The following is a 144,179-nucleotide window of genomic DNA, read 5'->3' on the forward strand; positions in this document are numbered from 1 at the left end:
TTTACAGGTGAGGAAATTGAAGCACAGTGGAAAATTATCTCCTCAAATCTCCCTGCCAAATGGTCCCCACTTTCTAATCGTCAACTGTTTTGTTTTAAAATCTCCTGTAGCCATCATTTCCATTTGCTTCTGTCCTTTCTCTAGCCTGGGCCCCAGGGCAAACAGGGTTTGTTCCGCCTCCTACAGTACTTCCACTGTGGTGTGGAACCACCTGTCACATGGTGGGGGGTGCCTTCAAAAACAAACAATTGGCAGATTGTCGGTTACAGTTGTGCACAGACAACTGTATTAGTGTTCTTGCGCCATATGGCTGGGGATACACGTGGCAGCACGCCTGTCCCCAAGACAGCCCGGCGCTTCACCTGCTCCCTCCATTCCAGGACGGGCTCTGCACCCTATCCAGGGCTAGTGTGGGGATCCCCCTAGAAAAGCCTTGTGGAAAACCACCCTCACTATAATCATTCAAGCTGCTGCTGACAGGGTGTCTGCAAAGGGGCCCATGCGTCCCATATGAGGCTGGTGTTATTTTCCCCATTTTAGAGTTGAAACACTGAGACGCAGGTTGAACTGCCTAGGGTCACATAGTGGGTGAGCATCAGCACTAAGATTCGAACACAGGTCCAGCTAAGTCCCTGCCTCAAGCTATTCATGATACTCTCTCTCTCTCCCCCCCCCCCCGCCCGCCCCAAGATAACACCTAATCATGGACCTAGTTTCGTTGCAAACCACCATTCATTCTCAGGTTCAATAAACCTTCACCACGTGCTAACTCTATCCCAAACATTACAAAGGATAAAAAACAGTAAGACTGAGGTGCTGGAAAGGATGTGGAGAAATAGGAATACTTTTACACTGTTGGTGGGACTGTAAACTAGTTCAACCATTGTGGAAGTCAGTGTGGTGATTCCTCAGGGATCTAGAACTAGAAATACCATTTGACCCAGCCATCCCATTACTGGGCATATACCCAAAGGATTATAAATCATGCTGCTATAAAGACACAAACCCAAATGTCCAACAATGATAGACTGGATTAAGAAAATGTGGCACATATACACCATGGAATACTATGCAGCCATAAAAAATGATGAGTTCATGTCCTTTGTAGGGACATGGATGAAGCTGGAAACCATCATTCTCAGTAAACTATCACAAGGACAAAAAAACAAACACCGCATGTTCTCACTCATAGGTGGGAATTGAACAATGAGAACACATGGACACAGGAAGGGGAACATCACACACCGGGGACTGTTGTGGGGTGGGAGGAGGGGGGAGGGATAGCATTAGGAGATATACCTAATGCTAAATGATGAGTTAATTGGTGCAGCACACCAACATGGCACATGTGTACATATGTAACAAACCTGCACTTTGTGCACATGTACACTAAAACTTAAATAATAATAAATATAATATAATAATAATAAAATTTTTTTTAAAAAGTAAGACTGGCCAGGCATGGTGGCTCACTCCTGTAATCCCAGCACTTTAGGAGGCCGAGGCAGGTGGATCACTTGAGCCCAGGAGTTCAAGACAAGCCTGGGCAACATAGTGAAACCCCATCTCTAAAAAAACAAACAACAAGAAAGAGTAAGACATGGACTCCACACTTACAGCCTAACAAGAATTAACAGTGGTTAACATGATGGAGTGAGCACCCTGGGTCAGATGCTGTGCCGTTTACACGTGATTTTATTCTAGTTTCTTTGGAATGTCATTATTGTTATCCTCATTTTATCTTCATTTTATGGGTGAGGAAACTGAGGCACAGAAATGCTGGAGTAAGGATCCACGGTCACATGGTTCATCAATTTAAAAAGCCATCATTCTAACTGGGCACGGTGCCTCACGCCTGTAATCCCAGCAATTTGGGAGGCTGAGGCTGGTGGATCACTTGAAATCAGGAGTTCAAGACCAGCCTGGTCAACATGGTGAAACCCCATCTCTACATTAGCTGGACACGGTGATGCACACTTGTAATCCCAGCTACTCGAGAGGCTGAGGCATGAGAATCGCTTGAACCCAGGAGGCGGGGCTTGCAGTGAGCCAAGATCGTGCCACTGCACTCCAGCCTGATCAACAGAACAAGACTCCCTCTCAGAAAAAAACAAAACAAAAAAAAAACCATCATTCAAACTATGGCCATTTCTTTTCCACCAACCAACAAGAAGAGTTGGGTAGAAACATACACAAAAGCAGCTCAGCGCCTGGCAGGAGGTGTTCAGTCCTGTAAAAAAGAACGAGCACAATTGTCTCCTTACACAGGGGCATTTGAGCAACACCTCTCAAGCCTGGGTAACACTTCAACAGACAGGTATGGGGCGAAGGAGCATCAGAGTCAGGGGAAGGGGAGAGATCTGAGATAGGGGATCAGTGAGGGTGGGTGTGCCTGGAAGACAGTTGAGACCTCAGTTGGACTGCAGTGGAGGGGAGGGCATCAGGGGGCACCCTGGGAGGAGCCTGCAGGCGTTTGTTTCACACTCACATGCCAGGCCCCATGCTTGGTGTTTTGCATACATTATCTTATTTCATCATTTCAGCAACAATCCCCTGAGGAAGGTCTTCCTCTCTTTATTTCACAAATTTAAAAAAAAAAAAAGAAAAAGGAGGAGCAAATTGTTGAAGTAACTCACCCCGTCACCCACAGCAAGCCCAGTTACCAAACCATGGGCTTTTGGGCACCCTTCTCTGTCTCTCAAGATGTTGTCTTGTAAAAAATAATCCCTTAGACAAAGATTCTCAAGATGATGCACTTAGTCCTAAGTGGCTTTGAATCTTTTGCAGGCCGTGGCCCATGCAAGCCCCTAGAAAAGTTGCTGACTATTGTATGATTCCATCATGGCCTCAAGGAGCATCTGTTTATCAAGTGGAAACAGAGAACAGGATAAGCTCATCCTCTTCTACCAGCATTCTCTGTCTATGAGTCAAGGGCATGGTGTTAAAGGCAAGAAAGAAGAACCCACTAGGCTGGGAGTAAGCAGATGAAAGTTCACGACCATGGTCCACACACATGAGCTGTGGGGGCCTCGTACAAGACATTTCACCTCTCTGAGTCTCAGGTTTTCCAACTAGAAATTGGGCTTTAAAAAAAAAAAAAAAGAAGAAGAAGGTGGTGGCCAGGCGCTGTGGCTCACGCCTGTGATCCCAGCACTTTGGGAGGTGAGGCGGGTGGATCACCTGAGGTCAGGAGTTCAAGACCAGCCTGACCAACAAGGTGAAACCCCATCTTTACTAAAAATACAAAAATTAGCCAGGCATGGTGGCAGGCACCTTTAGTCCCTGCTACTCGAGAGGCTGAGGCAGGAGAATTGCTTGAACCTAGAAGGCGGAGTTTGCAGTGAGCCAAGATCGCGCCACTGCACTCCAGCCTGGGCAACAGAGCGAGACTCCGTCTCAAAACGAAAAAAGAAGAAGGTCTCTTAGTCAGTTTGAACTGCTATACCAAATTGCCATAAACAACCAACATGTATTTATCACAGTCTGGAGGCTGGAAGTCCAAGATCACGGTGTCAGCAGATCCGTTGTCTGATGAAGGCTCACTTCCTGGCTTGCAGACAGCCACCTTCTTGCTGTGTCCTGATATGGCAGAGAGAGCCCGCAATCTCTCTAGCCTCTTCTTATAAGAGCACTAATCCCATTCATGAGAGCTCCACTGTCATGATCTAATTGCCTCCCAAAAGTCCACCTTGCAAATACCATCACATTGGGATTAGGGTCTTATCACATGAATATGGAAGGGACACAAACATTTTAGTCCATTGCAGAAGATATTAGGAAAATGACATCTGCATGTTGACAAATGACATCTGCATGTTGATAGGACTAAAGTGAGAATATCCAGTCATAAGATGATGAGCTGCAGAGGGAAATCACGAGAAAAGCAAAGCCTGCAGGAAATAGTCATTTACTAGCTTCCCCAGTCCCAGCTGAAACCAGATAGTACCTACAGCTTAAAGTGTAAAGAAACATTTGCCTCCCACCCAGGCATTCCTTGTGCACAAGCTTTCCCATTCTCCGGCCCACACCAGCCCTTTCCATTCAGCCTCCTCCTCCCTGCCCCTCTGCCACGCTGAGCCCCCAGAAAACCTTCTGCTTCATCACATGCACTGACCCCAAAGTCACCAGGCTTTCCCCTCTCAAGGAACTTGCACTCTATGCCTCGTCTCTAATGACAGAAGCAGAGGCCTTGTGCCCAGTAGAAGATGCCGGGAATCTTCATGAGGATGTCAGAAGCCCTGCTCAGCCCCAGTACTCAGTCCACCTCCCTGAGATGAGAAGAGCCCCGGGTCCAGGCCCTACCTGGCCTCTCAGGCTCTCCCCACGCCTCTCTGACCCTTTGTTTCTTCATTTATAAATTAAGGGCTTGGCTTAAAGGATTTCTAAGTCCCTTTCCAGTTCACAGACCCTGGCTCTATTCACTTGTTGCTACCAGCATGAAGTTAGGAGAACTCACTGGAATGGACTGTTAGTATAGGAGGCTTTTGAGAATGTGGTTTGACTGGTATTGTGGGTGCACTCAGACCCTCCCGAGCCTCTAAAGAGAGAGGCATCTTTGGGGAACTTTCCTTGAAGGATCTCCGCCAAGGGTTTGCCGGACACAAGGATCAAGTCGGCAGGACCTTCCCACCTCCATCCACAACCACTTTAATCAACATGCCTCTTTTTTAATTTCAAGTTCAAATATGTACCTGATTAGAAGAAAAGAAAATGATTCTTTACACATAAACCCCCCACCCTCTTTTTTTTTTTTTTTGAGACAGAGTCTCGCACTGTGGCCCGGGCTGGAGTGCAGTGGCATGACCTCGGCTCACTGCAACCTCTGCCTCCCGAGTTCAAGCGATTCTCCTGCCTCAGCCTCCCGAGTAGCTGGGACTACAGGCGCCTGCCACCACGCCTGGCTAATTTTTGTACTTTTAGTAGAGACAGGGTTACACTATGTTGGCCAGACTGGTCTGTAACTCCTGACCTCATAATCTGCCCACCTTGACCTCCCAAAGTGCTGGAATTACAGGCGTGAGCCAGCACGCCCTGCCAAACCCTTTTTTAAATCTCATTTTGTGTGTGTGTGTATGTGTGTGTATGTGTGTGTATATGTGTGTATGTTTATGTGTTTGTGTGTTTATGTGGTATGTGTATGTGTGTGTATGTGTGTGTGTTTATGTGTGTGTGTTTATCTGTGTGTATGTGTGTGTGTGTTTATGTGTGTGTGTGTGTGTTTATGTGTGTGTGTGTTTCAGGGGAAAGTCCTCTGCAACACACAAGACAGATTTTCTTTTTTCAGAAGATTTCACTTCAAGGTTAGTTAAACAGCATTTTCTCATAAATAAGCATGAAAGCTTCGTCGCCTGGCCTGATGTCTTTCCGTTTATACACTGAGTACAATGACTCTCAATTCTACACATGATGCCAGCTCTCTTTGAATAATAACAGCTGAAATATATAATACTAGTGCTTTAAAACACGCACACAGGCATGCAGAGAATTGGGTAGCCTCAACCTTGAACTATTACAGTATTTTGAAATGAAGTTCAGCATTTCTTGATTTCACATATCTCTGTCCAAATTAGAAGTTACTGTCAGGCTGTATTATCCTGTTGATCTTCTAGTTTGTGCATCAGAGTTCAAATTATTTGTTTTAGTTTAATATTATTTTCTATTGAAAATGTTACAGCTATGCGTCTAGCATTTCAGTCACAATAGGGATGAATTGTAAGTTCCAAAAGAGAGATTCTCCCAATTTTAGAGACAGTAGGGCTTTTAGAGAGTATCTAGACATATGCGGAAGAGGAAACTGAGGCCCCAAGAGACACAGCGCTTGTTCTGAGGTCACTAGCCAAATAGTGAGAAACGCGGGACTAGAAAATGTTGACAGCTTGTCTTTTGAGGAGTGTAGGAAAGGGTTATTTCTCTTCAAAATCCCCCTCAAATCTTCGGTCAAAAAAATAACCAAGGCCGGGCTCAGTGCAGTGGCTCATGCCCATAATCACAGCAGTTTGGGAGGCCGAGGCGGATGGATCACTTGAGGTCAGGAGTGTGAGAGCAGCCTGGCCAACATGCTGAAACTCCGTCTCTACTAAAAATATAAAAATTAGCCGGGCATGGTGGTGGGCACCTGTAATCCCAGCTACTCAGGAGGCTGAGGCAGAAGAATCGCTTGAACCCGGGAGGTGGAGGTTGCAGTGAGCCGAGATCGCGCCACTGCACTCCAGCCTGGGGGACAGAGCGAGAGTCCGTAAATAAATAAATAAATAACCAAAAGAGGCCCCTCTGACCCTTCGTTCATGGGACTATTTGCCCAAGTCCTTATAAAGACTTTCTTCCTTAAGCAGAGATTTGGGGACCTTTTTCAAATTGTCTTTAAGTTCTGTTTCCAAATCATGAGCAGTCATGTTTTACCGAAGTCACCAGCATCTTCACTAGTGACTCTCTGTTCTAACCTTGGGTTCGCCCAACAGTGGGGCTCTTTACCAAGAGCTTTCAACCTGCGTAAGCTGCTGATAGGTCCCAGGCACGTAAGGGAACAGAAGTCTCAGCCTGTGGCCAGGGAAATCTGGTATACCCCACATTTCAACTCCCAAGTATCCTCTGCGCTCTGTTTTCCTCTTTCTTGCTGTTTCTTGCTTGCTTACCTGAGTGATTTGGATTTGAGGGTTCTCCTTCTGGCAATGACAGAATTAATCAACTAGAGGCAGGCAAGCAGAGACCTGGAGGTAAAAGGCTGCTAGGGCAGCCTGGTGGAGGGTGCAGCAGTGGGTGGAGCCACGTGGAGTGTCCTTGTTGACTTCTCCAGGAGAAGCTGATTCTGGAGAGCACCGTCAGGGAGAGACATGAACCGGCCCTGTGAGGCAGGATGACTCAGGAAGACAGATGGGTTCTTCAGAGCTGGGTGAGTCACTTAGACTCTCCAAACCTCACTTTCCTACCTGCAAAATGGAATCGTTTCTACCTCACAGGATCCCTATGAGGATTAAATGGCAGGGCTCATGCGGAAGGCACTTCATCCCATGCCTAGCGTGTGGTAGACACTGAATGAATGATTTAAAACACCAGCACTGGCTGGGCACACCTGTAATCCCAGCACCTTGGGAGGCTGAGGCGGGTGAATCACTTGACGTCAGGAGTTCGAGACCAGCCTAGCTAACATGGTAAAATGCTGTCTCTACTAAAAATACAAAGATTAGCAAGGCATGTTGGCTCATGCCTGTAATCCCAGCTACTCAGGAGGCTGAGGCAGGAGAATTGCTTGAACGCTGAAGGAGGAGGTTGCAGTGAGCCAAGATCTTGCCACTACACTCCAGCGTGGGCAACAAGAGCAAAACTCAGTCTAAAAAAAAGACCACCGGCACCACTGTCCCTGCAAGCAGCCAGTTCCCCATGAACAGATCCTTCTCCAACTCCAATGCCCCAGCCAGGGCTGGGCATCGCAGGCCCCCATCTGCACCTCCCAAATGCCTGTGTGGGCCCTGGCCTGAGTCAGGGCTGCCCTCAACGGACCATAGGCGACCAAACAGGAACCTGGAGATAGATACCCTGTGAATATTTTTCCAGAGTGTTGGCCGGGGCCTGAGATCCCTTTCCTCAGGATACAGGCAGCTTCTAATTCCACATCCCAGGTCAGAGGTGGGGTACAAACTCCTGAGGGAGAAAGCACTCTCAGTGACTTGCAAGTGACAGGTCTCAGACCCGGAGGGCCTGGAGGGATGCACATCTTAGAGGCTGAAGGGAAATGCCCAGGCTCAGTACAGGCACAGGGCAGAATCTGGCCAGGAAACAGCTGCAGTACAGACACAGGGGCCTTGGCAAGGCTGGGCCCTCCCGAGCTGTGCCATGATTCCCAGGGCTGGCCCCGACAGGCATGTAATAGATGATCATCGAGTCAGTGGGGAACAGGGGTGAGTTTATACAGAACTCACGTTTGCATATGGCAGGAATTCCTACGGAAACAGTGGTGAGGGATCAGGACATGAGGGAAACGCTGGGCAGATGTTTTCAGTTCAGGGCCGGGGACTTTCAGGAAAGCACAGCAGACAGGGAGCAAGTTCACCTCTGCGGGGGAGGAAGGGAGAGATGCGGCTGCAGGCCGGGGCCATCTGGCCCTTGGCTCCCAGGTTTTCAGACCAGCTTCTAGTAACCTGTCAATCACGGCTCAGCCCTGGGCTAAGTGCTGATGGCAAAGTTCAGAGAAGAAATATCCTTAACTTCCCAAAGGTAATGCACACACACACACATCCACAGACACACAGATACATAGGCACACATACATATACACAGAGACACACATACACACACACACACACACGGAGACACACATACATAGACAGAGAGACACACATACAGACACACACACACAGACACGGAGACACACATACATAGAGAGACACACACAGAGACACACAGGCACACACATGGAGACATGCAGAAAAACACACACACAGATGACACACACAAACACACAGGCACCCTATGCACACATATACAGACACACATACACAGACACACACAGAGACACACACGTACACACAAAGGCACATATACACAGGCACACGCATAGACATACACAGAGACACAGAGACACATGCACAGAGACACATATTCAGAGACGCACACAGACCACACACAGACCCACACACTCACACACACAGATACACATGGAGACATGCATACAGAGACACACAAACACTCAGACACACACAGACCCACTCAGACACACAGACACACACAGACACAGACACACACACGGAGCCACAAATACAGACACACACAGGCACACATACACACACATGGAGACACATACAGACACACAGAGAAATACACAGACACAAACAGGCACACACAGACACACAGGCACACAGACACACACATGGAGCTACACATACAGAGACACACACACAAAGACACGCAGACACACAGACACACACGGAGACGCATGCAGAGACACACAGAGAAACACACACAGATACACAGGCACACATACAGAGACACACACAGGCACACTGTACACATATACAGACACACACAGAGAGACACACACATACACACACAGGCACATATACATAGCACACACATAGACATGCACGGAGACACACAGACACATGCACAGAGACACATACTCAGAGACACACACACCCAGAGACACACACACAGGCACTCACACACAGAAACACAGGCTCACACTCACACAGAGTCCGGGCCTGTCTGGAGAAGCACTAGGAGAAAGGCACGGGGGGAAGGAGAGGCCGAGATAAAGTGAGGAGGGGAGCGATCTGGAAAAGCAAGGAGAGGGTGAGGAGTGGGATAGGGACCACAGTCCACGAGCTTGGGCTGAGGCCAGGCCCAGTCTTGAAAGGGGCCCAGTAGGGCAGCCCAGTGCCAGACAGGACTCGGTCTGACACAGACCTGTCCTTGCGCGGCCTGGGGTTTGCTCTGAGGTTTTGTTGGTCTAAGCTATCTCTCAGGTCACCCCCATACGCATCATTTATTCGCGTCTGTGAGTGCTTTGGACATTAATGGCTCCACAGTCGGCGCAGGACCGAGGCCCCCAAGGACAGAGCTGTCAGGTAGGGCAGAGCGGGCGCTGGGGCTGGAACGTTCCAGAGGCTCTGGCAAGGCATTCCACGAAGGGAACGTTCACTTCAGAGAGGGCCTCACAGGGGCCTCTTAACCCCCAGTGCCTGCGCTCGCCCAGAGACTGGCAGGCCAGGGCAGCAGCCGGCCGGGACTGTCTCTCCCGGCTGCAGACAGCCTGGCTCCAGGCCCACCTCCCGGTGCCCTCGGCCTGACATCTTCTGGGCAGAGCCACGATGCCCAGGGAGCCGTGTGGATGGTGTTAGTAAACACGCTTTCTTGCGCCCAGCCTGGCAGGGCCTGTGGGCAGCGGGAGGGCAAGGCGCTGGCAGCTCCCACGGCCGGGCAGGCGGGCGGGCAGGCAGACAGGCGGGCAGGCCGCCCCGCACAGCCCAGCCAAGGCCCAGAACAGAGCAGCTGCTCCCGTCGCCATGGAGACGGGGACTGAACAATGAGCATCCAGAAATGCAGCATGGCCGCCTGGCACTGCAGCCCACACTCCCACCAGGCCCTCACACCTACACACAGGCACGCACATGCATGCACGCACACACACACATGAACACACATGCATGCACTCACAAGCCTCGGCCTCCCTGCTGGAGAAGCAAGAGGGAGAAGGAGAGGGAAGTGGGGAGAGGGAGAGAGTGAGGAGAGGAGGAAAGGGGAAAGAGTGAAGAGGAGAGCAAGGGAGATCACAGCTTCATTGCTGCAAAGTTGAGCAAAAATCTCACCCTTTGATTCTAGCTAAAAATACGTTTTGCAAAACTTGCCAGCTTTTCAGAGGGTCATGTGGTGCCCTGGATTCTTGTGTAATAGGAGAGCGAAAGGGGGTTTCTAATTAGCAAAAGCATCTTGAATCAAATCACCTTCTACTTAGAGAGGGGTAGCTGAGAGCCCGACGGAGTTTTAAGTGCCAGGAAATTAGAAGAACATTTTCTTAAATGGATCTAAATCCCATGTAATTCCTCCTTGGAGATAATGCGAAGAGGAGGCCAACAGGTTTAGCTACAGTCTCAGAAATGGGGAGCCTGAAAGAAGCTTCATCTGGCCCCTTGGGAAGGCAGAGGGCAGCTGTGTCCAGAGGACTTGAAGAGACCTGGGGCAGGCTCAGGAGGGCAGCCCATGGGCATCTGGTTGTGGTGCTTGTGGGTGTCTTCTGAACACTTCCTTTGTGTGAGATACTGAGCAGGTCAACCCCTGTCTTCCAGGGGCTCCCAGGACCCCAGTGGGGAGGCGGTAGGGCCCCCAATGTGCACTGGGTAAGCGGGCACATCCCTGGGTAGACACTCTCTCCCGTTCACCAACCAGCCACCAACCAGCCCTCAGCCCTATCCTCGTGTCTACAGTGAAATCAGGTCTCGAGTCTCTGAGACTTCCAGGACCACTGTCCAAGGACTGGCCATTCTCATCCTAATTTCCATCTAGTGCTCAACCTGCAGGAAGTTGCTTGATTTCTCTTGGCTTTGCCTGGTTCCTTCCTGCTTCAGAGCAGGTGGGTGTCCCCCACAGGTGGCCAGACCCTCCACTACTGGAGATCATAGCCAGTGACATTGTAGCTGGCATGGGAAATTCATGGTCTACACTCCAAGCAGCATGCGGGGAGAAGGCGTTCACCACGGCTCTGGGGATGGAGTTTAAAAAGCGAGACAGACAGAGGAGGCAAGAGAATCAGAACACATTGGAAAGGAGGAAGAGAAAAGGTAAGACTAAGATAAATCTCATAAGCTGTGTCAAGTACTAGCAGGTTCCAGCAACTGCATTCAACTACAGCTAAGAAGTACTGAACAGCCCTTCCTCAGCTTCCTCGCCTCTAAAATCGTAGGCCCCATGAAAGATAAAACATAGTAGACAATTAAAAGGAGTGAGTACTAGGACTGAGCCAAGCCCCCTCCTCAGCTCCCTGCTCCCCTCGCCTGCCCGGCATCCCTTGCTAGAAGGTTCTCAGAACTCCAGGAAGCCATCTGCACCGGCTCAGAAGTGGCGGAGGGGGAATTAAAACCACGAAAGGAAGGATCAGAGAGACTCTCTCCCCGTCAAGAGCCGCTTTAGTAGATGAAAGAAAGCCAGGCGATTTTAATCATCACAAATTGTCTGAGCCTCTGAATCCACCTTCTCTGAAGCAAGGGAGGCCTTCCCTGGTTGCTGACTGATGCTCTCCAGTGGTCTGGGCTCAGGGTGTTGCTGGGAACCTACCTTTGTCCCCCTCCTCACTTCCTGGATCCTTCTGCCTGTCCTCCCAGGTCCCTGGCCCAGTCCAGGCCAAAGCAGCCCGACCCTGCTTATCTAAGGAGATCTGACAAGACTCCAGCCCTCGGGGGTACGGCCGCTGGCAAAACATATGGTGCATCGTAAATAGGACTTCCTTTTAGGAAATGAGCTGCTGTAATTAAATCCCCATTCATTTTTTGTAACATACACACAGAGACAAATAGATCTTTATCCTTTAGAGGCACAGAAGAGAATGGCTTGTGGGGAACAGAGATTATCTGGCGCAGTAGACTCTTAAAAAAGACTTCCTAGATCCAGGTGGAATGAAAACTCTGAATTCATAAGCTCCATCACTAGCCCAAGTGGGGAGCCGCTCTACTTCCCCTCTCCAGGACCAGTGAGGGAGCCTTTTGAAATGGAAGAACGTATTTACCTCGAATCTGGGCCAAAGAGGCGATCACTTCTTCCCATCCCACAGTCCTGTGACAGAGCAAAGCTTAAATTAGATGTATTTCAATTGGTTTTCTCTGGATTGGGTTCAACCTGAATTGAGCCCAACTGTGAGCTGTGTACTGGGCTAGGCACTGTGGAGGGATACAGGGAGCAGGTGGGGACTCCTAGGGACCTGAGAGACACCTGAGGGACAGCACCCAGTTCCACAGGAAGGGGAGCATAGTGGGGGCGGCAGATTGTTCCACTGGGGGTCTGGGAAGCCTGCATGGGGTTAACAGGAGAGCCGAAAGAGTTCCTGAACAGAGACTGGAGTGAGGGCATCCAGGGAGGTGGAACAGGACACAGAGCATGGTACTGAGGCCTATCTGGTACTAGAGTCACAAGATTCATGGGAGATACGGCTGAGGAAAAGAAGGAACTGGACTCCAGGCGCAGTGGCTCACCCCTGTAATCCCAGCACTTTGGGAGGCCGAAGCAGGTGGATCCCCTGAGGTCAGGAGTTCAAGACCAGCCCGAGCAACATGGTGAAACCCTGTCTCTACTAAATACAAAAAATTAGCTGGGTATGGTGGCGCATGCCTGTGATCCCAGCTACTCGGGAGGCTGAGGCAGAGAATTGCTTGAACCTGAGAGGTAGAGGTTGCAGTGAGCTGAGATTGCATCATTGCACTCCAGCCTGGGCAACAAGAGCGAAACTCCATCTAAAAAAAAAACAGCAAAAAAATAACTGGACATCTCTTCTGTCTTTGGGAGCCAGTAAGGTCCAATATTTCATTTCCTCAGAAATGAAATTTTCTGGCCGCGAGTGGTGGCTCACACTTGTAATCTCAGCACTTTGGGAGGCCAACGCGGGTGGATCACCTGAGGTCAGGAGCTCAAGACCAGCCTGGCCTACATGGTGAAACCCCATCTCTACTAAAAATACAAAAATTAGCTGGGCGTGGTTGTGCGTGCCTGTAATCCCAGCTACTCCGGAGGCTGAGGCAGAAGAATCGCTTGAACCTGGGAGGCAGAGGTTACAGTGAGCCAAGATCATGCCACTGCACTCCAGCCTGGGCAACAGAGCATGACTCTGTCTCAAATAATAATAATAATTAATAAATAATAAATAAAATGATAGAAAAGAAAAAAATTTTTCTTTCATGCAGTCACCAAACATCTGTTGTCTTGCACACAGTGGGAAAAAACAAAACACCAAAACTGTTTCTCAAACTGAATACTATGTGAAAGGCACTGAGTTAGATGGTGTGCTGGTCGGTCTCCGGGGTGAAGGAGATCCAGGGATCAGCCTCCAGGCATTTGCAAACTCTCAACCTTGCAAATACCATGGGGCCCTCCCCGCAGTTACTGTGTTTGGAATCTCGAGAAAATCACAGAGCTTCTTTGAGATGCAAATGTTGCGCTGGGCTGGGCCGGCTCACAATTCAGATCGGCTATCGCCACCAAATACCACGTCCACAGGGCTGGGGCTTCCAGTGGGGCTTTGGAATGGTTGACCCCGAGAAGGTGAAATCCCAGATACCGAGGCTTCATACAAGGCAGAAAGTGCTAAAGGCCATTTGAAAATGACCTTTGAAAGTGCTAACGGATAAAGGCATCCCACACCCCGTGGTGATCAGGGCAAGCCACATGCATAGGGGTCAAAACCTGTGGTTTGCCTGTATTTGAATCCTGGCCCCAAAGTCTACTAGCTGTGTGACTTTTAGTGACAGACTTAACCTCTCTGTGCTCTGGTTTCTTCTTCTGTAAAATAAGGATAAAAATAGAACAATAGGCCCTGCCTAGGGTCATTGTGATGAATGAACTAAAATCCATAACGCACTTAAGACAGTGTGGGGCACACATAATAAGTGCTTGAGGTATTTGTTGTTGTTACTGTTATTGAATGAATGGTGTAAGTAGATACACAGTGTTTGTGAGATGAGGATATGAGCAAACCATTTTAGATAAAGAAAATTCTGTCCAGGTGTGAAGGCTTATGCCTGTAATTCCAGCACTTCTGGAGGCCGAGGTGGGAGGATCACTTAAGCCCAGGAATTCAAGACCAGCTTGGTCAACATGCCGAAACCCCATCTCCACTAAAAAAAAAAATACAAAAATTAGCCAGGCATGGTGGTGCACACCTGTGGTCTTAGCTACTCAGGAGGCTGAGGGAGGAGGATGGCTTGAGCCCAGGAGGCAGAGGTTGCAATGAGCCATGATCGTGCCACTGCACTTCAGCCTTGGCAACAGAGCAAGACCTTGTCTCCAAAAAAATAAGAAGAAGAAGGAAAAAAAAGTCGGGCTGGGCTTGGTGGCTCAAAACAGCAATTCCAGCACTTTAGGAAGCTGAAGTGGGAGGATCGCTTGAGCCCAGGAGTTTGAGACCAGCCTGGGCAGCATAATGAGACCTTGTCTCTTAAAAAAAAAAAAAAGAAAAGAAAAGAAAGAAAGAAAAAAACTGAAAGAAAAGTCTGTGAATCTTTGGCACCTGGACACTTCAAAAATAAAAATAAACTTCTTTCGTAGTCAGTATTGGACTAGTCAGTACTGAACATCACTTGGAAGGTGACGTTCCTGTCTGGGGCCTGCCGGGGACCTCACAGGGACACCAAGCATCAGACAGACAGTTGGACTAGCTGACCTGTGAGGACCCTTTTGGTCCTGAAATGCCATCACATGCATTCTATTACACAGGGAGGGAAGCTTTCCCCAGGTTCCCAGGCTGTAAAAAGGGCAAGAAAGCGCACAGTGGCTTCCATGTTCTCTCACACACCCTGCCGGGGCATCCTCCTAGCACGGAGGAAACTGGCCTTCCCCACAGTTACCTGCTGCTGTGGGGTTCTAGTCATCCCCAGGACCTTGCAGTGTGTCCTGAAGAGCAGGGGAGGGAGAACACCATGGTTATGGAGTTTGAGTTTCTCTCTCTACCTCCTCATCCACCAAGTCCTCCTCATCTCTTTCCCTCAAAACACCATTTTTGGCTGGGCGTGGTGGCTCATGCCTGTTATCCCAGCACTTTGGGAGGCCGAGGTAGGTGGATCACTTGAGGTCAGGAGTTTGAGACCAGCCTGGGCAACATGGTGAAACCTTGTCTCTACTAAAAGAACAAAAATTAGTTGGGCATGGTGGCGGGCACCTGTAATCCCAGCTACTTGGGAGGTTAAGGCAGGGGAATCGTTTGAACCTGGGAGGCGGAGGTTGCAGTGAGCCGAGATTGTGCCACTGCACTCTAGCCTGGGTGACAGTGAGCCGAGATTGAGGTCAAAAGTTCAAGACCAGCCTGACCAACATGGTGAAACCCCGTCTCTGCTAAAAATACAAAATTAGCTGGGGGTGGTGGTGCACACCTATAATCCCAGCTACTTGGGAGGCTGAGGCAGGAGAATTGCTTGAACCCGGGATGCGGAGGTTGCAGTGAGCCGAGATTGTGCCATTGCACTGCAGCCTGTGCTACAAGAGTGAAACTCTGTCTCAAAAAAACAAAAACAAAAACAAGGAGAGTATGATTTTGAGTGTGAGAAATGTGAGACATGGCCAAGTGTTACAGAAGAAAAAAATGCTGTACTGGAGTCAGGAGTGGCCGTTCTCATTTCAGCTTTGCTCCTGCTCCATATGTGACTCTAGACAAGTCACTTTTTTCCCAGCTTCGCTTTCCTGACCTTCAAAATGATGGGATTGAACCACACCCTCTCCGGCATGGGCAAGAAGCCTCTTCCAGGTCCCAGAGACTATGCTCCTATCTTCAAATCAGACTGGTAGAAAAATGGGCAGTTTTTCTTTACTTTCCACTTTGGGGATACACAAAAAAGACCCAAGAGTTGCAGAGAAAAAGTGCTTGGGAGAAGTCACTCTTCACCTAATCTAGTTTTAGGTAAAACTGCCTCCCATGGAATGCCAGGTGAATGATTAAAACGTGAGTAGGCATTGTTCTGGCTTGTTTCATGGTACAGGCATTTAATCCCAACATCGCTGTGTGAAACGTACTCCTGTTTGCACGGGGGAGCCCCATAGGTTTTTAATTCTTCTGTGGGAAACAAAGGCCCTCATTCACTAAACAGTAACTCAAGAGGGTCGTTTCTGCTCTTACCAGTCAAAAAATGTTGTCTGGCCACAAGATCTCATCATCAAACTCAAGAGGCAAAAGAAAGCTCTTTTTACACTGGGTCTCTTTGATAGTGGTCAAGCTCGTGTTTGCATTTTCTTCTTTATGAATAAGGTCTTAGGTTTATTTTATAGGGAAATAAATCTAGCCAGAGGTTCTAATGACTAGATAATGACCAGAAGAGGACTCTATTTGTTGCAAAAGGGTTTGTGTTATGAAAAACAAAGCAACTTTGCCATTTGTTTTTGAAATAAAGCCTTTGGCAGCTCCCTTCAATGATTAGCTGAGAAGTGACTTCACACATCCATAGGACAAATTTCTATCTAATTTAAAAAGTTCCCAGAGAGCATGCCTTTCATTCCCAAAGGAGCTCACAGAAGACAGCTAATTTATGCCCCAAGAGTTGTGAGAGGAATTTAGACATGGAAGACAACTATGTCTTCTTCGAGTGGCTTCTGAAATACATCAGATGGGGTAACACTCCCAGATAAGACCATACCAGGAAACGTTTGTTGTCAGGTCTTCTTGTCTCATCCATTCATACACAGATACCTGTTTGATTCACGCTGATTAGTCTGCAAAACACTGGAGGGTGGGGCAGGATGAGCACACCTAGAAACTGGAAACTTCTTCCCTGCCCTCCACCCACTTGCAATTTTGTCAGGAAATCAGCTGACCACATAGTAGCCTGAAATACAATGCAGAATACAATAAGGCCTTGAAAGGCCTCAGAACGAATAATTACAAGAATTCCAAGCAGAGAGTAATCACTGCTCATTGGAGCTTCGAGGAAGAAAACATCGGTGGGCCCAGAAGAATCTGGACGGCTTTGTCCTCTAGAACCTTCCACGATGATGGAAAAAGTCTCTATCTGCTCTGAACAATTTGCTGGCCATTAGTCAGGTGTGGCTGTTGAACATTTGAAACGTAGCTAATGTGACTGAAGAACTGAATTGTATCTTTTATTTAATTTTTTAAATTTTATTGTGGTAAAATACGCATAACATAAAATTTACCATTTTAACCATCCTTAAAATGTACAATTCATTGGCATTAAGTATACCCACAAAGTTGCGCAACCATCACCATTACCCATTTCTAGAATGTTTTCAACATCCCAAATTGAAACTTTTGGCTTCCCTGCGCACATTGGTAGAAGAATTATCTTGGGCCACACATAAAATACACTAACACTAATGATAGCTGATGAGCTTTTAAAAAAAAAAACTCATAATATTTGAAGAAAGTTAACAAATTTGTGTTGGGCCACATTCAAAGCTGTCCTGGGCCTCGGGTTGGACAAGCTTGTCATTAAACAACTTTCCATTCCTCCTACGCCCAGACCCTGGAAACGCTGGTCTACTTTCTCTCTCTCTTTGAGTATATGAATTTGCCTATTCTAGGTAGCTCATATAAGTGAAATCACACAGTATTTGTCCCTTTGTGTCTGGCTTATTTTACTTATTAAGCTGTTTTCAAGGTTCATCTGCTTGTAGTATTCGAATGTCCTTCCTTTCTGAGGCTGAATAATAATTTATTGATGTATTTACCACATTTTATCTATTCATTGATTGATATTTTATTTAACTTTAACTAACTTTAAATAGCCAAATGTGGATACTGTCTACTATATTGAATGCTGCAGATTTGTAGGATTTGGGCACTGTTGTGTGTTAGGAGTATGTGTGAACGAGAGGGGTGTGTGTGTGAGTGTGCACACTACGTTGAAGAGGTGGTGTGGAAATCAAGAGAATTCAAAGGGAAGAAATCCCAGTGAGCACAGGTGCACAGAGGAGGGACCTTTTGGAAAAGAGTAAGGAATATGGCGGCTGAAACAGAAGGTATGTTAAGCAAGGTAGAAAATATGGCTGGAAAGAGAAGCTTTCCGAGAGCATAAATAGTCTTGAATGCAACGTTTAAATTATTTCAAAATGAACTTACCTTCAGTTGTAAAATTGCAATGTTATGTACTTGTTTAAATCCTTCAAAGCATCATTCCTGCTATCATTTTATGAAGAATAAAGACCAAATGTTGGACAAATACCTGCAGGACTCCATTTGAGAGAAAAAAAAAAAGTGCATAAGATTTCCAGTCTAGAAAGCAGATGAATTAGACAAATATTGTTAAACTTGTAGGGAAAAAAATACTCCCTTCATGGAAGGATTACTGGAGACTCTTCCTTTACAGAATGTGCTCCCTTAGGGTACTAAAAATAGGATTTGATTTACTTTAAAAATGCATTTACAACTCTTCCAGGCCCATCCTGACAGCACTAAACAAAGCCCGCCTGTAGAACTGTTGCTCTGTGTGGGGTTAAAACACAATGTAATGGTCACAGTTTTTCTCCAGCTTGGTTGAAACAGCGAAGAATAGTGGAAAGAGCTCAGGATTTCAAGTCAAGACATCTTCCTAAGGAAAGTGATTGAATTTCTTTGAAATATGGTTTTCTTATCTGTCAAATGGAAAAATTCCGAGCAATCTTTCAGACCTGTATATAAATTGCCTCGCCCAACATCTGGAAGGTTATAGGAACACCAAAAAGGGGTGGGAGAGGGGAGTCTTGGCAGTTATATCATTTTCAAAACAACTAAAGACAGGTCAAAATGGACAAAATGTTGCCAGGAGTCAGGGCATCTTATGAGATATGACGATGGTGAAAAGAGATAACAGGCCTGCCAGGCAGGAGGACCAAAGTTTCAGATCTGCCAACGAGCCGAGACCAAAATAGCAAGAAGATTCAAGATGCAGATCAAGATAAAGCAAAGTCTTATTATCTCCATTTGACAAACGGTGGAAACTGAGTCGCAGAGAGTTTCCTTAGTTTCCCCTAAAGTGATATATACAGTTAGTGGCTAGAACAGCAACTGAAACCCATCCCCTGTGAATGGAGCAGAATGAATGTCCCTTCCACCTCACCATGCCCAGCTTAACTCTGCCACTACATGTGACAGTGAGCACTCAGTAACTGGCTAATGGCAGGTTCATGAGAGGCTCCAGGGCCCTGAGGAGACACAAATGCAGCAGGCTGAGCAACAAAGGGCTACTCCAAACTTTTAAAGTTTTGGCTCTATTTCTAAGGGACATCAGAGACTGCAACATCTCGATATACTGAAGATGTAAAGACGGATGCTCAGGGCCAGGCACGGTGGCTCACGCCTGTAATCCCAACACTTTGGGAGGCCAAGGTGGGTTGATCACCTGAGGTCAGGAGTTCGTGACCAGCCTGGCCAACATAGTGAAACCCTGTCTCTACTAAAAATACAAAAATCAGCCTGGCGTGGTGGTGGGCGCCTGTAATCTCACCTACTGGGAGGCTGAGGCAGGAGAATCGCTTAAACCTGGGAGGCGGAGTTCACAGTGAGCTAAGATCATGCCACAGCACGCCAGCCTGGGTGACAAATAGAGACCCTGTCTCAAAAACAAAACAAAACAAAAAAACAACAACCAAAAAAACCTGACTCTCAGAGATAGGAAGTGACCAGCCTACCACTGGCAAACCACTGGCAAAACAGAAATTCTTTCCTTTACTTTCCCATACTCTTTCTTCTGCTACACCACCCAGGAAATGCAGAGGTGAGTTTTTTCTCTACTTAGTGTAGGTCAAAGCCCCTTCTCGTGTCTCTCTGTAAGCAAGTCTTTCAATGGGCATGATTACTTTCAACAGAAGCATCTCACAGTTTCTCCAGCAACACTTACCTTCTCTCCTGTTTCCAGAACCCACTGGACTCATTGTGGAGAACACTACAAAGTGAGCCCTGAATGGGGACTATGATGGCAGAAGCCAAATATTAGCTGAAAACAACATATGTATGAAATAACCCAGAAAAATTATGGAGAAATACACAGATAAAGGAGTTTCAAAGAATAACAATGTTTTGCTAACAATACCAGTAGATCACAGATCACAACTCTGTGTGTGTGTTGGCAATCATCATTGCATTTGCATAGTATTTTACAAATGTTAAAGCATTATTATATCCACCCTATCATTTGTTCCATATAATGCATTGATATCCACAGAACATTCTAATATTCCTTTTTTCAAAAACCTGAGCCCCAAATTAGTCCCATTTTCTATCCCTCTCTACCTTTATATAACCTGCAGTTTCCATGCAAACAAGAGTTGCTTAAATATCTCCAAACCTTTGTTTGTACTTTTCCTGCTTTCTGAAGCGTCTCTGCTTTTTTGTGTTTGTTTTTGTTTCTGAGACAGAGTCTTGCTGTGTCACCCAGGCTGGAGTGCAGCAGCACGATCACGGCTTACGGCAGTCACAATCTCCCAGGCTTAATGGATCCTCCCACTTTAGCCTCCCAAGTAGCTGGGACTACAGGCACACACCACCAGGCTCGGCTCATTTTTTTGTTTTTTGTAGATGGGGTCTCGCCATGTTGCCCAGGCTGGCCTTGAACTCCTGGCTCAAGGGATCCACCCACCTTGGTCTCCCGAGGTCCTAGGATTGTAGGCATGAGCCGCTACACCCAGCCTAGAATGCTTTTGTTTGATATTGCTTTTCCAAACCTGAATATCTCCTATCTGTAAACACTCAGCTCAGTGCTGCTTTCTCCAGGGAGTTCTCCCTCACACTTGCTGCCTGCAAAGTCTGTACTCCCAGACCTTCAGGGAAGGGTTCATGCTGGACTCATCTCTGCATCCCCCATGCCCAGTGCAGTGGTTGGCATGGACAGGTGTGCCCCAGGGCAAGGGCTGATGAGGAAAGCAAGTCCCAGAGGGGCTTGGTGGCCTGCTTGGCCACTGAAGCTGAATTCACCACAGAACGTGGGTTAAGACCCATATATCTTGACTCCTAAACCAACGCAGGGCTTGAACAGCTTTGCCAAAAGCACAGAGTGGGTTGCCATCCAGAATCAGGGTCCTGCCTGGTGCGCTGCTGGAGATCTCTGCATAGGGAATTCCTTCTTCCCTCCTGACCCTAGTGGGTCCTGAGCCCTCCCCACCAGCCCCCTCTGCAGTGGGGCCCACAGCACACAAAGGTGCTATTTCCTCTCCTCTCTCCTTAGCAGAGGAACAGCATTAAAGGAATCTGGAAGCCTATGAGTGAGCGTGTCTTTTCTGCTGTATCAGTTTCTAATTGGGCAGGGGAAGGGTCACGGAGGATGTCTGGGGTACACTTTCACTCCTGGCTTGGATTTCATTTTTATTTCCTTCCTCATTCCCAATAGCTCCTCCAGCGCCCTGTCATAAAGTTGTGGGGCTTTTAGAATTATTTATAATCTCATTTTAAGTTGACGTGAACTCTTAAAAGCCTCCAATTCCCCCATTGTATTTATTTAGGCACAGGTAATATCATAATCCACAGTGATGCATTACAAGACAAAATAATTGTCTTGTAAATATGGGTCTGATGAATCCTAATTGGTTCCTGGGTTACTTGAAGGGAAAATCATTTTGGTTGAGTGGTGATGTTGTGATGTTCTTCAAACCACTGACAATACATGTTCAACACCCATGTGAAGCCTCTGGAGGACCTGAAGATGGCTAACGTAGCATCCCTGTGCTTCCAGGAGCCCCGAGTGGAGAGTGAGAAACAGAGGACAAGTACAGCTACCGTGACACTAAGGAGTTGTAAAAAGGACACGAACAAGAGAAGCACTCATTTGGACTGAAGGAAGCTGTGCTTGAGCGAAACCTTGACGTGAGATTAAACTTGGCCAGATGAAGATGAAAGAGAAGAGAGAAAGAGCATCGGGGCAGCAAGGGACAAAAGTGTGGGGAGACTGGACGGGACCTGGGAATAGCACAGGGAAACAGGACAGGAAATTGAAAGGAAAGACAAAGAGAAAGAAAAGACGAAGGCTTTCAAGGTTAGTGAGAGCTGAGAAACACCCTTTCTGTCCACTCTAGCCAGACCTTGTTTTATTGCACTTCATTAAATTTCACAGATACTTCATGCTTTACAAATTGAAGGTTTGTGGTGGCTCTGCATGGAGCAAGTCTATGGACCCCATTCTTCCAACAGCATGTGCTCACTTCATGTCTTCGTGTCATATTTTGGTATTACTTTAAATATTATCCAAAAAAATCTAACCCTATTTCAAACTTTTCCATTACTATTATAACTGTTATGGTGATTTGTGATCAGGGATTTTTTTTTTTTTTTTTTTTTTTTTTTTTTTTTTTGAGACAGAATTTCACTTTGTTGCCCAGGCTGGAGTGCAGTGGCACGATTTCAGCTCACTGCAACCTCTACCTCCCAGGTTCAAGTGATTCTCGTGCCTCAGCCTCCCGAGTAGCTGGGATTACAGGCGCCCACCACCATGCCCAGCTAATTTTTGTAGTTTTAGTAGAGACAGGGTTTCACCACGTTGGCCAGGCTGGTCTCGAACTCCTGACCTCAGGTGATCCGCCTGCCTCAGCCTCCCAAAGTGCTGGGGTTACAGATGTGAGCAACCCTACCCAGCCAGGGATCTGATGTTATTGTTGTAATTGTTTTGGGGTGCCACAAGCCATGCCCATATGAGGTGGCAAACTTAATTGATAAGCATGTTCTGACCACTCTGCTGACCAGCCATTCTCTGTCTCTCTCCCTCTCTTCAGGCCTCCCTATTCTCTGAGACACAACAGTATCAAAATGAGACCAACTAATAACCCACAATGACCTGTAAGCATTCAAGTGAAAGGAAGTCACATATCTTTCCATTTAAGTCAAAAGCTAGAAATGATTAAGCTTAGTGAGGCAAGTATGTTGAAAGCCGAGATAGGCCAAAAGCTAGACCCTTTGCACCAAATAGTTAAACCAGATGAGAATGCAAAGCAAAAGTTTTTGAAGGAAATTAAAAGAGCTACTCCAGTGAACACATGAATGATAAGAAAGCTAAACAGCCTTATTGCTGATATGGGGAAAGTTTTAGTGGTTTGGATAGAAGATTAAACCAGCCACAACATTCCCTTAAATCAAAACCTAAACCAGAGCAAGGCCCTAACTCTCTTCAATTCTATGAAGGCTGAGAGGGGTGAGACAACTGCAAACAAAAGTTGGAAGAGATTAAGGAAAGGAGCCGTCTCCATAACATAAATGTGCAAGGAGAAACAGCAATTGCTGATAGAGAAGCTGCAGCAAGTTCTCCAGAAGATCTAGCTAAGATCGTTGATGAAGGGGGCTACACTAAACCCCGTATTTTCCATGTAGGCAAAAGAGCCTTCTATGGGGAGAAGATGGTCATGGACATTTTCGCCACCCATCTAAGGAGAAATTTTTTTTTTTTTGAGACGGAGTCTCGCTCTGTCGCCCAGGCTGGAGTGCAGTGGCACAATCTTGGCTCACTGCAAGCTCCGCCTCCCGGGTTCACGCCATTCTCCTGCCTCAGCCTCTCCGAGTAGCTGGGACTACAGGCGCCCGCCACCACGCCCGGCTAATTTTTTTGTATTTTTAGTAGAGATGGGGTTTCACCGTGGTCTCGATCTCCTGACCTCGTGATCCGCCCGCCTCGGCCTCCCAAAGTGCTGGGATTACAAGCATGAGCCACCGCGTCCGGCCCTAAGGAGAAATTGATATGATATGCTAAGTCCACAATTATCACCTAAAACTTTCATTACACCTTACAGATGGAGAAAAAGAAACATGGAGAAATGATGATAGCTGTGATGCCAAAGCTAGAAAGAGGCAGGGTGGGGACTCAGTTGCAGGCTCCAGAGCCTGTGACCCACCTGCCAGACTATGCATTGACTCTAACTAGAGAAGGCTTCTTTGGTCGTCCCGACCCAGACCGGAGTTCATGGGGATCAGTTGCACCTGGGAGGCCAGTAGGTAAAAGAAAGGCAGGAACCAGGGCAGATTCCTTGAGAACACCCCAACAACGGGGGTGAAATCTCCCTGGGCATGGGCTGAGGCTCACTGTGAACCTGGGCCTGCCACTGGCTCCCAAAAGTCACATGACCTATCTGCACCTGGGTGTCCTTAACTGTGGCATGCAGAGTAAATCCTATCCTGCTGGCCACAAAGTGGCACAGTAAGGATCAGGAGCCATTTGATGTCAGAAAGGCTTTTGCAAGGGGGAAAGCCCCGTACAAATGCGAGGAGTTGTTCAAACAGGGAAAAAAAAATAAAACAGTAGAGTTTCAGTGAGATCCTCCTCCCTTTGGTCCCCCCGCCCCGCCCCGGGAACATGACTACTTCAATCAAACACATTTCTGGGTAAAACAGTGCATGTTTCAGATTCTGTAATGACGAATTTGCAACCTCATTTAACCACGCTTGAAAAAGACCATGCCCAACACAGACTCACCTGGTTTCTTTGTGGGAGGAATCCAAAGACACATTGTGCATTGTTCTAGTTCCAGGCTCCAGCTACCCTTTTGCTCCACTCCCCTCCCCAGGCACCCTGTTCCTACCATCCTCCAAGTTCACCAGCAGTCAAGGTAGAGACCTCTTGTTAAACAGAACATGCTCTATTTCAAGGTATGCAGACCGCTTAGTTTCACATGGTATGAGTCATGATTCACAGCTCCAAAAAAGAATCAAAAGAATTCATTAAAACAGTAGAAAATGTCACATCCAGCATCTGTAATGTTTCCTCTCTCATCTGGGGACCCAGGTACGGAGGGCAAAAGAAGTGCCTGCACATAGGACCATCAGCCATCCTTCCTAGGCCCAGGGATTGGGAAGGCCGGGGTATGAGGCAAGTTGGGACAGTTGATAAAGAGGGAAGATGTTAGAGGGAAATATTCCCTACTCTGTCTCACCCAGGACTTTTCGAAGTTCTCAATAGATTTTGACTGAAAGGGAAGTCTAGCTAACTCTCTAGTCCAAGAAGCATTTAAACAAAGAGAGGCTGAGAGCAAGAGAATGCATGCTGGCCAATGATGGCTGTTGCTGAAGAGACCCAGCTTATGGCCAGGGCTGGATCTCCAGTTTGAGTGATTTATGCAAAATAAGAAAGCAGGCCGGGTGCAGTGGCTCATGCCTATAATCTCAGCACTTTGGGAGGCCAAGGCGGGCGGATCACCTGAGGTCAGGAGTTTGAGACGAGCCTGGCCAACATGGCGAAACCCTGTCTCTACTGAAAATACAAAAATTAGCCAGGTGTGGTGGTGGGTGCCCGTAGTCCCAGCCACTCAGGAGGCTGAGGCAGGAGAATCACTTAAACCCAGGAGGCAGAGGTTGCAGTGAGTCCAGATGGCACTACCGCACTCCAGCCTAAGCAACAGAGACAGATTCTGTCTCAAAAAAATAAATAAATAAAAATTTTTTAAAAAAGAAGAAAATAGACAGAACACAGGTATGGGTGTCTCTCTTCATAAGGCTGTGGATAGATGGAGAGAGTTGGGGGAAAAGGGGAGAGAGTTAGAGCTGGTGGATTTCACCTCCTGGTAGATTTAGTCCCCTAGTAGATTTAGTCCCACAAATGGTGTTCTTGTAATCTGTGAAACTTGTCTTTCCCATCTTTGTCCCTGTCTCTCTTGAGTCACTGGCCTTCCTATGTAGGATGTCACCCCCATCCAAAGGCTGAGCTAGTGGCCCCTTTAATGAGAGCCCCATCACCTGTGTCTAATCCACTCACAGCCCTGAACACACTGCATTATGACATTGATTCTGACTTGTCTGTCTCTCCCCGCTAGACTAAGCCCCCTAAAGACAAAGACAGACCTTTGCATCTCTACAGCCCTAGAACTGAGCACAGGGCCTGGCACACAGCAGATGGCCAATAACAATTAGCTGACCTGGCCGGGCGCAGTGGCTCACGCCTGCAATCCCAGCACTTTGGGAGGCCGAGGCGGGTGGATCACGAGGTCAGGACATCGAGACCATCCTGGCTAACACGGTGAAACCCTGTCTCTACTAAAAATACAAAAAATTAGCCCAGTGCAGTGGTGGGCGCCTGTAGTCCCAGCTACTCGGGAGGCTGAGGCAGGAGAACGGCGTGAACCCGGGAGGCGGAGCTTGTAGTGAGCGGAGATCACACCACTGCACTCCAGCCTGGGCGACAGAGCAAGACCCCGTCTCAAAAAAAAAAAAAAAAAAATTAGCTTACCAGAGGCCCCCTGTTACGGAGTTGATTTGCGTCCCCCCGAAAAATATACTGAAGTCCTGACCTCCAGTACCCCAGAATGTCACTTTATTTGGAAATAGGGACGCTGCAGATGAAATTAGTTAAAATGAGGTCAAACTGAAGTAGGGTGAACCTCGATTCCATATAACTGTTGTCCTTTATAATAAAAGGGAATTTTGGACAAAGAGAGAGAAGAGGCCCATGTAAAGACACAGAGATTTAGGGAGAAGCATGTCAAAGACAGCCATGGAGCACGAAGGATCACCGTCTGTCACCATAAGCTATGGGAGACGCCCAGGACTCTTCCTGTTATGGTCCTCAGAAGGAAGCAGCCCTGCTGACAGCTTGAACAGATTTCTAGTCTTCAGAACTGTGAGAAATACATTTCTGCTGCTGTAGGTCCCCAGTTTGCGGTACCTTGTTATGGTGGCCCAAGGGAACAAATACAGCCCTCCACACCCACTGCCTCCACCCCTTTCTGCCACCAGGGGCCTATTCCTCATTGTGTTTTATTGCATAATCTGGGCTGCCAAAGAGGGGCAGGATTTCATGTTGTTTAATGGGGATGATAATGTTTTCTAATCTAGAATATTTCAGTAGGTGAAATATTGTAGGATGTCATCAGAGTTCAAATCCCACAAGAAACCGTTTTTCAATAGCTAAAAGACCTAAAGAAATGCTCAGTATCTAACAACGGCCAATGCCCGTGTCTGAGGGGCTGGGGATGAAGCGCAGGCTCTCCCTCTTCACCCCCCAGGGGGATTTCCCTGTCTCCCGTCGTGGGCTGGTGCCAGGGCGGGGGTGCCCCCAGTGCTGAGATGACAGGAAGCCGGGTGGCATAATCTGTCCTCCACCTGACAAAAGACAGGAAATCCAGAGCTGAAGGTGGAAAATTTGACCTCAGCTCACCCCTGCATTGTGTTGGGCCCAGAATGAAAAAACGGGCTGCACAAAGGCCTCTAAAGAAAGCGATTAGGGCCTGTCCCCTGTGGCGAGGGAGCGATGAGACACTGTCCCCAGACCGAGCTGCCCCAGCTCGGAAGGGCTGGATGGAGGCCTGGCCACAGTCGAGCAGTCCCCAAGGAAGGCCCACTCTGAAGCCCCAGAGTTCCCTGCGAAGGGCGTCCCACCCCATCAGCTCCTCGGAGAGCGCCTGGGGCCGCCTCCAACCAGACCAGCCTCCTGGGCATGAAGGACAGACTCAGGCCCTAAAGAAGCAGGGAGCACCAGCCTGTCCCAAAACGGGAATAGCCTCTACCCACCTCAGAGGGGGATTATGCAAATCAAATGAGCTAATGGATCACAATAATCCCTTCGATTTGTGGGGCACTCTACAGTTTACATAACCCTTGCAGTCCTTTATTTCATTTAATCCTCCTCACCACCTTGTGAGGTTGGAATTTTCACTGCCTTTTACAGATGAGGTCACTGGCTCCAGAGTTCAAATGCCCACAGTACCCAGAGGCCAGGAAAAGCAAGCTGTATCCACCCCACACACAACTTGTGTTGTGGCTCTGGACCTGGCTTGCCCCAGAGACTAAGCTTGGTGCTTTCCTGAGGACAGGGCTCACCTGGCTCCTCCGTCTGGGCCTGGGTGCACTCTGCCAAGACAAGGTGGACTTGGGTTGAATTGATGACAGGTGAAGCTGCCAGGCAGGTTCTGGGTCCTGAAGGTCTGGCTGTGTCTGCTCAGGTTGATCCTGGACTCTCTTAGTTCCGCTGACCGCATTTTTTAAAATTATAAAAATAATCACTAAAGCCAGGCACAGTGGCTCATGCTTATAATCCCAACATTTTGGGAGGCTGAGGCGGGAAGATCGCTTGAGCTCAGGAGTTTGTGACCAGCTTGGGCAACATGGCAAAACCCCTCTACAAAAATACATTTAAAAAAAAAATTATCCAGGTGTAGTGGTGCATGCCCATAGTCCCAGATACTCAGGAGGCTGAGGTGGGAGGATCACTTGAGCCTGGGAGGTGGAGGTTGCCGTGAACAAAGATCGCACCACTGCACTCCAGCCTGGGCGAGACAGTGAGAGTCTGTCTTAAAAAAAAAAAAATTACTAACACTTATCAAATATTTATTGTGGGCCTTGCCACAGTATTCACTCTTTTACTTCTCACAATAAGCCAAACAGCTAGATGCTTTTTAGGAATTCCTATTTTACCAATGTGGATACTGAGACCTGCAAATAGCAGACACAGTCCAGACCTGGGCAGCGTGACTCGAGGGTCCGTGATCTTAAACCGTGCCAGGAGTCAGGGCCCAGCCTCCAATTATAGCTGTAAAAACCATTGCACTCCAAAAAATATGTCACAGAGCCACATGGCAGAGGAAACCTGGATCAAACCTGGAAGGAACAAAACTTCAGTTATATCTACAAAATAATGCCCACTACAACAAGTCCCCTTTACCAGAGTTCACAGTCCATTGATAACACATGCTGTTTGATGTGATTGTAGGGCAGTGAGTGTACTTGGCCAGAACCTGCCTCTACCTGGCACCATGTTTAAATCTAGGCACTTGGATCCCTGTATTGACCTGCCTTCAGCCACACCTGGCCCCCAGAAGCCAAGGGAATGTATCTTCCAGGTATAGGATGAAGCTGGTGAAGTGGGAACTATAGGTAAGGTGGGGTGGGCTCCATTTGGGCTCTTTCTCCAGGGCCTAAATATTAGGTCAGCCTCCCTTTCCCTGACAACGCTGCAACATGCCCAGTGGACAGGAGGAAGCAATTCATGTTCCCAAGGGCGGTGCCCAGGTGTCTAAATTGAGTGACCAGGTAGATGGCAATGATAGACACCGATACAGTGAATGACTCATGAAGGACAGGTTTCAGGAGGAAAATGATGGGTTTAATTTGGACAAGTTGCATATGCGTGCCTTTGGGACATGAGAAAGAATATAATAGGAGCTAGAAATTTGAGACTTAATAAAAACATATAGGATTGGACGTCATGGTTCCCAGCCTTGGTTGCACATTGAAATCACCTGGGAAGTTCAGAAAACTTTCCTTGGTTTGTAGTATGGCCAGGGCACTGGGATTATTATTGTTATTTATTTATTTATTTTTATTAATTTAACTTTTTAAAAATACTTTAAGTTCTAGGGTACATGTGCACAATGTGCAGATTTGTTACATATGTATACATGTGCCATGTTGGTGTGCTGCACCCATTAACTCATCATTTATATTAGGTATCTCTCCTAATGCTATCCCTCCCTGCTTCCCCCAACCCCATGACAGGCCCCGGTGTGTGATGTTCCCCACCCTGTGTCCAAGTGTTCTCATTGTTCAGTTCCCACCTATGAGTGAGAACATGTGGTGTTTGGTTTTCTGTCCTTGTGATAGTTTGCTCAGAATGATGGTTTCCAGCTGCATCCATGTCCCTAAAAGGACATGAACTCATCCTTTTTCATGGCTGCATAGTATTCCATGGTGTATATGTGCTGCATTTTCTTAATCCAGTCTATCGTTGATGGACATTTGGGTTGATTCCAGGTCTTTGCTATTGTGAATAGTGCCGCAATAAACATATGTGTGCATGTGTCTTTATAGCAGCATGATTTATAATCCTTTGGGTATATACCCAGTAATGGGATGGCTGGGTCAAATGGTATTTCCAGTTCTAGTTCCTTGAGGAATCACCACACTGTCTTCCACAATGGTTGAACTAGTTTACAGTCCCACCAACAGTGTAAAAGTGTTCCTATTTCTCCACATCCTCTCTATCACCTGTTGTTTCCTGACTTTTTAATGATCACCATTCTAACTGGTGTGAGATGGTATCTCATTGTGGTTTTGATTTGCATTTCTCTGATGGCCAGTGATGATGAGCATTTTTTCATGTGTCTGTTGGCTGCATAAATGTCTTCTTTTGAGAAGTGTCTGTTCATATCCTTCACCCACTTTTTGTTTGATTTTTTCTTGTAAATTTGTTTAAGTTCTTTGTAGATTCTGGATATTAGCCCTTTGTCAGATGGGTAGATTGTAAAAATTTTCTCCCATTCTGTAGGTTGCCTGTTCATTCTAATGATGGTTTCTTTTGCTGTGCAGAAGCTCTTTAGTTTAATTAGATCCCATTTCTCAATTTTGGCTTTTTTTGCCATTGCTTTTGGTGTTTTAGTCATGAAGTCCTTGCGCATGCCTATGTCCTGAATAGTATTGCCTAGGTTTTCTTCTAAGGTTTTTATGGTTTTAGATCTAACATTTAAGTCTTTAATCCATCTTGAATTAATTTTTGTATAAGGTGTAAGGAAAGGATCCAGTTTCAGCTTTCTACATGTGGCTAGCCAGTTTTCCCAGCACCATGTATTAAATAGGGAATCCTTTCCCTATTTCTTGTTTTTGTCAGGTTTGTCAAAGATCAGATAGTTGTAGATGTGTGGTATTATTTCTCAGGGCTCTATTCTGTTCCATTGGTCTATATCTCTGTTTTGGTACCAGTACCATGCTGTTTTGGTTACTGTAGCCTTGTAGTATAGTTTCAAGTCAGGTAGTGTGATGCCTCCAGCTTTGTTCTTTTGGCTTAGGATTGTCTTGGCAATGTGGACTCTTTTTTGGTTCCATACGAACTTTAAAGTAGTTTTTTCCAATTCCGTGAAGAAAGTCATTGATAGCTTGATGGGAATGGCATTGAATCTATAAATTAACTTGGGCAGTATGGCCATTTTCACAATATTGATTCTTCCTATCCAGGAGCATGGAATGTTTTCCATTAGTTTGTGTCCTCTTTTATTTCGTTGAGCATTGGTTTGTAGTTCTCCTTGAAGAGGTCCTTCACATCCCTTGTAAGTTGGATTCCTAGGTATTTTATTTTCTTTGAAGCAATTGTGAATGGGAGTTCACTCATGATTTGGCTCTCTGTTTGTCTGTTATTGGTGTATAGGAATGCTTGTGATTTTTGAACATTGATTTTGTATCCTGAGACTTTGCTGAAGTTGCTTATCAGCTTAAGGAGATTTTGGGCTGAGACGATGGGGTTTTCTAAATATATAATCATGTCATCTGCAAACAGGGACAATTTGACTTCCTCTTCTCCTAATTGAATACCCTTTATTTCTTTCTCCTGCCTGATTGCCCTGGCCAGAACTTCCAGCACTATGTTGAATAGGAGTGGTGAGAGAGGGCATCTCTGTCTTGTGCCAGTTTTCAAAGGGAATGCTTCCAGTTTTTGCCCATTCAGTATGATATTGGCTGTGGGTTTGTCATAAATAGCTCTTATTATTTTGAGATACATCCCATCAATACCTAGTTTATTGAGAGTTTTTAGCATGAAGGGCTGTTAAATTTTGTCAAAGGCCTTTTCTGCATCTATTCAGATAATCATGTGGTTTTTGTCTTTGGTTCTGTTTATATGCCAGATTACGTTTATTGATTTTTGTATGTTGAGCCAGCCTTGCATCCCAGGGATGAAGCCAAATTGATCATAGCGGATAAGCTTTTTGATGGACTGGTGGATTCAGTTTGCCAGTATTTTATTGAGGAGTTTTGCATTGATGTTCATCAGGGATATTTGTCTAAAATTCTCTTTTTTTTGTTGTGTCTCTGCCAGGCTTTGGTATCAGGATGATGTTGGTCTCATAAAATCAGTTAGTGAGGATTCCCTCTTTTTCTATTGATTAGAATAGTTTCAGAAGGAACGGTTCCAGCTCCTCTGTGTACCTCTCGTAGAATTCGGCTGTGAATCTGTCTGGTCCTGGACTTTTTTTGGTTGGTAGGCTATCAATTATTGCCTCAATTTCAATTTCAAAGCCTGTTATTGGCCTATTCAGGGATTCAACTTCTTCCTGGTTTAGTCTTGGAAGGGTGTATGTGTCGAGGAATTTATCCATTTCTTCTAGATTTTCTAGTTTATTTGTATAGAAGTGTTTATAGTATTCTTTGATGATAGTTTGTATTTCTGTGGGATCAGTGGTGATATCCCCTTTATCATTTTTTATTGCGCCTATTTGATTCTTCTCTCTTTTCTTCTTTATTAGTCTTGCTAGCGGTCTATCAATTTTGTTGATCTTTTCAAAAAACCAGCTGCTGGATTCATTGATTTTTTGAAGGGTTTTTTGTGTCTCTGTCTCCTTCAGTTCTGCTCTGATTTTAGTTATTTCTAGCCTTCTGCTAGCTTTTGAATGGGTTTGCTCTTGCTTCTCTAGTTCTTTTAATTGTGATGTTAGGGTGTCAATTTTAGATGTTTCCTGCTTTCTCTTGTGGGCATTTAGTGCTATAAATTTCCCTCTACACACTGCTTTAAATGTGTCCCAGAGATTCTGGTATGTTGTATCTTTGTTCTCATTGGTTTCAAAGAACATCTTTATTTCTGCCTTCATTTCGTTATGTACCCAGTAGTCATTCAGGAGTCGGAGTCTTGCTCTGTAGTGCAGGCCAGAGTGCACTAGGATGGGAGGATCGCTTGAGACCAGCCTGGTCAACATAGCAACAAAGCAAGACTAAACCATATCAAGCATCAAACACTCTATATTCAATGTCATGTTAATATGATAGATCTAAAGATCAAATAAGATAGAGTTCTTCTCTAGGAGTTTCATAGACAGTAACAGGTATATATTACAGTTATGGTAATTATAGTGTTTATTGTGGAATCTGGAAGGTCTTTTTTATCGTCTCCATTTTAAGGATGATAAAATTGAGGCTCAGAAGGTTACATGGGCCAGGTACAGTGGCTCACGCCTGTAATCCCGGCACTTTGGGAGGCTGAGGCAAGCAGACCCCTTGAGGCCAGGAGTTCAAGACCAGCGTGGTCAACATGGTGAAACCCCGTCTCTAATAAAAATACAAAAATTAGCTGGGTGTGGTGGCATGTGCCTGTAGTCCCAGCTAGGAAGGATAAGGCACAAGAATTGCTTGAACCTGGGAAGCATAGGTTGCAGTGAGCCAAGATTGTGCCACTGTACTGTAGACTGGGTGACACAGCGAGACTGTCTCAAAAAAAAAAAAGACAGGCTGCTATGTGAACTAATCAGCAGACACTCAAAGGAAAACCTGAGATGGGGAAGAAAAGAGTGGCAAGAGAGTATAAGGAGGGGCATATGAGGTTTCAGTGAATTCCAACATGCAGGTCCTGGAAGGCTTTGTGGAAGAGAGAGGCTTTGACCTGAGCCACGAAAAATGGGTAATATTGAGAAAGGAATCGAGGGGGTAAGAGTAGCTTCCAGATAGAGGGGCCAGCAGGAGGAAGAGGTCAGAGACTGCTGAGCGTCTTCATCCTACCATAGAACTAAACCATCAGGCAAGCTTGCAAATGCTGATATTGATAACACATTTCCTGCTTATTTGCTTATAGAAGAGTTTTGAATACAGATGTTCTTCTGAGTACCCTGCATCAAAGTTGCCAATATAATTGTATAGTTTGTGTCTTGCCCAAGGGATTTTCTACTGACGGGGCAAGAAAGGAAGCTAAAATCCAGCTGCACTCTATTTGCCAACTGTGAATACCTACTGGAGTCGCAGCTGCCTGTAGCAGAGAGGAAGCCCTTTTCTAATTCAAGCAAAAGTGCTTCATAGACTATTAGTAGCACTGCAGGTCAGGAGAAATGAGGAATCCAGAGCATTGAAAACAATTGGTTTTTCTCAGATTCTAAGTGTCAACTGATATCCCCAAATTGGCCCACTTTGGATAAGCCAAAAAAAAAATCAGTCGAATTTAAACTAGGCAAACCTTAGGATTTATATGGACACATCCTGGGTGCATTAAATCGTTGTTTTATGTATTTATTTATTCATTTATTTTATTTATTTTTTTGAGATGGAGTTTCACTCTTGTTGCCCAGGCTAGAGTGCAATGGCATGATCTTGGCTCACCACAACCTCTGCCTCCGGGGTTCAAGCAGTTCTACTGCCTCAACCTCCCGAGTAGCTGGGATTACAGGCATGCGCCACCACACTGGCTAATTTTGTATTTTTAGTAGAGACGGAGTTTCTCCATGTTGGTCAGGCTGGTCTCAAACTCCCGGCCTCAGGTGATCCACCCGCCTCAACCTCCCAAAGTGCTGGGATTCGCCCATGCCTGTTTATTTATTTATTTTTCAGACAGAGTTTTGCTCTGTCACCAGGCTGGAGTGCAGTGGTGCGATCTCTGCTTACTGCAACCTCTGCCTCCCAGGTTCAAGTGATTATCCTGCCTCAGCCTCCCAAGTAGTTGAAACTACAGGCATGTGCCACCACGCCCAGCTAATTTTTGTATTTTTAGTAGAGATGGGGTTTCACCATGTTTAGCCAGGATGGTCTCCATATCCTGACCGTGTGATCCATCTGCCTCGGCCTCCCAAAGTGCTGGGATTACCAACATGAGCCACAGCACCCAGCTAAATGATTGTTTTATTGTTGGTTTGTTTGTTTGAGACAGAGTCTAGCTCTGTTGCCCAGACTGGAGTGCAGTGGCAGAATCTCGGCTCACTGCAACCTCAGCATCCCAGGTTCAAGCAATTCTCATGCTTCATCCTCCCAAGTAGCTGGGATTACAGGCATGCACCACCACACCTGGCTAATTTTTCTGTATTTTTAGTAGAGACGGGGTTTCACCATGTTGGCCAGGCTGGTCTTGAACTCCTGGCCTCAAGTGATCCACCTGCCCCGGCCTCCCAAATTGCTAGGATTACAGGCATGAGACACCATGTCCAGTCGTAAATCATTGTTTTAATTATTATCATCTCATTTTAGTTTGGGGACATTACAATGTTAATGCCAGGAAAGACAGGCCCAGTCATCAGATGTGTAGGAAGGTTCTTTCTTTTACCTGTGTTAGAGATTTAGTGAGCAGAAGTCTTCAGATTACTGGAACTGAAAAGGACCTCAGACATGATACAATCCAAAACTCTCATTTTGCAGATGGATAGAGAAAAGCCTAGTCAATCATTCACTCATCACTTGCTGCTTGCAAGTGATGCAATTCTAGAAGATGCAGAATACACAAAGATTCTAGAGGATGCAGAATACACAAAGATAAGACAGCTCCTCACTCCTGGTAACAGATAAGACCCAAATACAATTCCTTATTATACATAATAGAAAGTAATTAATGATCTTATAAAGATACAAAATAAGTGGGCATATCCATAATGGTTTGTGTGTATATGAAAAAATCTAGAAAGAAATGCATCAAAATTTCGGTAGTTGCTATCTCTGAAAGGTGGGTTACCAAAGGTGTTTTTCTTTCTACTTTTTCTTTTTTTTTGGAGACAAGAGTCTTGCTCTGTCACCAATGCTAGAGTGCAGTGACGCAATCTCAGCTCACTGCAACCTCCGCCTCCTGGGTTCAAGCGATTCTCCTGCGTCAGCCTCCGGAGTAGCTGGGATTACAGACACCCACCAGCTAATTTCTGTATTTTTAATAGAGAGGGCTTTTGCCATGTTGGCCAGGCTGGTCTCCAACTCCTGGCTTCAAGTGATCCACCTGCCTTGGCCTCCCACAGTGCTGGGATTACAGGAATGAGCCACCACGCCTGGCCTATATTTTTCTTTCATCTTTGTACCTTTCTTGACTATATAATTTTTTTCATAAAGATCTTGATAGGAAGGGAGGGATTATTTACATTTTTCAAACACAAAAATATGTAGAAAAAGCTCTGGGTAAGGTTAGAGGCAAGAGAACAAGCTTTCTGCAGCAGGGAGTCTGGAGGTTTTTTGAGGAAGGTTCCCCTGAGCTGCTTCCTGGAAGACAGGTGGGCTTTGGACCTATGAGACCAGGGAGATGGATAGAGGAAAGAGAGAAAGCATGGGATGGGCAGGTGCTTGAGGTGGAAGAAACTTTCAGTGGTGGCCTCACTGAGCCAGGACCCACCCACCGCCCCCAGAGACCTAGGTCTGGGCTCTCCCCCCATCCCCAGGAGTGCTGGATCAGCACCCGTGCAAAGCAGGTGCATGGTTACTTGTTACCAAGGCTGATGCACAGATGGAACACTTTGAATTGATTAAATACGTCTATTGAGTGTCAATTTCTCCCAAAACCACAAGGAACTTCATCATGTTTCCTGTCCTGGGACACCATGGATGATTCCCCATTGCCTGGAGATGATCCTTAGACTCAATCCATCTGTCTCACCTCATGCTCCAGAATGCACTTGAGCCCTGAACATGCCATGCCTATCCACGCACCTAGGTTCAGGCTGCCCCTCAGCCCACAGGCTTCTCTTGTTTCTCCATCCAGCCAGTCCTTCTCCCTCCGTCAAGGCCACCTCACATATTATCCCAACCAGAGACGGCTCCTCTGGCCTCCTATCCCACTTCCCATGCTCCCTCCTTACCTAGGTGATGCTCAGAGTCATCTGCACTCCTGCCTCTTCCCCCTCCTTCCTCCATCTCATCCACACACATATAATCTGCACTTCTAGAAGGACTGGATGGAATAGCATGGAGTTTTACATCTTGCTGTGAAGCCCTCTGGAAACCTCTACCAAGGGGAAGTGTTATATGGCTCAGGAGAATTTAGGGATTCTGGCATTCATAAAATTTACCATTTTATTTTATTTTATTTATTTATTGAGATGGAATGTCACTCTTCTTGCCCAGACTGGAGTGCAATGGCGCAGTCTCGCTCACTGCAACCTCCGCCTCCCAGGTTCAAGCGATTCTCCTGTCTCAGTCTTCCAAGTAGCTGGGATTACAAGTGCCCGCCACTTCACTCGGCTAATTTTTGTATTTTTAGTAGAGACGGGGTTTCACCATGTAGGCCAGGCTGGTCTCAAACTCCTGACCTCAGGCAATCCTCCCACCTTGGTCTCCCAAAGTGTTGGGATTACGGGAGTGAGCCACCTCACCCAGCCAAATTGACCATTCTAATTCAAAGAAATCAAAACAAAATTGCATTTCTTTGATCATGCATTGAGGTATCATCTTATGGGTGGGTGGGGAGCAGGGCATGCTCGGAGCTCTGCACCTGTGGAAAGCACCCCCTGCCCCCAAAAACTGCTGCGTTCTCCACCAGGATAGCTGTATGAAGTAGACTCTTCCAGGGCTCTCCCTCGACACCCCCATAAGGGTGTCCATCTGCATATTGAAGAATCCCTACAACAAACTGTCATTCCCAAACTCCAGGCCCTTTGACCCTTCTCTTAATAATATGCACATGTCATTAACATGACAGATCCTATCCCCTTCAGGGGGCCCTGGGGCTGGGGAGCATCTTCAACTGTGTACTTCATACTCCTTAAATAGGATTTTCAGGATATATAAGCTGTTGTTGGCTGGGAGTTAACAGCAGGGTTTCTCCCAAAAGCTAAATATATGTAAACACCTCTTTTAAAGGTCCCTAAAAGGTCCACTTGACTTTCCATCCTGTCCTTTTTGTGAAGAAACACACCTTCAAAGCCTGAGGAATGTCATCCCTCCACCCTCAACAACAGATGCCAAAATGCTTTCACACTGCCAGAGCGAAGCAAAAACCCACCGCAGGGAGCAGTTAAGCTAATGGAATGTGCCAACAGCAATATCATCCCAGCGCCCTCTACCCAGGAAAACAAGGTCCGAACCCATTTCTAGGCACCTGAACTTGCAGCTTCTCTGATGAAATGAGGCCCGACTACCTACAGAATCTTGGGGAGGATTTTCTTCTGGGTGCTTCCTTGGCTTCTCCCTAGACAAGCCCACACCCAGAGAGCTTTAGGGAGGCCACTGCTCTCACTGCCTGCGAGGGGATTAGATTTATTTATTTATTGTTGCTGTTTTGTTTTGTTTTGAGACAGAGTCTAGCTCTGTCGCCCAGGCTGGAGTGCAGTGGTGGGATCTCGGCTCACTGCAACCTCCGCCTCCGGGGTTCAAGCGATTCTCATGCCTCAGCCTCCCAAGTAGCTGGGAGTCCAGGCCCATGCCTCCATGCCTGGCTAATTTTTGTATTTTTGTAGAGATGGGGTTTCGCCATATTGACCAGGCTGGTCTCGAACTCCTGACCTCAAGTGATCCACCCACCTCGGCCTCCCAAAGTGCTGGGATTACAGGCGTGAGCCACCCTGCCAGGCCAATTGTTATATTAATTTGAAAACTGCTCCTTTTGGCTCCTTGCAAAGACCTGAATGAAGAATAAAGAGCAAAGCCAGTATCACAATGCCTCCAAGATGTAATATTTTTCATTCATCAGAAGGAATAGAGTGGGGGGCGGTCAGTGGAATTCTGGTCCCTGGCATTTGTGCAGGACCTGCCACCTTTGCACTCATTATTTCCTGGGAGGCCAACAGCATCTCAAAAGGGAAAGAGAGATTTTCCCTCTCTTGCCATCTCAGGTGCTCTGAGTCACTCAGTGAGGTTTCCAGAGCTCAGATCCTTGTGGTCTAACACCAAGACAATGTTCTTTCCAGGCTTGCCTGGGAAGGAGCACAGGTCTGTACACAGCTTGGCTGACCCTTCCACACTGCAGCATGGTGGAGCCCTTGGCTGCCTGTGCTGTAGAGTTTCAGCCTGGGTCTCCAAGCCCGCCACAGGGAGCCTCGTGAAGCAGGTTAAACTGTGGTGAGAAAAAGCAAACACTGAAGAAAGGGAAGAATTGGGGGGCGGGGTGGGGGTGGGGGGTTGAAAGGCTTTTTTTCCGATTTGCCAGAGACTGACAGAGGACACAGGACTTTCCAGTTTTGTTTTTGTTTTTGTTTTTGTTTGAGATGGAGTCTCGCTCTGTCACTCAGCCTGGAGTGCAGTGGCGCGATCTCAGTTCACTGCAACCTCCGCCTCTTGGGTTCAAGCAATTCTCCTGCCTCAGCCTCCCAAGTAGCTGGGGTTACAGGCGCATGCCACCATCCCCGGCTAATTATTATATTATTAGTAGAGATGGAGTTTCACCATGTTGGCCAGGCTGATCTGGAACTCCTGACCTCAGGTGATCCGCCCGCTTCGGCCTCCCAAAGTGCTGGGATTACAGGCGTGAGCTACCGCGCCCAGCCTGACATTCCATTTTAAAACCAGGGCAGTCACGGGCAAACTGGGACAAGTCAGTCACCCTAGGTAAAGAGGAAGAGAAACAACATCCCTGCAAAGAGACTCCTCCCCCTCAAATGAAGACACTGTGGAGAGAGCACTTGAATGTCAACGAACATCGTATCATATATGCATTTCATGGCAATTTCCACTCCAGTTACCCAGGCCTCAGCATCCCATGCCTACAGTAAAGCTGGGGCTTGATGTGCACTTGAGCTAAATGCTGTTTCTTTTCTCCAACATTTGCACCTTGTGGCTCATCACGGTGGGCAAGTCCTCACGTCACTGCCCAGCCAGCAGGACCAGTTGCCATAGGCAAGAAGGCCGCCTCCACACAGTTGGCACGAGCTGCAGCAGGAAACTGACGTGCACATTTGTTACCCAGAGGAATTATCAAGTGAGGTAACACTCCAGGAGAAATAACCTCCCAGAAGTGTTCAACAGAATGTACTCACAGCCAGCCCGGAAGTTTATAGTTGAACCCATCCAAGAAAACCTCTGAGTTCATCATTTTAGTGAGATGTTTGAGGGAGAGGGCTGCTGGTAGAAAGACGATTTTCCCTCAAAACAGACTATAAAATATTATTTCAGCAAATTCAGAAGAAGGACCAACTTGGGATGAAAACGATATTTCTTTTGAAACCCAAACGTAATTAAACTATTTATAATAATAAACTCAGTCTCAATTCTGCCCTCTTTACCAACAAAAATGCATCTAACTAAAGCTTCCTTGGTTTCAAATCTCTAGTTTAAATTCCTTGTTCTTCCTGGCTTTATGCCAAAGAAAAGTGGCTAAACCAACCCAAGCAAAAACTCAGGGTGTTAGATGTCTCTTGCCATATTCTATTTCATTCGAGTAACCAAATTAAAAACCAGATTAATCATAGTTTTCCGTAGTTCCAGATGAGACAAGCCTGAGTAACCAGTTTGTCTGCACACATTGAATCTCTCTATCTGGCTTTGAACAATCAGTCAAGTCTTTTCATTGGTTGTCATTATTTAACAAACATTATGAAGCAGCTATTATGAGCATAGCTGTGTTCTAGGTAGAGGGGAGCACCCAGAGGTATGCTAATTGTCTTTAAAGGAGTTTCCTACCTGGGGAAACCCACTTACAGATGAATCCAGAAAGCAAACAGTGGAATGGGTGGGCCGTGCTGGACAAGGGCTGAATGTGTCAATATCGAGGGCAATGAGGGTTCTTAAAAGATTGCCCCATCTTCAAGTGCTAGCATCTCCCTCCTATATGGCATTTGGTCCTTATGAGAACCTGGTGAGGTGGTGATTATTCTTGTTGTTTTAGAGAGAGACAGTGAGATTCAGAGGGAAGTGATTGACTCTCAGCCATGAAGTTGGTGAATTGCAGAACCAAGATATGCCCCAGGGCTCCTATCTGAGTCTCTTTCCTGCTGTTGTAATAGAATGCCACAGACTGGGTAATTTATAAAGGAAAGAAATTTATTTATTTTTATTTTTTATTTTTATTTTTATTTCTTTTTTTGGGACGAAGTTTCGCTCTTGTTGCCCAGGCTGGAGTGCAATGGTGCGATCTCGGCTCACCGCAACCTCTGCCTCCCGGTTTCAAGCAATTCTCCTGCCTCAGCCTCCTGAGTAGCTGGGATTACAGGCATGCACCACCACGCCCGGCTAATTTTGTAGTTTTAGTAGAGACGGGGTTTCTCCATGTTGGTCAGGCTGGTTGCGAACTCCTGACCTCAGGTGATCCACTCGTCTCAGCCTCCCAAAGTGCTAGGATTACAGGCATGAGCCACCGCACCCGGCCAAGAAATTTATTTCTTATAGTTCTGGAGGCTGAGAAATCCAAGGTCGGGAGACCTGCACCTAGCAAGGGCCTTCTTATTGTGTCACTCCATAGCATGAGGTGCAAGAGCAAGAGGATGCGAGAGAGACAGAGAGAGAGAAAGGCTGCTTAACTCGCTTTCATAATAAGCCCACTCACTCTTGAGGTTGTAACCACCCAGTGGGTTCACCTTGTCTGCTGTTTAGACAGAGCCAATTTATAAAGACAGGGAAATTGCAATAGAGAAAGAGTAATTCATGCAGAGCCAGCTGTGCGGGAGACCGGAGCTTTCTTATTACTCCAATCAGTCTCCTCAAGCATTTGGGGATCAGAGTTTTTAAGGACAACTTGGTGAGTGGGGGGAAGTCAGTGAACAGGGAGTGCTGATTGGTCAGAGATGAAATCATAGGGAGTCCAAGCTGTCTTCTCGTGCTGAGTCAGTTCCTAGGTGGGGACCACAAGATCAGATGAGCCAGTTTATCAATCTGGGTGGTGCCAGCTGATCATCAAGTGCAGGGTCTGCAGAATATCTCAAGCACTGATCTTAGGTGCAGTTTAGGGAGGGTCAGAATCTTGTAGCCTCCAGCTGCATGGCTCCTAAACCATAATTTCTAATCTTGTGGCTGGTGTTAGTCCCACAAAGGCAGTCTAGTCCCCAGGCAAGAAGGAGGTTTGTTTTGGGAAAGGGCTAAACTATAAACTAAGTTCCCCCCAAAGTTAGTTCAGCCTACGCCCAGCAAAGAACAAGGACAGCTTCGAGGTTAGAAACAAGATGGAGTTGGTTAGGTCAGATCTTTCACTGTTTCAGTTACAATTTTGTAATGGCGGTTTCAAGGTCACTAATCCACTCCCCCAAAAAGCACATTAATCCATTTGAGAGGGCGGAGCCCTCATGACCTGATCATCTCTTATTAGGCCCCACCTCCCAACACTATTGCATTGGGGATGAAATTTCCATCATATGAACTTGACGGGGCACATCTTCCAACCAGAGGATGTTGGCAGACACTGCAGTCTTGCAGCCACCTTTAAAGCTGCAGCCATTGCAAAGGACCAATGACTCTGGATCCTCAAAGTTGACAGGGAGCCCCAGAGATCACTGACTTCAACCCATTCTACTTATAGACAAGGAAACTGAGTGACAAGTTACTTTCCTATTTCAAGGTTGAAAATAGTCAATAACTGATCTAAGACCCAATCCAGGGGCTTCTTCCAAACTAAGTGTTTCTGTGACGCAGGATTGCCTCCCAGTGAACCTGGAACAACATTTTTCCAGTGGAGGGACTGCTCTTTTGTCCTCTCTCAGGAAGATGGCTGAAGACAGCCTGAGCCACAAAACAAGAACACACAAAATTCAACTGATGTCAAGCTTCGTGAAGGAGTGGGCCTGTTTCCCCCACCCTACCCCAAAGGCCTGCTGAGAATCTCAGGCCCACTGGAATGCAGAGAAAAGTCGATTTTGTGTTGCTTCTTCCGAGCGAATCCCATTGCAAATTGTCTGCAGCTATCGGAGGAGTTTGTGCTGTGTGTGCTCTCCAAACGTGCATTGTACCAATAAGTCTGTGTGCTTTGACCATAAAAAGGCTCTGTTACCTCTCCTGGTCAAAGGTTTCAGGATGAATGTCTTGTAGCTTGATACATCAATATCAAAAGAGATCAGGTAACCCTGGTCAGTGGCCTATGAAGAGATTTCCTTTACAAGTAAGGAAAACTAATAAACCATTGTAGAAGGCGTAGATGTTCTGCGGCACTCAAATTCCTAGGCTCCGTCTTAAAATAGGCTTCAAAGCTCACATTCATTTGTTTCCAAGGTACCCGTTTTCAGGTTTTGTAAGGCCTCTTTTGAGGAACAAAAGTCTGCAAAGTTCTTGTTAAGCTCAGGCTTGTGAATTTGTTCTACCAGTAAATGTTTTTTTTTAAAGGTTCTTTGCCCTGGTAACATACTGAGGAAATAGAGAGAGGAAAGATCCCATCAACATCAAATCATATTATTGAGCAGACTTAAACCACACCTGTCACATGCCAGACACTATTCTATGTGCTGTATATAAATTAATTGAAGGCAGGTTGCAGTGGCTTATGTCTGTCATCCCAGCACTTTGGGAGGCAAAGGTAGGAGGATCACTTGAAGTCAGGAGTTCGAGACCAGCCTGGGCAACATAGTAAAACCCCATTCCACTAAAAATGGAGAAAATTTATCAGGTATGGTGGTATGCGCCTGTAGTCTCAACTACTTGGGAGGCTGATGTGGGAGAAACACCTGAGCCCAGGAGGTCAAGGCTGCAGTGAGCCGAGATCAGGCCACTGCACTCCAATCTGGGCAACCAGAGTGAGACCCTGTTTTAAAAAATATTAATAATAATGATGCCATCCCGCTAATAATCCCAGTGTTATCCCCTCGTTGTACCGGTTGGGGAGCTGCACAACCCAGAGCCTGTGCGTATGGGAGTCAAATTCAAGCCCAAGGAGTCTTTAACTTCTTTTTTTTCTTTGAGATGGAGTTTTACTCTTGTTGCCCAGGCTGGAGTGCAATGGCATGATCTTGGCTCATCGCAACCTCTGCCTTACGGGTTCAAGCAATTCTCCTGCCTCAGCCTCCTGAGTAGCTGGGATTACAGGCATGAACCACCATGCCTGGCTAATTTTGTATTTTTAATAGAGACAGGTTTTCTCCATGTTGGTCAGGCTGGTCTTGAACTCCCAACCTCAGGTGATCTCCCCTCCTTGGCCTCCCAAAGTGCTGAGATTATAGGCGTGAGCCACCGCACCCAGCCAAACCCAGGGAGTCTTAACTTCAGATTCATACTCTTTTTTTTTGAGACAGAGTTTTGCTCTGTCACCCAGGCTGCAGTGCAATGGTGCACTCGTGGCTTACTGCAACCTCCACCTCCTGGGTTCAAGCAATTCTCCTGCTTTAGCCTCCCGAGTAGCTGGGATTACAGGTGCCTGCGACCACACCTGGCTAATTTTTTTGTATTTTTAGTAGAGATGGGATTTCATCATGTTGGTCAGGCTGGTCTTGAACTCCTGACCTCAGGCAATCCACCTGCCTTGGCCTCCCAAAGTACTGGGATTACAGGCATAAGCCACCACGCCCAGCCCAGATTCATACTGTTAACTACCACACTCAATGGTTTCTCCTTGAGACAATGAATGGAAACTTGGTGGGGTACATTTACCAATGTCCAAAAGGAGATAAGGGAAGCTTTTTTACTTTTTATTATTATTTTTTGAGACGGAGTCTTGCTCTATCACCCAGGCTGGAGTGCAGTGGCGTGATCTCGGCTCACTGCAACCTCCGCCTCCCAGGTTCAAGCGATTCTCCTGCCTCAGCCTCCTAAGTAGCTGGGATTATAGGCTCCAGCCACCACACCCAGCTAATTTTTGTATTTTTAGTGGAGATGCGGTTTCACCATGTTGGTCAGGCTGGTCTCAAACCCCTGACGTCATGATCCACCCGCCTTGGCCACCCAAAGTGCTGGGGTTACAGGCGTGAGCCACCACGCCCGGCCAGAGAGAAGGGAAGTTAAGCACTGAACCGAGAAGCCTGAGGCCTGAGATCTGGTTTCTGAGCAAGCACAAGAGTGCCCAGGGCAGGACGCTCTCCCCACAGGCCCTGCCCCTCAGCTCCCAGGGCCAGATGCGCCTTCCCTGAGCCTCCTACCTCCACCGTTGGCATCCCTGAATTCCTCTAGCCTTTCTACTTATTTTTTTACGGCATTTGCCACCATATTAGATGCTGTTTAATTTATTTGTTTATTATGTTTATTTCTACAGTTGTCATTCTCTCTTAGACTATAAACTCTCTCTTAGACTATAAACTTCAAGAGAAGATTTGGGAGAGTTTTGTCTTTTTTGTTCATTGATTTCTCCAAGATTTGGGAGAGTTTTGTCTTTTTTGTTCATTCACCTAGAACAGTGCTTGATACGTGGTAACTGCTAAATAAATATTTGTTGAGAGACAGAATGGGAAAGAGGGAAGGAAAAAAGAAAAAAGAATGCCGCCAGGCATGGCAGTGTGTGTGCACCTGTGGTCCCAGCTACTCAGGAAGCTGATGCAGGAGGATCACTTGAGTCCAGAAGTTCTGAGCTATAGCACCCCATGCCTACTGGATGTCCACACTGAGTTTAGCATCAATATGGCAACCTCCTGGGAGCAAGGGACCACCAAGTTTCCTAAGGAGGTACGAACTGGCTGACCCAGGTCAGAAATGGAGCAGGTCAAAACTCCTGTGCTGATCAGGAGTGGCACTGTGCCTAAGATCAGCCACTCCACGCCAGGCTAGGCAACACGGCAGGACCCTGTCGCAAAAAAAGAAAAATAAAATAAAGAAAAAATAGAATTCTCACAAGCAGACTGTAGGTGCTTCCCCTGAAATGGGAGAGTAAGCTAGTTGGCTTCTATGCCTCTTCCAAATCAAACAACCTCTGATTTTGAAAACAACTCAAATCAGAATTTCAAAACATAGCCACCATAGGGATTAATGAAACTAAAACTCAGAAGACCAGATTCCCTCACTTACAATGTGGGAATGTGATAAACTGGTCAAAAACCCTCAAGGATTTGTGAGACTCAAGCATACACCAACTTGGGAAGCTCTGCAGTGCTACACAGGGGTGGGAGGCATTGCGACCTTTTTCACTATGAGTGTGGACCATCTGTGGCCTGAAGCAAGTGTCTGAGCTGCCACAGGCCAGGCCAGGGGTAGGCTCAGTGAGCCTAGGCAAAGGACCAGCTTCCTCCCTCAGATAGCCCCAAACTCAGCCAGAGGCCCCTCATATGCTTTCATTCATCAGCGCCTCAACCCCAGTGCCTCTGTGTTTCTCTTCCTGCCTTCTATACAATCCCCAGGGCTTTAACTCTCTTGCAGACTGTGGGCTTCTTGTAGACAGTCCTCTATGAGCATTTTATCTTCACTTCCCCAGAACTGCCAGCATAGTCAGTTCCAGACACTGATCGATGTCTAAGGGATGTCTTTTCCCATCTGAATTAGCCAGAGAGCTCGTGAACTGGGGTTGGTGGGAGACCCACCCATAAAGGAAATCCTCGCCTCGCTCCTTCCTCTGTTGCTGTCTATACTGCTGGCATCTGCGAAGGCTCTGTCACCTGTCAGTCACAGGGCAGGTGCTCAGAATCAGAGGAAATGAGAGCCCTATCTGCCTTAAGGGAGCCCACAATTTGGGGGTCCAGGAGGTACGTAAGGCAGCTAGAAGAAAAGTGCACAGAGGCCAAGGGCTGAGAAAGGCCTACCTGCGGGTGCAAGATTGAGAAGGATTTCAATTAATGGAATCTGGATAACCTAGAAGGAGGGATGTGGTGAAACAAGTCACAGATGGAGAAACAGCCAGAGTCCAGCACGCGCAGGGCCGTGGACAATGGAGTTAGTGGGACCGGGTAGAAGTGCCTGCATGCTGGGCTGGAGAGTCGGGACTCGATTCTGTACATAACAGGGAACTGCTGGAAGTTTGCATAAAGAGTAGGTGGTTTAGAAGGGTAATATGGAAGCATGATGTAGGTGGATGGGCAGGCCAGGAGGTGGGGAGGCTACAGTGTGTGCAATGAGAAAGTGAATGTTATGGGAAGGGCAGTGGGCAGGTCATAGGAGACCCCGGTTCTAGTCTCCCTGGGTTAAGCCATTAATTCCGGGTGGGATCCCGCACCCTCATTCTGTGAAATGAATTTCAATGAGATGATCTCTGTGCTTCGTCTCAGCTCTATGATTTATTGATCTAAATGATGTAGAGCTCTTTCCCGGTCTCAAAACTGCTCTTGGAATGCAGAGATGGTTTCTCATGTTATTGAAACAACTAGTTCAATTCTTCTGTGACTACAGCAATTACTTTATAGATAATTGCAGAGCTAAATTTGGTGACATTCCCTCAGCTAGGTCAGAAAAGGCAAATATGGGATTTTTTCACTTTAGTTTTAATACTTTAGGTGCATATTTGTGGCCCACCTAATGCAAAAATGTTTCATGTTATATACTACATTACATACATTAAAAAGATGGCGAACCTAACAATGGAAAACAAGAAACAGTAAACATTTATTAGAGAATGACCACTGGAGATGTTAGAGGGGGTGGAATTTGGCTCTGAGCTCCCCAGCAGCCAGAGCAAAAAGAGCATAGTAGGAATTGTAGTTTAGTGGCCTTGTGCATATGAACAGTTTTCTTTCTTCACGGTTAAGCATTCCATTTCTTTGCACACACTCAGGTAGGCTCCTTATGGGAATCACAAATAGAGAAACTGGGATGACTGAGCTGGGCTTCAAGAATCTTAGGTACACAATTAATGTAAGGTTGCTTAACTTTCTTTTGGTTCTTGCATACAGAGGGGCAGAGGCTGTGAGTGATTTGGGGCCTGTAAAGTGCAAAACAAACAAGTTTTTTGAATGACAATTCAAAAAGAAAGCGTGCATTATTTTTTAGTCTGGGGATGGGGACTAGGAGAATTAAAGGGCATTTTATCTTATTTTCTACATGGCGAGACCATCAGAAAGATGTCCATGGTAGTATCACCAACCTCATATCTCAAGGGTGTGCGATAAGCAGGATAAGGAGGACCGAGTTCTAAACTCCTACTTGCCTTTATAAAATGACCAAAGCGGCTGGGCATGGTGGTTCACACCTGCAATTCCAGAACTTTGGGAGGTTGAGGTAGGTGGATCACAAGGTCAGGAGATGGAGACCATCCTGGCTAACATGGTGAAACTTTGTCTCTACTAAAAATGCAAAAAATTAGCCGGGCGTGGTGGCACACACCTGTAGTCCTAGCTACTCAGGAGGCTGAGGCAGGAGAATCGCTTGAACCTGGGAGGCGGAGGTTGCAGTGAGCCGAGATTGCACCACTGCACTCCAGCCTGGGCACCAGAGCGAGACTCCGTCTCAAAAGAAAAAAATAAAGATGACCAAAGCAGACAAGGACACATGGCTTGGTGTCTCCCACATGCTTTGGTGTCTCCCACATGGCTTGGTGTCTGCCATCTCTGCCCCTGACAAACTGTGTCCAGGCAAGCAAAGCTGTCTCGTCTCTGGACCTGCTTTCTTCTCAGTGAAGCAAAAGGCCTTTTTCTTTTTTTTCGGCTCACAGTTAAAAATCTGAGATGAACAAAACCCTAGAGAAATAACCGAGTACAACCTGACACTCAAAAGAGAAATAGGTTATTTGTACACTTTTAGTTCTGAGAAGCTGCTTACAAGCAAGGGTCTTACGTCCCAACAGGTAAACTTATCTCCTTAACACAGGAGCCCAAGTAGCCAAGACACTGCTGTGTAATAGGAATGGCAAGTAGAGAGCCATGCCACCCATATGGGGTCTCCATTGTGACCCCAGGGTCTCTCCTGCACCTGGTACTTGCTCTGGACTACATAACTGTCACTTGGTGAAATACACTTTGGTGAATCACACTTTGGTGAATCAGGTTGAGTTCATTGAAGGGAGGAACACATTTCCATCTTTTTATTCTGCTTACCATGCTTAGCCTAGAACCTCCACAGATCCTAGTGAAGGTTTTTAACAATGAATTCTTGGAGACAAACTATGCTCTACCTTAAAATAGAAGACTGTCTGTCAATGGGACGAATTCTACCAAAGCCCAATACAAGCGAGTTAAACAACCCTGTGGCTGTTTTTACTTCTCTTTTAAGGGGACTGATCTGAGGTCTCAGCTTAATTCAACTAAGGAGCCACAGTCTACATAAGTGCTCTGTAAATTATCAAGTGCCATTGCTACAATGCACACAGTAGTCACTAATATCATCTCTATTCTGCATAATCTTGGAGAACTGCCTTAATTTCCCCAAACTCAGTTCCCTCCACCTTAAGTGGGGACAATGACTCATGCCCCCCAACCAGGATTGTACAGGTGCAAAAAGGCTATTTATGGAAACCAAATTCCCTCTATAAGTTATGGATTATTTATGGTTGTTCCTTAAGGGACAGAGTATAATGCCATTAAGGAAAAGGTTGAGTTGCATCATTTAATTTTAAGCTATTTATTTTCATAAACATGAGGTATTTCAAAGTGCTATAAGATGCAGCACTAAATATATACATTTTGAAGAAATTAAACACAGAACTTTGCATTTACCCAGTTCTATGCACCAAACATGAACAAATACATTAACAGGAAGAAACAGGCTAGGAAAAAGGCATATATATATATAGTAAATTTCTTTACAAAAGTTTCTTAGTTCAAAAAGTGATAAAGTAATATCTACTCAAAACTTTCACAACTCATTTTCATACGAAAATATAAGTATCAAATTTAGTTATGTATCAGCGTCATACTAAAGTATACAGGCAGTGTAAGAATTAGTACAGTACATAACAGAGATTAACAATATATTTGTATACAAAACATGCTCCTCAAACATTGAGGTATTATTACAGTACTTAGGTATGAACTTCCAGTCTAATACTGGCCGCAAAAGCCACCTCTCATTACCCAGGATGTATACAAAAGGCGGATGTGTCAATGGTATTTACAGAAATGTTCCCCAGGGGTATCAAATGGCAAACCCCTTACGTGGCATCTGCTGGAACTTAAGCACCATTTTAAAAAGAAGGAATGACTTTCTGTTGTTTGGAAACTTGGAACACACAAGGTGACTTCAACAGCCCCAGAGGCTCCCAACCGTCACCAACTTTTACCGCTGTCATGGAGGTGAGGTGGAGGAGGCTGCAGGGTCACCCAGATCCTGGGATGCAGGCTCTCCAAGGTCCCAGCAGAACCCCACACTGGTGGTCCTGCTGCCCACCCAGAGCCGAACTCGACAGGGGACCAATTTGAAAGTAAACCAACATTCTTAATGTCAACACAATGTTTGTTTAAAAAAAAAAAAAAACAAAATGTGCAAAGTGGCAGTGACTGTCCAGTTTTGAGAAGCGTCTAGCAAGTCCGAGCGTGTTCAATTTTCTTTAGCAACTGCTGCTGTCTTGCCTGCAATTTTTCCTTTTCCAGCAAAAGCTGGTGCTCCTCGGCCTGGAGGGAGTGGACATACTCGGTGGCCTTTTTCAAAATGACCACCTTGGCGGCCTTCTCATTCTTTACCAGCTCCGGCACGTGGTCCCTGAGCGTGAGAAAGCTGGACCGAAGGTCGTTGCGGCGCTGGCGCTCCAGGATGTTGTGGTTCCTGCGACGCTCACTGTCCTCCGAGTCAGAGTTTCGGGGGCTCAAGCTCTTAGCCTTTGGGGGGATGACACTCTTGAGCGGACGTGGGGACGCCTCGCTCTTTATCTTCTTCTGGGGGGGTGCATCCTCACTCTCCACGTAGGGAGATGGGGCGGCATAGTTGTGCTGCTGGTGGATGGGAAGGCATCTTTTGAGGATCAGCTCACTGGACTGAGCCCTCCCAGGACCCAGGGCTGCGTTCTTGGGACGCACGGTGATGGTGAATGTGGTGACAGCCTTGGTGTTGGAGGAGGAACGCCGCTTCTCCACAGTGACCACATCAATTTCCTCCTCTTCATCTTCCTCTTCATCATCTTCATCATCTGAGAAAAAGATGCGAGTTACTCTCATGTGAGAACCATTTGAATGAAATTCACATATGTATCCGTGTTAATATGTGTGCATATCTGTCTCTTCCGTCAGACCCTGGCAGACTGCTATTTTTATGGGTCCATCAATATAGATGTGGACAGTTATGTATTTGTTTTAGATCTCTTTAAATTAAACATATCTGTAGGCCAGACGTGGTAACTCACACCTGTAATCCCAGCACTTTGGGAAGCGGAGGCGGGCAGATCACCTGAGATGAGGAGTTCGAGATCAGCTTGGCCAGCACGGTGAAACCCCGTCTCTACTAAAAATACGAAACTTTGCTGGGCGTGGTGGCATGCTCCTGTAATCCCAGCTACTCGGGAGGCTGAGGCAGGAGAATGACTTGAACCCGGGAGGCGGACGTTGCAGTGAGCCCAGATCATACCACTGCACTCCAGCCTGGGCAACAAAATTCCATATCAAAAACAAAAACAAAAACAAAACAAAACAAAAAAAACCCCCATGCATACATACATATACACATATGTATGTATATATATTTTTCTTCCCCATACCCCAACTGTGCTTTCAGTCTCCATTCAAGACTTTAGCAGGTGGTAGAAATAAATATAAAGAACTTGGCCTTTAGGGTCAGACAGAATCCTGGCTCCACCGCAGACTAGTTGGCATGACCCTGGTCAAGTTACCCGGCCTTTCTAAGCCTGTTTCCTCAGCCATTAAATGGGGATGACACCACTTTGACAGATAATATGTAGACTTAGCACAGAACTGAGCCTAGTAGACAGATGCCCAGTAAATGGTAGCTTTTATCATAATCACCAGTCTGCCCTGTGGACTTATTTACATTTCTAGCTCCACACTTAACGAGTTGAGGCCTCTCATTTTAGGAGCCTCATTTAGCAGTTTACACATGGTTGTTTGATTTTAAGTCTTTAAACAAACTTGAGGAACAATTTAATTAACTGAAGAAAAAAAACAACTTTTCGTCCACAAACCTGAGTTTTATACAATAGGCAGTTTTTCATTTAACGAAGATCAAATCTTAACTACAAAGCCATAATCCACAGTTGGTATAAACCCCCAAATGGGAGCAGCTCTCCTCAAAGCCACCAATAATAACAGCAACAACAAAAACGTGTAGCATCATGTGTGCATTCTTCCCCCCTCTCCTCATTGACTACCACGCTGGGGTAGAAAATTATTGTTTAAAATACAAGCATGAAAATCAAAACATATCTTCTGCTTGATCTGAACGGGACCGGAAAGCTGAACAATTGTGGGATTTGTTCTAAAGCCGAAATGTGAGGCTGTTCCAGTCTGTGGGTCCCTTTAAGCCAATGTTTTGGTTTTCTGCCAAGAAGACAGCTGTTGGAAGGAAGTGCTTCCTCACCGAAAGCTGTCAAGGCACAGACATTAAAGGGACAGAGCCGTTTCAAACTGGAGGCTTATCACCAAGTTTCCTTCCAGGAGCCTCAAAGATCTCTCCTCAGCCCAGAAGTAAATTTAGGCTTGTTATCTACCCGCATTCTGAAAACACTGGTTTTCAAAGTCCAAGGGGGGTTCCCAGCTCCCTGATCCAAGGACAAGGCAATGCCACTCTTTGGGTTGAGTTCTGTTCATCCAGACCCCCAGGGAAAGGCTTGGTTTTAACTCTTCCCGTCAGCTTAAGACACAGACAAATGCACACAATAGAACTAATCAGTGAATCCTCCCAGGATGCGAGCATTCCTGGAGAGGCTGCTGAGTGCCTGCCCTCACCTTCAAGGGCACTGGGTTACAGATACAACTCAACATCTCAAATTGGGCCTGGAATTCAGGCTGGAAGACAAAACTGGAGCCAGTTTTCACTGCACACCGGAAAGAGGAGGCCCCTTGAGAATGTACACAACTGCTGTTGCACTTGCAGCCAGCTGCTGAATGGAGGGAGGGAGGGTGCCCCCGCCACCCCCAGCCTTTAGGATCCCGGGCCCGCCTGCTGGCCGCGCATATCGCCGCCTGCTGGCCACGCACCAGGAGCAAGTAGCCCACCACCCACCGAGGATGGGGGAAGGGAAAGGTACCGACATTTGAAAAAAAAAAAAAAAGAAAAAAAGAAAAGAAAACCGGCTCTAGCCATCTGTGCAACCTTCCTATAAGCTCCTGCGCCTTAAATAGGGCTTTGCACAGCCCTTGTATCTTCTCGGGATGTATTTCCGTCCCCTGACCTGGGCCGGAGAGTCCCTTTCACCCCTGCGCTAACAGGTTTCTGTCCAGGCAATGCACCCAGCAACCCCCTAAACCCCCACCCGGTTTAGCCACCAACTTTCTCCAATTTTATTCCTCAGACTGTGCCGCAAAAGAGAGGTGGGGGACGAGGTGAGGGCCCGTGATGGCCTAGAGGAGGGCTCCCCGGGAGAGGATGGAAGGAACTTTAGTGAAGGCGAGAATTGGAGAACACCCCTTTTGCAGCGGACTTCTCAGCCCCTTCTCTTAACCCCGAGGAGAGACTTGGGGGAAACAGGACCTCTGTGCCCCCAGCACTGCCTCCAAAATGCTCCCCAGGCCAAGACATACGAGCACTAACAAAGGGGACGCGACCCGGGGTCCAGTGCCCCAGGGAGGCAGCCGGACCCGAGTTCGGTCTTTACCTGAATCGCTCAGGGTGTCCTCTCCGGAGGTACTGAGGGCCTTGTGGTCGCTGCCGCTGGTCTGACGGCCGCCTGGGCGCGGAGGGGCGGCCCCTGGGGCCCCGGCTGGGGCGGCGATACCCGCCCCCGAGGCGACCGCAGGGCCCGCCGCCGGGGCACTGGCCGGGGCTGCGGGCACGGGCGCTGGCTCGCGCTTGTTGACGGGAAAGGGGAAGACCACGGCGGGATCCACGCACTCGGCGGCCGGGTGGGCGAGCTCGGCGGGCAGGGCGGCCCCGGCGCGGCCGGCTCCCGCAGCCCCGCCGTGCCCGCGACCCGCAGGGCTGGCGGCGCCGGCTCCCGGGGACTGGGCGGTGGAACCGGCGGTCGGCGGCCCGCGGCCGTGCTGCAGCTTCTCGCTCACGGCGCGCTCCAGCTTCTCGCGGGCGGAGAAGCCGCTCCACATGCAGTCCTGGAGGATGACCGGGTTGGGGGTGAGGCCACCCAGTCCCCCCAGGCCGAACGCGTCCTCCTCGGCCGGGCTGCCCCACAGCTCGTTCTCAAGCAGCATCTCCGTGACCCAGCTCGGGGGCTCGGAGCTGTGCTCCGCGAAGCCACGGCTGGGCGACAGCGGGGGCGTGGGCAGCAGCTCAAACTTCTTCCAGATGTCCTCCCCCGGGGGGGTCGAGTCGGGGCCGCCGAAGTAGAAGTCATCTTCGTCCGGGTAGAAGCAGGGCTGCAGCGAGTCAAACTCGAGGTCTGGGTTCTTGCAAATCATGCCCGGCATGGTGGACGCGGAGCAGCTCGGCATCGGCTCGCCTCCCGGCCGGCGACTGAGGGCTTCTTTCCGCCCCGCTGGTTTTAATACCGGGGGTGCTTCCTTCCCGTGGGGGGCGCGGAAGGCGGGGGCCGGCGCCGACCTCCAACACTGCAACCGACAGACACACCGGAGAGGGTGGGCAAACGGAGCAGACCAAGGGGATAGGCAATGGGCGCCCCCTCTAACCAGGTTCCCCAATCTTCCCTCCAAGCCCCCCACTCTGCCCACTGCTCCCGAAGGTGGAGGAAGTTGTGCCTCTCGCTCCCTCCCTCCTTTTGTGTACAAGCTGTCTACGACAGGGGGTGGGAGGGGGCATGCAGATGCAGGGGGTGGTGGCGTGGCTCCGCAACTTTGGAAACTGCCATTTCATTCACACAAGGCACTGCCTGGGGGAGGGGGCTGTTCCTGGCTGCAGAATTCTAGCTCTCACCAGCAGGCAGACAACCGCACTCGCAGCGGTGTGGGGCCGGCTGCTCAGGGGAAGCCCCGGGCTCTCCGACCCAGCTACCGGGTATGGTATTTGGAGTACCTTCTACCCCCTTTGTAAAAATGCAACCTCAGGAGTGCAAATGATAGCAGGGGATTTAGAAAACTTTGCAAATAAAAAAAAGCCTTTCTCTAGACGGAGACCAACAACAGACACCCATATCCACAAATCCTTCCCCTCCCCAAACTTAAGCAAACGCCCCTCGGCATTCACCCGCTGCAGGAATACTCCTGCCAATAGCTTATTTGGAAGCTCTCTAAGCCCACCCCTGCTCTTCCAAACCCCCAACAACGTCCTCTTCCAGGGCGGGGGAGGCTGAGCCCCTGTTCCCGGGAATGGCAGGGGCGCCCGCGCGAGGAGGGTCGCCGGGAGAGACGCCTCTCCTCCGAGCTGGAGCAGCCGTGACCCAGATTACGACCGCGGCGGCCTCGCCCTGCCTAACCCCCCTTTTCTTCCTCCAGGGGCACCCTTTGGAGAAGAACCCCAGCCTGTGGTGGGGACGCACCGGCTCTCCGACCGCTGAAACACAGACAGATCTTCTAGAGCAGGGGGAATTTCTTTTCGCAGAAGCCATTACTCCCCCCGGTAAGGGCTGCAAAAGGATTAGGGCGGGCCTCCTCTAGCCAGGATGCCTTCGGGGCTGAAACTGGCTTTTCTGGGAAAACCCAGAGATGGTTTTGTTTCGGAAGCAGAAACAGTCCCCCGGGCATATTCGGGCGCCCGGTGCGCACGTCGCAATCCCGTCCAGGGCTTGCCTTTCCCCGGCGCTCGTCGCTCCCTGGGCGCCGGGCGGTTTGCAAGCCCTGCTCCTTACCTCCCGCCGACTGCAGGGGATCCGGAGGCGATTCTGCGCGGGTGTCTCCGGGTGGGCCGGGGGGGGCGGGGGTGTCCTCGGATGGCTACAGTCTGTGCGCGCTTGCGCCTGGCTAGCGCTTGCTCGGCTCCAACACAGTTCCCAGGAGCCCCCCGCATCCACCCAGCGCGTCCAGACAGATGACTGTCACTGCCTGCGCTTTGAAGCTCGGGGGATATTATTAACTGAAAAATCTGACACACCCGGGGGGCGGGGAGAGAAGGGGGCTGTGGCGCAGACAAGGGGGAGGGAGAAAGGAGAGGAAAGCGGCTTTACCCCGCCCTCCTGATTTCCATAAAAATCAGGGGAGGCGCCAAGGCTTTCGCGCCAAAAGCCACTTGCTTTTCTTTGCAGAGAGAAGGCTGCAAAGCTGGGAAGCCCGGGGTGTGCTCCTCCCGCTCTTTTGGACCCCCGGGATTGCACCGGCTGCACTCTGAGAACCAGCTGCGCGCCGAGCGGTGCAATGCAGCACCCACCCTGCGGGCCTGGCAATTGCTTGTCATTAAAAGAAAAAAAAAATTACGGAGGGCTCCGGGGGTGTGTGTTGGGGAGGGGAGACCGATGCTTCTAACCCAGCCCCCGCTTTGACTGCCTGTTGTGCAGCTGAGCGCGAGGCCAACGTTGAGCAAGGCCTTGCATGCAGGGAGGTTGCTCCTGCGTAATTCCGAAAGAAGGCTAGTCCGAAGGTGCAAAATAGCAGGGAGAGGACGCGCCCCCTTAGGAACAAGACCTCTGGATGTTTCTAGTTTCAAATTGAAAGGAGAGGGGCGCCCCCCTTGTTTGAAAATAAATAAATAAGTGCGAGCTACGAGGGTGGCGCCGCGGTGGTTTCTTCGGCCGAAGGCGACACCTCGCGGAGACTGAGCAGAAAGCGGAGCTGCCCGGCCTCGGCGCGGACCTGGAGTGCGGCCACTCTGCAAGTCTTCCGCCGCCCCCGCGGGACTGTCCACGCGTCCTCACCACTGCGGAGGGGGAGGCGGCCTGGCTCTGCTTCCGAGGGGGAATGGGCGTACGTTCCCTGCAGCCGTCCCCAGGGCTCCCAAGTTAACCTTTTCAAAGCCACCATTCTCCCCAATTATGGGCAGGCGAATCTGATTTACCGAGATGGAAGTGCTGTCCACACCTCCTGAGACCCAACCTCGGCTCAAAAAGCTTGATTCCAAACTGTTGAAGGGAAAAAGGAAAGCTGCTGTCACTAATTCGTTTCTTTGTGCCTCAGTTTCCTCAATTGTGAAATGGAGTTCGTGGTGCCTCCTACCTGAGAGTTATGAAAGCTCTTATAAGTCCCCAGCCCATAATAGTTGTGTCAGCTATTATTATTATGATGACCACGACATGATATTCTTCCGGGGAAAATAGCACCCCTCTGTCCAGCAGCAGCATGGGCCCCCTCCCTTCCCGCCACCATGAAATCCTGGCTGTACTTCACTCTGGTCTAGCTTTTCTTACAGGTGTATTTGTTTGCAGGGGACCAGACATTATTACCCCTGCCCTCCAAACTCTCCAAAAACAACCCTGGTCTCCTGGACAGCCCCCTTCACAACCAAATACACAGTGAGGTGGGATTTTGCCTTGAAAAACATTCCTTCGGCTCGTTTGGAGAGAGGGGAACCTGGCCCTGGGATTGGGGTGGGAAGGCTTCCTCACCTCCCCCTACTTTTTTCTCCAAACTGGAAATGGCATTCTCCATCGCCCCCACCTCTTCAACTCACCATTGGATCTAGTTAAGGAGGAGGATGCTGAGGGTCAGGGGGCAACCCATAAAATGCTCACAGATTAGCATTTGTGAAGGCCTTTCCAGCCCTGGCCCTGGATGCCTATAGAGCTCTAGGGAGAAAGAGTCCCAGAGTTGTAGGAAGAGGCCCATGAATGCGGATGAGCTGCCCTTCCAAGCACCTTTATTATTGTTATTTCCCTCACAAATGTAAAAGCCTTCACCTTTGCAAAAGCCTTTTACAGCCCCACTTCTGCTTTTCCCTAGCCCCGTAATCGCCACCAAGCCCTCCTGCTGAATTCTCGCCTAGCGTCCTGTCCTTTCCTGTCCAGCACTCACCTCCATTTGTAATGATGTATGCCTGGGAGTATTTATTTGTTTAGTGCTCACTTCCGTGACACTGTAGAAGACAGGCTCAGTCTCCCTCACTAACCTGTGACTTGCGTCAGTTTTGCTCCAGAGGGGATCCTCATGGCACAGCAGCGTACCTGTATATAGTAAGTACTCATGGTATTGTTCAAGACCAAGATCACCGAATGAGTCCTTCTAAGGTGGCCAGATCTTCTGTGGCAGGACTGTGAAAATAGGCCAGGATGGGTTCAGTTGCTGCAATTCAAAGTCCTACCTTTGTCCTTTCTCATCAGATGAATGATCATCACTAGGTCATTCACCCTTTGTCGAGGGACAAGGTGTAGCAGAAAAGGGGGACAGAGGGACAGGAGACCTGGTTACTCTACATGCCTTTGAGCAAATCATTTATACTTCCTGGACCTCAATCTCTAATCTCCTGCTTTTAATGCAAGCCGGTAATTACTGACAAGTCTGAATCTGAAGGTTAACAGAATGATAAAATTCAACAAATATTTATTGGTTACCTTCATTTGTAAGTAGAAAGATAAAAGACTTTGTACATGGAGAAAACATGCTAATGCTGATTCTTAGTCTGCTTATAGAGAAGCCTGAAAATCCCTCTTAAAAATGTTGAAACATTTCAACTATGTGAACACACACAAAACAAATCTTCATATGGTTTCAAAGCCAAGGTTTTGTTCAGTACTGCCATGGTTTGAATGTGTCCCCCCAAAAAAACACATGTTGGAAATGTAACCCCCAGTGCAACAGTGTTGGAGGGGAGGTCCCCAAATTCCAGTGGGACCTAAACCCCAGCCAGTGTCCAGGCTCTTGACACCACCAAGAGAATGAATTCAAAGACTAGTTGGAAAATAGTGAAAGTAGGATTTGTTGCAAAGGGAAAAGTACACACTCAAGAAAAGGGAATGTGGGTGTACTCGAGAGACTCACATGAAAGGGGGTTTGGGGCTGCTACCTTTATGGGTTTCTTTAACCAAGAGGTGGAATATTCATGATCATTCCTAGAAAAATGAGGATATTTCTCAGAACTGTGACACCACCTATTTTTACACCAAATATGGGTGTTCTCAGAACTGTCATGATGCTAGTGAGGTGTGTGATTTAGTATGTTAATGAGCGTCTAATGAGGTCCTAGGAGAAACCTAGGTCAAATCCAGTGCCGTGCTGGGTTCAGTGGGTCTTAGCCAGCTTGGTCCACATTCCGTTTTTCAGGGTCTTATCAGCCCATGGCCCATGCAGCCATTTCAACAGTTTCCTTTTGCTAGTCATGTGAAATTGCTGCCCAGAATCTTCTATTATTCTGCAGCCACCTTGTATTATTCCTGTCTCAGGACTTAATGTGAGGTGTTTAGGTCATGAGGGCTCCACTCTTGTGAATGGATTAATGTTAATTATAAAAGGGCTTGAGGCTGGGAGTTTGATCTCTTGCTCTCTCTTCCTTTTTCCTGCCAGGGGATGGTATACCATGAAGGCCCTCAGCAATTGCTGGCACCTTGATATTGGACTTCTCAGCTTCCAGAAACATGAGAAATACATTTCTTTTCTTTGTAAATTACCCAGTCTGTGCTATTAGGGTATAGCAACACAAAATGAACTGAGACAAGCACCCATCTACTACTGTGTCTGAGCCCCAGGTAGGTTTGGAACAGAGGTAAGTTAAGGTGCAGCCGCAAGGAGCTCACTGTGGACCAGGGAAGGAGACCCACATGTGAAATGGATGCCTCAATCTAATGACCAACTGCTAGAATAGAATTATACACAGCGTTTGGTTTATAATTAAGGCGATTTTTGAGGGAGGAGAATATTTTAGTTTACAAATCTCCTCTTAACTAAGACACACACACAAAGAAACAACACACACATACACACGTTGAGAAGGGTCCAAACCATGACCGGCTAGGAGAGCAACAGCCTCTAGATGGTTTTTCCAGATTGTGAATTAAAGATCTGCTGGGTTGGCCAGGCATGGTGGCTCACGCCTGTAATCCTGGCACTTCAAAAGTCTGAGGAGGGCAGATGGCTTGAGCCCAGGATTTTGAGACCAGCCTGGGCAACATTGTGAAACCCCGTCTGTACAAAAAATATAAAAATTAGCTGGGCATGGTGGGTGTGTGCCTGTGGTCCCAGCTACTTGGGAGGCTGAGGCAGGAAGATCACCTGAGCCCAGGGAGACCAAGTGTGCCATCATCACTCCACTGCACTCCAGCCTGGATGACAGAGTGAGACCTTGTCTCAAAAGAAAAAAAAAAAGATCTACTGGGTCTGTCTTCGGGGACAAGAGCACAGTTTCTCCTAGGATCTTCACACCTTCTCCCTCAAAATGTGTACATTTTTACTGATTAAATAATTTAAAAATCCTTGGGATCGATTGACTTCATTTGGAAAACAGTAAAGCTAGCTCTCTGCCTAACACAAATGCAAAAAAAAAAAAAAAGGTGGGGGAGGGGTGGGGGTGCCGGATGTAAGAATTTTACTACGATAAGAAGATGACAACAGTAATAGAAAATACTTGCCATATATATATGAGTCAAAGATTATATCCCAGGTATACAAAGAGCCCCCACAAATTGAATAGAAAAAAACAGGCAGACAGAAATATGACTCTAGGATGTGAGCAGGTAATTTACTGAATAAGAAATGCAAATTGTCAATAAACATATGAAAAGATGCTCAACTTCACCGGTAGTCAGGGGAATGCAAATTAAATCTCAATGAGATTAACATTTTTGGGTCTAGCAGATTGGCCCAAAGTACTGGCCAGCCTGGGGAGTGGGGGCAGGGGCCTCACATACACTGTTGGTGTGCCTGCCCCAAGAGGAAAAGCAAGTCCACTCTTCAGGGTCCATCCTAGGAGAAATAATAAGACAAACACATAAAAGCATATAAACAAGAATGTGTGTGGCTGCATCATTCTCAATAACAAAAATACTATAAGCACTCTAAATATCCATAACAAAAACAAATTAAACAGGAGAATGGTGTGTGATATATCTATGCAGTGGAATTATATACACCCACTAAAAATAATGTGTTAGATCTATAGTTACAGACTTGGGAAATGTTCCTGAACGTGAAGGAAAATAAGCAAGGTATAGGTCAATCTGTCTGGCATTTTGGATATTTATGTACTTAGATATATCTGCATCAACCCAGTAACAAATTGAGAAGAATGTGCACCAAGTTGCTAACAGGGGTTTACTTTGAAGAAGAGAATCAGTCAGGTGGAGGGAGAAATTTTCTTCTTGATATAACTTTTATTTATTTATTTTATTTTTTTGAGACAGTTTATCTCTATCATCCAGGCTGGAGTGCAGTGGCGTGATCCTGGCTCACTGCAACCTCTGCCTCCCGGGTTCAAGTGATTCTTATGCCTCAGCCTCCCCAGTAGCTGAGATTATAGGCACCCGCCACTATGCCTAATTAATTTTTCTTTTTTTTTTGGGATGGGGTCTCGCCTTATTGCCTGAGCTGGAGTGCAATGGCACAGTCTCGGCTCACTGCAGCCTCCGCCTCCCTGGTTCAAGTGATTCTCCTGCCTCAGCCTCCCTGGCAGCTGGAATTACAGGCACATGCCACCACACCAAGCTAATTTTTGTATTTTTAGTAGAGACAGGGTTTCACCATGTTGGCCAGGCTGGTTTTGAGCCCCTGACCTCAAGTGATCTGTCCACCTCGCCTTCCCAAAGTGCTAGGATTACAGGCGTGAGCCACCGTACCTGGCCTATAACTTTTTTTTTTTTTTTTTTTAATGCAATGGGGTTATGAGCAAATTTAACTTCTTTGTTTTTGTTATTTTTCAAAAATAATTTTGTTACTTTTCAGTAAAGTTAATCATTTCAAGTGATATAAGGGACCCTTTTGTGAAGCCTAAAGTCACCCCCAAATTTCTCCTTTGTTTCCCAGGCCGGCTGGCATTTTTCCCACCCAACTGCTATTGAACTGAGTCAGCTGAGAGTGGGTTCAAAGAGACCAAGATGGACCAAAACGGGCACTGCTTTAATTAAGATTAGAATCATGCCCATCAAAGCCATTCAACGTATATGATGTTGGATGTGCCCAAGGCAAAATGCATAGTTTTTTGACATCTGAGGCTGGAGGAGAGTTTGAGACCCACCATTGAGAGAGTTTTGGAGGTGGGAAGTTTTATTTGTAATAGCATAATTAGGTTTAAAACAAAAATTATCTTCACTTAATGCCAGTAATTTGATTACTGATTTAGAAAATCGAAGTGTCCAGCAGACCCTGGACTGCCCTCAGAGACTAATTTTGCATCCTTGGAGGCAGCTCAAAGACCCCTTCCACCGTGAAGACTTCCCTCCAGCTTCATGCATTACATAGCTTCATGCATTACTTCATGCGCTGCAAACCATGAAGAGCTACGGGGAATGGACGGTGACACTGCTGCTGTGGAGTTGGAATTCTCATTTCCCTTAGTTTCCTTATGCTAAAAGTCAAAATTGGAAAGATGTCCCTGGAGGCAGCTGCTCAGGGCTAGGTATAGGGTTTGGGGAGAAATAGGTTTCCCCTTGTGGACCTCAAACTTGAATTTGTCAGTGCACTGGAATGGCTCACAATTAGGGGATCCTCATCTTAGTAGGAACCTGTAAGGGCTACAAGGAATTCTGATGCCAGATCTGGCCTTTGAGTTCATTTGGCGCTGCCCCTTGGAACAGGCAGGCTCTCTACGAAGGACAGGGGTCTCCTTTTTCTGGGATTACTTTCCAGGCACAGTGACGTACTTTGGGTGTGTCCAGATCACCTCTCGCTGTGCTGCAGTTTTCAGATCTTCTCCTCAGGTGATCTCACCCACTGATTCTTGCTAATTTCATTTTCCTATAATGCTGGATACATTCCTGTAGCCCATGGACGGCCCTGGCCACCTCAGTGTCTCAGTGGAATTGCTAGAATCTGCCTGCTGGCCCTTTCAGTTTCCTTGGACTCAGATAACAATCACTGATAAATATCAGTGATTCTATCTGCTCATTTCCAGAAGCTGCTACTTCTGGCCTAGAAAGTCTTTTCCTTTCATTTCTGCTTATTCAAATTCTTTCCTCAAAGTTCAGCTGGAGACTGTCCTGGAAGGAATCTCGTCCTCCCTTCCCCTAACCCTACTCGTTCTCTGCCCCAAATCTCCATTAATCTTATACTGCCTGCCGCCAACAAGGGGGTTCTTTTTAAATTTTTATTATTTTTTTTAACTCTTGTTTCCCAGGCTGGAGTGCAGTGGTGCAATCTCTGCTCACCGCAACCTCCTCCTCTCAGGTTCAAGCGCTTCTCGTGCCTCAGCCTCCTGAGCAGCTGGGATTACAGGCGCGTGCCACCACGCCTGGCTAATTTTTGTATTTTTAGCTTTCTGCATGTTGGACAGGATTGTCTCAAACTCCTGACCTCAGGCGACCTCCCACCTCGGCCTCTCAAAGAGCTGGGATTACAGGCATGAGCCACCGTGCCCGGCCACGGGGGTTCTTTATCAGATTCATGTGTGTGTGTGTGTGACTCCCCTAACAGGATGAGCAGTTCCTGAGTGCAGGACCCTTTCCCATGTTGCCTTTCCATCTTCTACAGCATCTGCTGCAGCAAATGCTGGAAAGAACAGCTCTGACACCAGACACGCCAGCGAGTTCTGCTATGTTGGATAGTCCAGCTTTTCTGAGCCTTCATTTCTCCATCTTTCTTGCTTTCTTTTTTTTTCTTTTTTTTTTTTTTTTGAGACAGAATCTCCTCTGTTGCCCAGGCTGGAGTGCAGTGGCACCATCTCGGCTCACTGCAACCCCCGCCTACCGGGTTCAAGCGATTCTTGTGCCTTAGCATCCTAAGTATCTGGGATTACACGCTCGAGCCACCATGCCCAGCTAATTTTTTTTTGTATTTTTAGTAGAAAAGGGGCTTCACCATGTTGGCTTGGCTGGTCTCAAACTCCTGGCCTCAAGTGATCCATCCGCCTCGGCCTCCCAAAGTGCTGAGATGACAGGCATGAGCCACCGCACCCGGCCATTTCTTCATCTTTCTTTTAGTATCATGCGAGGATTACACAAAGTAGCCATCTGGCTTTTAATGGATGTCCAGTAAAGGTTAGTTCCCTCCCTTCCTTCTAGTCCCAGCCCTCCTGCAGGGGCTCCATGTACCCCGCAGCAATAGACCATAGCATGTGGATCCTGGGGGAGCCTGCAGAAAATGGCTCTTTGTTTTAATGGGGCTGTTGAATCATTCTTTCTTCAGCTGGAAATCTCTCTGGGCCACACCCCTTTACTCTTCTTGGCTTGTCCGTAACTAAGTAACTTTAGGCTTGAAAGAAGGTACTGCAGAGTCAAGGTAGCATAAGGTAGTCCTAGTAAGAACACAGGGTCACCCGGGGAGAGGACTGGAGTTCTTCAAGCTTAGAATCGTGTCTTACTTCTTGAGGAATTTTAGATTGGTCCATTAACTTCTCCTGGTTCATAAAATCAGAATAATGAGCCCTATCCCTGCTTTTATTCCATAAGGGAAAGATATCTGTAGAGCAGTGGGCTTAGATTCAGAAATGAAGTTTGATAACCTGATTCTATTATTTCTTTCTTTTTTTTTTTTTTTTTTGAGACGAAGTCTCGCTCTGTCGCCCAGGCTGGAGTGCAGTGGCGCAATCTTGGCTCACTGCAAGCTCCGCCTCCCAGGTTCACGCCATTCTCCTGCCTCAGCCTCTCCGAGTAGCTGGGACTACAGGCGCCCGCCACCACGCCCGGCTAATTTTTTTGTATTTTTAGTAGAGACGGGGTTTCACCGTGGTCTCGATCTCCTGACCTCGTGATCTGCCCGCCTCGGCCTCCCAAAGTGCTGGGATTACAAGCGTGAGCCACCGCACCCGGCCTGGTTCTATTATTTCTGTATGATCTTGGGCATGCCCATTTCCCTCAGCCTCAGTTTTCTTACCTACAAATAGGGATAATAATATTCTTTTTACTGCAACAGAGAAGATAGGAAATCTACAATCAAAATGGGGCCATGTATGTTACCTTGCTGTATATTATGAGCTCTAAGAAATTGCAGAGGAAAAAGGCTTTATTCTGTGGGGCAGGGGCTTGAAAAATGGTAAAACCTCTACACATGAACAGTGTGGGATCCTGTATGGAGTTCCTCAAACAGGGCTGTTTGGGATGGACACTTTTGAATCCTCTTACAATGCTTATAATGGTCATATTTCCTGGTAAGTGGTATCAAATCCAAAAACCTGTCAAAGGGACAGATGGCATTCTTAGCACAAAAGAGGAAACCAATTAGAAGTTAAAATACAGAAAAATGTGAACTTGTAAATGCTAACAAATTGTTTCAATGTGGAGGACTGTGTTGTTTTCCCTGACACTGGCCAAGGAAGGTCTCTTTCGGGTCCAGCTATGCTCACAGGGCATTATTGGAGTCTGAAAGAAACCTTATGGACTCTCTCTCCTAACTGTCTTGATTTCAAGCTTGCATACCTAGCTCGAGTTGTTGGGCAGATGCTGCTGATTGCACCATGTCACTTTTACAGTGACAGACTGTGTCCCTTGCAGCTCAGAAATGAGCTCTGAACAGTAGGATTTAGGAAGCAATTTCTAAATACAAGCATTCATTTAGTCCATCAACAAACACTTGTATATGACTATATATAACTATAACTTCTGCTTGCAAGACACTTATAAGCCACACAGAGAAATCCAATGAAACTTATTGTGTGCTACAATTAAGGATGGCCCAGAGGAAAGAGACTCCATCCCTCCCTGGGGGAGTGGAACGTGGTTTCACAGACTAGGAGGGACATTTGAGCTATAGGATGAGAAACAGTTTGCCCAGGACACAAGGGTAGATAGGATTGTATTAGTCAGGATGGGTGAGAGTATGCTGTAGTAACAAACAACCCTCAAATCACAGTGGCTTAATGCAACGAAGCCTTAATTTTTGCTCTTGTTACACATTACAGCCTTCTTGTTAAAAGAGCAGCCCCTTGTGAAAGAGGGAAAACAGCCAGAAGGAACAAACCAAATCAAGCATACGGCTGTTACACTCTGTGCTAAAACCCCTGCAATGGATCAAGGTGGCCCCAGTTGAACAGAATGGTTTGTTTGGAGGGAAAACAAACCATTTTTGTCTGGGCAGCATGGGGTCAAGAAAGCTTCATAAACTGGAAGGTGCTGAAAGTAAGTCTAGAGAAAAAAGCAGGGTCTTATTTTTGTTATTTGTTAAATAACCTTTTAAATACTAAGTCTTAATAGTGCAAATTTAATGGATTTTTATTATAATTATGATTTAGAGCAAACTGTCGAAGATATTCTTTTTTTTTTTTTTTTTGAGATGGAGTCTTTCTCTGTCACCCTGGCTGGAGTGCAGTGGCACAGTCTTGGCTCACGGCAACCTCTGTCTCCCCTGTTCAAGCGATTCTTGTGCCTCAGCCTCCTGAGTAGCTGGGATTACAGGCATGCACCACCACATCCAGCTAATTTTTTTTTTTTTTGTATTTTTAGTAAAGATGGCATTTCACTAGCCTGGTCAGGCTAGTCTCAAACTCCTGACCTTAAATGATCCTCTGGTCTCAGCCTCCCAAAGTGCTGGGATTACAGGTGTGAGCCACTGCTCCCAGCCTGTTGAAGATATTCTAATTAATCCTAAATTAGTCCTGCAAGTTGTTTCATGAAAAAAGTTTTCTATATTAAAATACATATAGGTTTAAATAAAAAACGAGAGAGAGAAGTCTTGAAGAGAATGGTGTCTCTAGCTACAGCTGATTGGAATGAAGTCATTCAAGGATAGAAGCCTAGACTTCACTTTGAAATGCTTCCTCTGAACTGGCTGCCATGGTGTCACCTGCGCCCCCAAACACAATCTCCTCAACGGCAGTGGCAGCCATTACTAGACCTTTTTATTTTTCATGATGCATAGTTGCACCTGTCACAAAGGAGGTGCTCAAAAAATATTTTGTGGAATGAATGGACAGATTTCTCTCTGTTCTCCCAAAACAAGACTTATGTCTCTATGTACATAAGGAGAATGTCAGGGCGGGGTGCAGTGGCTCATGCCTGTAATCCCAGCACTTTGGGAGACTGAGACAGGTGGATCACTTGAGGTCAGGAGTTCAAGACCAGCCTAACAAACGTGGTGAAACCCCATCTCTACTAAAAATACAAAAACTAGTGGGGCTTGGTGGTGGATGCCTGTAATGTCAGCTACTATTTTATATATATATATATATATATAAAGAGAATGTCAGGACCAGCAATCTGCAGAAAACTGAGGCAGCAGACCTGTAGTTTTCAAATTTGCTTGCAGCTACAAAACTTTTTATTTAAAAGACGCTAACTAAATATCTTTTACACTAAGCTCAATTTTTTATTTTTTTTAAATTTTTTTGAGACAGAGTCTTGTTCTGTTGCCCAGGCTAGAATGCAAGTGGCACCATCTCAGCTCACTGCAACCTCTGCCTCCTGGGTTCAAGTGATTCTCCTGCCTCAGCCTCCCGAGTAGCTGGGGTTACAAGCACTTGCCACCATGCCTGGCTAATTTTTTTTTTTTTTTTTTTTTTTTTTTTTTGAGACGGAGTCTCGCTCTGTCGCCCAGGCTGGAGTGCAGTGGCGCAATCTCGGCTCACTGCAAGCTCCGCCTCCCGGGTTCACGCCATTCTCCTGCCTCAGCCTCTCCGAGTAGCTGGGACTACAGGCGCCCGCCACCACGCCCGGCTAATTTTTTGTCTTTTTTAGTAGAGACGGGGTTTCACTGTGGTCTCGATCTCCTGACCTCGTGATCCGCCCGCCTCGGCCTCCCAAAGTGCTGGGATTACAAGCGTGAGCCACCGCGCCCGGCCGCCTGGCTAATTTTGTATTTTTAGTAGAGATGGGATTTCACCATGTTGGCCAGGCTGATCTCGAACTCCTGACCTCAAGTGATCCATCTGCCTCGGCCTCCCAAAGTGCTGGGATTACAGACGTGAGCCATTGTGCCCAGCCCCACTGGGGATCTTGAAGGGTTTCAAAACCAGACTGAAAGCCACACATTCAGATCAATCAAATCACACAAACAATAAAACCCCAGCACTTTCTCATGAAACCAGGAGAATGTTCTGGCTTTTGTCTCTTCCACCTGTGGAAGTCAGCAGTTGCCTCTATTCTCTTTTGCGGATTGGAGTGTTCAGTTTCTCAATGAAGGGATGAAATGTTCACAAGAGCAAGAACATGTGGCTCTCCTGAGAAGACGGCTGGAAGAAGCCACTAGCTCCAGTATCCTCAAAAGAGCACCTCTGCAGGTCCAGGGTCCGGGGTTCCTCCAGAGGCACAGATGAGCTAAATGAGGCTCCTAGGGCCTCGGGAAGGTGAGATCCCTGGCATGAGTCACCTTTTCTGCAGAATCTGCTTCAGATCCCTGCATCTGAGACTCATTTCTCACCATCCATGTTAGTGGCTGGGCTGGGGAGAATGGAGAGGATGTCCTGTTGATCAGCGTCTCCCTTCTGGCTGACTGAAGACTCCTGACCAACTATAGTACCAGACAAGGGTGACAGTACCCTCTCTGTGAGGGCCCCAGAGAGAGGCTGACATGGGCTGTCAGTTCCTCTCAGCATTGCTAATCTGAGTCAAAGATAGCCAGACCCCCAGGATCTGTCCCCACCCTCCACCGGATGCCGTCCAGGGGAGCAAGGTGTGTCTGTCCCTCCTGAGCGGGTCCCCTGACTTTCCCTCGGATGATGGGCTAGGCTGCTTGTTTTGCTTTCTAAACATCATTGTCCTGTGCCAGCCACTCCCAAAGCTGCAAAGAAAGGTGAGATTTCTTGGCCAAGCGCAATGGCTCATGCCTGTAATCCCAGCACTTTGGAGGCCAAGACGGGCAGATCACCTGGGGTCCGGAGTTCAAGACCAGCCTGACCAACATGGAGAAACATCGTTTCTACTAAAAATACAAAATTAGCCGGGCATGCCTATAATCCCAGCTACTCAGGAGGCTGAGGCAGGAAAATCGTTTGAACTAAGGAGGTAGAGGTTTCAGTGAGCCAAGATTGCGCCATTGCACTCCAGCCTGGGCAATAAGAGTGAAACTTCACCTCAAAAAAAAAAGGAAAGATGAGATTTCTTGCCCTTTTCCTCATTTCATTCTATTTCATTATAACACGAGATGAGCCTTAGGTAATTCCAGACTGTCTGCCCACCTCTGAAACCAAGAGGACGGATGAAAGAGATTTTCATTCTATGAACTCCAGCACGAGTGAGTTCCCAGGCTCCCTCTTCTGTACTCATGGAGCCCCCAACTGCCTCAATTCCAAGCCAAGGGAGAGCTCCTGTAGCCCATACCACTCTTCAGGGCAGTGACATGCCCCAGTTGGGACAGAAGTCATGGTTGCCAGCCCAATGCGGGTCCCACTTTCCCGCATTCGCTGATTTCTAACACAGTACCGGCTACATCACAGGGAGTCACAAAACACTGTGGACTATTTAGCCCTTAAGCCGGATGCCACAGAGCAGCATTCCTCTGAAATTGCGGAAGGAATCTCAGCTCTACTCGAGGCAGGAGGTCAGATGCCAAGGGCTCACTTTGCTCCTTTTTATGGCTTACCCACTGGCCTAGAGCCTTAAAGAATCAAGATCCACCTTCCTCTACCTGACTCCCAACTCCTGTCCTTGCAGCGGCGTGTCAGCTTCTGTGAATCTCAGTTTTCTCCTCTTTAAAATGGGAATCGTGGTAAGCAAGGTAAGCGACAGAGCACCACGTCATTGTGGAGATGGTTGTCAATACTACAAAATGATTCCTGCTCATTCAGAATCCTCTAATTGTCTTATCTGGATTATCTCCCCACCTGCTGTCTGACCTTTTCCATATTTTCGAGATGAAATAATCAGATGTTAACCTGAATTTTTCCGTGGTCATCCAAACTTTAGAATTGTGGACTTAGGGCAAACCTTACATTTCACTGACACTACTTCTTTTAAAACCCTTTTTAAAAAATTATTTACTTATTATTTATTTTTGAGACAGGGTCTCACTATGTCTCCCAGGCTGGAGTGCACTGGTGCGATCATAGCTCATTGCAGCCTTGACCTTCCCGGCTTAAGCGATCATTTCACCTCAGCCTCCTAAGTAGCTGGGAGTATTGGCATGTGTCACTGCACTCAGATTTTTTTTTTTTTTTTTTTTTTTTTTTTTTTTTTTTTTTAGAGACAGGGTCTTGCTATGTTGCCTAGGATGGTCTCAGACTCCTGACCTCAAAGGATCTTCTAGCCTTGGCTTCCCAAAGTGCTGGGATTACAGGTATGAGCCACTGCACTTGGCCAAAAGCCCTCTTTTAAAAACCCATCTTAGTGATACCTGTTGGTGGCTGGGTGCAGTGGCTCACACCTGTAATCCCAACACTTTGAGAGGCCAAGATGGGCGGACCACCTGAGGTCAAGAGTTCGAGACCAGCCTGGCCAACATGGTGAAACCCCTACTCTACTAAAAATACAAAAATTAGCCAGGCATGGTGGTGCGTGCCTGTAATCCCAGCTACTCAGGAAGCAGGAGGATCGCTTGAACCTGGGAGACAGAGGTTGCAGTGAACAAAGATCACGCCACTGCACTCCAGCCTGGGTGACAAGAGTGAGACTCTGCCTGAAAAAAAAATAAAAAATAATAATATTAATACCTGGCTGTGAAGAGGACGGAGCTGGAGCTCATGTCTATCATATAGTGTCAGATGCAAAAAGAAGTGGCAGAACAATGTGTATGGCATGAGTTCATTTTTGAAGGGAATACATCTTAACGTGCTTGTATAAGCATATCTGGAAGGTTGCACGCCAAACTGTTTAGCAAAATTATTGGGGAACGGGACTCAGGATTGAAATGAAGAGATGGTGAAGAAATTTTCATTTGTTTTTCTATTGATGGTTTGAATTTTAAAAATAACAATTGGGTGTCGTTACATTTTAATTCCACATTTTTAAACATTGACAGACACTTTAAACATATGGCCTTGAAATATTTTTTACTAGACTGTATATCTCTGTTCTTACTATTTAACTTTCTAACTAAATTAAATGAACATTCTCTGTCGTGTTTAAAATTAGAATCTACAAACCTGATCTTTCCATTTATTGAGTGCCTGCTACATCCCAGGCTGAATATAGGTGTTTTTGCACTTAATACTCACTCCAGCCTTGCAAGGTTAATTATTTTCATACCCACTTTCCATCTGAGGAAACTGGGGCCCAAGGTCACATGGTTAATAAGTGGCACAGCTGGAATTCTAAGGCGGCACAACCTGACTCCAAAGTGCACAATTGTTTATGAAGGTTCCCTGATGCCGTCTTTAAGATTGCATTTAATCTCGTGCACATAATTAAAATTTTTTTTTTATCAATACACACTCATGCATACAATTTGATTTTAAAATAAAATCTCTAATATTGTATAGTAGTCCTCTTGGTGGTCTTGGGGGGTGCTCATCCACCCGAATGAGCAAAGCTTAGGTAAGACCTTAAGGTGTGCTGTCTTTTAAACAAATTATATCCAAATGCAGTCACAAAAATTAACCAATTTATTCAGAACTCCTTATAGAACAAATGTTTCTTTTTTTTTTGAGTTGGAGTCTCACCCTGTCACCTAGGCTGGAGTGCAGTGGCACGATCTCAACTCACTGCAACCTCTGCCTCCCGGGTTCAAGTGATTCTCCTGCTTCAGCCTCCTGAGTAGCTGGGATTACAGGTGCCCACCACCACACCCAGCTAATTTTTTTAATTTTTAGTAGAGACAGGGTTTCACCATCTTGGCCAGGCTGGTCTTGAACTCCTGACCTCGTGATCCACCCCCCTCAGCCTCCTAAAGTGCTGGGATTACAGGCCTAAGGCACTGCACCTGTCCTTAGAACAAAGGTTTCTAAAATACTCTAAGTTTGTAGACTTATAACACCACCATATGAAGTGAAGTCCTCTACATAGCTCCCAAGAGCTTCACCCTAATATAATCACCGGGGAGGAGAGTATGATATTTCATGAGCCTTTTGTTTTTCTCTCTTCAAGGAGTCAATTCTTGGAGGAATCTTCCAATGGGAAATGGAATTTTGCTGTTGCTCCCGAAAGTGAAGTTTACAGCTGACAAGAGGAAACGACAGGGAACTCTATTCCAGTATGACATAAGAAAGAATTTGGTAGCAATTAGAACAAGCCAATAATGGGGGGGTGGGCTGCATTGTCAGGTACTGAGATCTCCATCACTTACAGGATTGAAAAAGAGACTAGTGAAGCTATCTGACTTGCTATAGAAGGGATTTCTGTCTTAGATAGGAGGTTGGACTAAGTTATTTTAAATTCTGTTTCTTAACTGTATTTTTGTTTTGTTTTACTTTGTTTTGTTGAGATGGAGTCTTGCTCTGTTACCCAGGCTGGAGTGCAGTGGCGTGATCTCGGCTCACTGTAGCCTCCACCTCCTGGGTTCAAGTGATTCTGCTGCCTCAACCTCCCAAGTAGCTGAACTACAGGTGCATGCCACCACGCTCGGCTAATTTTTGCATTTTTAGTAAAGACGGGGTTTCACCATGTCGGCCAGGCTGGTCTTGAACTCCCGAACTTAAGTGATCTGCCTGCCTGAACCTCCCAAAGTGCTGGGATTACAGCCGTGAGCCACCATGCCTGGCCTTTATTTCTTATTGATAGACTAGCATGTGGTCTTAAGGAAGATCATCCTTGAGCTAATAAATGCTATGATCCAAATTAACCCCACAGTTGTGGTATGGGTTATGAAACTGGTTCGTTTTTGAAAGTTTGGATTTTAAAGACTGTCAATCAATTGTTTAGTCCTAATTAATTTTTCCTGAGAACATCTGACATATTAACATAAGTACCAATTAAAATTGAATGTTGGTGTAATCACCATCTCAAATATTTGAACAATGTGATTATATAATATGTACCAACAAGGTTAAAAAAATACACTTAGAGAAGTAGATGTGAAGGAAAAATAAGTATTGCTTCAGGGTTTGGAAAATGCAGTTTCTTCTTCGTGTGCCTCCCAGATTTCAAGATTCAAGACAAACTCTTGCCAGCCCCTCCCGCTGACTTCTGACAGCCCAGCACACCTAGGGAACTTTGAGCTGAGATATGCCCTCCAGGTGTCTGTGTCGATCATAATCAGACAAAGGATGTTCTGTGCTTTTCCTTAAAGTCAGTCTGCGTGAGGTCCTCCCAGTCACCTCCCAAGCTGGGCTGATGTGCTCACGTTAGGGGTTTCTCATTCAGCCCTGGGGTGTCAGCAACACCAAATCAAGACAGACTAGTTGAGAGCCTACTATGTGCCGACTGATACCTCCCACATCTCCGTTTACATCCCCATCTTATTTCCTAGAAAGTTTACACCCTTCTATTCAACACGGGCATTGCTTTCTGGAAATCCCAGAGATACACCACATCCAGTGTGTCCCAAACAGAACTCATTATCTCTCCCCTGAAGACTACTCCTGCCAATGAATTGTCTCTTTCACTGGTACCCAGATCAGAAACCTGGCTTTTGGGCTGGCTACCTTCTTTTTCTTCATCTTGCATTTTTGCAGTGGCCATATTTTCTTATTTCTACTTCCATCCAAGCCTTATAGAAGGTATCAGAGCCGGGCGTGGTGGCTCACGCCTGTAATCCCAGCACTTCGGGAGGCTGAGGTGGGTGGATCACCTGAGGTCAGGAGTTTGAGACCAGCCTGTCCAACATGGTGAAACTCCATCTCTACTAAAAATACAAAAATTAGTCAAGCGTGGTGGCACATGCCTATAATCCCAGCTACTCTGGAGGCTGAGGCAGGATAATTGCTTGAACCCAGGAGGTGGAGGTTGCAGTGAACCCAGATTGCACCATTGCACTCCAGCCTGGGCAAAAGAGTGAGACTCTATCTCAAAAAAAAAAAAAAAAAAAAAAAGAAGGTGTCAGGATGTCCATATCAGTTTTTCAAATATGAAGAACCCTCCATACAGTCAATGGAGAGCCACTGCTCCCATCTCCCAACATGCCTCTTTGCCCACCACTTCAGCCCCTGCCTCCATCCTCTGGCCCTTCCCAAGATCCAGCAATCAAATGGCTAATGTCTGGCACAAGAGGGGGCTTCCAGGAACTTGCTGCAACAAAAGGTCAGTTTTGTTTGGCTGGGGCCTGGCAGTCCCTTTCCTTACTAGGTGAGCACTGTGCTCTGGGCCAGCTTCCTCATTGGACACAGTAGCACAGTGTCTAGGCCTAGTGTACTTTTTTTTTGTTTTAAGATGGGGTCTCACTCTGTCACCCAGGCTGGAGTGTAGCAGCGTCATCTCAGCAACCTCTGCATCCCAGATTCAAGAGATTCTCATGTCTCAGCCTCCTGAGTAGCTGGGATTACAGGCATGCGCTAATTTTTGTATTTTTAATTTTTGTATTTTTCAGTAGAGACGGGGTTTCACCATGTTGGCCAGGCTGGTCTCAAACTCCTAGCCTCAAATGATTCACCTGCCTAGGCCTCCCAAAGTGCTGGGATTACAGGGATGAGCCACTGTGCCCAGCCAACTATTGATCTTTTTTTTAAAGGATGGGGTTCACAAGGGCAAAAGTGCATCAGACCCAATGAAATCCCAGTGCATCCTGCTTTCAACTCCAAGCGCTGCGCTCCTCCTTCTCGATGACCTCCTCCATCTACTTCCTTCCTCTTTTGCTCACTTTTCTTCTTCCATCCACATCTGTTGATCACCTACTGTGTGTGCCAGTTCTGAGGATTCAGAAACAAGGAGGCCCCACTTGCTGCCCTCTGGATGCTCCCAGCCCAGAGGGCACGAAGATGCAGATATGCCCAATTGCGGTATCCTGTGGTCAGCGCTCCATAGGAGCCCAGGAGCACCAGAGAGAGAGAGAGAGAGGCCTGCTCCAGCCATGCAGGGTGAGGGAGGCCTCCCCAAAGACATGATTTATGAACCCCAGGAGACAAGCACCCTAGCACCCCTGCAGAACTCCCCTCACCCAGGATGGGAAGGCACAGCGCTGGAGACGCTTTGGGGTTTGACATTCTCTTCTCAGCCCTGTCAATGTCCACACAGCTGAACCCAGCACTGTCTGAGACAGGTCCCCTTTTCTGATTTTAGAGGGCTAGTGAGGATTCACTCTTGGTGGTATCAACCCGGGCTGTGAGAGTGTCTGGGTCCCTCGAGAGGACCAGCACTACTCACCTCAGAGGAGGCGGCCCCTGGCAGTGGAAGGGCCTACCTCCAGGGCGAAGCAGGAGGAGGGGCTGCAGGTGACCACAGAACTCAGCCAGAGGCAGCTGTGTGTGCTTTGGTGCTCAAGGCCTCAGGGGTCCAAGGCTGCTGGGGTGGCTACCACACTGGTGCTTAGACCTTAGCAGGAGGGAAGGCAGGGGTGAGGACACTTGACCAGATATGATGCTGGCTTGCTACCCCAGCAGCTCCCTGTTCTGCATCCCAAGGCAGCCTCCCTTATCTGTCTCCTCTTCTCCCCTCCACCCCACCCACACCATTGGCCCCAAAGGCTGGTCCTGCCCCAAACATTTCCTATGTGTTCACACCTCTGAGCCTCTCTTTCTCCAGCTGTGATGTGTGACTTGGCCCTTGAAGCCCTCAAAGTTCTTCACTGTAAGCCAACTGTATTCCTCCAGCTGGAATTACCTGTGACTTTCTCTGTATTCCCAAAATGTGCACAAAACTTATAAAAGTGTGTGATGGCCCTTAGGTATTTCGGTATAATTTAATTGCATGCATGTGTCTTGCTGCCTGGGTCAATTTCTTTGAGATCAGTGACTACATGTGACCTTCGCCTTCCCAGAGACCAGCACAGACCCACCAGTGAAGCCTGTTCTCAACAAACGCTTGTAAATGACTCACTCCTACTGGGGTCTAGAGGACGATGTATCCCAGATCAAGTTGCTTGTTGCCTCATTTGTCAAGTTCTGCCTGTACATCAGCTGTTCTTCCTTACGATAAATCTGAAGATCAGAAACATGGCGGAACAACAAGCATGCAGGACAAGTCCATCCTTCCCATAACACCCTAGAGTAGGCTCAAAGCAGGAAAACAGCATGAGTCACATTCAGCAACAGACACGCGGGGAACCCTGCTCTCCCCTCTACCCTGAGGGGAAACAACAACACCTTCCCTGCCTGGGGAAGCTCCTACTCATGCTATCCGTCTCAGATAGCAGATCCTCTGCGAAGCCATCTTCCACTCTCTCGGAGAGAGTCCATTGTTTCTTCCTCTGCGTTCTCTCTTGCCTCTATTAAGGTGTTGAGCAGATAGTATTGAAATGACCTCCTTGCCTATTTGGTATTTTCCACTATGGCAGACACATATGGGAATCAGTTCTGGGAACACAATGGTTTAAAAGGAGGCAGACCACCAAACATCAGGAGAAGAGCAGTCAGGGTAGGAAAGGACCGGGAAACCTGTGCCCCATGAGCAGACTGAGTGTTGAGTTGGTCCCGGACATTGCTGTGTCTCGGTGTAATTACCAATAGCACCCACGTTCATTCTCAAGAGTGTCCTGGTTTAGTCCGTCACATATATAATCACCCTCCATGTGAGAAATATATAAAGAAGCCACAGGGGTTCGACCCACGGGAGCCTTGGGGAGTCCATCACTGTCTTCAGCCATTCAGGGTGCAGCCGCATGCTCTGCATGGCCTCAGAGGACCTGTGGGAGAGGATGACGTAACGAAAGCCTCTCCCCTAGTCTCTGTTTTGTTCACTATTGGGCACCCAGGACTTGGCACCATTCCTGGAATATATTAATCTCTTGATAAATATTTGTGGGAGAGAGGAAGGAAGAGAGGGAGGTGGGGGGAAGAGGGTGTAATCTAGCAAAGAGCTGATTGCATTGCAGGCCCTGCCCCCTCACTGGGGGCTCCCACCAGAGGCTGAAAGACCCCCTGCTGGGGATGGCACGGATGGTGTATGGGCCGAATTACACACCCCTCCCCTGAAAAGGATATGTCCAAGTCCTGACCCCGAGTGCCTCAGAATGTGACTGTATTGGAATTCTGGCTGTTGCAGGTGTTAGTTGAGACAAGGTCATACTGGAGTAGGATAGGCTCCTAATCCAATATGACAGGTGTCCTTACAAAAAGACAGTCATGTGCAGACAGAAGCCTACAGGGAGAAGTCCACGTCTAGACAGGCAGAGGCTGGCATGATGCAGCTATAAGCCAGGGACTCCCAAGATTGCCAGAATACCACCAGGAAGAGACAAGGAAGGATTGTCCCAGAGGATTCAGAGGGAGTCTGCCAACACCTTGATTTCAGACTTCTAGCCTGCAGAACTGTGAAAATACATTTCTGTTGTTTAAGCCATCCGGTTTTTGGGGGTTGTTGGTGCCAGCCCTAGGAAACTAACATAGAAGGAATTCTGCCTTGGGTGGGAAAATGCATGAGATGGATGATCTCTGGACTCATTAGGCTTCCATCTCGGAGCCAGGCAGCAGTGATGGATTTGCCTCAGGCAGCCTTGCAGACCCACTGTGCGTCCATCAAATTTTGCACTGGTGGTCTGCACCCGGGGAGCTAAGCACAGGCTGATCTGAGCTAACTGCAGTACCAGCATCCTGAAACCTTCCTTCTCTGTCCAGCTGGTCATGGGCTCAGGGCTCTTTGGCTCCTGGAACTTCAGAGTGATGGAAACTCACAAAGACACCCAAGTCCACCCCTCCCTCACACTGCCAGATTCCAGGCCCAGAGGCGTGGGGGATACCTGGACTCTTTCCCTGCTCTGTGCTCTTTCCGTGTTGTTACAAGAAATAACTTTGTGGTCTACTCATTGTTTTCCAAATAAGCCCCAACTTTCCCACCTGTAGGAATCCCCTTTGCCAGAAATTCCTCACACCAGCCTCCTCCTCTCAGCCTGCCAAGATGCACTAAGATAGGAGACCACTTCCTTCAGCTGATCTCCTGTCCGGAGGGATCTCTGCTTCCCTCCATCCCCAACCCGGCCTGCCACGCAGAATCCTCTGGCCTCACTCCCAGGCAGTCCACCCTTACCTACCACTTGTCATGGGCTACTTTGCAGGGGGCTAATGACATCTTCTTCTTTCACCTCTATTCTTGTTCCTGCTAGTCATTCAACCACCCACAGATATATATTGAGAACCTACCTTATTGCAGAAGTTAAATTGTGAATAAGAATAAAAAGACTATAGTGTTGTTGGGAACATGGATACTTCAGCATTCACTTACAATGCAGAGTCCCAAGCAGAAAAATTGGAAAAATACAGGCTGCCCTTGAGATCAGAGCTGGAGAGAGTGGTGGGGAGCTCTCAGGCAAAGTCCACAAGTGCCCCAGGCCTCCTCCTAGGCCTCACTTCTCACCACTGGCCCCTTTCTCTCTGCCCCAGCCACTCTGAATGTCTTGCTCTTTTCTCCACACTCCAGTTTTATACCCACAGAGGTTTTGCACTTATTTCCCCCAACCTTGAACATCTGTGTCCCTCCCATTCTTCTTTGCATGACCAGCTCCGTTACTTCTGTGCTCCCTGCGTACCATACCCAAAACAGCACCCTGCCACTCTCTAGTTCCTTCCCTGCCCCACTGTGCTTCGGAACACTTGCCATTAACAGAAATTAGATGTGTCATTTGTTGACATGTGCACTTGTTTCTTGGCTGTCTCCCTACTAGAATATAGCGCATCTTTCAGAATATAGTGGGCACTCAGTCAATCCTGAGTGAGTGAATGAATGAATGAAATGAAATGAATGAAGTGACCACCAAGCTGAGTTAGATGAACAAGGTACCTGGCTAAGGGAAGCGCACTGAAAATGGAAAGAGTGGCACACTCAGGAGAGAAGTTCAATATGGAGGAAAGAGGAGCCGGAAAGTGTGAATGGACCCAGGAGACAGAAGCAAGGGTCTTCTGAGCCATGCTAAGATTTTTCCCAGGTCCCTGGGAAGCCACTGAACATTTAGGCAGAGAAACTGAGCCATGTACACTGCCTACAGTGGAGAGAAAAGGTTGGAAGACAACAAGAGTGCAGATAACCAATTAAGACGCAGACATCTGGACGAGAGAAAAAGAGGGCCCAGGCTAGAGTCATGGCCAAGGGGCTAAGGAGAAGTAGATGGGTCCTGGAAATACTCAGTAGGGGCCTAGCATGGTGGCTCGCGCCTATAATCCTAGCACTTTGAGAGGCTGAGGCGGGCAGATTGCCTGAGCTCAGGAGTTCAAGACCAGCCTGGGCAACATGGTAAAACCCCATCCCTACTAAAAATACAAAAAATTAGCTGGGCCTGGTGGTGAGCACATGTAATCCCAGCTACTCGGGAGGCTGAGGCAGGAGATTCGCTTGAACCTGGGAGGCAGAGGTTGCAGTGAACTGAGATCACGCTACTGCACTATAGCCTGGGCAACAGAGTGAGACTCTGTCTCAAAAAAAATAAAAATTAAAATTAAAAATAAAAAGAAATACGAAGTAGGTAGAATTATCAGAAACCCAAAGGATTGAAAGCCCATGTGGAATGCCTCACAGGCTGCGTGCCACCTTTGATAGTGAGCTCCGTGAAGGCGGGCATTTGTCCGTTCTGAGTCTCCCATGCCTGGTATACTACCTGCTGGAAGCATGTCTCGCACTTCTGTTGCTTTCCGCTCCTTCGATGTGACGTAGCCACCTGCACTAAGTGTTTGAGAGCAGGGATTAAAGGGGAGAGAGAGCCTTCTATTTTGGTCTTGTCATTAAACCAGCTGCCTCAAATTATTTTTAGAAGAAGGACAGGTAAAAATAAACATATAGGAATAGTCACATGTCTGTGCAGGAATAATCACACATCTTTGAGAAGGGGAAAGCAGATGTAAGATTTATTTTCAAATAGTAAGGGCCAGCATTTTACAGCTGCAATATCCTTTATTCCTCAGAACAATCTCTCTGGTGTTCAGATTACTGGCTCCATTTTACAAAACAGAAAACTGAGGCTATGAGAAGCTAAGTAACTTATCCAAGGTCATCCAGCTAGAGACCTAGGATTCCCACCCAGCCCTTCTGACTCCAAAGCCTGGTTTCCCTCCACTAGAGTACAATGCTCCGCCCAGATTTCTGGCATAGACACCATGGGAAGTAGGGGTCAAGAAGAATCGTGGATTTAGGGAAGGCCTTACCCTGGAAGTCTCTGCTCTGGTATTTATTTCTAGCACTTTGTGTGCTTTGAGGTTCTGTGATAAAGGGGAGCTCTAGGATGCTCTCTCTGGCCATTCCCATCCTATCCTTGGCCTATCCTAGCCCTGAAGGAAAGCGCCCATAGAAGGAACTGCCAAGTCCTCCTGTTTCTGCGTGAATGGGAAGCACACCGGCCACCCATGGCTTCCTCGGGGCAGAGAACTGAGGGCTCCGGACCAAGAGGCAGCCCCTTTTCCGGGCGTGAACTGCCTGTCCTGCCAGTAGAAATTCCAAACTTGGGACTGACAGTGGCTCTCTCAAGTTCACTGAGAGTGCCAGACCTTTCTGAGAAGCAGGTTGGGGTGTCATACTTAGACGGTATACCCTGTGGCTGCAGGCAGCCCCACTGCCCCCATGCCCACCCTGCAGCCTAAATGGCTCAATCATACTTAAAAATGCTTCAAATGCATTTATTGAGTTCGAAATTTCTATTCACTAGACTCTATGATAGATGGGAAGCCCTTGAGTTTTTTAAAACTGAACTCCTTTATCATGGGTTGGGTTCATCACTGACTTGATCAGACTGGTTAATATAGTAGAACCCCATTTTCCCTCTGAGACAAATGGAACAATTTTAACATCCATCTAATCTTTATCATCCTTATAAGCATGCAAAGTAATATCTGCACAGTACTTGGCCCATAATAGGCAGTGAATGGTGGTGGTTATTATTATTAATAACTACTAACACATTGGCCACATAGTAGGTGCTCAATGAAAATGTAAGGATTGGAAATTAGGCTCAAAGTGTTCACTTTAATTCCCCATTTGAATTCCACCTAGAGCAGGGAAGATATGGGAGAAGAAAGGGGAAATCCAGCATATTTGGTATTTGGAAACATGACATCCAAAAATGTCTGTTTTCTTTTCTTTTTCTTTTTCTTTATTTTTGTTTATTTATTTTTTTTGAGGAAGGGTCTCGCTCTGTGGCCCAGGCTGGAGTGCATGGCACAATCTCAGCTCACTGCAACCTCCACTGCCCTACAGGCACACGTTACCATGCCCGGCTAATTTTTGTATTTTTAGTAGAGTTGGGGTTTTGTAATGTTGGCCAGCCTAGTGTTGAACTCCTGACCTCAAGTGATCCTTCCTCAGCCTCCCAAAGTGTTGGGATTACAGGTGTGAGCCATTGTGCCTGGCCCCAAAAATGTCTGTTTTCTTTCTTTCTTTCTTTCTTTCTTTCTTTCTTTCTTTCTTTCTTTCTTTCTTTCTTTCTTTCTTTCTTTTTTTGAGACTGAGTCTCACTCTGTCATCCAGGCTGGAATGCAGTGCAGTGGTGCGATCTCAGCCTACTGCAACCTCTGCCTCCTGGGTTCAAGTGATTCTCCTGCCTCAGCCCCCCGAGTAGCTGGGATTACAGGCATGCACCACTACACCCGGCTAATTTTGTATTTTTAGTAGAAACGTGGTTTCTCCATGTTGGTCAGGCTGGTCTCGAACTCCTGACCTCAGGTGATCCGTCTGCCTCAGCTTCCCAAAGTACCGGGATTATAGGTGTGAGCCACCGCACCCAGCCTAAAAATGTCTGTTTTCAAGTCACAATTATTTTCTTTCATGCAGCTGCCAGGGGCTAGAATTACTTAGGAACTGTGGCCAGCTTTTTGGGAGATGAGTTGGTGGAGGAAAGACCTACTTAGATGGAAAAGATAACACACCAGACGAATGGTCCCTCCAGTGCTTATGTCATCTGGCAGAGCCCCCTAAGTTAGGAGGAATTTCCCTTGTACCTGACAATAACATTTTTTCAAAATAAAATATGTTGAGGCTGAGAAGTTTATCTTGGCTGAGCATTGTACCATTAACTCAAGATTAAATGCATCCTGTCCAAATTCTTTTGCTACTTATAATGGGTCTCAGGCTCGTGGTCTCCAGATGTTGATTCTATGGGTGTCCCAAGAAAAGAAGCTAATTGCTCTCTGCAGTAGAAGCATGGAAGTGGGGCTGTGGTGGCTGTCCTGGTGCACTCCCTACGCCCCCCTGCAGAGCCAAGGCAGGACTCTCTCAGCCACCGCAGCTTTGCCTGCTGAAGTGCAGAAGGTTGGCGGAGGTTCAGCTGGGTCCCTCCCTGCACACTATGTTTAGCTGAAAGCAGCTGCCATGTGGCCCCTCCAGTGGGGTAGCCCAGTCTCACAATTGACTGATGTAGGGGAGCAAAAGCCCAGCCCTTCGGTGCTTCAGTTTGGGACAACTTCAAAGTGCCACCCCAGCTCCAGAGCTCTGAGCCCTATGAGACTGGCAGAGGCTGTTGTTGTGAGGGCTTCAGAATTGAACTTTTGATCACACTTACTTTCTTTTTTCTTTCTTTCTTTTTTTTTTTTCGAGACAGAGCCTCGCTCTGTCACCCAGGCTGGAGTGCAGTGGCCCCATCTCGGCTCACTGTGACCTCCGCCTCCCGGGTTCAAGCGATTCTCCTGCCTTAGCCGCCCAAGTAGCTGGGATTACAGGTGCACGCCACCATGTCTGACTAGTTTTTGTATTTTTAGTAGAAATGGGGTTTCTCCATGTTGGCCAGGCTGGTCTCGAACTCCTGACCTTAAGTGATCCACTCGCCTCAGCCTCCCAAAGTGCTGGGATTACAGGCATGAGCCACTGAGCCTGGCATATCTTTACTTTCTTCACTCCTCTGCAGGGAATAATTCAGAGGATGTTCCCTATAAACTTACCGCACATGCATCTCCAGCTCAGAGATGTTGGTACCAGGAAGGGTTTGAGGAAGCAGACTGTGTATGGGATTTTGAAGTTTGATCACTCATCAGCCAGTTGACCATGAGGACCCCATCCCTTGCGGCAGTGGAGCCCTGATTCCCCCAGGCATGCTGTGCAATTGGTAAAACTTCCATGATACACTTGGGTGGAACAGCTATGGAAAGGAACGGACAGGAGGTGCAAGACCTCAGGAGTTTGAAAGGCTGGTGAGGAGGGGCGAACAATGGAGTGAGATGGCTGTTGCTGAGTGATGGTTCTCCATCAATGCATTTGAGAAAGGCAGTGGAAGGCTGAGAGTGATTAATCATGAAGGTAAAGTGTGACAGCCATAGGACCTCGTTGGTAGCATATAAAGAGACCGTCATCTCTCACAACTCGAGGGCGGAAAAGGCTGAGTATCAGGCCCAAGACTGAATTCATAAGAGTTGCGGCGCCCCAGAGATGGTCAAATTCTCAACCCTATGGAGTCGGTGATGCCAAGGTCAGGGTCCTTGTGCCAGTGCTGTGAGACTGCAGCACAGTTCAGTGCCTCCCTCCCTCCCTCTGCCCAGCCTCGCTGCCTTCACTCCTCACAAGAGCACCCCCACAAGAATCTTCCTGTACCCTAATCTCAATTTCAGAATCAGCTCCTCACAGAACGCCATGTTGGACAGCGCAGACAGCCGTACCAGCGAGGAGCCATCAGTTCCCCACCAGCAGGGCTCAGCGTGGGTTTGGATGACTTTTTTAGTTTCACCTCAGTCTTTGCAGTTGCTATTCTCTGCACCTGAAACACTGTTTCACAGCTCTTCACCCAGGGTTCATCTCAAATACTGCTTCCTCGAAAACATTCCTTGACCGCTTACCCTGAAGTATTCCATGTCATGCCTGCTCAGTTTCTGTATTTCACATAACCCTGTTTTATTTGCTTCACAGCCCTGACAAGCATTTGAAACTATTTGCTCATTTATTTGTTTATTTTACTTTCCATCCCTTCCACTAGAGGTAAGTTTCATGAAGCCCCAGGCCAGTGTTTAGTGTTGTGCTTGGGAGCTATATAAATATTTTTGAAGGCAAAATAAAGAAAAAAATGCAAATTAAAGAAGGAAAAGGAAGGATGGAAAAAGGAAGGAGTACTGGGTTCAAATTCTGACTTTGGGTCAGGCATGGCGGCACACACCTGTAATCCCAGCTACTCAGGAGGCTGAAACAGGAGTATCATTTGAACCCCGGAGGTAGAGGTTGCAGTGAGCCGAGATCGTGCCACTGTATGCCAGCCTGGGTGACAGACCAGGCTGCATCTCAAAAAAAAAAAAAAAAATAATAATAATAATAATAATTCTGACTTGGGTGAAGCTAGAAAGATTTTTTGACTTCTCTCACCTTTTGATGCCTTCTATGGGGATCAAAAGGGGATACAAATTCTTTTTGAAATTCAGTGAGAGAATTTGCGCAGAGCCCACGTTTTGCTTCTTCCCCTGGACACATCTAGAATGTTCTCTTTAGAATAGCACTCAAATCTTTCTTATCTTTCTTCTTACTCACTTTGCCCTTCTTTCACCTCTCGATTCTCATCTAAAGGGGAGATGTTCAGAAAACTGAAGTTACTAAACAGGAGATGTTTTTGAGAGATTATGTCGTAAGCACGAAAGGCAGCCTGTGAGCCAGAGCAGGAATCTTACCCTGGGCTTCGCTGTTTTGTGTGTTTATATTTGTTATTGTTATTGTGTGTGTAGGAGGGGCTGCAGGGGCCTAACCTTACAGTAGTCAGCGGGCACCGGTTCTCTGGAAGCCCAGCTGCTGTCCTGGAATGACTCCTTGGCGGTTTCCCAGGGGAAGGCTGCTTCCAACGCTGTGTGCCAGGAACCTGGCCAGCAGCTCCCGCCTCTGGGATTTTCCATCTTGGTTGCTACCTTCTTTTCAAAGTCTTCTCCTCCACTTTCTTGAGAATTAGCAATGGGATGGGTTTTGTTCACCTGCATTTATTCACTCATTTATTTTATTCTTTATGAAAGTAATAAATGGTCTTGGAAAGACTCAGGACCAGTACAAATTAAACCGGGGAAAATAAAGAGTTGAAATCACTGTTTTAATTTGTAGTCACGTTCTCCCAGGACTTTTTCCATACAGTTCTTAAATTTAATTTTATCATGTCTAAGGGATATTTACAAATAGTTTAAAAATCAGAAAGTGTTGGCTTTTGACAACAACCAGCAATCTAAGGCCCCAGACTTCCCTCCCGATACCCACTCCCTAGAGGCAATGGTGATTATTCCCTTCAGCTGTGTCTCTGCTATTTACCTCCCTCAGTCTAAATACTATGCTTACATTACCATTTATTTCTTCATCTACTACTTTTAGATTTTTGCCTTTTGACTTCTAGGTATGGTGGATGAGATTTTACACCTCTTCCTCTTGCCCTAACAGCTCAGCCTTACACCAGTTCCCACTCCATCTCCCCAGATACATTCTATCAATTTTGCTAAACCATCATTACTCACATTTTTATGTCTATATTAATATATTTGGAATAGAGCCATTTTTTGTCCTACTATTACATTTCTTGTCTTATACAACTTTTTTTGCGTTCTTTGCAATTAATAATTGCCTTACGTTGTTTACTTAGCTTTCTATGTATCTATCTCTAATTCACCCCCCACCTCTTCAGTAGAACTGTATTTCCTCAGTATTTTTATTTATTTTTTTATTTTGCAACAGACTCTCACTCATTCAGGCTGGAGTACAGTGGCACAATCTTGGGTCACTGCAACCTCTGCCTCCCAGGTTTGAGCGATTCTCCTGTCTCAGCCTCCCGAGTAGCTGGGATTACAGGCATGTGTCACCACACCCGGCTAATTTTTGCATTTTTAATAGAGATAGGGTTTCACCATGCTGGCCAGGCTGGTCTCGAATTCCTGACCTCAAGTGATCCGCCTGCCTCAGCCTCCCAAAGTACTGGGATTACAGGTGAGGCACACAGCCCAGCCTCCTCAGTATTGTAATGAGTACCTGCAAACACAGAAGCCAGCTATGTCTTCCATTTGTTCCTTGGAAATGTCCTCCCAGGAGCACTCCATCGTCCTTCTCCAAACTGGAGTGACTGCTCTCTCACACCCAGCTGGGCTCTAGGCCTTCTCCCCACCAACTGCGGAAGCATTTTCATCTCCTATCTCTTGTGCTGGATCCCACTTCTATACATCATGGTTTTGTAAGGGATTTTTTTTTACTCTTTTTATCTTTAACAGCTTATTGAGATATAATTAACAGACAGCAAACCTCACATGTTAAAATGTACAATCTGATGAATTTTGACACATGCATACATTTGAGTAACCATCACCATCATCAGGATAATGAGCATGTCCGTCACCCCCAAAGCTTCCTTGTCTCTTTTTTTTTTTTTTTTTGAGACCGAGTCTCAGTCTGTTGCCCAGGCTATAGTACAGTGGTGTCATCTCGGCTCACTGCAACCTCCGCCTCCTGGGTTCAAGCAATTCTCCTGCCTCAGCCTTCCCAGTAGCTGGGATTACAGGCACCCGCCACCACATCCAGCTAACTGTTGTATTTTTAGGGGTTTCACCATGTTGGCCAGGCTGGTCTTGGACTCCTGACCTAGGTTGATCCATCCAACTAAGCCTCTCAAAGTGCTGGGATTATAGTCGTGAGCCACAGTGCCCGGCCTAGAGTTTTATATAATGGATTCATACAGTATGTACTTGTTTTTATCTGGCTTCATTTACTCAGTATGTGTATATATACATATATAGAGAATATATATAGAGAGAGATGAGGCCTTGCTATATTGCCTAGGCTGGCCTCGAGCTCTGGGCTCAAGGGATCCTCCCACCTCAGCCTCCTGCGTAGCTGAGAGTACAGGCCTGTGCCACTATGCCCAGCTCTCAGCATAATTATATTGGGATTTATCTGAATTGCCATTTCTTTTCTTTCTTCTCTTTTTTTTTTTTTTTTGAGACAGAGTTTCACTCTTGTTGCCCAGGCTGGAGTGCAATGGCGTGGTCTCAGCTCACCACAACCTCCACCTCCTAGGTTCAAGCAATTCTCCTGCCTTAGCCTCCCAAGTAGCTGGAATTACAGGCATGTGCCACCATGCCCGGCTAATTTTGTATTTTTAATAGAGACGGGGTTTCTCCATGTTGATCAGGTTGGTCTCAAACTCCCGACCTCAGGTGATCCACCTGCCTCGGCCTCCCAGAGGGCTGGGATTACAGGCACGAGCCACTGCACCCCGCCTGCATTGCCATTTCTATCAACAGTTCATCGCGTTTTATTGTAGAGTAGTAGTCTGTTGCTTAGATGTCTCAAAATTTGCTTATTCATTCCTATTGAGGACATTTTGGGTTGCTTCTATTATTTGGCTATTACAAATAAAGCTGCTATGAACAGCCATGTAAAATTCATTGTATGGCTATATGCCTTCATTTCTCTTGGATAAATGTCTAGGAGTGGAATGGCTAGGTCATATAGAGGTGTATTTTTAAATTTTATTTATTTATTTATTTTTTGAGACAGAGTCTCATTCTGTTGCCCAGGCTAGGAGTGCAGTGGCACAATCTCGGCTCACTGCAACCTCCGCCTCATGGGTTCAAGCAATTCTCCTGCCTCAGCCCCCCGAGTAACTAGGATTACAGGCATGCGCCACTACGCCCAGCTAATTTTTGTATTTTTAGTAGAGACAGGGTTTCACCATGCTGGCCAGGCTGGTCTTGAACCCCTGACTTCAGGTGATCTGCCCGCCTCAGCCTGCCAAACTGCTGGGATTACAGGCATGAACCACCACTCCTGGCTATATTGTTGTTTTTTAAGAAACTACCAAATTATCTTCTATATTAGTCCGTTTTCACACTGCTGATAAAGACATACCTGAGACTGGGAAATTTCCAAAAGAAAGAGGTTTATTGGACTTACAGTTCCACATGGCTGGGGAGGCCTCACAATCGTGGTAGAAGGTGAGGAGGAGCAAGTCACATCTTACGTGGATGGCAGCAGGCAGAGAGAGAGCTTGTGCAGAAACTTCTGTTTTTAAAAATCATCAGATCTAGTGAGACCCATTCACTATCACGAGAACAGCAAGGGAAAGTCCTGCCCCCATGATTCAATCATCTCTTACCAGGTCCCTCCCACAGCATGTGGGAATTATGGGAAATACAAGATAAGATTTGGGTGGGGACACAGCCCAGCCATTTCATCTTCCAAAATGTTTGTACCATATTAGCTTTTCACCAGCAGTGAGTGAGAGTTCCAGTTGTTCCACATGCTTACTAATACTTGGTATGATCAGTCTTTTAAATTTCAGGCATTCTATTCAGTGGTATCTATTGAGGTTTCAGTTTCCATTTTGTAATGACAAACAATGCTGAGCTTATTTTCATGTGCATATTTGCCATCCATATATCTTCTTTATTGTTCATATCTTTTGCTGATTTTATTGTGAAGTCGTTGGTTTTCTTATTATCCAGTTTTGAGAATTCTGTGTATATTGCGAATACAAATGCTTTATCACATATATGCTTTGCAAATATTCTCCCCTAGCCTGTGGCTTGTATTTTGTAACACTGATTTTGAAGAGCAGAACAGAAATTTTTTCTTTTTTTTTTTTTTTTTCTGAGACAAGATCTTGTCCTGTCACCCAGGCTGGAATACAGTGGTGCAATCATAGCTCACTGCAGCCTCAAACTTCTGGGCTCAAGTGATCCTCCCACCTCAGCCTCCTGAGTAGCTGGGAACGCAGGCACATACCACCATACCTGGCTAATTAAAAAAATTTTTCTTAGTCTCACTATATTACTGAAGCTGGTCTGGAACTCCTGGCCTTGAATGATCATCTCGGCCTCCCCAAACTCTGGGATTACAGGCATGAACCATCACACCTGGCTTGAAGAGAAGAAGTTGTTAATATTAAAGAAGTCCATTTATCTGTTTTTGTTTTTTTTCCCCTGTATTGTGTTTTTGGTATTGTATCTAAGAGATTGTTGCTTAACTCAGGACCACAAAGATTTTTTTCTATGTTTTTCTTCTAAGTTTTTTGTACTTCTAGGTTTTACATTTAAGTCTTCAATCCATTTTGAGTTAAATTTTGTGTATAGTGTGATGTGTGGATCAATGTTCATTTTTTTGCATATGAATAACCATTATTTTAACACCATTTATTGAAAAGAGTATCTTTTTGCCCATGAATTAACTTTGCATGTCTCTTGAAAATCAGCTATCTATATATATGTGGGTCTACCTGTTTTGTCATATTTAACTGTTTGTATAGTTTGAGATTATTATCACACTGTCTTAATTTTTATAGCTTTACAAGTCTCAAAGTCAGATAGGACCAGTTTCCAGCTTTGTTATTTTTCAAAATTACTTTGGCATTTAAAATTTTTTAATTTTCATATTAATTTTAGAATTAATATGTTAATTTTCTTTTTTGTTTGTTTGTCTTCTTTGTTTGAGAGAGTCTCACTCTGTCACCCAGGCTGGAGTGTAGTGGTACAATCTCAGCTCACTGCAACCTCTGTCTCCCAGGTTTAAGCGATTCTCCTGCCTCAGCCACCTGAGTACTGGGATTGCAGGCATGCGCCACTATGCCTGGCTAATTTTTGTGTGTTTGGTAGAAACAGGGTTTCACCATGTTGCCCAGGCTGGTCTAAAACTCCTGGCCTCAGGTGATCCACTGCCTCGAACTACCAAAGTGCTGGGATTACAGGAGTGAGCCACTGTGCCTGGCCAATATGTTAAATTTCTACCAAAGAAGCTTGCTAGAATTTTATTGAAAGTGTGTTGAGTTTGGAACAATTTAGTGAGAACTGACCTTTTAAGGATCTTGGGTCATTCAATGCATGAATATATATTTCTCTCCACGTATTTAAGTCTTCTTTAATTTCTTTCAGCAATGTTTTGTAGTTCCCAGTATATAGGTCTTACACGTCTCCTGTCAGATTTATCCTTTAGTACTTAATATTTTTGGTGCTATTATGGTAAATGATATTAATTTTACTTCAATTTCTGCCTCTTTATTGTGAGAATCTAGAAATACCACTGATTTTTATATATTTAGTCTTGTGTCCTGAAACTCTGCTAAACTCACTTTATTAACATATATCTTTATTTCTTTTGAGTAAATGTCTAGGAGTGGAATGTCTGAGTCATACAGAGGTGTAATTTTACCCTCTATATGGTAGTTCTAGTAGCTTTTATGTGGATTCAAAAGAATTTTCTATGTAGATGATCACGTTATCTGTAAATGAACACAGTTTTATTCTTCCTTTCCAATCTAGATACCTTTTAATACTTCTTGGCTTTATGCAATGGCTTCAACATTCAGTACAAATGTTACATAGAAATGGTGAGAGGGGACATCATTGCCTTGAACCTGATCGTAAGAAGGAAGCATTCAGTCTTTCTATGATGTTAGTTGTAGAGTTTTTGTAGATACCCTTTATCTGATTGAGGAAGTTTACCAATGTTCCTGGTTTGCTGTGAATTTTTGTCAGAAATAAGGGTTGGGCTTTGTCAAATGCTTTTCTTCTCATCTACTAGAGATAATCATACGCTTTCTTGCTTCATTTTGGTTTAGAGTTTAGTCTGTTGACGTGGTGGATTACATTACTTGATTTTCAGATATAAGAACAAACTTGTATTTCTGGAATAAACTGCATTGGCTGTTGATGTATTATCCTTTTTATACATTGTTCGATTCAATTTGCTAAAATTTTGTTAACAATTGTTGCATATGTTCATGAAGGAAATTGATCAAGTTTTCTGGTAATGCCTTTGTCTGGTTTTGATATTATTGAATGCTGGTCTCATATAATCTGTTAGTAATTATTTTTTCTGATTCAGTTTTCTAGAAGATTTTGTGCATATGTTTCCTTAAAAGTTTGCTGGAACTCACCAGTGAAACCATTTGGACCTGGAATTTTCTTTGTAGGAAAGTTTTTAACAACAAACTCAATTTATTTAAAAGGCATAATGTCATTATGTTATCCATTTCTTCTTGAGTAAGCTTTGGTAGTTTGTCTTCCTAGAAATCTATCTATTTCATTTAATTTTTCAAATTTATTGGCATAGAATTGCTCATAATATATTTTTATTATCCTTTTAATACCTAGAGGATCTGTAGTGATGTCACCTCACTCATTGCTGATATTGACTATTTGTGTTTTGTATATTGAAGTCAAAATAAAAATGTAGAGCTGAATCTTTAAACTTAATGTTTTATTTGGGAAGAGAAAATTGTAATTCAGGGCATACACGCAAACCAGGTGGCCTGTGGTATGCCTGAAGAACAAAGACAAGGTTAGAGGTTTTATTAAAAAGAAGAAGAAATGTCACGTATTGCTCTTTGAGAAAGTTCATTGCCACTAGTAAGGGTTTGTAAAGCTGGGAAGCCCGAATAGGTGAGCAACAGTGATGGGCAAAATTAGTTCTAGAGTTGCAGCAAATTATCTCAGAAGCTATAGATAGAACTGGTTTTAGGGTACAACAAGCAGTTTCAGCAGCCATACTTATGAGAATTACATTCACGGAGTAACGTTTGAGTGATTTTCCTCCGGTGGCTTCTTGACTCTGTTTTAGTTGGGAATGACAAGAATAACCCAATTCTTATGATCAACTTTAACATTTATTTTTTCCTCATCAGTCTGGCTAGAAGTTTATCAATTTTATTGATCTCAAAAAGCCAGCCCTTGGTTTCACTGATTTTCACTATTATTTATGTGATTTTCTATTTTATTAATTTTTTTTTTTTGAGACAGTCTCACTCTGTTGCCCAGGCTGGAGTATAGTGGGGTGATCTCGGCTCACGGCAACCTCCATCTCCTGGGATCAAGCAATTTCTGACTAATTTTTGTATTTTTACTACAGACGGGGTTTCACCATGTTGGCCAGGCTGGTCTTGAACTCCTGACTTCAAGTCACATCGGTCCTGAGTTTAGCCACATCGGCCCGCTAAAGTGCTAGGATTACAGGCGTATTTTATTGATGTTTTTCTTTGATCTCTCTTTCTTCTACTTTCTTTTCTTCAGTTGTTCTTGTCTTTCTAGTTTCTTAGGGTGAAAGATGAGGTCCTGGATTTGAGACCTTCTTTTTTATTTAATCATTTAGTATTATAAATTCCTAAATACTGCTTTGTTTTCATTTTCTTTTAGTGGAAAATATTTTAAATTTACTTTGAGACTTCCTCTTTCAATCACAGATTATTCAGAGGTGTGTTATTTCGTTTCCAAATATTTTGGATTTTCTAGCTTTTTACTATTAATTTATAATTTCATTGTGGTCAGAGAATACACTTTGCAAAGACTTGAATTTTTAAAAGTATACTGAAGGCCAGGGATGGTGGCTTACTCCTATAATCCCAGCACTTTGGAAGGCTGAGGCAGGCGAATCACCTGAGGTCAGGAGTTCGAGACCAGCCTGGCCAACATGGTGAAACCCCGTCTCTACTGAAAATACAAAAATTAGCCAGGTGTGATGGCAGGTGCCTGTAATCTCAGGTATTCGGGAGCCTAAGGCAGGAAAATCTCTTGAATCTGGGAGGCAGAGGTTGCAGTGAGCCGAGATGGTACCACTGCACTCTAGCCTGGGTGACAGAGCGAGACTCAATCACAAAAAAAAAAAAAAAAAAATTATACTGAGACTTATTTGTTTTTTGGTAGATTATGGTCTATCTTGGTAAATGTTCATGTGCACTTGAAAAGCGCGTATATTCTGCTGTTGCTGGGTGGAGTGTTCTAGGAATCTCCATTAAGTCAATTTGGTTGATAGTGTTTTCAACTCATCTGTATTCATACTAATTATATGTTTTCTTGTTTTATAATTATTGAGAGAGGGTCAGCAAGTTCTCAGACCATAATTGTGGACTTGGCTATTTCTCCTTGTAGTTCTATTAGTTTTTGCTTAATTTATTGTTTAATTTAATTTAATTATTTCTCTTCCCATCAGAGAGGTAATGTGCCAATGTCTGAACAAGCTTTGAGGGAGGCACATCTCACACATGCACCTGAAAACTCAGTCATCATGCTTATGAACTACAAAAGGGTCACTTCGTTTATTTTTTTAATTTAAAACATTTTTTGAGATGGGGGTCTCACTCTGTCACCCAGGCTGGAGTGCAGTGGCATGATCTCAGTTCACTGCAACCTCTGCCTCCCAGGTTCAAGCAATCCTCCTGCCTCAGCCTCCTGAGTAGCTGGGACTACAGGTGTGAGCCACCACACCTGGGTAGTTTTTTTGTATATTTTATAGAGATGGGATGGGATTTCATTATGTTGGCCAGGCTGGTCTTGAACTCTTAGCCTCAAGTGATCCGCCAGCCTTGGCCTCCCCAAGTCCTGGGATTACAGGCATGAGCCACTGTGCTCAGCCACTTTATTTATTTTTAAGCTTGGTTATTAAGGCACATAAGTATTTAGGATATTGTAACCTCTTGTGTATTGACCTGCTGTATACCCAGTAATATTCTTTGCCTGAAATCTACATGGTTTTGTATTAATATTAATATAACCATTTCATTTACTTTTGATTACAGTTAGCCTAGCATATCTACTTCCCTTTTTTTGCTTTTATCTTATTTATATCTATATATTAAAATAGGTTTCTTGTAGGCAGTCTGTCATTGGGTCTTGGTTTTTTTTCACTTTTGTTATTATGGTAAAATTTACATAACACAAAATTTACCATTTTAACCCTTTCTAAGTGTACAATTCAGTGATAGTAAGTATATTCACAATGTTGTACAACTATCACTGCTTTCCATTTCCAGAACTTTTTCATCATCCCAAATGACTCTCTGTACCTATTAAACAATATCTTTCCACTCCCAGCCCCTGGTAACCTCTAGTGTACTTTCTGCTTCTATGAATTTGACTATTCTAGGTACCTCATATAAGTGGAATCAGAATATTTGTCCTTTTATGTTTGGCTTCTTTCTTTTTTCTTTTTTTTTTGAGACAGAGTCTTGCTCTATCGCCCAGGCTGGAGGATAGTGGCATAATCTTGGCTCACTGCAATCTCTGCCTCTCAGGTTCAAGCAATTCTCTGCCTCAGCCTCCTGAGTAGCTGGGATTACAGGCGCCTGCCACCACGCCCTGCTAAATTTTTGTATTCTTAGTAGAGATGGGGTTTCACCATCTTGGCTGGTCTTGAACTCCTGACCTTGTGATCCACCAGCCTCGGCCTCCCAAAGTGCTAGGATTACAGGCGTGAGCCACCATGCCTGGCCTGGCTTCTTTCACTTAACATAATGTCTTCAAGGTTTATCTATGTTGTAGCATATGTCAACATTTTATTTTTTTAAAGCTGAGTAATATTCTGTTGCATGTATATACTACATTTTGTTAATCCATTCTTCTATCAATGAATGTTTGGGTTATTTTCACCTCTTTATTTTGAGACAGAGTCTCACTCTGTCACTCGGGCTGGAGTGCAGTGGCACGATCTCGGCTCACTGCAACCTCCACCTCCTGAATTCAAGCGATTCTCCTGCCTCAGCCTCCCAAGTAGCTGGGATTACAGGCACACACCACCACAGCCTGGCTGATTTTTGTATTTTTTATAGAGATAGGGTTTCACCATGTTGGCCAGGCTGGTCTCAAACTCCTGACCTCAAGTGATCAGCCTGCCTCAGCCTCCCAAAGTCCTGGGATTATAGACCATTTTCACCTTTTGTTTTTTGTGCACAATGCTGCTATAAACACTGCTGTACAAATACTTGAGTTCCTGCTTTCAATTCTTTGGAAACTGAAATATGCCTGGAAGCGGATTGCTGGATCATGTGGTCTCACAATGTTTAACTTTTTGAGGAAACTTCCACAGTGGTTGCACCATTTTATGCTCCCACCCCTGATGCACCAGGATTCCAATTTCTCAGCATCCTTGTGAACACTTGTTATTTTCTATTTTTTAATTTTGTTTTGTTTTTAATTTTAACATAATAGTCATCCTAATGGGTATAAAATGGTGGGACTTACTTTTTAACCTAGTCTGACAATATCTGCTTTTTAATTAAGGTGTATGTTAGTTATCTATTAGTGTGTAACAAATTACCGCAATACATAATAGCTTAAGAAACAAACATTTTTTCATCTTTCAGGTTTTGAGGGTCCAAAATCTGAAGCAAATTATCTGGGCAGATCTCTCTCATAAGGTTACGATCAAGACGGGGCTGCAGACTCTGAGGATTTGACTGGGGCTGAAGAACCCACTTCTGAGCTCATCCAGGAGGCTGTTTGCAGGAAGCTATAGTTTCTTACCATGTGGGCCTCTTCACAGGACTGCTCTCAGCATGGCTTTCCCCATAGCTGATACCGATACTGGGAGAAAGAGGAAGAGAGAGAGAGAAAGAGACGAAAAAGGGAGAGAGAAAGAGAGAGAAAGAAAGAATGCAATGCTGCTCTGCCCTTAGAGAGAGAGAGAGAGAAAGAGAGAAAGCAGAAAGAGAGAGAGAGAGAGATAATGCAGTGCTGCTCTGCCCTTTATGGCCTAGTCACCAATTACACATCATCCCACCTGCCTTATCCTTTGCTTAGTAAGTCACAAAGCTCAGTCCATGCTCTATGGAAGAAGCTCATATGGTGGTGGAAATACCAGAAGATGGGCCTCAATGCTGGCCATCTTGGAGGCTGGCAACCACAAGATGTTTAGACCATTTATATTTAATATAATTATTGATATGTTTGTGTTCAAATCTATTATCTTATCTTTTTATTTCTACCACCTGTTCTTTGTTTCATTTTCCCCCTTTTATACATTATTTTTAATTCATTGAATATTGTTTATGATTCCTTTGTAACAACTTTGTTAGCCTGGTAGCTATAACTCTTTATGATGTTATTTTAGAGGTTGCTTTACAGTCTATAGTATATATCTTTAACTTCTACAGCTGTCTTCAAGGGATATTATACTACTTCATGTATCAGAACCTTACAACAATATACTTCTATTTTTTCCCTCTAGGACTTTGTGATATTATTCTCATATATTTTACCTGTATATATGTTAACAGCAAACATCAAAATACATTGTTGATGTTTTTGCTTTAATCATTTTTACCTTTAAAAAATGTCAATAACAAAAATAATATTAGCCTTTATATTTATCCATGTATGTACCATATCTAGTGCTTCTCATTTTTTTGTGTAAATCCAGATTTCCATCTGGTATCATTTTCCTTCTGCTTGAAGTATTTCCTTCAACGATTCTTACACTGCAGATCTGCTGGTGATGAATTATTTCAGCTTTTATATGTCTGAAAAAGTCTTTATTTCATCCTTGTTTTTAGAAAGATAATTTCACTGCATGTGGAATTCTATGTCGACAGTTTTTCCTTTCTTTCAATGCTTTAAAGATGTTGCTTCACTGTCTTTGAGCTTACATTGTTTTTAATGAGAAATTTGCTATTATTCTTGTGTCTTTTTTCCATTGTATACAATGTGCCCTTCCCCCATCCCTGGCTAATTTCAGGATTTTTCTTTTCATCACTAGTTTTAAACAATTTGATGATACTATGGCTTGGTATAGGTTTTTTTTTTTTTTCCTTTTTTTTTTTTTTTTTTGAGACGGAGTCTCGCTCTGTCGCCCAGGCTGGAGTGCAGTGGCGCGATCTCACTGCAAGCTCCGCCTCCCGGGTTCACGCCATTCTCCTGCCTCAGCCTCCCGAGTAGCTGGGACTACAGGCACCCGCCACCATGCCCAGCTAATTTTTTGTATTTTTAGTGGAGACGGGGTTTCACCGTGTTAGCCAGGATGGTCTCGATCTCCTGACCTCGTGATCTGCCCGCCTCGGCCTCCCAAATTGCTGGGATTAAAGGCTTGAGCCACCGTGCCCGGCCCAGGTTTTTTTTTTTTTCATGTTTGTTTTAGCTTCTTAAATCTGTGGGTTTATACTTTTTATCAAATCTGGAAGCTTTTTGGTGTTATTTCTTTAAATATATATATATATACTTTTTTTTTTTGAGACACAGTTTCACTCTGTCCCCCAGGCTGGAATGCAGTGGTGCAATCTCAGCTCATTGTAACATCTTCCCCCGGGGTTCAAGCAATTCTCATACCTCAGCCTCCCAAGCAGGTGTGATTACAGGCACAGGCCACCAAGCCCAGCTAATTTTTGTATCATTAGTAGAGACAGGGTTTCACCATGTTGGCCAAGCTGGTCTAGAATCCTGACCTCAGGTGATCTGCACGCCTCAGCTTCCCAAAGTGCTGGGATTACAGGCGTGAGCCACCTCACCTGGCTTCAAATATTTTTCTGTCCCCCGCTTTCCTTTTCTTTGGGAACACTGGTGTCCAAGTCACTCACCATCACATTTTCCTTATCCTGTTCTCTGGAAGTCACTCACTAAGCACAGCTCACACTCGATGAGGGGTTCACATGATGACATGTGTAGCAGGAGCTGTGGATCATTTGCTGGTGAAGTATGCTTTACAGTAGCCCTCACTTATATTTGATTGCTTGAAGTTGTCCTACACTTCACTAATGCTCTGTTTGTTTGTGTTTCAGTCTTTTTTTTTCCTGTTTCATTTTGAATAGTTTTTATTGATGCATCTTCAAGTTTGCTAATCTTTTTTTTCTGTAATACACAATCCGCCATTATTTCCTTCCAATGTACTTTTCATATCAGATATAAAAAGCTTTTCTCTTTAGAAATTCTGTTTGGATCTTAGTTACATCTTTTGTCTCTCTACTAAACTTGTTCAATGTTTTGTCTAACTCTTTAAAGATATAAAATGTGGTTATAACAATTTTTTTTTTTTTTGAGATGGAGCCTCACTCTGTCACCCAGGCTGGAGTGCAATGGCGCAGTCTCAGGTCACTGCAACCTCTGCCTCTCAGGTTCAAGCGATTCTCCCAACTCAGCCTCCCAAGTAGCTGGGACTATATGTGTGCACACCACCACTCCTGGCTAACTTTGTTGTATTTTTCATAGAGACAGGGCTTCGCCATTTTGCCCAGGTTGGTCTCGAACTCTTGAGCTCAAGCAATCTGCTGCCTGCCTAGGCCTCGCAAAGTCCTGGGATTACAGGCATGAGCCACTGTGCCTCGCCCTATAATGATTTTAATGTCTTTGTCTACTATTTCTATCATTTGTGCTATTTCTGGGTGAGTTTCCATAAATGAGTTTTCTCTTCAGTATGGGTTTCATTTTCCTTTAAATTGGATCCCAAATATTGTGAATTTTATTAGTGTTGGGTGCTGGATATATTTTCATTCCTTTCTTTCTTTTATTTTTAGAGACGAAGTCTCACTATGTTGCCCACGCTGGTCTCGAACTCCTGAGCTCAAGTGATCATCCGCTTTGGCTTCTCAAAGTGCTAGGATTATAGGCATGAGCCGCCATGCCCGACCTTTAAAAATATTGTTGAACTTTATTCTGGGATGAGGTTAAATTTCATAGAAACAATGTGCTCCTTTTGGTTCTTGCTTTTAATCTTTATTAGGCTGGAACAAAGCAATGGCTAGTCTAGGGTCAATTTTTCTCCCTGACTGGGGCAAGATCCTCCTTGGTACTCTAGCTAATGCTTTATGAATTATGAGCTGTTCCAATCTGATGGAGCAGGCATTGGTCCCAGCACCGTTCCCTCTAATGCTTTCTTTCCCTGACCTTGGGGAGTTTCTTCACCTGTACGCACTGGTAAGTACTCAACTGAATTCTTAAAGGAACTCTCTTGAGATCTTTGAAGTTCCCTTTCTGTGCAGCGCTCTCTTCATGGGTATTCAATTCTATGAATGTTGGCTGCCTTGGTTTTTCCAGGACATTTCCCCAGATGTCCCGCTTCATCTCCTCAAACTCAGAGAAGCACTTGGCTTCTGTTTGGATGTGTCCTCCCTGCCCGTAGGGATCAATTTGTTTCACTGGTCTTTGTTACCCAATGTCTAATGTCTTCAGAGCTGTTGTTTCTTACATTTGGTCTGGTTCTGTATTTGTTTCAGGTGGGAGGGTAAATCTAGTTCCTAGGATTCCATCTTTGCCATGTCCTGTGTCTTTTTCTGTCTTAACTCTCATTTTGATGGAGTATTTTCTGCAGCAACTTCCTGAGGAAGAATTTATGGACATAAGCGTTTGAGATCTTTCAAGTCTGAGGTTTTTTTCTCAATTTACATTTGATTGATAATTTGGCTGGGTATAATATCCTATATTTGAAAAATATTTTCCCTCAGAATGTTTAAGAAAGTAAACATTTGCTAATCTTTTTTTTCTGTAATACACAATCCACCATTATTTCCTTCCATGTGTTTTTAGCTTCTAGTTTTCTGATTGATTCCTTCCCCTTCTACAAAAACAAAACAAAAGAAAAAAACAAACCCAGAAAAAACCTTTCAGGATATCTTTTTCATACTTACTGTTATCAAATTTTATATCAATGTACTTTTTTTTCAAATGTCCAACATTATGTTGGGCATTTGGAGAACCTTGTCTATTTAAACATGTCATCTTTAGGAGACCGAGGTGGGTGGAATGCTTGCGCTCAGGAGTTTGAGACCATTCTGGGCAACATGGTGAAATGCCATCTCTACAAAAAAGTACCAAAAATTAGCCAGGCATGGTGATCCACACCTGTAGTCCCAGCTACTTGGGAGGCTGAGATGGGAAAATTGCTTGAGCAGAGAGGGTCAAGAGTGCAGTGAGCTGTGATTGCATCACTGCACTTCAGCCTGGGCAACAGAGCAAGACCCTGTCTCTAATATATATATATATATATATGTATTTTCTTTAGCTCTGGGAAATTATACATATATTCTTTAGCTCTAGGAAATTATATCTAGCTGGTCCTACTGAAGGAAGTCAGATTCACTTTTCCTCTCTCTTCTCAGTCAGATACCATTCATCTCTCTGTTTTCACATTTTTAGAACTTTTTTGGCATCTCTTACTAGCTGCTGTCTCCTAGTTTGCTCAGCCTACTGAAGAAAAGTTATTCTTCTCTCCACTAAGTCAGTTACTACTGATTCATCTGTTTTGCAGCTTCTAGAATTTTGTAGATATCTCTTGTCCACTGTCATCTCCTCTCTTATTCTCTCTTCCCTCGTAGTTTGTGCCTTTTGCATTCTTTTACGATCATGTTGGTGGGATTCCAGGAGGGAGTGGAGAGAATGTGCGTGTCCGTGGGGCATTTATTGGAATGACAAGGCAGGGGCCCAGGTAATCAAACTGTGCATTGTGGAAACATGTGGTGGTCAAGAAGCCCAGAGTCCACTCCCTGCTGGCCAGAGCTTGCTGACTTCCATTGTCCAATCAGGACTAGTTCAAAGAAGAGCAAGGAGGAGATCACAAATGTGCCAACAAAGAAAAGTATATGCCCCCCAGACTTAGCTATAGGAACCATTTAGTTTATTCCGAATGCTTGTATTACTACCTCCTCTGTGCAAGACCAGGGAACAGCCCAGCCCGCCCAGCTCCAGAGCTGCCATTCTTAACCACTGATTGTATTCCACACCAAGAGAGATCAGAGCAGAAACTTCACCTGCTACTTTCTCCTCTTGTGAGATATCTTAGTAGCTTCTCTTCTTGAGTTTCTCAGAGCCTGTGGCCAGAGGCCTTGTGTCCTGCCTGTGTTAACAGCCGTTTGATATTAAAAACTGATGGAGGCGGAACTACTTGCTAATCTAGGTTTTCTGGTGGTGAACTTTAGATGAACAATGCCCCTTTGATCTTCGGAAGCAGGCCACAGGATCCTGCCTGCTTGGGGCTTGCTGGGCACAGGCTGTGGAGATCAGTTGGAGGCCCTAAAGAGTCCAGTTTCCCCAGCTGCAGGTTGGAGTGATTTGCATTTCAAAGGCTCTGGATAAACTGCAAAGGAGCACATTGGGGAAAGATTACTTCTAATTCCTAATGACTCAAAAAGGCTTGGTAATCGTTGGCCACCCAGCTGAAGCCTGCCCAAGAGTGAGTTTTATACTGAAATAAGAGAAGGTAAATGCAGCCAAGCACTGGGAGAAGCACATGGGGAGGTTGAAATGATTGGAAAAGAAAGCATGGGGAACGAAAATCAGACGCACCATGTTAATATTTTACCTGCATTTTCATCCGTTTTCTTTCATTTCCAATATAAGCGCAGGAAGGGCCTTTTGTAATTATCTGGCTGACATCAGATGAAACCATGGTGACATGGTTTCACAAATGGAGAAACTTTAAAGGCCAGATATCTTGTTTATGGCCAGATGGGTGAAGCTCGATTCAGGATTGGAAGCCAAGTGTCCAATCTCCTAGTCCTGAGTTCTTCCCCTCTACAGCTTAACTATCTGAGGACACCGCAGATATTAGAGCAGGCTGGCCAGTTTGGGTTTGGAAAGTATCACGATGAGACACAGAGGAAGAAGATTATGTGGAAGAGGTCTAGAAATATATGATTACCCTTTCCATTTCTCTTGCTTTGTGTTTATTTTGGAAGTTTTAGAGTTTTCACAACTATGATAACAATATCCATCAAAAGCCTTAGAACCGTGTATTTTTAATCTAGCAATGCATTTGTAGAAATTTATTTTCCAAAAATAATTGAGATGTGCATAGAATTTTAGCCAAAATAATGATAATCTCAGTCCTTTTTGTTTTTTTTTAAGCAAAAAAATTGGAAAGAAACATCTAATAGTAGGGGTGGAATTAAGTAAATGTTGATACATCCATGCAATAGACTACTGTGTAGCTATTAATATTAGAGTGACTTTATAGAATGTATTTAATAAAAAAGAAAAAATGTTTTACATATAAATGAAAAAAGTAGGTTACCGAAGAGAATGTAACACATAATCCTATTTTTGGATAAATAATATATACATGAATGCAAAAATAACTGGAAGTGTATATCCAAATTTAATAGTAGGTATCTCACGTAATGGGATTATTGTCTTTTTGTACTTTTCTACATTTTTCACATTTTCTAGGTCTGAATATGTATTACTTTTTTATCAAATTTAAAAAACCTATAGCCTTCTCAGAACGACAATAAATTGCCAGATAATATAATGGGACCATTTTTTTACTCACTCCACTTGAATAAAATGTGGTCTTTCTACAGATCAAGTCCTAAACACTCTGTAATAGTTATTCTTTTATCCCATCCTGCTGGGTCAGCCACTTTTCATGTGCTGGTTCTACACTTAGAATTTAAAAAAAAAATTCAACTAAATTGTTGTGTTTGTTTGTTTGTTTGTTTTAAATCACAGACGAATCCCTATCAGACAATAGATAAAAGAAATGTTTAAAGCTTTGAAGCAGAGACAAACAAATCATTAGGGATCTTGCTTTGCAAGTTTTTAAAAAAGATACACATAACTGTCCCCACTGAGTGACTTCAAAACAAAGCCTGCAGTATCAATCTTCAGACGATTTTACCTTGCAGGTTTCAAACCAAACAGTAATAAAGAATTTACAAGAGGCAGCTCTGCCTATGAGGTCTGAAGCCAACTGTTGCCTAAACAAAACATGGTTGGGGAATTTGTAGGGTGAGCATATCAATCAAATGAGCACACTTCTGCAAATTCAAGAGGGTGAAATTGTCATCAAACGAGGCAACAGGCAGAAATTGGAACTAAGGAGAACTGGGAATTATAATCGACCTATGAATTTTGCTTCTTTCTAAAGACAGTTCTGTTTGAGAGGCTATGTGGTGTAAGAGAGTGATGGAATGTGGGGCTTGGATGTGCCCTTGGAAGCCGACCACCAATGCAGCCACCTCATTGCCCGATGGGGAAGCTGAGGTGCAGACTGGGGAGGGCCTAAGCTGAGGCCGCGCTAAATTTGTGCCAGAGGCAGCTCCTAACTAATGATCCAAGGCTAAATGCCTTTCAATGATTGTTTTCTGCAAAAGAAACAAAATCCTTTCACCAAAGGCCATGCAGAGGCCACTAAGGCATTCAGACAAGAGGCAGCACGCAGAAGCAGAGAGAGGACTGTCAGAAAGCCCTGGCTTGCATCCCAGCTTTGATTCTGGCTTTTTGACTTGGGAGCAGTCACTTAACCACTCTGAACATCAGTTTCTTCATCTATAAAGTTGGGAGGGTAATAACTTCCTCAAATGGTTGAACTGAGTACCTGTAGCAACCACCATTATTACTCAGATTGTACAATGACTTTGCTTTTGCATCGTGGTAATACATAGATAACGTAAGATTTATCACTTTCCCCATTTCTAGGTGCACAGTTGAGTGACATTAAGCGCATTCACACTGTTATGCAACCATCACCACCATCCATCTCCAGAACTTGAATTTTCTCAAACAGAAACCCCATACCCATTTAAAAAACAACTTCCCATTCTCCCCTCTCCTTAGCCACTGGCAACCAACATTTGACTTTCTGTCTCTATGAGTTTGCCTCCTCTAGGTACATCATGTTAGTGGAATCATATAATATTTGCCTTTGCATGTGCTTGTAGCTTCTTTTACTTGTCATAATGTCTTCAAGGTTCATTCATGTTATGGCATGTGTCAGCATGTAATTAGTATGTAATTCCTTTTGAAAGGCTGAACAATATTCTACTGCATGTACCTACCACATTTTGTTTATCTATTCATCTGTTAATGGACATCTGGGTTACTTACAGCTTTTGGCTACTGTGAATAATGCTGCTATGCACATGGGTGTGTAAGCATTTGTTGCAGTCCCTACTTTCCACTCAGTTGTGTGTATACACAAGAAGTAGAATTGCTAGACCATATGGTTGTGCATTGACTATTAAGAGATGCTTGCAAATAGGACCTTGGGCAGGTTATGAAAACTTTTTGAGTGTCTTTGGAATAATAACTCTGTTAGACCCTACCATAAACATAATTTACTATGTGGATAGTGATGATAAATAAGATACAGGTTTATTTTTTATTTTTTATTTATTATTTTTTTTTTTGAGACAAAGTCTCACTTTGTTGCCCAGGCTGGAGTGCAGTGGCACGATCTTGGCTCACTGCAACCTCTGCCTCCTGGTTTCAAGCGATGCTTGTGCCTCAGCCTCCCCAGTAGCTGGGGTTACAGATGCACACCACCACTCCTGGCTAGCTTTTTGTATTTTTAGTAGAGACAGGGTTTCGCCTTGTTGCCCTGGGTGGTCCTGAACTCCTGAGCTCAAGCGTTCCACCTGCCTCAATCTCCCCAAGTGCTAGGATTACAGGTGTGAGCCACCATGCCCGACAGTCAGATACAGATTTTTAAAAATGAGCTGGTGCTGCAGGGTTGTAAACAGGCTGGGGTAACCAAAAGCATCTGTCCTTTTGAGAAGGTCCCAGTAGGTCTCCTCTGCTTGTGCAGAATCCACTGTTCCAGAGATTTCACTTCCCAGCCCAAAGTGCCCCTCACTTCCCTCCGGCAGATTGTGCTTCTGGAAAGTTGTGTTTAGTAATATCTTAAACACTCATTATTCAAGGAACCCTACGGTGGTTCCTTCTGTAAAAGCAAGGCTCTGTTGGTGAAGGAAATAACAAGCTCTAAATGACTTGTAATAAATTAGAGCTTTGATATAAAAAGCTCTGACTTATATGTAGGACTTCACAGTTGACAGACTTCTTTCACCTCTGCTTGTCTATGTCATCTGGTATTTACCGGGGTGAAGCCGTAAAGGGATCCTTTTCTACAGAAGAGAATGGGTTGAGCATTGCAGTGGGAAATATCACTCTGGAGATCCACGGTCCTGCCTTCAAATTCCTTCCCTTCTACCGACTATGCAATCTCGGCTAAGTTACGTCTCTTGTCTGGGCCTCGGCTTTCTTAGCGGGAGAATGGAGACAGTAGCTACCTCATGGAGCTGCTGGGAGGGATGCCAAGAAGGCTGTTCTGCTAAATCAGGAGCAAGATATTAATATGAAATCTCAGAAATCATGTTCTACAAGTAACTGTTTTTGTGAGAGTGTCAGACCAGCAAAAGTAAAGTTATTTTTCCTGCAGAAATATTAGTAATAAAGGTCTTTTCATTACCATACATTTCTAGCTTTCAAACTACGTCCCTAAAGATTACATTGAGCTCCCACTTGCAAGCTAGGGCCTGTTCTTAACAACAAGGAAGTAGAAAATTCTACAAGGAGCAAGATTTTTCAAAAGTGGAAATTGTGATCAGTATAATGTAAATTGTTCCCTAAGCAATGGCTGCCTATATAATCTACAAGATAAAAACTGGAGGTGGTTTTCTCTAGCGAGGGTGGCCGGGGGCTGTCCCTGCCCCACAGGAATCAGGATAACTGCCCTGCTGTGTGTTCGGCACTTTAGAATTTTCACATTCTTCGGAATCCCCTAGCACACTAGATAGGCAGTGCTGGGAACATTGTCCGCATTTACAGTCTGCAAAACTGAGCTCCAAACAGGTAAAGTCACTTGGCTTAGGAGGCCCAGATGATAGGTGGATAAGAGGTGTCTTCTCTCTCCACCCGAGGCTTGCGGGTCCCAGGGCTAGGGGCGTCCCTTGGCATTCCTCTCTCTCTGTCCAGGGCCACCCTGCAGGTCTCCAGTGGGGAACCCTTGCACCCTGCCCAGCTTCAGGCGATGACAGACTGAGGGCAGAGGGGGCCCTTTGGGGGGCTAAGACTGAGAGCTTGGGATGGGTGGTTTTTTCAGGGGGAGATCTAGTTTGTGAAACCATAAAGATCCCGAGTTCATAAGTACATAATAACTGTCATTCTAGATGTTTCAGAGCCGATTGTGCAAGAACTGAGGAGGTAGCCACCTGCCTACAGGCCAGAATGGAATTCCCCAGTGCAGGAAGCAGCCTGGAGAACAAAGCAACCTTATCTCTGGCGAGGCAACTGAGGCTTCTTGGGCTTCTGCCCCCTCTTCTGCACATGGCCTGCTCCAGCCTCTGGGGTCCACCATCTGGGAGCTGCAGCCTGGATGGGGGTGGGGCTCCTCGATTAGCCGGTCCCCCAAACTGGAACATACTTGGAAACACCTAAACGTTTGTTGAACGAAGGACAGATTCACCCTCTAAGTCTTGGTGATTTCATCTGCAAAATGGGCATAATAATAGGGTTTAATTTGGTTCAGCTGTGAGAGTTGAGTGAGAAAAATCAGCAAAGCAGCCTGGGAATGTGGAAAATGTGCCGCCGGTCGGTGGCGATTCTCACTGTGACTGTCATTACAGCGAGAGCAGAGGGGACAGCTTTGTCTTCCGGGTCTGCCCAAGAAGGCCTCCTGCCTTGGTGAGCCCGAGACTGGGTGTGGAAGGAAACAAAGTACTGGATCTTCTGGAAGAGGAAACAACAGCATGGTAGACGGAGAGGACCATGGGGGCAAAAGCAAGGAGAGGGAGCAGGATGGCAGGGGTCGGGCCAGGATGGCACGGTAGGGGCAGAGCTGGCAGCATGCTGGCTGCCAGGCCCCTTCCTTGGTCTTTATTCAGAGCCAGAGAGAACACCCCTTCATTGTGGCTTCTCCTGAGGCTGAGTTCACAACTCAGGAGCGAAAGTGTACACACTGCGCATGTCAGCTTCAAACTTCCTGCAGCCAAGAGGCCAGCTCAGATTGGAGCAGGCTTCTCATGCTTAATGTGCATAGAAACCGCCTAGGCTCTTGTAAAAATGCAGAGGCGGATAGCCTGGGGTGGGCCCGAGGCTCTAACAGGCTCTCAGGGACGCTCATGCTGCTGGTCCTGGTTCAGGGACCACCCTTTGAGTATTGGGGCTGCAGACAAGCAACACTCACTCCTGGTGCCCTGGCTCCCGGGATCCACAGTTGATAGAAAACGAGTTATTGCTACATTGTTTGGCCAGGATGGCCTCCCTTCCCTATGTCTCTCTCTCTCTCTCTCTCTCTCTCGTGTGTGTGTGTGTGTGTGTGTGTGTACACGTGCACACTTTCTCTCCATCTCCATCTGCTGCTCTCCTCCTCTCTGGTTGATCTCTTTTTCTCTGATCCTGCCTCCATCCCTGTCTCTCTGGGTGTCTGTCTGTCTGGCTCACCTCCATGGCTGTCTCGCCATGGGTGTCCCCGACTGCAGGGTGCTCAGGCATTGAGTGCCATCTGCCCATCAGTCTGCCTGTCGGAAAACTCCTCTGGGGTCTGGCTGACGATGAGCGCTGTCATGTGGCAGGGAGGGAAGCAGAGTACTAACAACTGGTTGACAGCTGGTCACAGCTGGTGACAGCTTGGGCAGGCCTGGGCGTGGGAAAACACAATTCAGGCAGCAACAGCTGGGACGAGGACCACACTCTGAAGATGAGCCGACAGACTGCCATACAGCGTGCGAGGGGCAGCGCCCAAGCCCCACTCCTACCAGCCCGGCCACCATCCCTTGGAGTGAGGCAGACGCCAGGGATGGCTCTGAGGCTTTCACACTCCTGACATCCATAGCCCCTGCGGGGAAGGGGCCATGGGCAGCTGCTCCCCAGCTCCTGCTCCCACAGAATGTGGATTGTATTTGGGGGGGTTCAGAAAGGATAAGAAGGAGCATCTGTGTGCATCCATGAGAACACTCCTGGGAAACTCTGTGTGTGTGTGTGTGTGTGTGTGTGTGTGTGTCTGCATGCCTGCAGATAGAGCGCTAAAGGAGAGGGGCATTGCCTCAGAGAGCTGCCCCAGCTGGAGAGCTCGGGGGCCTGCAGCAGGGATGTCATAGATGAATACAGTGCCTGCAAACAGCACTCACCAAGAAATACAAACACGGGTTGTTATCATCGTCTTTATTATTGCTGCTTTAAACACCAACATTTTCTCTTATCCATTTTGAATAGAAACAATTATAAAACGTGCTACAGATGTCCTACTTTGTTAATCCAGGAACACTGAGTATAAGTAACCCGAGAGCATGAACCGCTCCTGGAGAGGCAGGAACAGCCCTGTGTGGGGAACCCTCAGGCGTCTCATTGCAGAGAACCAGGGTTGCCAGAGCTTGGCACAAAGTTAAGAGCAGGCAAAGCTCTCAGTGAGGGGCCAGGGGCTCTCAGTGAGGGGCCAGGGGCTTTTTAGGCGAGAAACGATATGGCACTCGGAGGCCACAACTTTGACTGCTCAGAGGCTCCTTTTCTCTTGTTTAGCTACTTTTGGCTGCTGGTGTGTGTGTGTGTGTGTGTGTGTGTGTGTGATTGAGAGAGAGAAAGAGAGAGAGAATGTGCCACAGACTGGCCACTCCCCAGTAACTCAGACCCAGTGCTGCCTGTCCTGGCAACCCAGCCTACCCTGTGCGTCTGTTTCACAGGTGAAGGCTGCCTTCTATGTGTCCTCTGTAGAGACCAAACTCAGCATTTCCTCATTCCCATCAAGGACCTGTGGGAACACAAATGTTGACAGGGGGCCCCGTCACCACTGTGCTTGCCCGGGCACAGGCGGTGCTGGCAAGTGAGACCAAGGAGCTATTTGGCAACTCACGAAGTGAAACAAATGTGCTGGAAAGCCTCCTATGGCTCCCCACTGCCTTTAGAAGAAAATTCAAGCAGTTCTCCGAGGCCCACCAGGCTCCACGGCCCACCCCTCTCACATCTCCGGCTTCCAGCCTGCCTTGGCCTACCAGGATCCCACAGTTGGCTTTTTTTTTCTTTTTTTTTGAGACAGAGTCTCACTCTGTCATCCAGCCTGGAGTGCAGTGGCATAATCTGGGCTCACTGCAACTTCCACCTCTCAGGTTCAAGCGATTCTCCTGCCTCAGCCTCCTGAGTAGCTGGGATTACAGGCGCCCACCACCATGCCTAGCAAATTTTTTGTATTTTTTTAATAGAGACAGGATTTCACCATGTTGGCCTGGCTGGTCTCAAAATCCTGACCTCAGGTGATCCACCTGCCTCGGCCTCCCAAAGTGCTGGGATTACAGGTGTGATCCATCTCGCCCGGCCCACACCTGCCTTCTTTCATTTTCCCCAAACATTCCAAGTTCCTTCTCCTCACAGCCTTTGGGGTCATTGTCCCATCCACCTGGAGTGTTCTTCACGCCTGTCCCCACCCTGCCCGATGCTCGCTCATCGCTCAGCGTCAGTGTTGCTCTCTCGAAGAGGCCTTTGCCAGCCACTCTACCCAAATAGGGCTCCTGTGTTCCGCCTGTAACAGTACGCATCACAATTTGGATTCATTTTGTAATCTCCCCACACCTCCATCTAGACTGTAAGCCCCTGGGGCAGTCACCACATCTGGCTTGTTCTTATCTTGGTCCTAGCATTTTGTCCCCAATATTCAATAAATATTTGTTGACAGAATCAATGAATTACAAACATTGCACATCTCAGAAGTCCAGGCCTCCCAGAGCACAGAGGCACTCTAACATGATAGAACGGGATGTGGAATGTCCTTAAGGAAGACTGGTCACCCCCAGACCCTGAGGGCTCCTGGGCTCAGCTTGCTAAGGAGGAAAAAAATAAAGTCTCTCTCCTCAAGAAGTCTGTGGCTCAGTGGGGGAGTGTTCCAATTTCTATGACTGCATCAAATATTACCCCAAAACTTAGTGAGTGTGTAAAGCAACCGTTTGTGTGCTGATTTTGTGGATTGGAAATTCAGGCAGGACACAGAGGGAAGAGACTGTAATCTGCGTCCTCCTTAGCAAGCTGAGCGGAAGGCTGTGCTCCAGTGATGGCTCAACTGGGAGGAAACTAAAGTACACGGCCTGGGATCACCTAGAGTTTGTTCCCTTACATGTCTGGTGGTTGATGCTGGCTGTTGGCTGGGGGTCTTCGTTCCTCCCTGTGGGATTCTGCGTGTGAGCTAGTTTGGGCTCCCTCACAGCATGGTGGCTGATTTCAAAGATAAGCTCCTAACATATCCTAGTGGACACTATATTGTCTTTTATGAACTAGCTTCAGGAATCATGAACATCACATCCACCACACTCTATTCCACAGGCTGTCACAATGTCCCACCTATGTTCAAGGGGAGGGAAAATAAATTCTGTTTCTCTCTCTTTTTTTTTTTTTTTGAGGTGGAATTTTATCCTTGACGCCCAGGCCGGAGTGCAATGTTGCCATCTCAGCTCACTGCAACCTCCATCTCCTGGATTCAAGCAATTCTCCTGCCTCAGCCTCCCAAGTAGCTGGGATTACAGGCATGCGCCACCACGCCTGGCTCATTTTTGTATTTTTAGTAGAGATGGGGTTTTACCATGTTGGCCAGGCTGGTCTTGAATTCCTGATCTCAGGCGATCCACCCTTCTCGGCCTCCCAAAGTGCTGCGATTACAGGCATGAGCCACCACGCCCGGCCAGATTCTAACTTTTGATAGGGGGTAGCAAGTTTCTGGACAACCATGTGAGACTGAAAATATTGCTTTGGCCATTTTTGCAAAATACAATTGGCCACAAAGATGTAATAAATAATAACATAGGATGAAAAGGGGACACTAATACCCTCTAAGATTTCTCATCATGGGGTGGGCTTGGTAAAAGCAATCATCACAGTAGTTATAATGCAGACAGCAAGTGAAAGCTATTTTAGGTTGACCGCCTACTTACATAACAGGTGGATATTTTACATCCATTATCTCACTTAATGAGATAACATTAGTTGAGACTTTCACAGCTTACAGAGCTTTTTGACACATCATATTTTTAATCCTCATCACAAACCTCCCAGCTCTGAAGTCTCTCCACTTTACACATGAGAAAACTGAGATTCAGAGCACCGCAAGGAAGCCTCGCCCCGGCCCCCAGAGCTGAGAAATGGTGGTGCTCTAGGCACGTAACGTTCTGTGTTCTGGCCCCTAGCCCCACAGCAGATCTGACGACAGACGGATTGGGATAGGATTTCAGATTCTTTAGACCAGGGGAAAGATGCTGACAATTTAATATCATTTTGCACTTTGCAGCTGGTATGAAAACAGACGCTTTGCTCTGAGAGGCTTCTGTGATTTCTTCCCACAGACACCCTGCTGTCTCCCAAGTGGTTTCTGTGCCTGTTGGTACTGCAGCCATTTTAGGTCAATCCCCAAATCAAATCCTGATGAAGTTTCCTCCAGAGAGCCAGCCTCACGTTCTCAACAGGCATGGTCTCCAGCACGTGCTCACTGATGATGGAGGCTTCTAGATTAGGCCAACTCTGTCCCCACCACTCTCAAAGATAAGCATCCTAAAATATCCTAGTGGACACTATATCGTCTCTGGTCAAGCAAGAGGAGTGAAGACAAGTCGTTTCACCTATTTGAGCTTCAGTTTTGCATTGCTGAACGGGAACAATAATAGGGGCCCCGCCGGCCTCCCATGTTAGCTGGAAAGTAAATGAGCAGGTGGAAGAAAATGTTGATCCTGAATCATCACACCCTGGGCACATCATCTGATTTTGGCTGATAAAGGAACTCATCAGGGAAAGCTCACTCTCTTCTTTTAGGGTCAAGGTTATGAATATGTCTCTATTGAAAGCTATGTGCATACTACGTTGGGCAAAGCCAACTACTATTGATTTGGTCATAATTCGGTTATTAACAAATAAACCAAAAAAGTACAGTGGCTCAAATAAAGTGTGATTTTTCTTTTAGAGACAGGGTCTTGCTCTGTCACCCAGGCTAGAACTCCTAAGATCAAACTATCTTCCTGCCTCGGCCTCCGGGGCGACTAGGACTATATGTGTGCACAACCACACTCAGCTAATTTTTTTATATTTTGTAGAGACAGGGTCTTGCTATGTTGCCCAAGGTGGTCTCGAAATCCTGGCCTCACCAATCCTCCTGCCTCAGCCGCCCAAAGTACTGGGATTACAGGTGTGAACCACTGTGCCTGGCCTGATTTTTTTTTTTCTCTTTCTCATTCATGTAAAGGCCAAAATGGATATGCCCATGTAAAGTACAAAATGGAAATTCCTCATGACTCCCTTCCAAGCTCTAGTTCAAGACGCATGCTCTTTCTGTCTTGTGGCTCTGCATCTTTAATCAGGTCCCTTCATCTACACATGGGCATCAAGCCAGTGGAAAGAGAATGAGAGTAAGGTGGGGCACCTGCCTCTTAACCCCATTGGCCCAGGAATGACCCATATCATTTCCACTCATGTTCAACTGTGACAGAGATTGGATGACACACAAAGTCTACCATATCTAGTCCTTTACAGGCAAAGTTTGCCAAGCCCTGATGTATGCATATGGGCATACTGCCTTTATTGGCACACTACACACTGTTCTGCTCTGTGATTGCTGGCGATAGCGTCATACTAGAACTTACAGACCCACATTTCCAGTGGGTAATTGTAGTCTTCCTATGTGCATTACATTATTTATTTATTATTATTATCATTATTTTTGAGACAGAGTCTCACTCTGTCACCCAGGCTGTAATGCAGTGGCATGATCTTGGCTCACGGCAACCTCTGCCTTCCAGGTTCAAGTCATTCTCCTGCCTTAGCATCCCCAGTAGCTGGGACTACAGGCACATACCACCATGTCCAGCCATCTTTTTTTTTTTTTTTTTTTTTTTTTGTATTTTTAGTAAAGACAGGGTTTTGCTATGTTGGCCAGGCTGGTGTCAAAATCCTCTGCCTGCCTCAGCCTCCCAAAATGCTGGAATTATAGGAATAAGTCACCACACCTGGCCACATAATTTATTCAAGCTGTCCTCTCTTCCTGAAGATAAGGTCATTTTTAGTCTTTTGTCATTAATTATACCATAAATGAAGATCCCGGTACTTATATCTTTGTCCTGTAGGATGAATTTCTAAAAATTGGATTGTTCAAAGAGTATAGGAGCTTACTTTAATAGCTGTATTACAAATGAAGAAGTGGTATCAATTTATACTTCCACCATCAAGGCTGGATTCTTTCCCTGAAGCAGCTTCGACAAATATAGTATATACTGAGACTTTAAACTTTTTTAGGTGAAAACCACCTATTTTTTAGATGAAAACCACTATCTTTTTATAAACCAAATTTGTATATCTCATCTTATGAATGGAACTGAACATCTTTTCCATGGTATTCATTGGTATTCCTTTCATATGCAACTCTTAGTTTTTTGCCCTTTGCTCTTTTTTTTTTTTAAACAGGATCTCACTCTGTCATCCAGGCTATGACCACACCTCACTGCAGCCTCGACCTCTTAGGCTCAAACAATTCTCCCACGTCAGCCTCATGAGTAGCTGGGACTACAGGTGCGTACCACCACATCTGGCTAATTTTTAAATTTTCTGTAGAGATGGGGTTTTGCCGTGTTGCTCAGGCTGGTCTCTAACTCCTGGGCTCAAGCTGTCATCCTGTCAGTCTCCCAAAGTGCCAAAATTACAGGTGTGAGCCACTGTGCCTGGCCTGACCCAATTTTAATACTGAAAGTCTCATGTGCTGGGAACCTCTTCAGCTCCGGTAAACCAGGATGGTTGGCCACTGTAGCTGGGTTATTGCTCTTTTTTAAGTCAATTTGAAGAAACCCCAAGAACATTATAGATATTAGCTTTTTGTATTTTTCCCAATGTATTTAGTTTTCCTTTTGTGTCAAATGTTTTCCATGTAGAATTTATTTTAGCAATAAATATTTCCATGTTCCTCTCTAGAAGAAAATAACTCTTCAAAAAATAAAACAAAAAGCTCCACAATATCATTATCATATCATAAATTTCACAGTAATCCCTTAGAGTATAAAATACCTAATCAATTTTAAATTTTCATTGGCCTATAAAGATTTTCTTTCTTTTTTTAAAAAATTATAATTTGTTTAAATGAATCACGACCCAAATAAGAACTATCATTGCAATTGTTTGACATATCTTTTCAGTCTTGTAATTTATCAAATCTCCTTCCTTTTCTTCTTTTAATTTAAAAAAAAAATTTTTCTTGTTTGTTGAAGACATCAGCGTATGTCTCCTGTGGAGCTTTCCAAACCAAATCATGCTGATTGCATCCATATAATGTCCTCTAATCTGTTTGTCCATCTCTACTTTCTGGACAATGATTGTTAAGTCTAGAGACTTGGTCAGATTCAGGTTAATTCCAACTTTCCATCCATCCATCCATCCATCCATCCATCCATCCATCCATCCCTCCCTCCATCTATCCATCCATCCATCCATCCATCTATTTATCCATCCGTCATCTACCTATTACCTACTTATCTATCACAAGAATACTTCATACTTAGGAATGTATACTTCCATTTGGATGTACGTAATACCTGATTTTCTCTCCTTTTTGCAATTTTTGATAGTCATTACCTAGATCTTTTATTTCATCAAGGCTCGCAAAATGGTTATATTCAATTAGTCCTTCTTTATTTATTAACCGGAATACTTCTATAGAGAGAAACACCTCATCATCAGCTATTTGGTTACCCCAAGATGCATGGGAAATGCAGGTTAAGTGTTGTCTTTTAACTCTGCATCTGTCAGTGTTCAAAACAGTGTGTATGTTAATTCGATTCCTCCAAAGTAATCCATTATTTTTGTTTCTGTGCTTTTTAATTTATTTAGAATCATTGTGAACTTGTGGATTTAAGTGCATTTGGTGTGTTTTCATTAAATCTGGTTTTATTGTTCTTTTGATGTTCAAGCTGTCCTATCCTTGGCCATGGAACCTCTTCAGGTTATTTCCTAAGTACTTCAAAAATGATCTCATTAATAGCTTCCTTAATTTGGGGTATGTTTCAAATAATACATTTTCTATATGATTTCTCCCTTGTGCACTTTCTGTCCTCAAAGTGGACGGAATTTTTTTTTTTTTTTTTTTTTTTAAGAAATGGGCTCCTTTGGGAACCTTAGTTTCTTTTAGAGATAAGTGATATTTAATGACCGTAATCTAGACCACAAGGGTACCCGCTGCTACTGAGCTTGGGCTCAAGCAATTCTCCCACCTATTGTTTCATAGTTTCTAAGCCTTTTTGGCAGACAGAACTAGGATATATGGGTTTCTCCTTCTTTTTCTTCTTCACTTCATTCTTCTTCTTCCTCTTCCTTCTCCTCCTCTTATTCTAAAACACATCATGAGTTCAAACTGATAGTTCTGTTTTAAATGTAAGACTATAGGGCCTTCTATTTAATTTCATTGATCTTACACTTACGTATCTTTTTTCACTGATGCCGAAAACCTTGACTTCTATTAACTTCACTCAAATTATTTATTTGCAGTCTCCAAAAACAATGCCAACAATTACCACAAATGTACAATTACTGAAAAGAAGCTAAGATTGCTTGCAGTTTCCTTTTGTTCTCAAGGGATCTCCCACTGGGGATATGCAATCAAATTACTGTGGTTTGAAATCCCTGGAAAGAATTCCTCTCTGTGGGTTTTGCCACCAGCAATTAGATCCACTTGTTTCACTTTTATTCCAATTTTGAGATTGCTTTAAAAAATTTTAAGCTACGTTTAATTTAGTTTAATTTATTTATGTAAAATAATTACAGGGTTCCAAAACAGACTATACTAAACATGGTATATATTCAGAGATGTCTGCTTTCTGTGTCTTCTCCATGCTTTCTCCTTCCCCTATAGGTTACACTTTTCATTAGTTTTTGGGTATTTCTTTTTTTTTCTTTTCTCTTTTTTTTTTTTGAGATGGAGTCTCACTCTGCTGCCAAGGCTACAGCACAGTGGCACGATCTTGGCCCAAGGGTCTCCCGGGTTCAACAGATTCTCCTTTCTCAGGACCCCTCCCTCCACCTCCCTCCACCCTCCTCGCCACCCCCCACCACCAAGTAGCCAGGACTACAGGCGCGTGCCACCAGGCCTGGCTAATTTTTTGTATTTTTAGTAGAACGGAGTTTCACCATGTTGGCCAGGCTGGTCTCGAACTCTTGACCTCAGGTGATCTGTCGGCCTCAGCTTCCCAAAGTGCTGGGATTTCAGGCATGAGCCACTGCGCTCAGCCAGTTTTTGGTTATTTCTTTCATTTAGAAAACTACATATAAGCAAATTGGTATATATATTCAATCTACCCTATTCCCCAATAAATAATAGTGTCACATGATTCCCTCCATTTTGCTTTTTCACTTAATAATGTATTTCAGAGATGTGTCTATTTTAAGTTATAGAGATAGTTCTTATTTTGCAGCTGTGTAATACTCTGCTATGTGGATATACCACAGTTCATTCAACTGGCTCCCTATTGATGGATATATGGATTGTTTCAAGCATTTTGGTATTAAAAATAGTGATCTATTTCAATTTTGACACATGACTCCTCTTCCAGGGTGTGAACACTTTCTCTGCCTTCTGAGTTTAGTCAACTAAAACCTGGGGAAAGAGACCTTGCTCTTAACCTAGGACAGGTAGGACCTGCCCATTACCTTACCCGCCACCATTTGCAAATGGAGAGGGGTGGAATGGAAATACTTTCCCAAACCCTTGTCCCCCAAATGTAACAAATCCCTTTGAAGGACGATGGAGCTTGGAGCCTGGGCTCTGGCCGCATAATTTTATTTCATGTGGCTGCACTATAATTTTTTGAACCATCTCTATAGGTTGATTCTGTTTGTTGTTATTGTTGTAATTTTAAACGGCAAGCTATGTTGTGAATATAACTTTAAACCGTATCCTCTGTTAATTTCGTGAGGTCTTGAGGTGAAGAGGATTTAAACACATGTGCGTACCCTGAGTCTTAGGCCAGAACTTTGCAGGTTTCTTTACATAACTTCAACATACCTATAACCTAGCTTCAACAACATATTTTGCCAGTCTTCTCTCATCTTGTCCAGACTTTTATTTTTTTTACTTGCTGGAGTGTTCTAGAATTTGACATGAATTTTTATTTTTATTTTTTTTGAGATAGAGTTTTGCCCTTGTTGCCCAGTCTGTAGTACAATGGCGCGATCTTGGCTCACTGCAACCTCTGCCTCCTGGGTTCAAGTGATTCTCCTGCCTCAGCCTCCCGAGTAGCTGGGATTACAGGCATGTGCCACCACGCCTGGCTAATTTTGTATTTTTAGTAGAGATGAGGTTTCTCCATGTTGGTCAAGCTGGTCTTGAACTCCCAGCCTCACGTGATCCACCTGCCTCGGTCTCCCAAAGTGCTGGGATTACAGGCGTGAGCCAACGCGCCCAATCTTACCTGAATTATTTAACACAATCTTTAAGTTTAGAATTAGGTACTTAGTTTACATGACCAAAAGTGCAAATTTTTACCTACCCAGTTCCCTTCCCAGAGGCAACTGATGTTCTCTGGTTCTTGCACGTTCCATCCAAGATATTGTATGTATATAAACCTACATTTTTTTCCTACTCTCCTTACCCAAATGGTAGTATATTATAAATACTGCTCAGAACCTTTCTTTTTTCTACTAAATGTATCAGATATTTTCCATATTTGTTCATAAGAGCTCCTTCATTCTTTTTTATGACTATGCACGCCTTCATTTTAGGAACAGGGTATAATTTATTTAACCACTCCCTGATTGATGAACTTTTACGTTATTTCTTTTCTTTTGCTGTAACAGATAATGCTGCAGTATATAGCGTTGTTCATTTCACAACTGTGTCACTATTTTTCAAGTCCTTTTGTGCCCATCCGCTTACCCTGTCTCCTTTCTTCCCACCTCAGAGTTTTCTACTACCCTGAATTTTGCTTTAATTTTTCCCTTGCTTTTATTTAGAATTTTACCACATGTGTTTGTGTCCTTAAACAATACCTTGCTTGGATTTCCACTAATTTGAACTTCAAGTAAATAGAATCACACTTCATGTATTTCTCTGTGATTTCATTCATTTCTTCAATGTAAAGTTTTTGAGACTTATCCAAGAACAGCTGTAAGTCATTCAATTTTACTTTATTTATTTATTTACTTTTTTGAGACAGAGTTTCGCTCATCACCCAGGCTGGAGTGCAATGGCTCTATCTCGGCTCACTGCCACCTCAGCCCCCAGGATTCAAGCTATTCTCCTGCCTCAGCCTCCCGAGTAGCTGGGATTACAGGCCATGCCCGGCTAATTTCTGTGTTTTTAGTAGAGACAGGGTTTCACTATGTTGGCCAGGCTAGTCTCGAACTCCTTCAAACTCCTGACCTCAGGTGATCCTCCCGTCTTGGCCTCCCAAAGTGCTGGGATTATAGGCCTGTGCCCAGCCCATTTTTACTTCTATATGCTGTTCTGTTAGACCAGTATATCATACATTTAATTATCTATCGTTAGTGGACTTTTGATTGTTTCCAGTTTTGCTGTTACAAACAGTGCTGCCTGGAACACCCTTAACTATCTCTTCATGCACAGTTAAGAGTTTTTCTAGGGTGTTCTCTAAGGAGCAGGTCTGTTGGAATCCATGTCGATATTTATTAGATGATGCCAAATTATTTTCCAAAGTACTTATACCAATTCTTGGTCCTATGTGTAAATATTCTGGCTGCTCCAACCTGTCCAACATTTGATGTTTTCAGACTTTTCAATTTTTGCCACCCTGGTCAGTATAAAATGGTATCTTTTTGTTTTATTTTGATTATAATTAAAATAAATTGTTTTATAATTGTTTTATTATAATTTTTAAAATTATTTTTAAATTTTTAAATCAGTAAACCAGAGACAAACTCATTATAATTTTAAATTGCATTTTCCTAATTAGTAAGAAAATTAAACAGCTTTTTATGCATTTATTGATCATAAAAGGTGCTCTGTTTTTTTGTTTGTTTGTTTTGTTTTTATTATACTTCAAGTTCTAGGGTACACATGCACAACGTGTAGATTTGTTACATAGGTATGCATGTGCCATGTTGGTTTGCTTCAACCGTCAACTCATCATTTACATTAGGTATTTCTCCTAAAGCTATCCCTCCCCCAACCTCCCACCCACCGACAGGCTCTGGTGTATGGTGTTCCCCACCCTGTGTCCAAGTGTTCTCATTCTTCAATTCCCATCTGTGAGTGAGAACATGTGGTATTTGGTTTTCTGTCCTTGCGATAGTTTGCTGAGAATGGTGGTTTCCACCTTCATCCATGTCCCTGCAAAGGACATGAACTCATCCTTTTTTATGACTGCATAGTATTCCATGGTGTATATGTGCCACATTTTCTTAATCCAGTCTATCATTGATGGACCTTTGAGTTGGTTCCAAGTTTTTGCTACTGTGAATAGTGCTGCAATAAACGTACGTGTTCATGTGTCTTTATAGTAGCATGATTTATAATCCTTTGGGTATATACCCAGTAATGGGATGGCTGGGTCAAACGGTATTTCTAGTTCTAGATCCTTGAGGAATCACCACTCTGTTTTCCACAATAGTTGAACTAATTTACAGTCCCACCAACAGTGTAAAAGTGTTCCTATTTCTCCACATCCTCTCCAGCATCTGTTGTTTCCTAACTTTTTAATGATCACCATTCTAACTGCTGTGAGATGGTATCTCATTGTGGTTTTGATTTGCATTTCTCTGATGACCAGTGATGATGAGCATTTTTTTCATGTGTCTGTTGGCTGCATAAATGTCTTCTTTTGAGAAATGTCTGTTCATATCCTTTGTCCACTTTTTGATGGGGTTGTTTGTTTTTTTCTTGTAAATTTGTTTAAGTTCTTTGTTGATTCTAAATATTAGCCCTTTGTCAGATAGGTAGATTGCAAAAATTTTCTCCCATTCTGTAGGTTGCTTGTTTTTTTTGTCATGGAAGATCCTTGTTAGGTAAAGTGTCTCTTGAAGTCTTACTAAATTACTTATGGAGTTGATTTTATTATGTGGATAATAATCAGTGCTTTCTCTTTTTTTTTTTTTTTTTTTTTGAGACGGAGTCTCGCTCTGTCACCCAGGCTGGAGTGCAATGGCGCGATCTCGGCTCACTGCAAGCTCCGCCTCCCAGGTTCACGCCATTCTCTTGCCTCAACCTCTTCGAGTAGCTGGGACTACAGGCACCTGCCACCTCGCCCGGCTAATTTTTTTTGTATTTTTAGTAGAGACAGGGGTTTCACCGTGGTCTCGATCTCCTGACCTCGTGATCTGCCTGCCTCGGCCTCCCAAAGTGCTGGGATTACAAGTGTGAGCCAGCTGCTTTCTCTTTATAGTATACATCAAACAGGATTTTTACATTTTAAGGTAGTCAAATGTATTTAACTTTTCTTTATGACTTGTATGTTTGGTAATTTGTACATTATGAGACTTATTCAAGAAAGCTGCCTTTCTTAAGATAAAAAATATATTCTCCTGTACTTCATTCTAAATCTTATAGTTTTGTCACTTTATATCTTTAATTCACTTGGAATTAATTTTTGTGTATGGTGTGAGGTAGGGGGTCCAATGCCATATTTGCCATATAAATAACCAATTGTGTGAACACCACTTATGGAAAATTGCTTCCTTTCCCCTCTGATTTGCAATGCCTGCTCTGTCACAAATCCAGCTCCGTATATGTGTTTGAGTCTTCTCCTGGCCTCCCTAGTCTGATCTTATTGTCTGCTTGATAGTCAATCTGAGTTTCCCTGCACAAGTGCTAGATTGGCTTCATTATCGTGGCTTTATGACAATTCTTGCTATTTGATAAGATCTGACAAGTCCACTGCTTTGTTCATCATCTTCAGTATTGTCTGGGATATTGGCCTTTTGCTCTTCCATATACATTTTAGAATCAAATACTATTCTAAAATGAGAGCAATTTCTACTTCCCAGGATGTTGTGAGGATTTAATCAAATGATGTATGGAAAGTGTCAACCATAATTCATAGGTACTTGGTAAAAGGCTGGGGAAATAAGCTGGTGGTGTCACCTTGGGGAAGGTATTCCGCTCTCTGGGCCTGCTCTGCGTCTGTGGCATGGTCTGACACTGGCTCCTTTCATATACCACAGAGTTGATGTGGAAGTATAGGTGAGAGAAGAGATGTGAGAACAGTTTTCAACTGTAAGTTGAACATTGTATTGGTCCCACGGGGATTATCAAGCTGTTATCAACATGATTACAAAGTCCTTGGATGAATGAGAATTGACACTGGGGCCTCACCAAATACTGTGCAAACTTAGGCAATTTTCATGGTCACATTCTTTTTAAGAAATGTTTCTAGGCCATGTGCAGTGGCTCAGGCCTGTAATCTTAGCACTTTGGGAGGCCAAGGGGGGAGGATGGCTTGAGCTCAGGAGTTCAAGGCCAGCCTAGGCAAGATAGCCAGACCCCTGCATCTACAAAAAAATCAAAATAGCCGGGTATGGTGGCGTACACTTGTGGTCCCACCTACTCAGGAGGCTGAGATGGGAGGATCACTTGAGCCTGGGAGGTCAATGCTGCAATGAGCTGTGATCACACCACTGCACTGCAGCCTAGGCTATAGAGTGAGACCCTGTCTCAAAAAAACAAAAATTTTTTTTTTTTAGTTTTATAAGTACTGCGAAGGCCTTTACCTGCTAGAGTGCAGTGCTATGATCTTGACTCATGGCAACCTCTGCCTCCTGGGTTCAAGCGATTCTTTTGCCTCAGCCTCCTGAGTAGCTAGGCTTACAGGTGCCTACCACCATACCCAGCAAATTTTTGTATTTTTAGTAGAAATGGGGTTTCACCATGTTGGCCAGGCTGACCTCAAGTGATTTGCCCACCTCAGCCTCCCAAAGTGCTGGGATTACAGGCCTGAGCCACCATGCTCGGCCTACCTGCACATGTTTCTTATTCCAGTGACACACACGTGCTTAGCTCACTGAGACAGTTGCCAGTAGTTGCTTCCTGGTTCCTGAACTATAAGGATAGGATTTTTGATACAAAATCAAATATTGTGGTACAGTTGACTTTGCTCCCCAACTTCCAGCTGCCCTTGAGATCTTCCAAGCTCACCCAGCAGCCTGCGGTCCCAACACTCATCACTGAGCACCTCTCCCTCGCCTGGACTATCTGTTCCTCTGGGCAGCAGGTGGACTTTTGCTCCTGGTCCGCAGAGCTCTTGGAAGACATCACTGTGCTCACTTCTCTCACAGGACCCCACCCAGTCCTGAGACAACCCTGGGGGGCAACTGGAGGCTGAGAGGCAGCACAGTGTTTTGTTAGTTAGAAGCACTTGGATTCCAGACCCGGCTCTTGCCCTTCTAGGCTCTGTGACTAGGGGCATATGATTTCTACCGTCTGCAATTTCCCTCATGAAAAATGGGGATGGGCCCGGGCGCGGTGGCTCACGCTTGTAATCCCAGCACTTTGGGAGGCCGAGGCGGGCGGATCACGAGGTCAGGAGATCGAGACCACGGTGAAACCCCGTCTCTACTAAAAATACAAAAAATTAGCCGGGTGTGGTGGCGGGCGCCTGTAGTCCCAGCTACTCGGAGAGGCTGAGGCAGGAGAATGGCGTGAACCCGGGAGGCGGAGCTTGCAGTGAGCCGAGATTGTGCCACTGCACTCCAGCCTGGGTGACAGAGCCAGACTCCGTCTCAAAAAAAAAAAAAAGAAAAGAAAAAAGAAAAATGGGGATGGTACTACTTAATCTTCTGCAAGAATGCCTGTCAGGCACCTGGCGTGGGGCCTAGTGTGCGCTAGGTCATCATTTTGGCCAAACACACTCAGTAAATGGTGATTGAGTAACTGAGACAGGGCAAAGTGTGTGGCATGTTTGGGTGGTGAAGCTAAGTAATGGCTCATTTTGGGGGTGATGTGGATATGTGGATATGTGTACTTGGGATATTCATAGTTGGAAGTGATGCTGGCGGTGACTATTAAGGTCAGATTTTGGGAACTTTGAATGTTAGACTTACGAAGCTGGACTTTATTCTGGCGGTGTTTGATTCCGCTTAACTCCCTTTACTAAAACATCTTCACTTGCTTCCCAGCCCAGACTGTGGGCACTTTGCTAATGATGCCTGTGGCCAGGTTCAAGGACCTCGGGAATGACCTTCAATTCTGTCTCCCGCTCCTGGAGCTCCAGGTTCCCCTTGGCATTTTACGCCTGTTGCTTTATGCCTGAATTATTCTTCACATGGACTCCTCATTGCTTACTCTGCCTGGGTTTTTATTTTTGTCACCCTTGAATGGTTCTTTTTGTTTTTATCCACAAAAGCCTGTGGGCGTACTGTGCTCTTTGCAAATTCACTGTCTCCCTGGACCTGCCCTTCCAGCACTGGGGTCTCCTTGCTGCCTGGGAAGAGAGGTAGAAAGTTGTCATCAGGGAGCCAGTGAAGAATTCTCCAGCAGGTAAATGATTCAGTCAGACCAGGCGATCACCGTGGGTGAATCAGAGAAGTGAATTGTCTCTCCAGGCTCCTAGGAAGAAATGAATCTGCTGTAGTGACTGGTATGGGGAAGTGGGAGGTGGCCATGTGGAAGGTTCATTGTGTTAAACACGCAGTGTGTGTAGGGAGAAATACCCTAGCCATCAAGCACGGTTTGACCTGCCTGATCCTTCTGGTGGCTAGAATCTTACCTGCTCTTGTGTAGGGGTCTACCTGACCCAGATATCGTAACATCTGGAGACAGAGATAGATCCATTTTTGTGGCATCTGAAGCTTATGCAGTTTGGGAGATCCTCTTTAAAAAAAGAATATAGAATTACAAATTTAATAAATGCATACAAAAGTGAGGATTTATCCTGAATGAGAAAAGAAATCACGGCAAATTATAAATCTTTAAAAAATCTGAAAAGCACAACAAACACTTCAAAATCCAGAAAAATAATATACTTTTATTAATTAATTATCCTACAACTGTTATAATACCCTTTTCTTATATTCTTTTGCTGCATCCCATGTGATTTTGCAGTATTTTCTATGGGAAAATAGACAATTGTTTTATTTTTCTCTTTTTTAGACAGTCTTACTCTGTTGCCCAGGCTGGAGTACAATGGCACGATCTCGGCTCACTGCAACCTCAGCTTCCCAGGTTCAAGTGATTCTCCTGCTTCAGCCTCCCAAATAACTGAGACTGCAGGTGCACGCCACCATGCCCAGTTAATTTTTTGTATAGAGACGGGGTCTTGCCGTGTTGGCCAGGCTGGTCTCGAACTCCTGGCCTCACGTGATCTACCTGCCTTGGCCTTCCAAAGTGCTGGGATTACAGGTGTGAGCCACCGCACTGGCTGGATAATTGTTTTCTATAACATAATTGATCAAACTTTGGCCTTTATTTTTCTAGGTTTAGAATAATTTCTTTTTTTTTTGAGACAGAGTTTCACTTTTGTTGCCCAGGCTGGAGTGCAGTCGCATGATCTAGGCTCACTGTAACCTCCGCCTCCCGGGTTCAAGCGATTCTCCTGCCTCACCCTCCCGAGTAGCTGGGATTACAGGCACCCACCACCACACCCAGCTAATTTTTTGTGTTTTTAGTAGAGACGGAGTTTCGCCATGTTGCCCAGGCTGGTCTCAAACTCCTGACTTCGGGTAATCCCCCTGCCTCGGCCTCCCAAAGTGCGGGGATTACAGGCGTGAACCACCGCGCCCAGCCAAAAAGTTTCTTTAAGCTTTAGAACTCAATTAGGAAAGATACGTAAATTTTTAGGATTGTGGTCAAACCTGAGAAAATTTCTAATTTATTTTCTCTACTATTATAGATATATTGATTATTGGTGTTACTACCCCAGATTTCTGTCCTATGAACAGGGGAATTCTGACGAATTTTATTTCATGCAACTTCTATCAAAAATGAAAAAAGGGTATGGTGTGTTTGTAATTGTTTATGCTGTATTATTTAGAATATTCTATTTTTTTGTTGTTGTTGTTTTGTTTTTGTTTTTTTTCCTGAGACGAAGTCTCACTCTGTCGCCCAGGCTGGAATGCAATGGCGCCATCTCAGCTCACTGCCTCTGCCTCCTGGGTTCAAGTGATTCTCCTGCCTCAGCCTCCTGAGTAGCTGTGATTACAGACATGAGCCATCACGCCAAGCTAGAATATTCTTGATGGGAAAATTTTGGCTAGGCATCAGTGAGAACCTGCTTACAATCTTATACATGTGTGGACTGGGAGATGGTCCCACAGGCTAGCTTCTGGCTCTGTATATTTCAAACCTTGCTTCTGCTCCACTACCCACATACTTCTGATGTTGAACACGTGTGTACACTGTAATACAGCCACACCTTTTGGGGAGTTGGCACTCTGGCTGATGGGGAGAGTTCCGCCAGCCCGCCTCCACCAGGATGGCTTTTAATAACCCAGTGTATCCAGCGGGGACTCTAAATCACATAGTATATTTCAGTAAACCCAAATGTAACCTCAAATGGAAAAAAGAGGTAGTCTAACACAAGAACAATGTGATGGAGGGAAGTTGAGGTGGAAGAAAGGGGACAGTCTTGCCTGATTGGGATTAAATTATCTTTCTTTTGAAAATGTTTGGCCGGGCACGGTGGCTCACGCCTGTAATTCCAGCACTTTGGGAGGCCGAGGCGGGTGGATCACGAGGTCAGGAGATCGAGACCATCCTGGCTAACATGGTGAAACCCTGTCTCTACTAAAAATACAAAAAATTAGCCGGGCATGGTGGCGGGCGCCTATAGTCCCAGCAACTCGGGAGGCTGAGGCAGGAGAATGGCGTGAACCCGGAGGCGGAGCTTGCAGTGAGCCGAGATTGTGCCACTGCACTCAGAAATTCCTTGGAGGTTCCCAGGGCCCTAGAAGAGGCATGACAAGTGAGAGACTCTAAATGTGAGCTTCATGGTATGTATGTCTTCACTTAAAGGAGCTCTTTAACTCAGTACTTTATAAAAATGACAGAATGACTGAGTTATACTCTTGAATGGGATCAGTTTAGAATCTGATCCTGTTAATTCTTTATAATCCCAGCTGGATTTTGCTGGAAACCTTTACAAAGGTAAGGCTCATGAAAGGAACTACTCCTCAGAAAGTCTGTGGCTAATTTGATTCCCACTGTGTCCTCAGCACAGAACCTGCCACATCATGAGCATTTACTGGATGTCTGTTGAAGGAATATATTTGTCCCTGAGAGGATGTTTCTGGTTTCCTGTGGGTGCCTGGCCTGCATCCCCTGTTCCAGGTATTCCATGCTCATCTTGTCCTGGGCCTGCTTGATCTAGGAGGATGTCACCATATTAATCCATTCTCATGCTGCTATAAGGACTTACCCAAGGCTGGGTAATTTATAAAGGAAGGAGGGTTAATGGACTCACAGTTCCACATGGCTGGGGAGGCCTCACTATCATGGTGGAAGGTGAATGAGGAACAAAGTCACGTCTTACATGGTGGCAAGCAAGAGAGCGTATGCAGATGAACTCCCCTTTATAAAACCCTCAGATCTCATGATACTTATTCACTATCAAGAGAACAGCATGGGAAAAACCTGCCTCCATGATTAAATTGGCTCCCGCTGGAACCCTCCCATGACACGTGGGGATTATGGAAGCTACAATTCAAGATGAGATTAGGGTGGGGATGTAGCCAAACCATATCAGCTGCTTTTGGCATAAGAAGGACCTCTTTTCTAACCTATTTTTTACAGGTAACTTTAAATCTATAACTTCCATCCTTTTGCTGAGAAGGCTCTGTTTTCACTACTACATCAGGAGCCAGTTTTGCTACTATATCAGGAGTTTGTTTTTAATTAACAGAAAATGACTTTTCTTTCCCTTTTCTGTGCCATTTCTCTTTTTAATCCTAGTTCCCTCCAATCCAAGGGCTGAGTGATCCTGTTTCCCTCCCATTTGAGGGCTGAGTATCCACCTGGTTGTCTCTTGGTCCTGCTCATATTCTGATGATTGGGGTCATTTTGCTAAATCCCAGCTCCTGATGGCTGAATAAGTCACTTCCAGATTGACATCCAAATGACACATATGTGAAGAGATAAAACTTTGAAATAGTAATCTTGGAGCTTTCCTTTTTTGCCATCTCTCACACTACCTGGCCTTCTCCTTTTAGACACAGGCATCCAAACCTCTCCAGATGAGGGTTAGCAGTAACACAAAGAAAATGAAACCATATCTACTTCTTTTATTATTACTTCCAAACTAGGGTCTTGCAAATCGTCTTTCCAGACAATAGAAGGAGAGATGACACCTAGATGAAGGGCACTGGGCAGGAGGGAAGAAAGAGGAGTGGGCAGAACAACACAGGCATTAGCTGAGAGACCCCGCAGTACAGGTGACACAAGGTCTTGGTGACAGACTGCCCTGTCTGAATGTGTGAGGAACTAGCACACTGACCCTGAGAAAACCACACACACTTCTCAACTTGGGTTTAAAATGTGGACTATAACAAACACATGCAGAAGAACACAGTGTATCAATGTAGAGCAAAAGCAATACATTTGCAGTGTGCACCTGTGTGCCCAACGCCCAGGCAAGAGCTACATCGGGATGGCCCCAGCAGCCCCCTGGGTGCTCTCTCCCTGGTCACACCCCCTTTCCTAACGCCTAAAAATAACCACATCCATGGTTACTTTTTGTGGTAAACAGTTCCTTGTTTCTTTATAGTTCTACCACCAGTGTGTGTGTGTGTGTGTGTATGTGTGTGTATACACAATGTAGCTTTGTTTTGCCTGACTAAACATTAGATTAAAGCAATCATACTATCTGTGCACTTCAAGTCTTTTTTTTCACTCAGTATGCTTTTAAAATTCATCTGCTCTATTGCATTTCACAGGGTTTCATTAATTTTCATTGTTACATGGAAGTGCATTGTATGAATGTATGACATCTTTAATCCATTCCATTGTTTATGGATATTTTTGTTGTTCTTGGATTTTTAATCACAAGCGATGTACCTATGAACATTCTTACACTGGGTCTTGTGTATATACGCAAGAATTTTTTTAATTTTTAAATTAAATTAAATTTAAGTTCCGCTTTTTATTGAACATGTTATAAAAGAGGTTTAGTCAAAAACCCAAAGCCCATGTCATCATCAGATCTTCGGATTCTTCTTTCTTTGCTTCCACTTTCTTCCTCAGCTGGAGCAGCACCAGCTACGGGAGCAGGTCCACCAGCTCCTACATTGCAGATGAGGCTCCCAGTGTTGACGCTGGCCAGGGCCTTTGCAAACAAGCTAGGCCAAAAAGGTTCAACATTTACACCGCCTGCTTTAATGAGGGCATTGATCTTATCCTCTGTGACGGTCACCTCGTCGTTGTGCAGAATGAGGTCTGAGGAGATGCAGGCAAGCTGGGAGATGGAGGCCATGGCGGGAGCGAGTGTGGGGCTGGCGCTGCCGGACATGGTGCTAGTCGCCGGGTGAAGTGAGGACCTCACCCTAACACAGGTTTAGCTTCCTTGGAAGGACTGAGCACCTTGATGGCAGCTAAGGAAAGGCAAGAATTATTTTTAGAGTATACATCCAGGAATGATTTGCAGGGTCTTACATAAAATATGTGTTTTCAGCTGTCATTGGTAATGCCACACTGTTTTCCAAAGTGTTGTATGTCTTTACATTCCCACCAGCAGTGTGTGAGTGTTCTTCTTGCCACATGCCCTCTCTAATACTTGTTCTTGTCAGACTTTCTTTTTTTTCCAATTTAATGGGAAAACATTAAATTGGAATCGTCGCAAAATCTTGATGATGAATGAGATTGAAAATCTCTACATGTGTGTTTTTCTTTCTATGTAATATCTGTTATGGTCTTTGCCTATTTTTTTTTTTTAACTATGTGATATGGTTAGGCTTTGTGTCCTCACCCAATCTCATTTTGAATTATAATCCCCATAATGCCCACATGTCAAGGGAGAGACCAGGTGGAGGTAACTGAATCATGGTGGAAGTTTCCCCCATGCTGCTCTCATGATAGTAAGTTTTCAGAAGATCTGATGTTTTTATAAGGGGCTTCCCCCTTTGCTTGGCACTTCTCCTTCCTGCCCCCTTGCGAACAAGGTGCCTTGCTTCCCCTTCGCCTTCTGTCATGATTGTAAGTTTCCTGAGGCCTCCCCAGCCATGCTGAACTGTGAGTCAATTAAACCTCTTTCTTTTATAAATTACCCAGTCTTGGGCAGTTCCTTATAGCAGTATGACAATGGACTAATACACTAAGTTGTCTATCTCATTGATATGAAGTTCTCTTTTTTTAATATTTTGGATAAAAGCCCTTTGTTGGTGATATATACTGCAATCTTCTCTCATCTCTTGGCTTATATTTTCCTTTTTATTTTTTTTTTGACACAATCTCACTCTGTTGCCCAGGCTGGAATGTAGCAGCATGATCATGGCTCACTGCAGCCTCAACCTCTTTGGGCTCCTGTGATCCTCCCACCTCAGCCTCAGGGTAGTTGGGAACTATAGCCACCAGGACCAGCTAATTTTTTTGTATTTTTTGTGGAGACATGCCACCCAGGCAGGGGATTTTCCTATTAATGATGCCTTTTGAACTGAAGTGTTTTAATATTTTCATATTTATCATTTTTTCATTACAGATAATGCTTTTTAAATCTCATTGAGAAATCTTTCCCTACCCAGAAGCTATAAAGACATTCACCCATTTCATTTTTATTTATGTAATCTTCTTAACACATTAATTCTTTATCTTAGCACAATTTTATTCCTCTGCCCTTTGGCTTTCGTTGTTACTGTTGTGAGGTCAGGTGCCAATTTCATTTTCTCTCTTGCGAAGTCATCTCTTTTCTTTTTGGTTCACCTACCACAACATTTTGGCTGTATGTATGTATGAATATTTTCAAACACTAAAAAAAGTTAACAGAACAGTGAACATGATGACACTTATCCCAAGGTTTAGCCATTGTTAACAATTTTTCCTGATTGTATCTTAAGATCTCTTTTTCTTTGATGTTCTCTAGTTTAATTATCATATATTTTGTTATTTATTTCATTTAGTTTTCCTGCTTGGGATTCATTGGGCTTCTGGAATCTTCTGGATTGATATCTTTCATCAATTCTGGAAAACCAATATGTGTTTTCTTTTTATTTATTTATTTTTTGAGATGGAGTCTCTCTCTGTGACCCAGGCTGGAGTGCAGTGGCATGATCTCAGCTCACTTCAAACCCTGCCTCCCGGCTTCAAGCGATTCTCTTGCCTCAGGCTCCCGAGTAGATAGGATTACAGGCATCCGCCACCACACCTGGCTAATTTTTCATTTTCAGTAGAGACGGGGTTTTGCCATGTTGGCCAGGATGGTCTCCATTGAACTCCTGACCTTGTGTGCTCCGTCCACTCTGGGCTCCCAAAGTGTTAGGATTAAAGGCGTGAGCCACCACACCTGGCCCCAATATCAGTTCTCTATTACTGCATAACAAACTGCCCCCAAACTTAGTGGCTGAAAACAATAGCACCATCTATTTTGTCATCCGAACAAGTCTGCAGTCTGGATAGGTGTCTGAGGGGACAGCATGCCTCAGAGGCACAGAGGCAGCTCAGGAAAGAATGGCTAGGATGGCCCAGGGCCGGCAAACAGATGTTGATGTTGAGTGGTTTTCTCTGCCTGTTTTCTAAGAATAGCAGTTCAGAAGTTCAAAGATTTCTTTGTATTTTGTACTCTCGCTGTCTCTTTTAGTCCAAACTGATGAAATTCCTTTAAAACTTTGTGGACTTCTTATGAATCAATTTATAAATTCACTCCATTAGACAAAAGCCATGCCCACAGATTTCGTCGAGATCATCTCTACTTTGAGCTCCTTGTGAAATTTTCAGAAGCCCAGTTGTTTAACAGAGAAGGCCAGTGAGGCACAGTATGAAGACCCTTAAAAGGGCCTTTGGTGTGTTTTAAAGGGTCTATGGTGCATCACCTTAAATCTAACTGAGGTTTTAACAAAGGTTTTAGAGTCAAATCCTTGTTTCATCTTTACACCATATTCTTGTGACAGTGCTCTGAATTTGCTCTTTGCCTGAAAGCCATTCTTTTTTTTTTTTTTTTTTTTTTTTTGAGACGGAGTCTTGCTCTGTCGCCCAGGCTAGAGTGCAGTGGCGCAATCTCGGCTCACTGCAAGCTCCACCTCCCGGGTTCACGCCATTCTCCTGCCTCAGCCTGTCTGAGTAGCTGGGACTACAGGCGCCCGCCACCACGCCCGGCTAATTTTTTGTATTTTTTTAGTAGAGACAGGGTTTCACCATGGTCTTGATCTCTTAATCTCGTGATCCACCCGCCTCGGCCTCCCAAAGTGCTGGGATTACAAGCGTGAGCCACCGCGCCCGGCCTTATGAAAGCCATTCTTAATTAGAGAATAATTTATATCATTTATAATAGAGAGGTTGGAATGAGAAACATTTTTATTTCCAAACATGATAAGTCCTGCCTCCGATTTTTTTTAAACTAGACTTTATTTTTTTAGAGCAGTTTTGGATTCAGAGCAAAATTAAATGGAAAATACAGAGAGTTCCCACATACTCCTCCCTGACCACATATACACAACCTTCCCACCATCAACATCCCAATCAGTGTGGTGCATTTGCTACAGTTAATGAACCAACATTGACACATTATCAACCAAATCTCACGTTTTACTTTAGGGTTCACTCTTTGTGTTATACGTTCTCTGGGTTTTAAGTGTAGAATAGCATCCATTCACTATTATAGTACCAGAGAATAGTTTCACGGCCCTAAGACTCCCCTGTGCTCACCTATTCATCTCTTCCTCCTCCCAAACCCCTGGCAACCGTTCATCTTTTTACTGTCTCCACAGTTTTGCCTTTTCCAGAATGACATATAGTTGGAATCATATAGTATGTAGCCTTTTCAAGTTTGCTTCTTTCAATTAGCAATATGCATTTAAGATTCCATCATATCTTTTCATGGCTTGATGGCTTATTTCTTTTTATTGTTGAATAATAGCTATTGTCCCTATGTACTGGTTTATTTATCCATTTACCTTTTAAAGGACATCTCAGTTGCTTTCAAGTTTTGGCAATTATGAATAAAGCTGCTATAAACATGCATGTGCAGGTTTTTGCATGGATGTTTTAATTCACTTGAGTAGCTTTTTTATATTTAAAAGTTATTCATTACTTTATCTCTCTGCTCTCCCATTTTTTTATAGACTACTTGGAGAAACCAGGCAGTAGCACTCTGCCTGGAAATTTTCTTAGCTAGATGATCAGTTGATTAGGTAAATAGGTATATCTTATTTTATTTTTTTATTCATACCATTTTACTTAGTTCTAATTTTTTTAAAAAAATGTAAATTGTCAGTTTATAATTGTATATACTTATGGGGTGCAGAGTAGTATTACGATTTATGAGTACAATGTGCAGAATTAAACCAAACTCATGGTATATTTTCTATTTATATGTTACTACAGGTGATAATGTTGTTAAACTTATGTTACTGGACCCAAGAGTCTTTTTTCTAGATTCTAATAAGCCTCTCCTGCATTTCTTTATGTCCTCACTGCAAGCCCTTTTGGCTTCCACTCACGCTCTGGTCCCAAAGCCAATGTCACATTTTTAGGTTTTTTTGTTTTTTGTTTTTTGTTTTTTTGTGTGTGTGTGTTTGTGTTTGTTTCTTCATACAGCAACATCACACTCCTGGTATCACAACTTATTCCAGTTATCTACTGCTTCATAAAAAACTACCTAAACTTAGTGGCCTGAAACAACAATGATCTGTTTTGCTCATGAATTTGCAATTTGGGCGAGGCCCAGTGAGGATGCGTCTCTGCTGCTGTGGTGTCAGTTAGGGCATTTTCTCTCCCCTTTCCTAACCGAACTCCAGTCTGAGCATGTTTTAGTCCTTCTCACCGTCTTTTTCACATCTTTTAGCCTTTCTTTCTTTGTTTCTGTGCTGCACTCTAGATCATTTCTTGATATTCCAACTTATCTATTTTCCCTCTTGGATTTAATCTTCATTTAAACCCACCTATTCAGGGTGTGTGTGTGTGTGTGTGTGTGTGTGTGTGTGTGTTTTGAGACGGAGTCTCAGCTCACTGCAACCTTCGTCTCCTGGGTTCAAGCAATTCTCTTGCCTCAACCTCCCTGGTAGCTGGGACTATGCCTGGTTGATTTCTTTTCTTTTTCTTTTCTTTTTTTTTTTTTTTTTTTTGAGACAGAGTCACTCTGTCGCCCAGGCTGGTGTGCAGTGGCACGGTACTGGCTCACTGCAACCTCCGCCTCCCAGGTTCAAGAGATTCACATGCCTCAGCCTCCAGAGTAGCTGGGATTGCAAGTGTGAGCCACCATGCCCAGATAATTTTTGTATTTTTAGTAGAGAAGGGGTTTCAGCATGTTGGCCAGGTTGGTCTCGAAATCCTAACCTCAAGTGATCTGCCCTCCTTGGCCTCCCAAAGTGCTGGGATTACAGGTGTGAGCCACTGCGCCCAGCCCACATATTCAGTTTTTAACTTCAATTTTAACTTGCTTCTTTCAAAAATGTGTTTGACCTTTTTTTTTTAATGGTTAGCCCTGCTAAAGCAAGACCTCAAAAAATTAGTTTAAAAACTCTGAGGTGTTCCTCTCCATGGGAATCTTTAGTAAAAGGCAAAAGATTTATATGATCTGAAGAGAAACTAGAGCGTTGTTTGACTTTTATTACAGTATAATTTGCAAACAATAAAATGCATATATTTTAAGTGAACAATTTGGTCACTTTTGACAAATACATACACATCTGTAACCATTATCCCAATTAAAATATAGAGTACAGTTGACACTTGAACAGCATGGGGGTCAGAGGTGTCGACCCTCCAATGAGGTTGAAAATCCATATATAACTTTTGTCTTCCCCAAAACTTAAATACTCATAGCCTACTGTTGACCAGAAGCCTTCACAAATAACATAAACAACACAAATTTTGGATATTATATGTATTATATACTGTATTCTAACATTAAAGTAAGCTAGAGAAAAGAAAATGTTATTAAGAAAACCATAAGGAAGAGAAAATATATTTACTAGCATTCAGGGGGAGTGGATCATCACAAAAGTCTTCATCCTCATTGCCTTCATGTTGAGTAGGCTGAAGGGGAAGCGGAAGGGCTGATCTTGCTGTCTCAGGGGTGGCAGAGGCAGAAGAAAATCTGTTTATAAGTGGACCTGCACAGTTCAAGTGTCAACTGTATATCCATATATAAGATGAAGTATCCATCTATATTCCATCTACTCCATATATGTATATGCAATGGACATACACGTTTCTATCCATTTACTTATATAGAGTACATCCTATTTTATATGGAGTATAAAACATACAGAGTATATCCATCATTTATTTCTTTTGCAGTCAATACCAGCCAGCACTCTCTCCCCAGGTCACCACTGATCTGGTTTTTATCATTATATATTAGCTTTGCCTGCTCTAGAACTTCTTCATACACACGATATCACTCAGTATGCACTCTTCTGTGTCAGGTTTCTTTTCTTCTCAGCAGAACAATTTTGAGATTTATTCATGTTGTTGCGAGTATCAGTAGTTCTTTTGATTGTATGAACATAACACAATTTGTTTATTCATTTAGTATTGATAAACACTATGGACTTTTCCCACAGATTTTAATTATTATGAATAAAGCTACTATGAATATTGTACACAAATATTTTCTGGGGACATGGGTTTTTATTCTTTCTGGGTAATTAGATAATTACCTAGGAGTGGAATTGATGAGTGATAAGGAAAGTTTATGTTTAATTATATAAAGCTAAACTATTTTCCAAAGTGTTTGTTCCGTTTTATACTCTCACCAGCAATATATAGAATTTTGTTGCTTCACATCCTTGACAATGCTTGGTATTGTAAGTCTTTTTTAAAAACGTTTTACCCATTCCACTTGGTCTGTAGTAGTATTTCATTATAGTTTTAATTTGCATTTCCCCATGACTAAAGATGTTGAACATCTTTTTATGTGTTCATTGGCCATTCATGTAATTTCTCTTTAAAGCGTCTGCTAAATCTTTTGCCAATTTTAAAATTGGGTTGCTTGTCTTCTTATTGAGTTGTAAACTTCTTTATATAGTCTAAATATAAGTCCTTCGTTAACTATATCCACTGCAAATATTTTCTCTATGTCCTTTCATTAAAAAATGCTTTTTTTGTTATTGTTTGTTTTTATTTTTATTGAAGTTATACATACAAGCACATAGATTTAAGAATCAAACAATTCTATAATTGTGTTATTTTAAAAAAAGATAAGAAAAGCAGACACTACTCTTAGAGTGCTTGGAGGCACCTCTTTTAGCCTTTCTTTTTGTTTTTGTGTTTTTTTTTTTTTTAAGTTTACCTCCTTGACTGCAGATGACATGCTATTTGGTGAATTTTGTTTTAGCATTACCCTCTGACTTCCCACCATGGAGGATGAGGGTTTAGCTCTTTCCCCTGCACACACATATTCTTTTCTTCCCCCCATCTTTCCAATATAGTTATGCCATAATTTTGTCTAGCTCAATACTCGATTTACATTATTGAAATTATGTGGAAACTGCACAATTGAGCCAATTAGTAACCTTTTAATACTTTTCCTTTCTCATATAATATTGTTTAATTGTCCCATTGGCTTAGTTTTCATGTGTTTATCACCAATTCAACTCCAGACTCGTTGCTGATTGTCTAAATCTCTCTCAAGTTGTTCATCCTTATGAAGTAGCCCTTCCCCAGAACATCTGACTTGCTACAATCTGGACTGGTTGCTCTCCATGTCATCCTGGGGATTTCCATCATCTGTGTTAGAGCTCCTGATATCTTCCTGTTTCAGCACTGGCTCCAAGTTGGTGGCGAACATCCTCCAGGAACTAATTGCCCGTGCAACTACAACAGACTCCTAAAACCTCTAACTCCTTCAGCCATGCTGGCTCCTTCCAATTCATCGTCCTCATCGCAGCCAGAGGATCTTCTTAATTGTGATGCCCCACAGCTCGTGAAGCCTCAAACACCAAAAACATGCTTTTAAAAACATTCTGTTGGGCTGGGCACGGTAGCTCACGCTGGTAATCCCAGCACTTTGGGAGGCCAAGGTAGGTGAATCACCTGAGGTCAGGAGTTCGAGGCCAGCCCGGCCAACATGGTAAAACCCTATCTCTACTAAAAATACAAAAATTAGCTGGGCGTGGTGGCAGGAACCTGTAATCTCAGCCACTCTGGACGCTGAGGCAGGAGAATCACTTGAACCCAGGAGGCGGAGGTTGCAGTGAGCCGAGATTACCCCATGCACGCCAGCCTAGGCAACAAAGTGAAACTCCGTCCCAAAAACAAAAAGAAACAAAAAAACCATTCTGTCACTATCACCTCACCCTGCTGTTTTTCCTTGTTCCCTGTAACTCTTCATCACCTGACACATTAAAATGTATTCATTTGTCCATTCTGCTTTCCCTACTAGAATGTAAATTTCACAAATACAGAAGCTTTGTTTCTTTAGTCAGTGCTAAATCTCCAACACCTGGAGCATCACGTGGTTATCTAGAAACATTGCGTAACTATTTCCTTTCCTACAGTGAGAACACTGGACTCCATTTATTACAGGAATAATAGTTTGGAGGAATCTGGACCCAACTAATACAAAAAAGGTCCCATTAGAATTATGGCATAACCATTTTTTTAAAAGAATCAATAAAGTCCAATCCTGCCTTTCTCAATGGAGTAATAGAGGCTAAACTGAAATTTTATTTTGGGTATATGTATATTTATTTTGTCAATTTATATCTAAAGTAAAATGTTAGAATACCTGCCTAGTAAAAAAGGTTTGAAAGAATCACCTGGGCAGAAGCAACACTGGATTGTTACAGGGTTAAGGAAAATGCTTCAGGAAAATCATGCCCCTTTAGAGAGAACTTAAAAGATACAATCTTCACTTTTTTCTAGCCTGTAGAGTTTTTAAGGAAGAAATGGAGACTGTTTCCTCACCGAGAGTTATACAATGAATGGAGAGCTATTATCTGTGCATGAGCAGTTTGACAATTGCAGCCTTGAATAATGGCATTCATTGAGAGAAGTTTCTGAGAGTCAGAGAGGCTGCCATGATAAAATATATTTATAGAATTCTCTTGTCTTGGCTTAGAATAATTTGATAGCCACATAAAAGTCTTAGCATTAATCCTTTGATCAGAATTCTATGCTTCTTTTTTTTTGAAACTATTGGACAAAGTGCCAAGTATTCTAATATTGCAACCTCTTAATGTACAAATTCAGAATTGTCATGAATTACATGGGAAGACACCATGCTTGCTTTTCTAATGGTTTCACAGGGTAAATTTTGGCTGACCTAAGCCTGGTTTCACCAGCTCAATGAGACCTTGATCACTGACCTACCCAACCAGGAAATCCACCTACATGCCTATCCAGTTCAGGTTTCTGTCTTTGGTGGTATCTGAGGGTTTAACTTGGTAATCAACTACTTGGTTTAGTTTACAGATTGAATTATGTACAGATTTGCTAATAGTATATGTATATACTGTGAAATAGTTCTGATGTTAAGTACTGATCCCAACTTTATTGGGTAAAGTCCTTATCCAAAACTAGAATCACTGCCTGGCAAAGCTGATGTTTGCATGAATGGCGTCCCCTGGAGTCTATAACGTGAATGGTGCTCAATCAAGTTGTGTGACTTGGCAGCCCTGGGGCTTATCTCTTCCTCTCTTTGGACAATATTTTTTCATCATTTTCAGTCCAATAGCTTCCCAGTGTCAGTGCTGACAAGCTCCCTGTGGAGTGCTCTCAGTCTCTCCATTTGCAAATGCTCTAATATCAATCTCTAAAGAATAGTTGTGTTCTACCCAAACAATAGAGTACAGCAGCTCTTTTTTTCCATTGCTTTGACTGTGGATAGTCCAAGTACCCCAAGATCTGCAAGGATTGCGAAAGATTATACAATTGGGTATTTGTGACTCTAAGTGAGAGAAAGAATCTTCTATATTGCCTCCTATCTGGAAAATGCCTCTCTAATTTTTTGTTGCCATTAACTTACTGTTCATTCCCAATATTTTACCATGAAAGTGAGACTTCTGGCCACTGGCCATAGTTTTGCAATTTAGCAGGCTAATTGATAAACCAGGCTTGTCTCTCTTACTATTGTACCCTCAGCACCTAGCGTGCAATGCTTGGCACAAACTCAGTTAATGTTTTCTTAACGAAATTAAAATTGAAATTTTGTAAGCTAGGTAGTTAAATAGATTGTGATTTATTTGTATTGGTTTTGCAGTAAAAACAATAGACTGATGCACATTTAATCCAAATGCTGATCTGAATTGATTAAAACAACTAAATAAACACAACCTATGAGTTTGTATTTCATAGAAATCCATAGGGAATTTGTTATAGGAAATCTTTATCTTAAAGCCTTTCTTTCTGACCAACAAGGGTGTTAGCTCTGAGAAGAGCTCCTGAATTTTGGGAATTGATTTCTTAGAAAAATTTCAGAATAGAAGAGGCAACAATGTTCTTTGGAAGTTTGAGATGCGATCTTTTTTTTTTTTTTTTTTTTTTTTTTTTTTTTTTTGAGACAGAGTCTCACTCTGTCGCCCAGGCTGGAGTGCAGTGGCGCGATCTTGGCTCACTGCAACCTCCACCTTCCAGGTTCAAGCAATTCTCCCGTCTCAGCCTCCCGTGTAGCTGGGATTACAGGCGTGCGCCATCACACCAGGCTAATTTTTGTATTTTTAGTAGAGATGGGGTTTCAATATGTTACCCAGGTTGGTCTCAAACTCCTGGCCTCAAGTGATCGGCCTGCCTCAGCCTCCCAAAATGCTGGGATTACAGACGTGAGTGACTGCGCTCAACCTGAGCTATAATCTTAAATTGAATCAGGGTAAAATTTTTTATTAATAACTAATAGACTCACTTATTATTAATTTTATCAGCACTTTTCAGTTAAACATGTGTAATTGTATAAACTCTATCATTTGAACCTCACATAAATCTCAAAACTGCATGATTTCTTTTTTTTTAATTCCTATTTTGAAGATGGGTAAAATTGAGGCTCAAAAAGACAAAACTGATTGATTCATATTTACCCAGCTGGCAAGCATTTCAATTCTAAAACAATATTTTTTCCACCACACTGCTTTATGCATTTTAATGTCATGAATGAAAATGGAATGATTCATATTGACAGCTTGTTAATTAATGTTTCAGGTGTTGTACCAAGTGTTTGAGACCCAGGGGTACAAAGTAGAATAAGACATCCCTGCGGTATCCATGGGGGATACTGATGTTAGAGAGGCAGTTACCACCACATGAAAGTGCCTGGTGGGAGCAAGCATTGCTGCTGCATGAACACACTGTCATGGAACCCTGCAAGCCTCTCAAGGATGGGGCCATATCACATCTTCTTCTAATAGCCTTAGACTCTTAGACACATAGTGTGTGCTTAGAAAATATTTATTGGATGGAGAGATGGCTGTGTTGATATAAGAAAGAATGAATAAGGCGACTCCTGGATCCCAGTGTGGATAGGAGTTTCCCAAGACATTCCAGGCAGAGGAAATAGTGAGGTCACTGTGCTTTTAGAGGTCACCTGGTTTATAGAGCAGCCACATTGGCTAAGGACATGTCTGTGCTGAAATAATAGGAGGTGGTTTCTTTGTACGTCGTTCTTCAGTTCCAGCATGTGGTCTCCAGTACTGTTCATTTCACTGTGACGGTGCTGTTAGCTGGGACAGTGAAGAGTTCCACTTTTATAACATAAAAACACTAGAGGTTATTTCTCTCTCTCTCTCCTTTTTTCCCCCCATTACCTTAAAATTGCATTACCTTTCTGTTCAGATCAAGTGCAGCTCTTGAGAGAACAATCTCTGTTTCTGAGCAATTCGTTGAGAACATCGAGTGCCAGACCACACGCTAATTAAAGCTTGTCACATACCATAATGGCACCTCAGTAATACTCCAATTAACAGTTACTTTAATTACACCACTTACATGAAATTAATGAAGAGTCTAGCTGATGAGAAATAAGAACCTGTACATTAGAGCAACATAGAACGTTCATCAAGTTTCTGATGAAACAGGCTTTGAGAAATCTGTTCCCTCCCATTGCCTAGCTTAGAAAAATATTTTCAGGGAGGCAGGAAAGTGGCTTTTTGTAAAATGATCTGCCAACAGATGAAGAAAGAGTACTCACTCTTGCTGCTGGAAGGGATAATCACCCAGGCTTTCATGTCTTAGAGACTGAGTTCAAATCCTACACTTGCCCTAACTGTGCTCTCAGTGAATGAGGAATAGAAGAGAACTTCCTCAACCTGACAAAGGGCATCTAGAAAATACCACCAGCTCACATTGTACTTGGTGGTGAGAGACTGGATATTTTTCCCCTGCAATCATCACCAAGACAGGGAAACCCCCTCTCAAACTTCTATTCAGCATTGTACATTGTACATTGTAGTTTATAGCTAGTGCAGTGAGGCAAAGAAAAGAAAAAAACACTGAGATAGAAAAGAAAGAGTAAAACTTTCTTAATTTGCAGACAACATGATAATTTACTAGCAAAGCCAATGAAACCTACAAAACAAGCTACTAGAATTCATAAGTGAGTTTTGCAAGGCTGTAGGATACAAGATCAATATATAAAAATCAATTATATTTCTATATACTTTAGGCAGCTTTTTAGTCTCCCTGGGTCAGTTTTCTTATCTACGAAATGGCAGCAAATTTATATTCTTTATAGAGTTGCTTTGAGGGTTAAGAAGATATAGGTTCCTAGGACAAGGTTCAATAAATGTTGGTTTATTCTCATTGTTTTAGAGCATACCAGATGGAACCTTCAGTGGTCCTAACATGGTCTTACCTTCCATCTAAGCATTGAAGAATAAATGGTGCTCTAGGGGAGTGTCACTTCAGCCTGGAGTAACACCCAGGGAACCCCTATAGCTGGAAACCATGCAGATGGGCAATTGTTAAGGGAAGTTCCAAGCCCAGAGACCAAGCTTTCCAAATCTGATTTGTCTCTCTCACCCATTACCCCCACCACTACTCATTCCCATTTCCTTGGTTCAAGCCTGGACTTTTATAGCAGCCTCCTAAACAGTCTTCCTATTTCTAATCTTGCTCCTCTTGAATCCAATCTAACCACTGCTTCCAGAGTGGTCTCTTTGTAAGTTAAATCTGATCACCTCATTGTTCCATTTAAACCGTCCGCTGGCTTTTTATTGCAGTCAGAGTTAAGACCAAGCTTCTTAGCCTGGCTTGTGCACAACACACTGGGCGCTACTTAGACTGAACTACTTCCACTTCTCCCAAAACACCAAGCATTTTCTAGCTTCCCAACTTTCCTCAGTCTGGTCCTGCTTCCAGAATTCCTACAACTTTACTCTCCACACCTGCCGGCCCCACCGAACCGTCACCTGGCAATCTACTATGCATCCTTCCAGCCCAACTCAAGCTCATTTTCTCTCTGAAGTCTCTCTGGACTGCTCTGGACAGGATAAATGTGGATGTCCTCCATGCTTCCAAAGAAAGTTTACTTTTTTTTTTTTTTTTTTTTTTTTTTTGAGACTGAGTCTCGCTCTTTCATCCGGGCCGGACTGCAGTGGCACTATCTCGGCTCACTGCAAGCTCCGTCTCCCGGGTTCACGCCATTCTCCTGCCTCAGCCTCCCGAGTAGCTGGGGCTACAGGCGCCCGCCACTACGCCCGGCTAATTTTTTGTATTTTTAGTAGAGACGGGGTTTCACCATGTTAGCCAAGACGGTCTCCATCTCCTGACCTCGTGATCCACCCGCCTCGGCCTCCCAAAGTGCTGGGATTACAGGCGTGAGCCACCGTGCCCAGCCGAAAGTTTACACCTTTATTATAACACTTATTACATACTATTGTAATCTTTATTTACTTGCCTTTGAGCTCCTTGAGGGCACAGCCGTGCCCTATTTGTCTCTGTGCCTCTTGGAATCCTTCTCTGCTTCCTGACATGTTCCTTTGGCCTCACCTAGACCTGACAAACCCCACCTGCTCCTTTCTGCCATGATGGTGATCGTTCCTTCCATTTCATCCTATCTCAAAGACCTCTGCTGAAATCTGACACTCTTCTAGACACTCTTCCCAGGATTTTCTGTCTACTGGGCTCACGGTGGCCATTTTGCCATCGGGGTAGTCCAAAATGGCTTCCTGGTTTTCGTCTTTGCTCTGCCTTCTTCTCATATAGATAGGTAGAGATGGTGTGAGAAATGAAGAAAAACTACAAAATATCATGCTGGAAAGTAAGGCACTACCATAAATATGAACATGTGGATCAGTAAAACAGAAGGGTTAGACTAACACTAGCTCTAAAGTACATAAGAACTTAATGTATGCTACAGTAGTCATCACAAGGGGAAGGACCATTCAATAGATTATGCAGGGAGAATTTGGAAGCTGATAAAAACGTGAGCTTCAAATTCTCATTTCACATCATTCTCCAAAATAAATTTAAGTGAACTAAACAATTAAAAATAAAAACATGAAAACATAAGAAATCTAGAAGGACATATAAATAACTTTATGCTTGGAATGGAGAAAACCACCTAAAGTTAAAGCAGTGGAAGAAAACACAAAGAGAAAAATCAATAGATGTGAATACACAAAATAGGCATTTTAAATGATCAATATTAAAAGGTTAAAAAAAAAGGAAAAAACCTGTAACCAGTTTAACAAAAAGTCAATACATGGTATATGAAGAGTTTACATAAGTGCACAAGAAAAACACTAAGACGCTGATTTTAAAAAACTAACCAGGACAATGTACTTCATTAAACAATGTACCTGAGGGCAAACAAATAGCTAAAAAGTACTTTAAAGTATTTAATCCCCAAGAAATCAAATACCAAGTAAAACTATGACATGATTTTCACCATTCAGTTTTTTCTTTTTTTAAGATGAAGTCTTGCTCTGTTGCTCAGGCTGGAATACAGTGGCATGATCTTGGCTCACTACAACTTCCACCTCCCAGTTCAAGCGATTCTTGTGCTGCAGCCTCCCAAGTAGCTGAGATTACAGGTGCACGCCACCATACCTGTCTAATTTTTATATTTTTAGTAGAGATGGGATTTCACCATGTTCACCAGGCTGGTCTTGAACTCCTGACCTCAAGTAATCTGCCCACTTTGGCCTCCCAAAGTGCTGGGATTACAGGTGTGAGCCACCACACCTGGCCTCAAATTTTCAAAGAAATTAAAAGGTGATAATATTTGTTACTGGTGAGGATGCTGTAAGATAGACTTTCTCATATACAATTTTTGTTCGTAGCTGGAAATGTAACTTTATGGAAAATTTGTTGGTGGAAATGTAACTTTATGGAAAGGAATTTGGTAGTAAGTATTGAGAGCCTTAAAAATTATTGCCAAAAAGTAGGTTAAAATTACTTGGGACATTGCTGGCTGGTGTGATTTAATGTAAGTGTGGTTTAATTTTTTATATTTATCCTTTATTTTGGAAATTATAAAAAATAAACATATGTTAAACTTATAACAAGCAAAATGTTTTGTTTATTAGAAACCTTAAAAAAACTCACCCAATCATCTCATGTCAAGAAATCTATCTAAGGGAAATAAGAATAGACCTGAATAGACCAACGACAAGTAGTAACATTGAATCAGTAATAAAAAGTCTTCCAACAAGGAAAAGCACAGGAGTGAATGTATTCATAGCCAAATTCTACCACATGTAGAAAAAAGAAATAATACCAATACTCCCAAAACTATTCCAAAAAATTGAAGAGGAGGGAATTCCCCCTAATATCAAAACCAGACAAGGACACAACAAAGAAAGGAAACCACAGGCCAATGTCCCTGATGAACACAGACACAAAAATCCTCAACAAAATACCAGCAAACCAAATCCAACATCACATCAAAAGATCATACACCATAAATAAGTGGGATTTATACCAGAGATGCAAGGTTGGTTCAATATATGCAAAACATGATATATCACATCAACAAAATGATGGACATGATTGCCAGGCGCAGTGGCTCACGCCTGTAATCCTGGCACTTGGGAAGGCCAAGGCGGGTGGATTGCCTGAGTTCAGGAGTTCAAGAACAGCCTGGGCAACATGGAGAAACCCCATCCCTACTAAATTACAAAAAAGTAGCTGGGCGTGGCAGCGTGTGCCTGTAGTCCCAGCTACTTGGGAGGCTGAGGCAGGAGAATTGCTTGAACCCGGGAGGTGGAGGTTGCAGTGAGCCAAGATCGTGCCCCTGCACTCCACCCTGGGCAACAGGGTGAGACTCCATCTCAAAAAACAAAACAAAAACAACAAAAAAAACCATATGATTATCTCAATAGATGCAGAAAAAGCATTTGATAAAATTCAACCTTTTTTCAAAACAAAAGCTCTCAATGAACTTGGCATAGAAGGAACATACCCTAAAATAATAAAGGCCATATATAACAAACTCATAGCTAACATCATAGTGAATGGGGAAAAGCTGAAAATCTTTCCTCTAAGAAGTGGAACAAGACAAAGATGGCCACTTGTATGGCTCCTACTCAGCATAGTACTGAAAGACCTAACCAGAGCAATCAAGCAATTGAAAAATATAAACGGCATCCAAATTGGAAAAAATGACATCAAATTGTCCCTCTTTGCTAATGATATGATATTATATCTAGAAAAATCTAAAAGCTCCACCAAAAAAAATCTTAGATTTGATAAATTAATTCAGTGAAGTTGTAGGATACAAAATCAATGTTTGAAAATCAGTAGCATTTCTGTACACCAATAATGATCTGAGAGAGAAATAAAGAAGGCAGTGCCATTTACAATAGCTAAAAACAAATACCCAGGAACAAATTTAACCAACGAGGTGAAAGATTTCTACAAGGAAAACTACAAAACACTGATAAAAGAAATGAAGATGACAGAAACAAATAGAAAAACATCTCATGCTCATGAGTCAGAAGAATTAATATTGTTAAAATGACTATCTTGCTCACAGCAATCTACAGAGTCAATGAAATCACTATCAAAATACCAACATCAAGGCTGGGCACGGTGGCTAACACCTGTAATCCCAGCACTTTGGGAGGCTGAGTTGGTTAGATCACCTGAGTTCAGAAGTTCTAGGCCAGCCTGGTCAACATGGTGAAACCCTGTCTCTGCTAAAAATACAAAAATTAGCCAGACATGGTGCGGGTGCCTGTAGTCCCAGCTACTCGGGAGGCTGAGGCAGGAGAATCACTTGAACCCAAGAGACAGAGATTGCAGTGAGCTGAGATTGTGCCACTGCACTCCAGCCTGGGAGACAGAGTGAGATTCTGTCTCAAAACAAACAAACAACCAACAACAACAAAAAATTTCATTCTTCACAGAGTTAGAGAAAACTATTCTGAAATTCATTTGGAACCAAAAAAGAGCCCGAATAGCCAAAGCAATCCTGAGTAAAAAGAACAAAGTTGGAGGCATTACATTACCTGACTTCAAAATATGTTGTATGGCTATAGTAACCAAAACAGCATGGTATTGGTATAAAAATAGACACATAGACCACTGGAATAGAATAAAGAACCCAGAAATAAAGCCACATGTCCTTAACTGATCTTCGACAAAGCCAAC

General features: G+C 44.7%; 2 protein-coding genes, 2 long non-coding RNA genes and 2 other non-coding genes across 6 annotated transcripts; 1 reads left to right on the plus strand and 5 right to left on the minus strand.

The window, feature by feature from the left end:
* Positions 1–49,017: 49,017 nt before the first annotated feature.
* Positions 49,018–55,466, minus strand: MYCN (MYCN proto-oncogene, bHLH transcription factor). The gene is made up of 3 exons (XM_055253575.2): positions 54,963–55,466; positions 53,172–54,078; positions 49,018–50,534 (listed from the first exon to the last, which is right to left on the minus strand). The coding sequence occupies exons 1-3, from the start codon at positions 55,029–55,031 to the stop codon at positions 49,930–49,932; spliced, it is 1,581 nt and encodes a 526-aa protein (XP_055109550.2). The 5' UTR covers positions 55,032–55,466; the 3' UTR covers positions 49,018–49,929.
* Positions 54,333–59,753, plus strand: LOC134733474 (uncharacterized). Its single transcript, XR_010116958.1, has 4 exons — positions 54,333–54,486; positions 54,919–55,042; positions 57,292–57,521; positions 58,849–59,753. It is a non-coding gene; the product is annotated as an uncharacterized lncRNA (long non-coding RNA).
* A 245-nt stretch (positions 59,754–59,998) lies between these two features.
* LOC129468252 (uncharacterized) lies at positions 59,999–75,865 on the minus strand. The gene is made up of 3 exons (XR_008652582.1): positions 75,201–75,865; positions 74,566–74,696; positions 59,999–60,243 (listed from the first exon to the last, which is right to left on the minus strand). It is a non-coding gene; the product is annotated as an uncharacterized lncRNA (long non-coding RNA).
* Positions 75,866–92,138: 16,273 nt separating this feature from the next.
* On the minus strand, positions 92,139–92,242 carry LOC129468732 (small nucleolar RNA U13). The gene has a single exon (XR_008652809.1). It is a non-coding gene; the product is annotated as a small nucleolar RNA U13 (small nucleolar RNA).
* A 34,418-nt stretch (positions 92,243–126,660) lies between these two features.
* LOC129467554 (large ribosomal subunit protein P1-like) lies at positions 126,661–126,978 on the minus strand. The gene has a single exon (XM_055252057.1). It carries the CDS (start codon positions 126,976–126,978, stop codon positions 126,661–126,663), a length of 318 nt encoding a protein of 105 aa, XP_055108032.1.
* A 5,153-nt stretch (positions 126,979–132,131) lies between these two features.
* LOC129468766 (U5 spliceosomal RNA) lies at positions 132,132–132,248 on the minus strand. The gene has a single exon (XR_008652827.1). It is a non-coding gene; the product is annotated as a U5 spliceosomal RNA (small nuclear RNA).
* Positions 132,249–144,179: the final 11,931 nt, after the last annotated feature.

This window comes from Symphalangus syndactylus, chromosome 18 (assembly GCF_028878055.3).
Source record: "Symphalangus syndactylus isolate Jambi chromosome 18, NHGRI_mSymSyn1-v2.1_pri, whole genome shotgun sequence".
In the NCBI taxonomy this organism is placed as follows: domain Eukaryota; kingdom Metazoa; phylum Chordata; class Mammalia; order Primates; family Hylobatidae; genus Symphalangus; species Symphalangus syndactylus.

Excerpts from the sequence above, each read along its gene's own strand:
- LOC129467554 (XM_055252057.1), bottom strand. The coding sequence starts at position 126,978 with ATGGCCTCCATCTCCCAGCTTGCCTGCATCTCCTCAGACCTCATTCTG.
- MYCN (XM_055253575.2), bottom strand. The coding sequence starts at position 55,031 with ATGGCTTCTGCGAAAAGAAATTCCCCCTGCTCTAGAAGATCTGTCTGT. Across the intron at positions 54,079-54,962 it reads TTTCAGCGGTCGGAGAGCCG|TGTTGGAGGTCGGCGCCGGC; the intron begins GTGCGTCCCCAC and ends TGTCGGTTGCAG. Across the intron at positions 50,535-53,171 it reads GGACACCCTGAGCGATTCAG|ATGATGAAGATGATGAAGAG; the intron begins GTAAAGACCGAA and ends TCTTTTTCTCAG.